The sequence below is a fragment of the Haliotis cracherodii genome, unplaced genomic scaffold (genome assembly GCF_022045235.1).
Source record: "Haliotis cracherodii isolate W230 unplaced genomic scaffold, xgHalCrac1.p SCAF_6, whole genome shotgun sequence".
Lineage (NCBI taxonomy): Eukaryota > Metazoa > Mollusca > Gastropoda > Lepetellida > Haliotidae > Haliotis > Haliotis cracherodii.
This window is the reverse complement of record NW_027266319.1, coordinates 69852217-69980538: the sequence shown is the minus strand read 5'-3', so window position 1 is coordinate 69980538 and position 128322 is coordinate 69852217. Positions and strand designations below refer to the sequence as shown.

At 42.0% G+C, this 128322-nt stretch overlaps 3 protein-coding genes across 3 annotated transcripts; all 3 read right to left on the bottom strand.

Moving 5' to 3' along the window:
* Nucleotides 1-5409: 5409 nt before the first annotated feature.
* On the bottom strand, nt 5410-23416 carry LOC139446654 (uncharacterized). The gene is made up of 5 exons (XM_071227928.1): nt 23338-23416; nt 17988-20032; nt 13557-13707; nt 12535-12673; nt 5410-7262 (listed from the first exon to the last, which is right to left on the bottom strand). The coding sequence occupies exons 2-5, from the start codon at nt 20024-20026 to the stop codon at nt 5410-5412; spliced, it is 4182 nt and encodes a 1393-aa protein (XP_071084029.1). The 5' UTR covers nt 20027-20032; nt 23338-23416.
* Nucleotides 23417-43551: 20135 nt separating this feature from the next.
* LOC139445609 (uncharacterized) lies at nt 43552-62304 on the bottom strand. The gene is made up of 6 exons (XM_071226771.1): nt 61984-62304; nt 58011-59424; nt 57519-57669; nt 53835-53973; nt 49004-49329; nt 43552-46848 (listed from the first exon to the last, which is right to left on the bottom strand). Exons 2-6 carry the CDS (start codon nt 59411-59413, stop codon nt 46531-46533), a joined length of 2337 nt encoding a protein of 778 aa, XP_071082872.1. The 5' UTR covers nt 59414-59424; nt 61984-62304; the 3' UTR covers nt 43552-46530.
* A 1204-nt stretch (nt 62305-63508) lies between these two features.
* LOC139446653 (uncharacterized) lies at nt 63509-81561 on the bottom strand. The gene is made up of 2 exons (XM_071227927.1): nt 81394-81561; nt 63509-63964 (listed from the first exon to the last, which is right to left on the bottom strand). Exons 1-2 carry the CDS (start codon nt 81559-81561, stop codon nt 63509-63511), a joined length of 624 nt encoding a protein of 207 aa, XP_071084028.1.
* Between the last annotated feature and the right edge of the window lie 46761 nt (nt 81562-128322).

The window sequence follows — 128322 nt, the reverse complement described above, 5'->3', positions numbered from 1 at the left end:
AGCTGATATTCAATCCTTTGTTATGGAGTCCCCCAGGGTTCTGTATTTGGACCTCTGTTGTTGTGATTTATATTTCTCAGTTAGGCAAAGTTACAGACACTTTTGACACTAGTCGTCATGGTTATGCTGATGATTAAATTCATTTTCAAGGAAACAGTAAATGTAATATGCTTGTTTAATTATAGATTCTTGTAATTGTATATTACTAATTAAACCTTTTTATATTATGTTTTAGGGAATTATCATCCATATACATATTGTGACGGGATCTCCATCTCCCCGATCTGAACAGACGGAATAAATCCAATGAACCCCCAACAAGTATTCGTCGTTATTCCATAGACGTGATACGGCTGTAACAATGGTAATTTGATTTTTTGATCTCAACATGTCTCAGTTGTCATCTGAAGAACTTGATTCCTTCCTTGAAAGTTCCAAGAAGTTAGGTGTGATACTGAACTGAAGATGAACCCAGGGAACGGGTAACCGGTATGGTTGCCGTTCAGGGAGCTACTGCAAGCCCTTCTGCCTCCCATACTACTCCACCCACCCAGATTGTAACAGGTTCACTCAGTGTTAAACAGCCACCTCGGGTGTCTCTACAGTCTTGGATATGAAGTCCGGATATCATCAGATTGAGGTTGATGAAGAGCACAAGGGAAGAACAGCATTAACAGTCGGCCCACTGGGATTTTATGAATACAATCCGCTACCCTTTGGACTAGTTACCAGCTGCAGTTGGAGCACTTGCTAGGAGAACTGCATTTGGAGATCTGCATGTTTTATCCCTATGACCTGATTGTATTTTCTGGTTCCTTTGAAGAACATCTTTTACGTCTGGAGAAGATATTTCAGCGTCTGAGGGAGAGTGGACTGAAATTAGCTGCCAAACAGTGTGACTTCTTTCAGGAGCAAGTCAAGTTTGTTGGTCGCATTGTCTCTGCTGACGGGTTCCAAACAGACCCTGCCGAGATTGAGAAGATTGTTAACTGGCCCACTCCTATGAACTCTGAAGAAGTCCGCCAATTCCTCGGATTTGCTCCATATCCCCGATCTGAATAGAGGGAAAAAATCCCCCAACAAGTATTCGTCTTCATTCCATAGACATTATACCGCTGCTAGATGAGGTTTAACGTCGCGTTGCACTTGTATAGCCAAGTGCATGCTCTTGTGTGCGTGTGTGAATGTGGCTGCTTGTGCAGTTTTACATGAATTCCCCACTCAGACACAACATACAGACTCCAAGCCGACCAGCCCTTGTTTCAGCCCCTTAATGTCAAGCGCAAGCAAGGGCAACAAGTACCATATGTTTACATCTTTTGGTATGATGCTGCCAGGGGTTCGAACCCCCGACCTTCCACTCTCAGTGCAGGCGCTCTACCACTAGACCACTGAGGCTGTCGATACACATTTGAGCGGAACAGACTTGGCATTTCCATCTTATCTCAGCCATCTATTAGACAATCCAGAATGTTCTTTTGTTCAGTTTTCAAATTTTGAATCAAGAAATTGTCAAAATATTTGGCAATGGAATGGAAGTCGCCAATTTGTAAGTAGCGCTGAATAATGAATAATGGAGAAAGCGCTTTCTGACTGGCTAATGTCAACATCTTTCCAGTCATTTCTTTCGTTTGGCAAAGTTTGCGAAAGGTCGTTGAGACGTGACCGACAATTTGATGTACTCAGATGTGTATTTTAGCGGTAGCGAGAGCTAAGGTCTGATTTTGACGACACAGATTTCATCCCGCCTACTATAAAACTTAGGCAATAACTCCATCTCCTTAAATCGATCTCTGTATACTTAATCATGTTTAAATGGCTTCCTCATCATGTGTCCTCTGTCCGCTCTGAAACCACTCATGTTGATCTTTTTTTATATAAGTAAATTGTTGCTACTGGCAATCCTTCATTAAATGTTAACACATACATATCAATGGAATCTTAGAAGGGACATTGTCGCCCTTACAAAAACATGCAAAAAGTGTCAAAATGAACAAAAGCGTGACAATGCTACAAACAGCCAAAATGTCGCATTGTCGCTACTCGTGAAAATGTCCTTTCCATCTGTCACTCGATGAGAGAAACGTCATATTTCACCTGACACATGAAGTGTCCAGCTGACATTGATGAGGTAAAGGGTAGCTGACAGGTTTCCCACAATTACAATGAATGTGACACTCACATATTTATATTCATGTTTATTCAGGAGAAAATACAAATGAAGCAATTGCATGGAAGCCTCAAATTACTGAAAGACAATTGGATTAAATGTTGTATGTAAAATTATCAAAATAAAACAAAACATATATCAGCAGCTTTGAGGAAGTCCCAGTTAAGTAATGGACCATACTACATGTGATAGTAACACGCCTTGAATGATACGGAATGGTGAATTAGAGTTCATGCCATGGAGAAGAGTACACATATGTCATCTTAAACAAACCCACTAAACATACTCAAAGGAACCAATCTCTTTGCAGTCAAATCAAGATGGACCTCAAATAAAAGATCGCAATAGTTGGGCCTAACCTTAACCCTAACCCTAACCCCAACCGTAGACCTGCTCTGTGGCTCAAATAAAGCTGATGCAACATTTGAAGTCTTTCACTCAAAGGCAACATCAGCATGTAGCCACAATGAAGATCTCAACGACATCAGCATGTCTGTCTGTTTTTTGTTTAACGCTGCATACAGCAATATTCCAGCTATATGACGGCGGTCTGTAAATAATCGAGTCGAGACAATCAAGTGATTGACATCATGCCTATCGATCCACGCAAAATCAATGACGTGCATCAACCAAGTCAGCTAGCCTGACCACCCGATCCCTCAGTCGCCTCTAACGACAAGCATAGTCGCCTATTACGGCAAGCATGGGTTGCTGAAGACCTACTCTACCCCGGATCAGCATGTAGCCACGAGGAAGATCTCAACGGCAACATCAGCACATAGCCATGATGAAGATTTCAATGGCAACATCACCATGTAGCCATGATGAAGATCTAAATGGGGATATCAGCGTGTAGCCATGATGAAGATCTCAATGCGGACATTAGCATGTAGCCATCATGAAGATCTCAATGGCAACATCAGTATGTAGCCATCATGAAGATCTAAATGGGGATATCAGCGTGTAGCCATGCTCTCGGTGCTGAATGTAAGCCCCGTCTGAGATCCATGCTCTCAGTGCTGAATGTAACTCCTTTAAGCTCGCAGTGCTGAAGCAGGATAATGTTCACTTGGGCATTTCATTAACATTGGAACCCTGAGAAAAGGTAATTGCTTGTTGGCTTAACAGTACAGTAAAGTTAAGATGTAATGTGAACTGTAAGAATATATATAAGTGTTTCAGTCAATGTGTAAAATGACTGGGTAATGAAATAGAGCATAAAAATGTTTGGAACTTCATTACATAATATATGGAAAAATAATAGTAAAATGACTTTGGCATTTTGTATTTTACACACTGACTGTAACATCTGTACACACAGGCAAAGTAATTCTACTTGACTAGATAGTAATATGTATATAACATGAAGATGTGATATATAACATAAGGATGTGATATATAACATGAAGATGTGATATATAGTATAGAGATGTGATATATAACACATAGATGTGATATATAACATAAAGATTGGATATATAAGATATAGTTGTGATATAGAACATAAAGGTCTTTGAATGAAATCCAATGTAGCACAAGGGTGAAGCAGATGTTTTTCTTTAACATGACTTTATTACAAACATTCCCTAGCTTATGAAGATGTGTCAACGGTCTGGACCCCCAAACACTACATGAGACATGCCTGTATGTCCATATCTTCCCAGACATCCTCCATCTTCACAATCTTGCATAGTATATTCCACTGCCACACATCCATTGTTTGTATACATAACAAATAAGTATGTATCATGTAGACAAAATAATCAGACATATTATTGTTGCGTGATGCCAAAAGATTCCATGTATAAGTAGCAGACCAGGGGGTGGGAACCACTGTCAACATCATGAAGTCAACAAGTAATATTTACAGGAAAATACATATACAAAACTACAGCTGATATGAGCGGAAGACAAGTCAATCATCAACTGGCACAAGGAGACCACTCTGTCACCAGTGTGTCCAGATTGTGTCACTGAGCAGGCTGGTGTTTAGGAATATTCTACCCCAGGCCTCCCCATGCATTGTAGGCAGGTTCACACTTGAGCCGTAACAGACAAGATTTAACAATAACTTTTCCCATGCAATAAAATACAAATAGTGCCACAGCACTGTTGCTCACCTGGATATGAACAGCTGAAAATGGCCATAATAAAGACGAGGCAGCCATATTGAAAATCAGATTTGAACCTCTTCAAACTCAAATTAAAATGTCGCCATTGGTGGAAACAAACACGTGAAGTTTCAGCATCATTGGTTCTGTAGATTGAGAGAGGATTATGTTTACAGTGCAAGGAAATGCACTTTGAGAGAATTTAAGAACATAGTCAAAGTGCAAAGTCAAAGTTCATAATATCGCAAAAATGGAACAAACATATTGAACTCAACTACCAACTACAAATTGTCCAAATTTCATTACATTTGGAACACAAATTGCGGATTAGCAGCCACAAGACGTTTCAACTTTCAGTGTGGTGGAAGTGCAAAGATCAAATCAAGATCATTAATATAAATGTCGCCAAAAAGAAACAAATCTGTTGAACCAAAGTATTAACTACACATGTCCCAAATTTCATTTCACTTTGAACAAAACAGACAGAGAAGTGTCCAGAAATAGTTTTTCAATAATGCTGCCATAAAGAAAATAGAAGTCAAAACTCTGGAACAATTGGGGTGTCATCATGGGTGGGAACAAGAATAAGAAATTTGAGCTTCATTTGTCCAGACGTTTCTGAGGAAAAGCAGAAGAGGTTAGAAGACGGATGACAGACAAACAGGCCATGACATACTGATTTGACTTTCAGTCAGATGAGCTAAAAATAAACACAACCATTTCAATTGAGCATTTATGTCAAGTTAACCAGTAAGTAAAAAATCACAAACACTTGTAAAAGAACATAATAGTTTTCAATGAATTATTCATCTGCAAAATGTTTAGGTCTCTGCAAACCTTTTAAAAAATAAAACATGTAAAGAGATTTGTTCTGTGAGAAACACCTTCCCCACTGATCATATCAACAGATATCAACAGCAGGAATAACTATAGCAGGGTGACCCTTCATTGAATGAGAAGAATTGTCTTCTTTCCTTGAAATAAAATGTTTCAATTAGTTGACTCAAGAACAGGTGTATATGTAAATCCAGAAGACTTTGATATTTTTCTCAATGGTCCCCAGCATTTGACCAGAATGTGAAAACTGAAAAAATATATTTGTTTTGTCAACTGTGAAACATGGTCAGCTCAACCTCCACATCCCCCTCCACATCCCCCACCACAACCTCCTCCCCCACCATCACCCCCACCATCGCCCCCACCATCTCCACTGCCACCTCCCCCATCAGCAAACCCGCCTCCCCCACCTCCATCATCTCCGAAGAATCCCCCACCCAGGTCTCCACTGAAACCTCCTCCACCACCACCACTGAACCCCCCTTCCCCACCCCCGCTGAATGCACCTCCATCTCCCCCTCCATCTCCCACTCCACCACCATTCCAACCTCCTCCACAACCTCCACACCCTCCGCCATCAGCATCTCCGGTAGCTCCACCATCCCCCCCACCAAGGGTCCAATCATCACACCCTGGATCATCATACACACCCATAGAGAAGTAGTCGTCTGCACCTCCAAAAGTTCCCCCATCCCCAAATCCATCATCTCCCACCCCACCGAAGTCATAATCCTCCTGTGCGTCTGAATATCCCAGACCTAGCATCTCTGTCTCATCATCATGTGCTGTGAATCCCTCTGTATCTGTAATCCCAAATCCCTGCACGTCTCCTGCATCATCGTCCAAGATGCCCAAAGCATAAGGATCATCTGTGCCGCCAAAGTCACCCCCATCATCTAGATGTCCAACATCATCATTACTTCCACAAAGACCAAAATCTCCAAATCCTTGCTCATTTTCACCAAAGTTTTCATCATTTTCTCCACCAAATGTTTCATTTTCTAACTCAGCATAACCAAAGTCGTCATTCTGATCATTGTCAAGATCTTCATATCCTCCTAGACCTTGATCATCAATGGCATCATCCTGGTCATCCCCAAGATCCTGGTCATCCCCAAGATCCTGGTCTTGAGCAGCAAGCAGTCCTGTCTCAGAGTTAGCATCATCATCAAACCCATTATCAACCTCTCCTAGCCTGCTGTCATCATCAAGCTGATCACTGTCATCATTCAAGCCATTGCCTTCACCATTGAGGGCTTCATCACCTTCTTCATCATCTTCTTCATCATCTTCCTCATTGTCATCAAGTATCCCCTCAAGCTCCTCAGGTGCATCCTCAGGACACTCATTACCCTCCAAAGTACCACTGTCAAACTCAGCAATGTCTTCAATTTCAGGATCCTCCTCATTTTCTCTTTCATCTGTGAGATGGTTATCATCAGTATTATCATCCTTTTCTTCCTCATTGTCTTCTTCACTCTTTTCACTCTCAGCATCAGATTCAGAACTGCTGGGCTCCTTGACTGGCTCCTCTGGAGCCTCATGGTCTTCATGCCTGTCCTCAACATCCCCATTACCCATATCCCCACCCCACACAGCTGCAGCAAGCTCCTCCCGAGCTCCCTCCTCTACCTGGACTGTCCCGCCCCACATGCTCTCCCCATAATGCTCCTCCATGGGCTTTCCCTCCCCTGACGTCCACCCCTTCACACTCTCCGGATCTCTCTGACGGGACCGGATGAAGAAATTGCATGGAGTGGCAGCAAGGAAGCCACAAGCAAGCACCAAGGCTAGATTCTCTGATGGGATGGACCTGATGGCTTTAGTTCCTCTCTTGTCATCTGTGTCCAGCGTGTGTCCCGGTTCCCAACCCCGGGGGCGGGGCTGACACAGAACATGGAGCAGAGACACACTGAAGGAGAGGGCAAGGTTCTCTACAATGTTGTCATCATCTGCAGTAATCTCGATCATCCCTCGGTCAAGTTCAACACGAGAAGATTCAATGGTGAATTTGAAAGATGATGATTCAAATGCTTTTTCCAGGGAGACGTGTTGCCACTTGCGGGTGGCCATCTTGAAGAAGCTGATGTCGAGGTACCCAGGGCTGCCAGGAATCCCACGCTTGCCTTTCCGGGTGCTTGTGGCTGCAAAACATAGCATCATTATTCATCACTGAATGTAATTTTTTGCTTGGACATGAACTATTGTGATGGTCTCAAGCCATTTGTCAGATACCTTAAAAACGTAATTGTCACCTTTGAGTTGTCCCACATTCCAGTGCTTGTTACCCAGTTGGTAAATGAGTTCCAATCATACCCCATTTGTCAGACACCTTAACCCCATTTGTCAGACACCTTAACCCCATTTGTCAGACACCTTAACCCCATTTGTCAGACACCTTAACCCCATTTGTCAGACACCTAAACCCCATTTGTCAGACACCTAAACCCCATTTGTCAGACACCTTAACCCCATTTGTCAGACACCTTAACCCCATTTGTCAGACACCTTAACCCCATTTGTCAGACACCTACAGATATATGTGACAAATACAGATATATGTGACAACATATGCACAATTTAGTGAAAACATGTTAGCTGTGAAAACTCTATTTTCTTGTAAGAAGCTGTGAGAACTTACAAATAGAAGTTTTCACAATCAAATGGTTCATTAGTTAAATCTATTCCGGGTGCTTGTGGCTGCAAAACATATCATAATTTTTCCTCTCTGAATGTAATTTTTGGCTTGGTCATGAACTCTTGTAATGGTATCAAGCCAATTGTCAGATGGTTCATTAGTTCAGTCTAAATGGGTAAAAATATAACAGTATATAATCCTATTGAATTTGGACAGATCAATTTCATTTCAGATCAAACTTCAAACATCCTTATACATTTGATTTCAATTATACAGGGATATATATATCTACCACAACAGGTAAATCTCACATGTTTTGACAAGCCATCTCGTCTCCACTGTCTGACAACTTGGGTATCTGACAACTTGGGTACCTGACAACTGGGGTATCTGACATACAGGGGTATCTGACATACAGGGGTATGTGACATACAGGGGTATCTGACAACTTGGGTATCTGACAACTTGGGTACCTGACAACTGGGGTATCTGACAACTGGGGTAACTGACAACTGGGGTATGTGACATACAGGGGTATGTGACATACAGGGGTACCTGACAACTGGGGTATCTGACATACAGGGGTATGTGACATACAGGGGTATGTGACATACAGGGGTATCTGACATACAGGGGTATCTGACAACTGGGGTAACTGACAACTGGGGTATCTGACATACAGGGGTATCTGACATACAGGGGTATCTGACATACAGGGGTATGTGACATACAGGGGTATGTGACATACAGGGGTATCTGACATACAGGGGTATCTGACAACTGGGGTAACTGACAACTGGGGTATCTGACAACTGGGGTATCTGACAACTGGGGTATGTGACATACAGGGGTATCTGACATACAGGGGTATCTGACATACAGGGGTATCTGACATACAGGGGTATCTGACATACAGGGGTATCTGACATACAGGGGTATCTGACATACAGGGGTATCTGACATACAGGGGTATCTGACAACTGGGGTATCTGACAACTGGGGTATCTGACAACTGGGGTATCTGACATACTGGGGTATCTGACATACTGGGGTATCCGACAACAGGGGTATCTGACATACAGGGGTATCTGACATACAGGGGTATCTGACATACTGGGGTATGTGACAACTGGGGTATGTGACATACAGGGGTATCTGACAACTGGGGTATCTGACAACTGGGGTATCTGACATACAGGGGTATCTGACATACTGGGGTATCTGACATACAGGGGTATCTGACAACTGGGGTAACTGACAACTGGGGTATCTGACAACTGGGGTATCTGACATACTGGGGTATCTGACATACAGGGGTATCTGACATACTGGGGTATCTGACATACTGGGGTATCTGACAACTGGGGTATCTGACATACAGGGGTATCTGACATACTGGGTATGACTGTTGTAATCACATATCATCATTATTCCTCATGAATTCAATTCGTTCTGAAATAAATGCAAACAGCCCTTACTTTGAACAATAATAAAAGCGACAAAACCATTACGATATTCATAAAAAAATCTCCAATGACTTGATTTTACAATTCCGACTGTATAATGACCATTTGTTTATGAATCACCATCAAATAGTGATAATACCAGGTGTTCGCGAAAAAAGTGAGCACATCCTGCTCCACTAGTGCAACCCATCACAAACACATGCAAAGGCAAGTCAATTGTTCACCTGAAAAAACATATGATACAACTGTTTGAATTGTTTGATAGGCATTACTGAGAAGTTGAAAGATGACAAAGTAGATACAAGTTATGGATACGTTGTCTTTATTTCCTGTACATACGGTACAAGTAAACAACATTGTTGTCACTAATGTCTGTAATCAGCTGAAACAAAGACACAACTTATCTGTTCAAATTTCCCGTTTGTCCAGTACCCAGTCCGTAACAATTCAACTATGAGAAGAATCTTATATGAGAGTTTGATATAAAAAATACATTTTGTTGACGTGAATGCACACTCTTGACCCGTGGTTTAACTTAACCACACCGAGGTGGTACAGTTGTAGGACAGAGTATGTTGTTTCTATGGTTATCGTTGTCACATAAACATGCCTAAAGGACACATGCATGTTTCTTGCTATGATTCTTCAAGACTTGCTAGATATGTATGTCAGTATGCACCACTGTTGAAAGAATCATCACCAATTATCTCCCTATTGTTTATCCTCAAAATGTCAATAGTGATTTTTTATTTACAAATATAAATGCAAACATGAATTTCAATCTAGGGAATTCCCTGTATAATCGATGACGTCCTTGGGCAATACAAAGCTTATTTTACCTCCGTCACAAAAGAGCTCACTGTCATAGCAAAGACTTGTGACATAAGTAAGGTAACATTGCGATAGGTTTAAGACAGCCTCAAGATTAACGCTTATGGTAGTCGTAATTTTTGTCATAAGTCTCTGAGAATTGTCTCAGCTAAATACACCTTCATGAACAGGCTGCCTGTTATATTCAATAAACTACCTGCATTGATCAGCATTATGCATTCACGAGCTGCATGTTGGACACAGTCATTCATGAGCTGCATGTTGGACACAGACATTCACGAGCTGCATGTTGGATACAGTCAATCACGAGCTGCATGTTGGATACAGTCATTCATGAGCTGCATGTTGGACACAGACATTCACGAGCTGCATGTTGGACACAGACATTCACGAGCTGCATGTTGGACACAGACATTCATGAGCTGCATGTTGGACACAGTCATTCACGAGCTGCATGTTGGACACAGTCAATCACGAGCTGCATGTTGGAGACAGTCATTCACGAGCTGCATGTTGGAGACAGTCAATCACGAGCTGCATGTTGGACACAGTCATTAACCACATTCTCTCGTGTGTTCGTTCTCTGTTTCTTCATGTGGGGAGCCACAACACAGACAATTGTCTTGACTATCGTTCTCTATGTTGACCTTTTCCTCCACTGCAAGTAATCTAGTCCTGATGGTGTCCCCAGAATCTTGTAGTTTGTCAATTGAGTCCTGATATATGTTAACTGTTTCCTCCATCTCTTCAGCATCTGCCATGACAAAGTCCATGCTTTCTTTTATGGCTCCAATATCAGTTTTCTGGTCATTTTGCAGCGAGAGAAAAGCATTATGTAGCATGTTCAGAGTTACCTCCCTTCCCTGTTACTGCTGCCTCCATCGTCTCTTCCAAAAGCTCTACTGATGTAAAACTATCTTCCAGATCAGTAATAGATATCGGCGATCTGTCTCCTGTCCCAACAGATGTTTGAGAACTAGAAGGCTTTGGGGTTGGGGGGGGGGGGGGGGGGGGGGTTTGACTGTTTGGTAGTTGCACTTTTTGTTTTTTTCACAGGCCAAATGTTGCTGTTAGGCCTGGTTTTATAGAAAGCCAGCAAACTTTTTTCAGCACTGGTGCCTTGAAGTCACGTGCCATGGCTTGTTTGTTTATGAATGTCTGAATGGCGACTGAAACCGCTGCTAACGTGTTCCCTTCGAGATGGAAATCGACAGCATTCCGCCCGGATACAAGATCTGGTCACAGTTGGGAGTGCAACTAGTGTCCCATCTTCCTGGGGCAAGGGAGATAACTGACTATAAAAGTCCAGTTTACACCCTTGCTTGACCAAAGCACCACCAGCGGCTATTATGAGTCATGTCCCTTCTATGTCCTTCCTACTGACCAATCAGATTCCATCACTTGCATTTGTTTCAAACAAAATGGCAGCGCCCAGTCAAGATGATCTGATCGATAATCAAGATCTATATTGTAATAACGGGTCTCACAAACAAAAGTGCATCTAGTCACTTGAGCACCTTGATTGAAAACATGAATAGAAATGATGTAGAAATCTGTGTTGTTTATGAACTAGAAGTCTACTTCGTTATGCGATTTGATTGGACTATGCATAGACTTGTTCGTCCAGCCAAAATGTAACTCAATGTCGTCGATTGGTTGAAATGTCTGTATGTGTCTAGCTACACTGTAGCTGGGTGTGATACAAGTGTCTGTGTCTGTGTATATCTTGTATGTCTTGTTACAGTGTATATATCTGGATGTGATACAAGTTTCTGTGTCTGTGTATATCTCGTGTGTCTTGTTACAGTGTATATATCTGGATGTGATACAAGTGTCTGTGTATATCTCGTGTGTCTTGTTACAGTGTATATATCTGGATGTGATACAAGTGTCTGTGTCTGTGTATATCACATGTGTCTTGTTACAGTGTATATATCTGGATGTGATACAAGTGTCTGTGTCTAAGTATACCACATGTGTCTTGTTACAGTGTATATATCTGGGTATGACACAAGCATTCATGAAAAGGCTACACTACTGGCAGCATATGTTCTACACTACTGGCAGCATATATTCTACACTACTGGCAGCATATGTTCTACACTACTGGCAGCATATGTTCTACACTACTGGCAGCATATATTCTACACTACTGGCAGCATATGTTCTACACTACTGGCAGCATATGTTCTACACTACTGGCAGCATATGTTCTACACTACTGGCAGCATATGTTCTACACTACTGGCAGCATATGTTCTACACTACTGGCAGTATATGTTCTACACTACTGGCAGTATATGTTCTACACAACTGGCAGCATATGTTCTACACTACTGAACGCCAAATCTTACCAGCACACATTTTTGAGAACCTTTAAATTCACACTTTAAACCTGACCATTAGGATCCACAACGAAAACAAAAGCAGCATCAATCGACATCCAAGAGTCAATATTTGTTTCTCTGATTTACAACTGACCTTTGACCCCTGGTATTCCTCTACGAACACCAAGCCATTGTCCACGGACAACACCCCAGTCACCATTGTGAGTCTTGATGAGGACTGCTCTCTCACCCTTGCGGGGGTCAAGAGTCACACACCTGGAAGTGTTCGACACCTGCAAATCAAGATTTGAACATTATGTCTTGATGTCTTACCTTTCAGCAGACTCGCTTATACATGTCATGGTGTAGTCATGTATGATACGTTACACAAGAAAGTCAAAATCTGTTTGTTCCTTTGGTGGAAACTGAACATATATCAAACACAGTTGAAACAACACTGGTAGTGTCCAGAACACATTACTTCTTCAGGTCTGGAGGAAGTCAGAAAACCTGACTAAATTAGATGCCTTCTTGTGTCCTTAAATCACCTGACTAAATTAGTTGCCTACTTGTGTTCTTAGAACACCTGACTAAATTAGTTGCCTACTAGTGTCCTTAGAACACCTGACTAAATTAGTTGCCTACTTGTGTTCTTAGAACACCTGACTAAATTAGTTGCCTACTAGTGTCCTTAGAACACCTGACTAAATTAGTTGCCTACTTGTGTCCTTAAATCACCTGACTAAACTAGTTGCCTACTTGTGTCCTTAGAACACCTTACTAAATTAGTTGCCTACTTGTGTTCTTAGAACATCTGACTAAATTAGTTGCCTACTTGTGTTCTTAGAACACCTGACTAAATTAGTTGCCTACTTGTGTCCTTAGAACACCTGACTAAACTAGTTGCCTACTTGTGTCCTTAGATCACCTGACTAAATTAGTTGCCTACTTGTGTTCAAGAACACCTGACTAAATTAGTTGCCTACTTGTGTTCTTAGATCACCTGACTAAATTAGTTGCCTACTTGTGTCCTTAGAACACCTGACTAAATTAGTTGCCTACTTGTGTTCTTAGAACACCTGACTAAATTAGTTGCCTACCTGTGTCCTTCGAACACCTGACTAAATTATTTGCCTACTTGTGTCCTAAGATCATCTGACTAATCTAGTTGCCTACTTGTTCCGGTCTGGGAATCTGGTCCGGCCCCACGAGGTGAGCCACAGCAGCCATCTTGTCATGGTAGAAGATCTGAACAGCAGACATGAGCAATGGGAGACTGTGCACGATGCGACACGTGAACTCAACCTTCTTCATGTGGTTGCGTAATCTGAAACAGTAGGGAAAACTGACCATTCTGACCTTGCTTCATACCTGGAGTTACAGGGAGAGTCAGACGAATGGTAGGGTTTTACATAGGCAGATAGGTACGTAGGTAGGAAGTTGGTGGGTGGGGAGTTGGTGGGTGGGAAGTTGGTGGGTGGGGATGGGGTGCGGAGTGGGGGGTGGCTTGCACATAGGCAGATAGGTACGTAGGTAGGCAGCTAGGTAGGTAGATAGATAGATCTTTTTTATTTCCTCCATTTCACGAAGAGTACAAGGTATACAGTGAAAGGACAACATCTATAGTATAAATGTGCACACTGACATACATATATATATTACATATATGTCAGAAGTAGTTCATATACATATGTATCGTATTGATTATTTGTGTTATTAGATGGACAATTAGCATGTGTTATTTACAAATGTACATTTGTTTACAATACATACATTGTTTATTATAAGCAGCTTCGGATGACTTCATCCCACTTTTTTACTGCACCACCAATATTTATCATGCTCTCTGCCCATACATTGTAGTCTAATTCTACTTCAAGTTGTTCAGGTGTGTAGGCAGCTAGGTAGGTAGATATATAGGCAGGTAGATGTATAGGCAGGTAGATGTGTAGGCAGCTAGGTAGGTAGATACATAGGTAGGTAGATATATAAGCAGGTAGATGTATAGGCAGCTAGGTAGGTAGATATATAGGTAGGTAGATATATAAGCAGGTAGATGTATAGGCTGCTAGGTAGGTAGATATATAGGTAGGTTGGTTGGTTTGTTGTTAACGCCACACTCAGCAATATTCCAGCTATATGACGGCGGTCTGTAAATAATCGAGTCTGGACCAGACAATCCAGTGATTAATATCATGAGCATCGATCCACGCAATTGGCATCGATGACATGCATCAACCAAGTAAGCGAGTCTGACCACCCGATCCGGTTAGTCGCCTTTTACAACAAGCATAGTTGCCTTTTACGGCAAGCATGGGTTGCTGAAGACCTATTCTACCCCGGAATCTTCATGGGTCTATAGGTAGGTAGATATATAGGTAGGTAGATGTATAGGCAGGCAGATGTACAGGCAACTAGTTAGGTAGATATATAGGTAGGTAGATGTATAGGTAGGTAGATATATAGGTAGGTAGATGTATAGGTAGGTAGATATATAGGTAGGTAGATGTATAGGTAGGTAGATATATAGGTAGGTAGATGTATAGGTAGGTAGATGTATAGGTAGGTAGATGTATAGGTAGGTAGATATATAGGTAGGTAGATATATAGGTAGGTAGATGTATAGGTAGGTAGATGTATAGGTAGGTAGATGTATATGTAGGTAGATGTATAGGTAGGTAGATATATAGGTTGGTAGATATATTGGCAGGTATGTAGGTAGATACTGTAATTCTTGAAATTAATGCGAGCATGAATTAAATGCGAAAAATGCACGTGGTCTTTGCTTGCATTATTAAAAACGAGGTCTCCATAGTTGCATAAAACGATGGGAGAAGTGTGTAACTCTTGGTGGTTCCTATGTGGAGAAAGACTAATACCCATGCCAAGTTTCATTCCACTAGGTCCATTGGAAGTGGGTCAGGGGAAATCTTTAATGAACACCCCTCGTAGATATAGAGGAAGCTAGGTCAGTAGATATTAAGGAAGGTAGATATAGAGGCAGCCAGGTACATTGATATAGGCAGGTATGTAGATGAGGTGAAATGTTGAGTGCATGCATGTGTGTTTGTGTGGCTGCTTGCACTAGTCTGGACTAATGCCAATTTGAAAGTGCTAGTGCACTGAGACACCCTTCCAAAGTTCAACATGATAACTCCGCTCAGACAAAGAAGACTGACCCCGAGTCGACCAGTCCTTGTTTTAGACCCTTACTGTCGAGTAGAATGTTCTTTCATTTGGGTTTTGAGGGGCCTTGATGTTTCACCATTGTGAGCTGGTCCACAATTACAGGGAAAGTGGGACATGGCACCTGATGGTCCTTGCTGTTAGCTGGCTGGTGGTTTCCTTTTGCTTAAATGGTGTTACTTCTCAGGCTGATCAGTTGGGGAGGCTGATGAGTAGGGGAGGCTGATCAGTAGGGGAGGCTGATTAGTAGGGGAGGCTGATGAGTAGGGGAAGCTGATCAGTAGGGGAAGCTGATCAGTAGTGGAGGCAGATCAGTAGGAGAGGCCGATCAATAGAGGACGCTGATCAGTAGGGGAGGCTGACGCTGATCAGCAGAGGAGGCTGATCAGTAGAGGAGGCTGGTCAGTAGGCGAGGCTGATCAGTAGGGGAGGCTGATCAGTAAGGGAGGCTGATCAGTAGGGGAGGCTGATCAGTAGGGGAGGCTGATCAGTAAGGGAGGCTGATCAGTAGGAGAGGCTGATCAGTAGGGGAGGCTGATCAGTAGGGGAGGCCGATCAGTAGGGGAGGCTGATCAGTAGGGGAGGCTGATCAGCAGGGGAGGCTGATCAGTAAGGGAGGCTGATCAGTAGGGGAGGCTGATCAGTAGGGGAGGCTGATCAGTAAGGGTGCAGGTTGTTGACGGGGAGATTTCTGGGTTTTGTTGATGATGCTCTGTATCAAACATCAAGGTCCCTCCAAACCCAGACTAAAGAACACCAAAGCTCAGTCTCCAGAGTTGATCTATGTCTGCTGTATCACTGACATCCCCCGCCACAGCATCGAGTAGGACAAAATCCAAGCCCTCACAACAAACCTCAAAGCCTTCAAAATCAGAAAACTCCAAAAAGCCATCAACATAAAAAGACTCTAACCATCAATCAACCGTGATCCATTCTATTACATACCCACTGCTTACCATCAACTCATCAAAGATCCCAATCAGTCATAATCCTTTTGTTTATACAACTGGCATCACCTGTTAAGATGTTTACCTCATATCCCCCCTTGTGTGCACCACTCCATTGTAATGATATCCCAATGTACTCAACTGTATAAACATTGCCCTCTACGTGTATATATACTTTTAACATCACTTGCTTGATAACGGTGTTAGAACCTACTCTGAAACGCCGTTCCTTACTGTAATAAAGAAGTTGTTCATCCATATATCTTGTCCTTACTTAGAACTCGAACTTCTAAATGCCTCTCAAAAAAGTTGTAACATGCTCACTGAGACAGGTCAATTTATAAATGGTTGTATCATGCCTATTGGAGGAGGTCTATAAATGTTTGTATCATGCCTATTGGAGGCGGTCTATAAATGTTTGTATCATGCCTATTGGAGGAGGTCTATACATGCTTGTATCATGCCTATTGGAGGAGGTCTATAAATGCTTGTATCATGCCTATTGAAGGAAGTCTATAAATGCTTGTATCATGCCTATTGGAGGAGGTCTATAAATGCTTGTATCATGCCTATTGGAGGAGGTCTATAAATGTTTGTATCATGCCTACTGAAGGAGGCCTATAAATGCTTGTATCATGCCTTTTGGAGGAGGTCTATAAATGTTTGTATCATGCCTATTGGAGGAGGTCTATAAATGTTTGTATCATGCCTATTGAAGGAGGTCTATAAATGCTTGTATCATGCCTATTGAAGGAGGTCTATAAATGCTTGTATCATGCCTATTGGAGGAGGTCTATAAATGCTTGTATCATGCCTATTGAAGGAGGTCTATAAATGCTTGTATAATGTCTATTGAAGGAGGTCTATAAATGCTTGTATCATACCTATTGGAGAAGGTCTATAAATGCTCCGATGCCTATTGGAGAAGGTCTATAAATGCTCCTATGCCTATTGGAGAAGGTCTATGAATGCTCCGATGCCTATTGGAGGAGGTCTATAAATGCTCCTATGCTTATTTGGGGAGGTCTATGCTCCTATTCCTTTTGAAGGAGGTCTAGAAATGTTTGTATCATGCTTATAGAAGGAGGTCTAAAAAAGTTTGTATCATGTTTATAGAAGGAGGTCTATAAATGCTCCTATGCCTATTGGAGGTCTATAAATGCTTCTATGCCTATTGGAGGAGGTCTATAAATGCTCCTATGTCTATTGGATGAGGTCTATAAATGCTCCTATTCCTAGTGGAGGAGGTCTATAAATGCTCCTATGTCTATTGGATGAGGTCTATAAATGCTCCTATGCCTAGTGGAGGAGGTCTATAAATGCTCCTATGTCTATTGGATGAGGTCTATAAATGCTCCTATGCCTAGTGGAGGAGGTCTATAAATGCTCCTATGCCTATTTCAGGAGGTTTCTGATGGTGTTGGAGAGGCTTAATAACTAAAGAACACATGTCAAAAAAGATGATAATACTTACTTGTGAGATGCCACAGAACAGGTATTTGGTACTCCTCTTGGTAACCGAGACAACGGTATTGGTCCCCAAATTTGTTGCACGTTCTCTGGCATGATACAGGTCTCATACTGCCCAACGTCCAATTTGAACACGGACACTCCCCGCGTCGGTGTCGGGATACTCAAACTACACTGGGCTGTTGCTTCGCTTCCAATGTTGATCTTCAGATCTGTCGTAAGACCCTTTGAATCTAGATCCTGAACCACTTTCTTCAGATCAAACCAACCCCTCCCAAGGTCCTTCTTCCCACTGAAGCAGAATGCCCCTTCCTTCTGACACAGATCTGCACAGATTTTATGATTAAATTTTGTGTCAAAAGAAAAATTCTTCATCACCTTGTATCCTCTTTCGAACTTCGTCCTAAAACCACGCAGAACAGTTATAGTGTCCTCAACACTTAGACCGAAGCCAAAATTTTGATAACCTGTTCGATACCAAAGATGAAGTTTTAGTTTTTTCCCGTCTGACATGTAACCATCCATGGCAACCTTCTCCAAGAGAATGTCAGTCTTCTTTGTAGCAATCATGTTGACATCATCCTTAGATAGACTGTGCAGTTTCTTGTGAGGTGGTTCTCCACGGAACATGGCTCCGGTTAAGGCAAAGTTCTGGTGGAAAATTCTTTTCCAAATCACTCTTGTCCGAGCATCACATTTGTTAAGTTTTGATCCTGGGCTCCTGTCATTCACAGAGTCGTCATGGTCAAAGATTTGACCAATCAGATTGAGCGTATCTCTGGCATAGATAACTGGATGAAGTTGATGTGTGTGCCATATCAGGTCCATGTCGTAGCAGGGGACCAGGAACATTCTCGCGTGATGTTTTTTCGCATACAGAAACTGCTTGTATCTCGTCACACAGCTCTTGAGGAACTTCTCATCCTGGTAGTGAGGCAGGGACACCTGATAATAAAACACTGTCTGTCGGAGGGCAGCTGCAGCAATGTCGTATGTAAACTGGGACTTAAAATGTGGCTCAACATTAACATGGTCTGCTCGACAAACATGAAAAGGGATGTGTGGGTATTCATCCTCCCACACAGTCTGGGCCAGGTCCACAGCATCTTCTCGGTCACTCCGGGACAACAGATGATGGTCAATAACCATCCCGACTGCTTGGAGACAGTCCAGCTTATACTTCAATGGGCAGAGTAAGTGACAGTGCCACACCCACTCAATGTCTATAGGTGCAGAGAGAATTTTGTCTGAATGCTTGGCACACAAAGGCAGCCAATACTTCTCATATCTTTGAATTGCATAATCTAAAACAGGACCTGATTGATTAAGATCTGTTTTCTTTGCAACAGCATTGAGAAAGTCAATTTGATACTTTGCAGCCATGAGTAAATTAAGAGCAGGATCCAGTGTCACACTGTTGGCAGTAAAGTCAGGGATTGGAGCTGGGGAAGATGACCCGGAGCGGACGGGGGCCGTGGCATTAGCAAAGGCTGACCCAGGTGGAAGGAGGTGGACGTTGGATGACGGCACAGTTTTGTGGGTTGGGGACGGTGGAAGCACATGTCCTTGCTGTGGGGGCACCTGTCCCTGGGATGGGGACACTGCCTCTGAAGGTGGGTGAGGGTAGTTTGACACAGGTGGTGGACTGGTGGTTGGCACGTGGGGCTGGACGGGGGCAGGAATACACTCTGGGTAGAGACCAGGTCCATGCCTCATTGGAAGGGGGGTTGCACTTTGCTGGAGGGGTTCTTGTGATTCCAGAACTGTCAGATCCGGTGCTGAGGCATGAACGAAGGCTGACTCAAGCCCTGGAGGAGAGGGGGACTCCCCTGGGTAGGGGGGCAACACATCTTCCAGTCTGGGGGCTGAGGCATTCAGGTATGCAGAGGATGATGTCATGGATAGGGCAGACGAAGAGCCTGCCCATGGCACAGAACTGGACAGAGGAGGACCAGAGCTTGACAGAGGAGGACCAGAGCTTGACAGAGGAGGACCAGAGCTTGACAGAGATGGCTCACGTGTGGAAGGAGGCTTCTCTGTCATCTTGTTCTGAAATGACAAAAGATCATCTTCAACATCCACCATATTAAACATGTAAAATACCTTTGGCCTCAGTGTAGTTAGTTCTGCTGATTTGAATGTGAGTGAATACGGCTTAAGGCTGTTTTAAGCAATATTCCAACAATATCACAATAGGGAACCCAAGTGATTTACAACATTTGAAAATATTGTATTAATTTCCCAATAGCAAATCCGTATGAATGTGTCATATTACCTCATAAATTATATATCTGAGTGATTTACAAATGACAATCAGTCTTTTGAAATCTTGTGCATATTAAACATTCAAAACTCAGAATGTATCAATATATGTTATTGCCAATTTTCTAATACTCTAGATGGATAAAATGACAATGTGCGTATTGCATCCCCTAGATAATTGCATGATACATTTCTTTCAAAGAGTGATACAAATAACTGGAGTTGACAGCACTGAAAGTACGATCAGTTGGCTGCAATCTTCTTCTCGATGCTCCGTAGTGCTGACAGCTGACGCTCAGCGTGGAGGAGGGCAGGCCCCTCTCGACCCCGTGACCTGGAAGTGGTGGACCCTGAACACATCTCCAGCCCATGGACTGCAGTCGACACATTTCTCACACATGATGTGCCTTTAGTCCTTGTCTGTTTGTTTTGTGGATGAGGGTGTGCAAAACATGTCATTCTCCATAACAGACATATTATGTAAAGGGATAAAAAGGTCTGAATCTTCTGATGTTGTGAAACCTTACATTCAAGACCACCTAGTTCGCTGCTTATGCTGACTCATCGAGACACATTTCTCTGACGTGATTCCAGTCACGTACACAGACACATTGTGTCGATGTGATGCTAGACTCAAACCCTCTCACTCAGGAAATACAAGAATTCACACGCTATTTCATAAAATCAGTATGACACATATGCTCGTATGATAATCTCTAAATATACTCACATTGTCATATGTCCTTGGACACTTGTCACTACATATCCTTGACATTCATTGCTTGTCATTATGCCATTGATGGACATTGCTTGTCTCTATACGTATTGATGGACATTGCTTGTCACTATGTCCTTGATGGACATTACTTGTCATTATACGTCCTTGATGGACATTGCTTGTCATTATATGTCCTTGACAGACATTGCTTGTCACTCAGTCCCTGATGGACATTGCTTGTCACTACGTCCTTGATGGACATTGCTTGTCACTCAGTCCCTGATGGACATTGCTTGTCACTACGTCCTTGATGGACATTGCTTGTCACTCAGTCCTTGATGGACATTGCTTGTCACTACATCCTTGATGGACATTGCTTGTCACTACATCCTTGATGGACATTACTTGTCACTAAGTCATTGATGGACACTGCTTGTCCCTATATGTCCTTGATGGACATTGCTTGTCACTATATGTCCTTCATGGGCATTGTTTGTCACTATGTCCTTGATGAGCATTGTTTGTCACTATGTCCTTGACGAGCATTGTTTGTCACTATGTCCTTGACGAGCATTGTTTGTCACTATGTCCTTGACGGGCATTGTTTGTCACTATGTCCTTGACGGGCATTTTTGTCACTATGTCCTTGACGGGCATTGTTTGTCACTATGTCCTTGACGAGCATTGTTTGTCACTATGTCCTGGCTGGACATTGTCACTATGTCCTTGACGAGCATTGTTTGTCACTATGTCCTTGACGGGCATTGTTTGTCACTATGTCCTTGACGGGCATTTTTGTCACTATGTCCTTGACGGGCATTGTTTGTCACTATGTCCTTGACGAGCATTGTTTGTCACTATGTCCTTGACGGGCATTGTTTGTCACTATGTGCTTGACGGGCATTGTTTGTCACTATGTCCTAGACGGGCATTGTTTGTCACTATGTCCTGGCTGGACATTGTCACTATGTCCTTGATGAGCATTGTTTGTCACTATGTCCTTGATGGGCATTGTTTGTCACTATGTCCTTGATGGGCATTGTTTGTCACTATGTCCTTGCTGGACATTGTAACTATGTCCTTGACGGGCATTGTTTGTCACTATGTCCTTGCTGGACATTGTCACTACGTCCTTGATGGGCATTGTTTGTCACTATGTCCTTGCTAGACATTGTCACTACGTCCTTGACGGGCAGTGTCACTACTTCCTTGATGGACATTGCTTGTCACTATGTCCTTGCTGTACATTGTCACTACGTCCTTGATGGGCATTGTTTGTCACTATGTCCTTGCTAGACATTGTCACTACGTCCTTGACGGGCAGTGTCACTACTTCCTTGATGGACATTGCTTGTCACTATGTCCTTGCTGTACATTGTCACTACGTCCTTGATGGGCATTGTTTGTCACTATAAGTCCTTGATGGACACTGCTTATCACTACGTCCTTGATGGATATTGCTTGTCACTACGTCCTTGATGGATATTGCTTGTCACTACGTCCTTGATGGATATTGCTTGTCACTACGTCCTTGATGGACATTACTTGTCACTCAGTCCTTGATGGACACTGCTTGTCACTCAGTCCTTGATGGACATTGCTTGTCACTCAGTCCTTGATAGGCATTGCTTGTTGCTATATCCTTGATGGACATTGCTTGTCACTATGTCCTTGTTGGACACTGCTTGTCGCGCTGAACACTTATCAAGCATTGATGAAAATAAGTAAACATAGCTATCAACTCATTAACCCAAACCTAGTTTCAACCGTTCTGTCCAGAGTGACAAGGAGAAGTCCCTCACATTGGTCACAATGCTTACAAAAATTTACAATAGAAAATATAAATACAAAGTGTTTCCATCCTTTAAAAGCTGAACTAGCATGCAATAGCTGCACCAGCTGCACAATAACCATTGTAGGCAGTCTAAATAAAACCATTGCATCACATGAACTGTACATGTTAAAAACAAACGAATTATTTTTAATCTTAACACGTCTGTGAAAGCTATTCAACTCTATTTCCAACAAGGAAAGTCAGACTGCCTCAAGGGGCTATCACCTTTCTGCTTACAATAGGTGAACATTCCTAGAATGTTTTTCTCTTAATAATCAGCTCGTCTATTTAATAACAGCAACATCTGTTACCGCCATAAATTAGCTTCAACAACGATGAAACTGGATCTACGGCCGCGGCCGCGTAGGTCTGCCGCTAAACAAATTAGTAGTACCAGCTAGTGTACAGATCTAGAACACCGTTTACACTGACATATTCCACAAAGACTGCTATAGTCACTGCAGCTAAATATAGCACTCATTAGCGGTACACACCGAACCTGTTACCGCTTCACTGAGTGGATTGTCATTCAAACAATACCTGACACACAGACTTCACAGGGCAAAGCCGTCATTAAAACTTCTGCTGTGATAAAAACACAAACTTGTGACAAGCGTCCGTGCTGAAAGACACGTTCTCATTTCGAGCGAGACATGGCCGAACGTTTGTCACCACCAGCATCTAGTCAACCTGAAGCCAGTTTTACCTACCTTCTCTGCATGCCACCGAGTATCCGGAACAGCGACGGGGCAAGTGGATGCCTAGCGAACCCCGCCGATCTTGAACTTGACCCGGCGGTGACACACCATCACTGTGCCCGGCTTTGTTTATTTGTCGAAAGGCAGCGAGGTCACGCCCATGTGGTACGCAATACCAAAGGGAGGTCACTCTGATGTCGTTGGTCGCACACTGCTGTGACATAACAACCCTCGTGGGACATACTTCGTTAAATGATCCAAATATTGATCTGAGCGTTTATCTATGCTAATGTCAGCGACGTTGTGGGATTTTGTGCAACCTGCAAGTGATGAAATTAACTGTCAATTTGAGCAAGACCAGATTTATGGGACTGTGTCAAACCACAATGGATATATTATCAGTACACTCGTGACCTAGTGTATATGAGAGAGAGAGAGAGAGGGACAGACAGAGACAGAGACAGACAGACAGACAGACAGACAGACAGAGAGAGAGAGAGAGAGAGAGAGAGAGAGAGAGAGAGAGAGAGAGAGATGTTTGTTACAGTGTCACATGTTACATATATACGCTTCATACGAAAAGACGTACACAAACAATAAAATATAACATCCGACCAGGTATGGTCAACGAGACACTAAATGTATAATCATATGTATAACGTTATGATCAGGCTCAGATAAATTTCGACACATACCTACACGTACAATGTAAGTTTGGAAAATCGTTGAACACACATACGCACAGACACACACACACAGACACACACACAGACACATGCAGACACACGTAAACAGTTAAAACAAAAAGGGCAAGTTCTATCCAGGAGGAGTACAGGGGGATGACTGCACCTTATATTATCAATGTTAATGGGGAGGCTACCACTACGTAAAAATACCAAATATTTTCTAGTGTTTCTATGGATAAAATTTGATAAGGCCAGGCAGATTCATGTATATATCTGTTTGGAGAACCTTTGGAATGTCAGGTATGAATGCACTCGCGATGACATCTAATTGAATTGTTTTGTGTTTTATCCCGGTTAAGAGTATTAAAACATCTTTAGATATGCAAATGCCCTTCCTCTGTGCGGTCCTTGTAGATCTACATATTGTCTTCACAATCATCCACCCCGTGTCAAGATGGCGGGGGACAGGTCAATAGGGGCGAAACAACAATGGCCACCAGACTAACAAGTCAAAGGGCGACACGAACATTTTTATAAGCATGAATAGTATTAGTTTCTATTTGTTTGCACCTTTTATTTATTAATACAAAGGTTTTCCACTAAACATTAAACAACAGTAAAATCTAGCTGTTGATGTCTTTACTAAGATTTTGTTATATATAATTATAGGAATACTTCGGATACTTCAATACAGTCGTCTAAAGCGCCGTGATTCGCTGTGCAGAGTTGCGTCCCTTGGGCACGCCAGCAACCTATGGTTGTGGGTTCGAATCCCGGTTCGCCCCGATTATGATTCTAGACTTGTCAGCACCATACCCGTGCTCGTGGGTTTCTCCGAAGTGGTAAACGTCTGAGACCTGCATCACTTCGGGTTTTCCTCCCACATTAAGCTGACACGTCGTGATATAACTGGAATACTGTTAAAAGCGGCGTCAAATCCAACTCACTCACTCCCAATACTGTGCTGACTGACAATTGACCAATAGTGAAACCTGTGCGTATGTTGTCCTTACTAAGATTTTGTAATAAACACTTCGATATTGTGTTGACTTAATTTGACCAATAGTGAAACCTGTGCGTATGTTGTCTTTACTAAGATTTTGTAATAAACACTTCGATATTGTGTTGACTTAATTTGACCAATAGTGAAACCTGTGCGTATGTTGTCTTTACTAAGATTTTGTAATAAACAATTCGATATTTTGTTGACTTAATTTGACCAATAGTGAAACCTGTGCGTATGTTGTCTTTACTAAGATTTTGTAATAAACACTTCGATATTGTGTTGACTTTATTTGACCAATAGTGAAACCTGTGCGTATGTTTCGTCGATGCTGTATGCTTGTATACAAGTCACAATGGCAACTAAACTGAAATCGGAGAACTGAGTGAGTGAGGTTTTACGCCGCTTTTAGCATATTCATGCAATTTCACGGGCGAGTGAGTATGGTTTTACACTGCTTTTAGCAATATTCCAGCAATATCACGAGCGAGTGAGTATAGTTTTACGCCCTTTTTAGCAATATTCCAGCAATATCACGAGCGAGTGAGTATGATTTTACGCCGCTTTTAGCAATATTCCAGCCATATCACGAGCGAGTGATATGGTTTTACGCCGCTTTTAGCAATATTCCAGCAATATCACGAGCGAGTGAGTATGGTTTTACGCCACTTTCAGCAATCTTCTAGCAATATCACGAACGAGTGAGTATGGTTTTACGCCGCTTTTAGCAATATTCCAGCATTATCACGAGCGAGTGAGTATGGTTTTACGCCGCTTTTAGCAATATTCCAGCAATATCTCGAACGAGTGAGTATGGTTTTACGCAGCTTTTAGCAATATTCCAGCAATATCACGAGCGAGTGAGTATGGTTTTACGCCGCTTTTAGCAATATTCCAGCAATATCACGAGCGAGTGAGTATGGTTTTACGCCTCTTTTAGCAATATTCCAGCATTATCACGAGCGAGTGAGTATGGTTTTACGCCGCTTTTAGCAATATTCCAGCCATATCACGAGCGAGTGAGTATGGTTTTACGCTGCTTTTAGCAATATTCCAGCCATATCACGAGCGAGTGAGTATGGTTTTATGCCGCTTTTAGCAATATTCGAGCAATATCACGAGCGGGTGAGTATGGTTTTACGCCGCTTTCAGCAATATTCGAGCAATATCACGAGCGGGTGAGTATGGTTTTACGCTGCTTTCAGCAATCTTCTAGCAATATCCCGAACGAGTGAGTATGGTTTTACGCCGCTTTTAGCAATATTCCAGCATTATCACGAGCGAGTGAGTATGGTTTTACGCCGCTTTTAGCAATATTCCAGCATTATCACGAGCGAGTGAGTATGGATTTACGCCGCTTTTAGCAATATTCCAGCCATATCACGAGCGAGTGAGTATGGTTTTATGCCGCTTTTAGCAATATTCCAGCAATATCACGAGCGAGTGAGTATGGTTTTACGCCGCTTTTAGCAATATTCCAGCATTATCACGAGCGAGTGAGTATGGTTTTACGCCGCTTTTAGCAATATTCCAGCAATATCACGAGCGAGTGAGTATGGTTTTACGCCGCTTTTAGCAATATTCCAGCATTATCACGAGCGAGTGAGTATGGTTTTACGCCGCTTTTAGCAATATTCCAGCAATATCACGAGCGAGTGAGTATGGTTTTACGCCGCTTTTAGCAATATTCCAGCATTATCACGAGCGAGTGAGTATGGTTTAACGCCGCTTTTAGCAATATTCCAGCAATATCTCGAACGAGTGAGTATGGTTTTACGCAGCTTTTAGCAATATTCCAGCAATATCACGAGCGAGTGAGTATGGTTTTACACCCCTTTTAGCAATATTCCAGCAATATCACGAGCGAGTGAGTATGGTTTTACGCAGCTTTTAGCAATATTCCAGCAATATCACGAGCGAATGAATATGGTTTTACGCCGCTTTTAGCAATATTCCAGCAATATCACGAGTGAGTGAGTATGGTTTTACGCCGCTTTTAGCAATATTCCAGCAATATCACGAGCGAGTGAGTATGGTTTTACGCCGCTTTTAGCAATATTCCAGCAATATCACGAGCGAGTGAGTATGGTTTTACGCCGCTTTTAGCAATATTCCAGCAATAGCCAGCGAGTGCGAGTGCTACCAATGATATCCACGCGATATGGCGACAAAGTGATCACACGACACGACAGTGAGATATGATGACACGATATAGCGGTATTGGGAGACAGCCAAAAACGAAATGGCGATAACACGCAACGACATTACGATATCGTAACGCGATAGGGTGAAATAGCGATATCGCGATAATCCTCAGTCGTTATTTGTGAAATTAAGGAAATCGGGTTCGTAGATTCATACCGAACATCTCAGTGAGATAAGCCCACAGACTGAACTAGCAAGCACGAATACACGCTGTATCTAACTGTAGCTCAGTTGTTCAAATTCCAGGACAAATCCTTCCATCCTAGACGTGTTTATATCATTCATTGGTAAGACGACTGATCCAATGAACTACAGTCAACTATGGTTATAACGAACACGCTTATAATGAACTGACGGATATAACGAACCTACTTTTTGGTCCCGACTACTTGCTGTAGTCATGCTGTATATGTACTTTTAACGAACTACTGTTATAACGAACTAAAATTAGTACAGTAAACTACGGTTATAACGAACACGCTTATAACGAACTAACGGATATAACGAACTAACTTTTTAGTCCCGACTATATGCTGTAGTTATGCTGTATATATGCTTATAACGAATAACGGTTATAACGAACTAAAATTAGTAGTCCCTTTGAGTTCGTTATAACCGTAGTTTACTGTAGTCCCTTTGAGTTCGTTATAACCGTAGTTTAGAAACGTGGACTTATCACCGAATCCTACAGATTGGGTTAATAGAACGAGCAGTCATGTGCTTGAAACGTTTCATATTCGTGATGTGAAATCGTACGTTAGTTAACAACAGTTTGGTTAAATTGTAAAGTGTCAAATCCAGCTGGTGAAAAACCACATGTATTGCACACCCAGACGCTTGATGAGCGATGACATAATGCAATAGTGACACAGGACAACCGTGGTCACGTGTCCAGTATGACGACACTACACAGACAATGACAATGTCAGAATCATGGGAACTCTGTAGGCCGTAGGATTGCATCAGCATAATTTTGAGCTGTCACGGTTCCTGCCTCTAGGCTTGTTCTACCAGTCTGGGAGAGTACCGCCCACATCATTACGCTGCCGCCGTAATCTCCATGGACACTCCGTTCAGTTCAGTGCAGCACAGATCTCTGTACTCAACGCTGTACTCATACTGTAAACATGGACAAATTTGAAGTTTTTAAACACGTTGGTAACTTATCAATGAAAGGAACAAGCATTATGAAGGAAAATCTGAAGTAGTTTCATTTTATAAGTACGTAGGTGCGTATTTCACATGAAGATAAGCTTGGTGAATTAATACACGTGAAATTGCATTGCAAGTCCAAACAAATATAGTAGGCATATTAAAAAATCTTACAGTTTTTGACAATATTACATTTCGTGTTCACCAATAAATATTTGATACAAAAAAAATCTACGATTCTATTGTATTTGGATGTTATATGCATATAATAGTTTTGGGTCGTAAACGCTATCAGACAACACGCAAGGGAACATGATGAGCATGGAATGGTTCCCATGTATCTCCATAGTTATTTAAAGGTTTGGAAAATCTTGGTCAAGTTACTTAATGCGATACTCTAGTAGAACTTATCATATGATGCTTCTCTAGATGTTATAACCTCATGCTTCTCTACGACAGCCATGTGAACATTAGTTATGCATCAATAGTTGAAAACGTAATAAACGACATCTTCCCGAGGCAAGGGAGTTAACTGACTGTAAAAGACCAGTTTCCAAGTGAATGCTGATGTGGTTATTACTGGTTACAGCAACGTGTAGACATGCCACAGAACTTAAACAGTTCTTTGACACAGACCTTAAAAGATATGTGCTTCCACAAATGGCATGTTCCCTTTTCCAGTTCTCGTAAATCTAAATTCTACACTATATTTTAAACAGCTATAGAAGTAGAACCTGATCTTTTAAATGTAAAGTTACGAAAATTAATAGTAAGTCTATTTATATAGCACAAAATCCACATCACAGTGACATGCTCAATGCACAAAGTCAGCATATGTACATATACACAGCAGAGAGGGGGCAGTCAGATAGTAAACATGTACACATGTATGTGTAGCCTTCAAACAGGTATGTTTTGAGTCCCGACTTAAACACCGTGACACTAGGTGCACTATTGAAGCTGAAGGGAAGGGAGTTCCATAGAGAGGCACCAGCATAAGAGAGGGATCGAGCACCGAAGGACTTAAGTCTGTATTTTGGTACAGACAGAAGTTGGTCATTTGATCGGAGATTTGTGGTAGATTTGTATTTGAGAAACATTTCTCAAGCAGTCGGTTCAGCTGATTCCCTGATATCGGTTCAGCTGATTCCCTGATATCGGTTCAGCTGATTCCCTGATATTCCCCAAAGTAGGCTATTGCAAAAGTCAAAGCGAGACAGGGTGAGTGATCTTTGTCAGGGTGGCTGTAGCATGAGTAGTGAGAAGAGGACGGATTGATTCAATATTTCTCAAATGATAATGACAGGTCTTACAGAGAAACTTTACGTGTGTTTCTATAGTTAGGGAGGAGTTCTAAGTTAAGAATAACCCGTCCTGACTTCGCTGTAGGTAACAAAATGTATGTAAGATACGACACGGAAATGGTGTGCTGTATTACCCGTGACGGGGCCTCCTCACACCAGCGTGACTCACACACCGGAACAACGACATTGTACACGAGAACAACACCATGTTAGAAAGACAGGATGACAGATACAACTAGGTTAAGCAGCACATATACAAGAGGGGAACGTATTAAACACTGATGATGTATAACAGAAACCACTTTCCTCAACGATTATTTACAAAGGAAATGCATACAGGAATAAAAGACAACTTAGATCTTTTGGATTTATAATTGTTACAAGTATACGACGCTCGGATGGTAAAACCGTATAACAATTCTAACATTCTACCAGCGAAGCTAGAGACTGGGTAAGTATTTGTCTCCCAAGTTAATGATTTTCCTGAGTTTGGTTGTGTTCTGTGCTGACAGGAGTCACTGAATACAGGACATCAAAACGGACTTAATGCAACGTGTATATCACACCGACATAACACAATAGAGAACATTTAAAGTTTTCAGTTTTCTTAAATAGTGATTGGCACTTATTGTAAACAGCGTCCGCATTTCGTTTTAGATGATAGACCCAAGATGTTTGTAATCTCTTACAATCTCCACCGTATCTCCGTTAGTAGTCACTGGTGTATGTTCGAGGGATGTCCTCCTTCGTCTATTACATGGTGACCTAGGTCTGTCACGTGATGTACCATGCTGCGGCAACAATCACTTACTTCTTTGTGCACATTGTGTGCTTACCTGTTCGCGAACACCTGGTGTCATCACTGATCTCCATTCCTTTCATATCATTCTCGAGATAATCGAGCGTGGTTATTCTGTGGCGTTGTATATATATATATATGTGGTATGGACACCAAAGACTTGAGATTGTACAGCTGGACATAACTGGAATACCTTGACTACAGCCGACCTCATGTCTCCGGCTTTGTTACAGAACGTATTAATCCTTATTGTAAACATTATTTTATGAAGGGTAGCAGGATAACCCTAAATGTAAACATGTTTACACAAAGGGTTGCCGATAACCCCTTAGTGTAATTTGTTGTGACAGATAATATTATTTTTACGTTTAGGGTTATCCCCATGAAATAATACCTCTCGACAGTGATGGAACTTCCCAGGTTAATGGCGCGTTACATTGACTGGATGCAGATGACTAATCAGTGTTCGGCCCCCTCTCTACAACGACCACCTGGTTGCTGTTTGCAGGTTTCATATAAGGAGTTATGACTCCTGATCCTTTTAACCGATTTCTATCAAAGTTTTTGTGGTATAAAGATGGATGTTACGATACTCTACGAGGTAACCTCACTTCTGTTACTATCTTAATAACGGACAACGACGGGACGGAGGCCTCTGATTGGTTGAAATGTAGATTTTGTCCAATTTCGATCAATATGTATGTGTGTTATGGAACCCCGATCGCAGTGCCATAGGTTCTTTGAACCTTAGTTACCATGGCAACGGAACGGAGGCCTCTGAATGGTTTAATTGAGATATTTCCTTCAAAGTTGATTACATTTATTTCTATATGTCGGGGGTGGTTACAAGATTACATTTGAGCGCGTAATGCACCAACTACAATGAACACTTATTTCGTATTGGCTTTCGGAGAGAAATCTGATTTATAACGGATTTTGTTTCTATTATTATTTTATTCTAAACCTACGCTTTCATTCGTCAAGATTTATAGTGTCTTAGCTTATCATCTAAAACAAACCGACGTCAGTTTGTAACGCCATCTTTGTGTAGTAGTTGTCACATACATACTATTTGAATAAATCCAAAATCTTATATTCTGGGAAGATTGTAATTAAACGTATTAGAATACCATCAGGTAATGGGGTGATAACCAACACAACAGACTGTATGCTTATCATACACCGTGTTGCGGTCAGTTGTAAATTGTTCATGAGCAGCCATGTTTGTAAATATGAACCTTCCATTGTTAATACTCCTCAGCTGGAACTACTTTTCATATAGCTTTATCTGTTTTATGATTCAGTTGGTGGGAATGAATACATAACTGTTAAGGACATATTCCTCTCACATCACAACGGGCGACACAGGGTCACATGTTCAGTTTGTATTCACATAGAGCGTCATTCGTCACCACTCGCCCCTTTCCGTAACCTGCATTCGGCTTGTCCCGGAATAACACGAGTTGGTCACGAATAATGGAGCGTACAACTGAGTCCTCGGCCCGACATGATAGATCACCACTACTAGGCTCTCCGCATCCAAATACGTTTTGCTATATATTCATTTATAACGGCTTTGTAAGATAACATGGACTATCATTCCTTTAATTCAAACTATCTTTAGAAATTAAAATCAATGCTAATGTGCTTATGAAATAGAATTGACTAATGGGACATGTGACGTTTAAGGGACTCTAGATCTGATCTCTGACAACTCTCCGGGATGGGATGTTGACTTTGTTATTTTTTTTCCCCCGTGGATACCGGATGATATTCCAGAAATCTCGACTGCTAAGCGATGTATGCTGCGCCAACCGTAAGCGCATTTGTCACTTTTATTGGTACAATGGCGTATCGTCACATTGCCAAATTGAAACATAGTTTGAAATATCGTCTTGGAATAGAAATGTAGGCATCTTTGGGTCTCGCATCGGTAATGATTACAAAGGTTTGATACGTCACTTACTTTTGGAATTCAGCGGTTTTCATTTCCACTGCTTGACTTGTGACACAAACTGACGATTTCACCCGAGCATTGCCTATCATACTGTGTGTATATGTTACAGTCAAAGTGTAGTGAGTGAGTGAGTGGGTATGGTTTTACTCCGCTTTTAGCACTATTCCACTGATATCACGGCGGGGAACACCAGAAATGGGCTTCACACATTGTACCCATGTCGGGAATCGAACCCGGGTCTTCGGCGTGACGAGCCAACGCTTTAACCACAAGGCTACCCGACCGCCCCAGTGTAAAACGACTGAAATTTTCACTTTAACGCCTAAATATTTTAGGTATTTTACAAATTGACTGGAAACTCTATGTCATTATGATAATAATCCAAACATTTTTATTTTTTATTTGACTAAAAGTGATAAGAAATAAAGAAAACGATTTGAATGTAAATTTCTGAATTTTGGGTTTCTAATCCGAGCATAATTAGTCTATTGTGATGTTTGTAAGCCCTTTTGAACTTCTGAATAATTTTTATTCAATCTGTTAGAAAAATGGAAATATTTCTCGGTCAATTTGTAAAATGACTGAAATTTTTAGACGTTTCATAAATTGCCAACGTGAATCACAATTTACAGGTGTACTGTACCATATACACGCCTACTGACGAAAAGACTTGTGAAAACAACCACCAGGTGTTGTCTTTCTCACATCCAAGAATTTCCCATCGACAACGTAAAGGAACAAGAATGATTCTGTTCAATGCTACAGCAAATGAATGAAAAAATGAAAAACAAAATGCAAATATACCTTGTGCGAGGAACGTATCCGCCAATATCCCCGTCAGTATGCACCTTTACGTCTGTCTACCTGCCACTTCAGGCTGTAGATGCAACCAGTTGCACCGATTGTGGCACCCAAGTAGCGTTGAGTTACTAAGTTTTAATCAGTTGACATTAGTGGACCTTTTTTCCGAGGAAAGGGCAAACACACAGGAATTACATCCAGGCATCCCGGATTCTCCCATCCCTCTTCCCGGTTATCATCTGCCGTTTCGGCTTCACCGCACTACCAGAGGTGCTGCGTCGCAATGTAGGTCAGGAATAATGTGTACGTTAAACGCATGGACTAATTGACTATTTTCGACTGGAGGCTATATGGACCAAGGTCATATCCAAAACACGTAGCGTATTAATATGATTACTTTGTAAAGCAAGTGATGCTGGGAACACATTGACACAGTGATAGGTACTGCCATAGGCCTAGCTTTCATACAGTTATAACAGGAGATATTAACACCGATTTTCGTAGAGTAAATAAAAAATATGAATACGAATATTCATAATAGTAAGCTATTTGATCTGACCTTTTTATCACGTTATGGTATCGTAACGACCTCCGGTTGGCTTAACAATGTTTGTAATGACCATTGTCCAGTGTACGTAGGAATTAACATACCTAACCCTAAATGTTTTGCATTTAGAAGACATATATTTAAAAACTCATTGATGTTGATGGGCGATCAGCAGATCTCAAATGTAATGACTGGAGCAAGTTAATCATTAGTTGCGCAGTTGATGCAGTTAAAGAATGCTCGTCGATACTTGGTACAAGCTACGACGCTTATGTCCCCAATCACATTATTGCCGTGAGAAGTCAGGAAAATCCGTGAGTGAACAATGAGAACAACAGCAAACATCAAATTGCAAAGAAGACAAACTATTTCTTGGTCTGGAATCGTGTGTCTTAGACAATTACGAAATCAAGTTGTCACCTCTCTTAGAATTGCAAACCAAAACTACTGCAAAAATATAGATGGTTCTAAAACTTGGTGGAGTTTGTCAAAGCACTTTGAAAACAATAATCCAAATACTATCTTTCCAGCTATTATATTTAAAGATGCGGCTATTTCTCTGAACAATCGACAGTCGAATTCCCGCCATAAACATTGCCAGCTGTAAGTACCGATTGCTCTAATACGTTGGACCATATTCAGAGGAAACTTTTCAGTTGATACCACCAAGTCATCTGGACCTGACCGCATCAATAACAAACTTATCAACGATTCTGAAAAAAAGTATGTCCCTCCTATTATCTTAACATGACACTTTATATTCTGGGGGCCTCGGATAGCCTAGTGGTTAAAGCTCGTCACGCCGTAAACCCGGGTTCTATTCCCCACGTGTGTGAAGCCCATTTCTGGTGTTCCCCGCCGTGATATTGCTGGAATATTGCTAAAAGGGGCGTAAATCCATACTCACTCACTCCATATTCTGCCTTTCTATCGTAACGGAAAGGAGCAATAGGTATCACCAGTCCTCCAAAACACGAAATGTAAAGGAAAGCAAAAACTACAGACCCATCGCACTGGACATCGGGAAGAGTAAAGGACAGTGTTTTGTGACATTAGCAAAGCCTTTGATGAAGGTTGACACAAAAGATTATTTAAAAATTATCTTCATGTGGAATTCGATGAAAATGGTAAAAGTGCTTTGAAAGTTATCTTTCAAACAGAATCCGAAAATGTGTTTTTAAACGGTAAAAATGTCAGCTAAATTCTACCATTGAAGGTATTCCACATGGGTCTGTCCTAGGACCGTGATTAGTTTGGATTTGTTTCTACAAATGACCTGGTTGACAATTAAGACACTCGACAGTAACACACGGCTCTTTCCAGACAATACGTCACTGTATATAATGGTGGATGATCCTAATAGCAGCAAGTACTTTCAACGCTGACCAAGAAAGGATCTCCGTATGGGCGCATAAATGGCATGTAACGTTTAATCCAGACAAATCTGATTTTAAAATGAAAGGTTCTCACATGAGAGAGGCTGATCACGACAACACTTAGTTCTACGGCTGCTGGTTCAAGATGGCTGCTGGTTCAAGATGGCTGCTGGTTCAATCATGTAGATAGTGGCTGCTGGTTCAAGATGGCTGCCGGTTCAAGATGGCTGCTGGTTCAATCATGTAGATAGTGGCTGCTGGTTCAAGATGGCTGCTGGTTCAATCATGTAGATAGTGTTGTACATGGAGTAAGTCATATGATTAGCTGCTTGAGAACTTTCAAATACTGCCTGTCCCAAACAAACGTTAGAGAATATATATTTATCATTTATTTCACCATTACTCGCTTATTGTGACGAGGTATGGGATTACTGTACTCAAGAACAAGCAGGAGTATGGGAAAGGTTAGATTTAGACGCAGCGGGAACACTAATTGTATACTCGTGGTACCAGTCACCAGTCTCTATACTCTGAAACTAAACATGCACACATATCCAACGGCAGCACAAACCATCAGTCAGAGATTAAAGCTATTTCATCACATCTGCCTTCTATGAGTGAGTGAGTGAGTGAGTGAGTGAGTATGGTTTTACTCCGCTTTTAGCAATATTCCAGCAATATCACGGCGGAGGACACCAGAAATGGGCCTCACACATTGTACCCATGTCGAGAATCGAACCCGGGTCTTCGGCGTGACAAACGAACGCTTTAACCACTAGGCTACCCGACCGCCCCCCGCCTTCTATGAACTCATTATAAGCGTTAATCACCCCACCTATGTATACCTCAACCAGGTGAACTGGCTTCCGGTCTTATTGGCTTCGTCATCACGTGACCTCTGTCCATCATGATGTTACATTAATATCTTTCTGTTGTCATTATTTAACCTACTCATGTTAATCTCTCTCATGTAAGTCATCCCAGTTGAATTTGATTCCAATAAGAACACCCATACAGTTACTAATGGTTTGCCGTCTGGGTCTGTTGCTGATCCTAAATGCTAATTCTCTTCTCTATGCACAGGATATTGAAAACAGGTTTCACAGTATCATCAATGAGTCCTGTAACCGAACTGACACCGTCTGGGAGCTACTCTGCTGATGTTTCTATAAGTAACATTGGGCCTTTGTCCCAGAGGAATTCTTGGTCACTCTTGTTCATAAGTAACTCATCCCTACCTACAAAAGGAAGCCAGCCAAAGGACTCTAATGAGTGTGATACTCCACAAACAACAAACGCTGACATGATCACTGAAGCTACTGGTCTCAGGCAAATATTGCCACAGAACTCATTTCATGGTATTGTTGAAACGGACAAAAGTAAAGAGTTTCTCTGTCAGTGGTATCGCACCAAACGTCAAAGATTCTATGATCAGAGACTCAGGAACGTGGTGTGAGGTCTTCAATAAGTAAGTTATTCTTCAATTACAGGAAGGATAAAAACCTACAAGTGTGAATATTGTGGCAGAAAGTGGTTAAGAGGTTATGCAAGATCAATCTTGGCCGAAGTTTATATACTGTCGTTCCCGGTTGAGTTCCTTGAAGAGATTCGACCAGCAAACTGTAAATATAAACCATGGCGAATACAACACTGAATGTTCTTACATCGATTTGTATAGGTATTGTGACTGGTGTGTCCTATCCGATATCTGTGTTAAGTGAACACAATATTGATATGTGTGGCTTATGTGAGCGTTGGAACTTGATAAGGATCTGGACTTCCTGGGTTCCGTCGACACAACATATTTTGCGTATGGTATTTGTGACGATGACCTCAAGATACCATGTAGGAAAGTGGTCGATGGCGGCGTTGCCATACTTTGGCAACGAAGATTGGATAACTTTGTTTACATTATTAACGTCATAGACGATACACTATTCGGACTTGAATGTTGTCACAGATTATGTTGATAAACTGCATACTATTTACGATGAGCATAGTATAGGCGGGTCCGTAGTTAACATGAGAGACTGTTGAGCAAATTGTGTTAAGAAAGCAGCGATCGCTTCCTGTTGTGTTTCCTTACAAAGAACAGTCAACAGGATATCACTCTTTCACAGATATGCAAAACAGCATCCAATTTCTGTTTTCTGCGACGGAACCCACACTTCTCTCATTGATCACGTCATTATATCACGGGACAAACCGGATCTAATTTTATCCTGCAACATGTAGATGACGACGCCCTCAATGTAAGCAACCACAGACCAATTTACAGATTAGCATTCACACAGCCTGTGGTGCACCGGTATCTGCATGTGTGTATTTATGTGCGACTTGTAATTGCATTATGATATCAGTATCTGCATGTGTGTATTTATGTGCGACTTGTTACTTGCATTATGATATCAGTATCTGCATGTGTGTATTTATGTGCGACTTGTTACTTGCATTATGATATCAGTATCTACATGTGTGTATTTATGTGCGACTTGTTACTTGCATTATGATATCAGTATCTACATGTGCGTATTTATGTGCGACTTGTGACTTGCATTATGATATCAGTATCTACATGTGTGTATTTATGTGCGACTTGTTACTTGCATTATGATATCAGTATCTACATGTGTGTATTTATGTGCGACTTGTGACTTGCATTATGATATCAGTATCTACATGTGTGTATTTATGTGCGACTTGTAATTGCATTATGATATCAGTATCTGCACCACTTGTCTACTTTGCATACATGTACAGTCTACTTTTATCAATTGTTAAATGTCTTTGTAGGTATAGGTGTCTGTTCACCACGTTTCCCTTTAGGGAAGAGAGTTTTTAATCATACGTAAATACCAAACGTGAGATCAGTCAAACCTGGTTCGATAATTATCATACACTAAATATCATAAACTAAATAAATTCAATATCTACACACACATTAAACTACAATCATTACACAGTTATCTTGGTTTGAGCGTCATGCTATGGATCAATGTCGCGTGTATGGAGGGTGTGGTACAGAAGTCCGACTTGTAGCGTGACAAACTCCCGCTTCAACTACCTCCCTGCACTCTCACAAAGGCATTTCCTGGTATCGGTCTTTTATATCAAAAGAGGGTGGTCGGGTATCCTAATGCTAAAAGTGTTCGTTCGTCATCCCGAAGACTCGGGTTCGATTCCCGACAGGGGTACAATGCGTGAAGCCCATTTCTGGTGTCCCCCGCCGTCAGAATGCTGGAATAGTGTTAAAAGCGGCGTAAAACCATACTCACTCACTTAATATCAAAAGAAAGGCACAACCATTATCTATCTGATTCTTGCACACAGCCTGATAGACGATCTGTGCAATATGGCATGTGGTATGAGTGACACAGCACAGAACTGTGTAAGATGTAACCTGCCAACATCGATATCAATGTCTCAAACCACACACAGTTAATACAACTTGTAAACAACAACAGTTCATACAACTTGTAAACAACAACAGTTCATACAACTTGTATACAACAAAAGTTCATACAACTTGTAAACAATAACAGTTCATACAACTTGTATACAACAACAGTTCATACAACTTGTATATAACAACAGATCATACAACTTGTATACAACAACAGTTCATACAACTTGCAAACAACAACAGTTCATACAACTTGTATACAACAAAAGTTCATACAACTTGTAAACAACAACAGTTCATACAACTTGTATACAACAAAAGTTCATACAACTTGTAAACAATAACAGTTCATACAACTTGTATACAACAACAGTTCATACAACTTGTATATAACAACAGATCATACAACTTGTATACAACAACAGTTCATACAACTTGTAAACAACAACAGTTCATACAACTTGTATACAACAAAAGTTCATACAACTTGTATACAACAACAGTTCATACAACTTGTATGCAACAACAGTTCATACGACTTGTATACAACAACAGTTCATACAACTTGTAAACAACAACAGTTCATACAACTTGTATACAACAACAGTTCATACAACTTGTATTCAACAACAGTTCATACAACTTGTATACAACAACAGTTCATACAACTTGTAAACAACAACAGTTCATACAACTTGTATACAACAAAAGTTCATACAACTTGTATACAACAACAGTTCATACAACTTGTATGCAACAACAGTTCATACAACTTGTAAACAACAACAGTTCATACAACTTGTAAACAACAACAGTTCATACAACTTGTATACAACAACAGTTCATACAACTTGTATACAACAACAGTTCATACGACTTGTATACAACAACAGTTCATACAACTTGTAAACAACAACAGTTCATACAACTTGTATACAACAACAGTTCATACAACTTGTATACAACAACAGTTCATACAACTTGTACACAACAACAGTTCATACAACTTGTATACAACAACAGTTCATACAACTTGTACACAACAACAGTTCATACAACTTGTATACAACAACAGTTCATACAACTTGTACACAACAACAGTTCATACAACTTGTATACAACAACAGTTCATACGACTTGCAGAGACAATCACACACCACGCACAGACAATCACACACACACTCACACACCACGCACAGACAATCACAGACACACTCACACACCACGCACAGATTATCACACACCACGCACAGACAATCATACACCACGCACAGACAATCACATACCACACACAGACAATCACACACCACGCACAGACAATCACACACCACACACAGACAGTTACACAACCACTTAAACACTACACACAGACAATCACACACCACACACAGACAATCACACACCACACACAGACAATCACACACCACACACAGACAATCACACACCATTCACAGACAATCTCATTCACACTTGCACACCACGCACAGACAATCACACACCACGCACAGACAATCACACGCCACGCACAGACAATCACACACCAAGCACAGACAATTACACAACGACTCAACACCACACACAGACAATCACACACCACGCACAGACAATTACAAACCACTCAAACACCACACACAGAGAATCACACACCACACACAGACAATCACATACACACTCGCACACCACACACAGACAATCACACACCACACACAGACAATCACACACCACACACATACAATCACATACACACTCGCACACCACGCACAGACAATCACACACCACACACAGACAATCACACTCCACACACAGACAATCACATACACACTCGCACACCACGCACAGACTATCACACACCACGCACAGACAATCACACACCACGCACAGACAATCACATACGCACTCACACACCACGCACAGGCAATCACAGACAATCACACGCACCCATGGGCAGACACAACAAATGAAGATATGCTGAGGCCAGCCCGGGGTTACAGCACATATGCTTGGAGATAAGGTCGTATCGGAAGTACCGAGAATCTCTTAAAATAGACGTAATCCCCTGATGATCTCAGCATGCATGTGGAACTGCGCACAGTTCGGCCAATATTAATGTATGCGCCTGGACTTTTTAAAGAGTCTTTGTTTCCCCCTCTGCCTTGATTTGTCTGCATCGTGATAACTGCCCAGGGTCTGCTCTGTCCGCAGCTACCATACTGTGAGGGGTTTCTGGTCATGCAGTATATGTCAAAAACGATAGTTACGAATCGCCGAACAGTTGGATTTCAAATGGCTTTAAAGTAATAATTTTGGTGGTTTTTATTTATTTTAGTGATACTGTTGAATGTACATTTCCGAAAAGATTACCATTTATCTAAGGGGGTCACGTGGCCAGCCCCTAATTCATTAAGGTTGGAAATCAGGTATGAATCCGGTTTCGACGTGCTGAGAATATCGCTTTATCGCCATATCGTTATATCGTTATATCGAGATATCGCCGTTTCGAAAGAGGATATCGCTATATTCTCGTATCTTCTTGTCGTGCCGTGTTGTCGCAATGTCGTGTCATGCTATCGCCATGTCCTTTCGTGCTATCGCCATGTCGTGTCATGTTATCGCAATGTCGAATGGTGCTATCGCCATATCGTTGAGCTTTATGGCCATTTCGTTTTTGGCTGTATCGTAATATCGCTATATAGCGTCACGCAATCGTTTTGTAACAATATCGCTTGGATATCTCAGGGTGATATGTCAATGGAACTAATCAGCCACCATAGCAAGTTCTGTGTTTTGTGGGAACCCAAGTGTTGTGCTCCGTATTTCTATTTGTGGTTGGTTCATATTTATGTATCTCGTAGATATGTCTGTGTATTTAGTTTTATGAATTTGATGCCTTAAGATAATGGATTGATTGTTATATATACATATACATATACGCATACATTCGTTAAATAATGAAGGTATATTTGAACTATAAATCAACGCCTAAATATCATCTAATCAGATGTGTGAAAACAATAAGGCCGCATAAAAAGCAGTAAGTCAATGAAATTAAGAACATGTAAAATAACCTTTGTATACGGATCCGTTCAGTCATAATCCACATAACTGCCCTCAGCAATAGTCCAGCTATATGACGGCGGTCTGTAAATAATCGAGTCTGGATCAGACGATCCAGTGATTGACATCATGAGCATCGATCCACGCAATTGGGACACAGCGAGCTTGACCACCCGATCCCGTTGGTTGCCTCTTACCACAAACTTGGTCGCCTTTTTCGGCAAGCATGCCTTGATGAAGACCTATTCTAAATCGGATATTCACGGGTTTCAGGGGGAAGTCCTTAGAACAGCTGACTTCATTAGTTGCCAAGATCTCTAGACCCCAACAGTATTAATAGTATTTGGATACTATGTGATATGTTTGTTTTAGTTCAATTATTAGATATTTTCATGGCATTTTTATGCATTTTTGAAGAGCTAGAACCGACTGGTGCGTGAGCATTGCACATTGAATAAGGATACACTTGTCAGCTGACATCCCAGTAGCTTGCTCTTAGTATTCCTCCCCCAATACGTCAATAATGTCAGGGAGGGGTAGTGACGGGGGGCTGGGGTGAAGATTGAGCGTTAGAGGCCTGAAGATTGAGGTTGTTCACTGTTTGGACTCAGGAAGTAAATTCTTGGAAACCAGCGCGACATTTCTTGGCAATCGAATATGCCATCAACCATTGTAGGGTGGGCATGTTGTAGAAATTTGAAGAAAAAAAATGCTGAACGAATTTATTTCTCCAACAAACTTTATTTACTAACATTATACTATTTATTTTACATGTGGAAGTCTTATTAGTTATTCAGCAAATACCCCCAGTAAATAACAAAAATTCAAAAATAAATGAATTTCCAACCCGAACTGGTATGTGGCAGAACTTGACCTACATCAGGTTTACTCACTACTGTCAATGGCTGCAAATGCCTCTGACAGGTTACGCAAGCAAGATCTCAACCCCCGATATATGATGTGGTTTAACATGACCCTGTATATGTACTGGGGATATGCCGGCTGGAACAACATTACCCTGTAGATATACTGGGGATAAGCCTGCTGGTACAACATTACCCTGTAGATGTACTGGGGATAAGCCTTCTGGTACAACATTACCCTGTAGATGTACGGGGGATATACTTGCTGGTACAAAATTACCCTGTAGATGTACTGGGAATATGCCTGCTGGTTCAACATTACCCTGTAGATGTACTGGGGATAAGCCTGCTGGTACAACATTACCCTGTAGATGTACTGGGGATAAGCCTGCTGGAACAACATGACCCTGTAGATGTACTGGGGATAGGCCTGCTGGACCAACATGACCCTGTAGATGTACTGGGGATAAGCCTGCTGGAACAACATTACCCTGTAGATGTACTGGGGATAAGCCTGCTGGAACAACATTACCCTGTAGATGTACTGGGGATAAGCCTGCTGGTACAACATGACCCTGTAGATGTACTGGGGATAGGCCTGCTGGAACAACATGACCCTGTAGATGTACTGGGGATAAGCCTGCTGGACCAACATTACCCTGTAGATGTACTGGGGATAAGCCTGCTGGAACAACATGACCCTGTAGATGTACTGGGGATAGGCCTGCTGGAACAACATGACCCTGTAGATGTACTGGGGATAAGCCTGCTGGTACAACATGACCCTGTAGATGTACTGGGGATAAGCCTGCTGGAACAACATGACCCTGTAGATGTACTGGGGATAGGCCTGCTGGAACAACATTACCCTGTAGGTGTACTGGGGATAGGCCTGCTGGAACAACATTACCCTGTAGGTGTACTGGGGATAGGCCTGCTGGAACAACATGACCCTGTAGATGTACTGGGGATAGGCCTGCTGGAACAACATGACCCTGTAGATGTACTGGGGATAGGCCTGCTGGTACAACATGACCCTGTAGATGTACTGGTGATAAGCCTGCTGGAACAACGGGACGGCCAATATCGCTGCATGGAGGGTGACTGAACTGTTGTTTATAGACTGCAGACCAATCGGCATTTTAACACAAAGGGATTTTACTACAAAATACATGTTCAAACCTCTTAGTTTCTCACGGTACAAAAACATCCCCTGTCTCGTGGATCTGACAGTGTCGGCCCTGACAGTGGTTCGTGTATGTTTTGCTTAATTGTGCTTGTTTTGGTGTGACGCGCATCAAGTTTAAAAAGCTGTTGTGATCAAGGCTTTTTCTGTGACTTCAGTGATGTCGGAACATTTGTGAGTTTGTGTGGCCTTTCGAAGAGAGGAGTGTTTTCGATGGTGGTTCAAATCCCCTACTAACAAATCCTAATGTTACTGGTTGACGGAGATGACAGTACTGGTAAATATTTATCACAAACATGTTTGTAAACATGTTGTCATAAAGAAACACTGTGTGTTTCAATGACTACATTATTCTAAAAGTTTCGTTAAACGTATATTATCATTTGTATGAAAAAGATAAACGTTCGTGAAGTCTTGTAATCTCATCGAAGCAATGAGAGTTACGACCCAGAACGTCAAAATCGCCGAAAACATCCCATATCAAACGTACCGTATTTCCTCTATTAGACGTTCGGCAGTCTATTAATTTCGTGAGAGCCGTTGACCCGGAGTGTATTAGAGACCTGGCCTGTATTGGAGACCCAACATCTAATAGAGGAATAATATACGTATACAGTTCTTGTGGGAGATTGGCGGCTCTCGATTAATGGATCGATATGTAGGATATTGATGTATTCATACACGCTTTTTTTTGTGTGAAAACAACTCAAAATGCTTAAAAGAAGCTTCTGTTGCAAAAATGAAACCTCTTTTTAACCAATCAGAATCACGCATTCGTCAAATTCTTGGTAGAAGTTTTGGATTTCAACCCTATAATCTTGCCATGCGACGTTTGGGTACAGATGGTGGTCCCTTTATCATAGTATCACCTTCATCGATATTACAGCTGTAAAAATGCGTTTTGAAGACACTATAGAATACACAGTAAGTGACATCAATAAGTACAGTACTATTAAGAAATAAATGTCATGACGATACATCTCTCAATATACATGTCTATAAATTTGAAAAAGAAAGAATTATTATTCAAAATATACCAGTAAAACCAATCTGAAAAAAATATTTGTACAAAGACTGGGGTTTGTCGTGCATTTGTTTGTTTCTCTCCCATGTAGCACACAGTTACATAGTTTGTATCTCCTCCATGTAACACATGGTTACATAGTTGTATCTCCTCCATGTAACACATGGTTACATAGTTGTATATCCTCCATGTTACACACAGTTACATAGATTGTATCTCCTCCATGTAACACACGGTTACATAGTTTGTATCTCCTCCATGTAACACATGGTTACATAGTTTGTATCTCCTCCATGTAACACACAGTTACTTAGTTTGTATCTCCACCATGTAACACACAGTTACATAGTTGTATCTCCTCCATGTATCACACGGTTACATAGTTTGTATCTCCTCCATGTAACACACAGTTACATAGTTGTATCTCCTCCATGTAACACACGATTACATAGTTTGTATCTCCTCTATGTAACACATGGTTACATAGTTGTATCTCCTCCATGTATCACGTGGTTACATAGTTGTATCTCCTCCATGTAACACACAGTTACATAGTTGTGTCTCCTCTATGTAACACATGGTTACTTAGTTTGTATCTCCCCCATGTAACACACAGTTAAATAGTTGTATCTCCTCCATGTAACACACGGTTACATAGTTTGTATCTCCTCTATGTAACATATGGTTACATAGTTGTATCTCCTTCATGTAACACATGGTTACATAGTTGTATCTCCTCCATGTAACACACGGTTACATAGTTTGTATCTCCTCCATGTAACACATGGTTACATAGTTGTATCTCCTTCATGTAACACATGGTTACATAGTTTGTATCTCCTTCATGTAACACACGGTTACATAGTTTGTATCTCCTCTATGTAACACATGGTTACATAGTTGTATCTCCTTCATGTAACACATGGTTACACAGTTGTATCTCCTCCATGTAACACACGGTTACATAGTTTGCATCTCCTTCATGTAACACATGGTTACATAGTTGTATCTCCTCCAGGTAACACACGGTTACATAGTTTGTATCTCCTCCATGAAACACATGGTTACATAGTTTGTATCTCCTCCATGTAACACGAGGTTACATAGTTTGTATCTCCTCAATCTAACACACAGTTACATAATTTGTATCTCCTCCATGTAACACCTGGTAACATAGTTTAAATCTCCTCCATGTTACACATGATTACATAGTTGGTATGTCCTCCTTACAACACACAGTTACATAGTATACATAGCATATATAGCTTCATTATTACAATAAATGGGATGATAACGCCGTTATCAAGAACGTGATGTAGAGAAATTTGAAGTAACAAGGTTATATGCATGTGGGTTATTGCAGTTTATACAAAGTTGAAAGATGACAGATTGATGTGTCTACACGGCTAAATAGTTTGTATCTCCTTCTCAAACAACACAGTTAGATATATCGTAAACTATAAATCGAATAGTTGAAGGTCATATAATTCTACAATCAACATGTATATATATATATATTTATGTCCTTTTAAACGCGATACATGTACGCAAACATGAACAGCTTGTCAACTCCCTCAAATCGTGTACGCGATGACAATGAAACTATTGTCTGTGTCGCCAATACAATCCCAAACACTAGAAACCTTCTTTTCCCAGAAACCCCCAAGATCCAAAATTACCCGCCACACCCACCACAACCACCGCACCCACCACACCCACCGCACCCACCACAACCACCACAACCCCCACAACCTCCACAACCTCCAGCATCACCGCCATCACCGCCACACATACCAGCCCCCACGTCTCCGCCATCAGTTGCATCCGGCATCCCCCCCATATCGCCCATATCATCTCCCCCTGTGTACCCCATGCATCCGCCACACCCGCTGCAAACCGTGGGACCGTACTGCTGTCGGATGTAGAAGTTGGAGGGTGTTTCCTCGAGGTATCCTGTGGCCATGACTATTGGGAAGTCCTCAGAAGGTACATACTGAAATGCAAGGTGTAGATGAACTATAGGAAAGTCCTCAGACGGTACATACTGAAATGCAAGGTATAGATGGACTGTAGGAAAGTCCTCAGAAGGTACATACTGAAATGCAAGGTGTAGATGAACCATAGAAAAGTCCTCAGAATGTACATACTGAAATGTAATATGTACCAGTATATGCACTTTTGAAACATCTTAAGAAGAATTATACCGAAATGCAGCATAGTCTTAAGTCGGAATATACTGAAATGCAAGATGAAGATGAATTATTGCAAAGTCTTCAGAAGAATTGTACTGAAATGCAATATGTAAATGAATTAATGCATAGGTTGCTATGCATAACTCAATTTATGGATAGCAACTTCTTTAATTACCGTAAAGGCGAAACGTTGCCTTTACATAAATTAAAGAAGTTGTTATACACAAATTATGTTTACTTTGAAATAATGCATAGTCTTCAGACGGAATAGACTGAAATGCAAGATGTAGGTGACGTATTAGAAAGTGTTCCAGAGCAACATATTACAAAGCAAAACGTAGATAATTACAACTGAACTAGCATAGAATAACGCCCAGATGATGTGCTACATGCAGCATGTACAGTTAGACAAAGTAGTATTGAATAATATGAAGATTAGTGATGTTTTTAATATATTTGTCATTTGTTATTGACAAATTACACATCGGGCAGATCTGAGAATGGAAAAAAAGTAGGTTGATCATTGGCATGATCTTCCCATAACCTCACGAAGTTCACTATGAATATTCTATTTATTCATTATCATTCCTTGTAATTATGCCTTTGAATATCCGCAACCACACACTTCTTCCCTGGTACATCCGCGTTTAGTGGTATGCCTATTGAATTACCCTTACTGACTTACTTCCCCTGGTACAGGTGGTTGACTGGCTTCCTGTCCATCTAAACGAGTCGATAGATTGGACCCTGTAGGCTGCGATTGGACGACACATAGCATAGTATTTGCTGGTCCTCAGTATCGAATGTAACCCAAATAGGGGATGACTTGAAGATGGGTTGTGAAGTAAGATCACTCCATCAAAATCAAATGTGAGCAGGTATATGTTTATCGCGCAAAACAAACATTTGAGGTGTAGACATGTATCATGATTATTTACGTAACTATTTTAGGACGCCACACATTTGCATACACATCCTGATAATGAACATGTTTGTACCACATTTTGGCCACCACCTGTTGACCAAAAGCAGTAAGCTTGCTGCGCCAACCAACAGTGGAACCAGTGAAGTACTGGTGGTAGATACGTGATACGAATACTGGCTTACTTCCCCTGGTACTTCTGTGTTTAGTGGTACGCCCACTGGCTTACCCATACTGGCTTACACCCCCTGGTACTTCTGTGTTTAGCGGTACGCTCACTGGCTTACTCTTACTAACTTACTTCCCCTGGTACTTCTGTGTTTAGCGGTACGCTCACTGGCTTACCTATACTGGCTTACTGCCCCTGGTACTTTTGTGTTTAGTGGTACGCCCACTTGCTTACCCATACTGGCTTACTTTCCCTGCTACTTCTGCGTTTAGCGGTACGCCCACTGACTTACCCATACTGGCTTACTTCCCCTGTAACTTCTGTATTTAGTGGTACGCTCACTGACTTACCCATACTGGCTTACTTCCCCTGTAACTTCTATATTTAGCGGTACGCTCACTGACTTACCCATACTGGCTTACTTCCCCTGTAACTTCTATATTTAGCGGTACGCTCACTGACTTACCCATACTGGCTTACTTCCCCTGTAACTTCTATATTTAGCGGTACGCTCACTGACTTACCCATACTGACTTACACCCCCTGGTACTTTTGTGTTTAGTGGTACGCCCACTGACTTACTCATACTGGCTTACTGCCCCTGCTACTTCTGTGTTTAGTGGTACGCCCACTGACTTACCCATACTGGGTTACTGCCCCTGGTACTTCTGTGTTTAGTGGTACGCCCACTGGCTTACATCGATTGACTTACTTTCCCTGGTACTTTCTGTTTTGAATATATTTGTCATTGACACTGACTTACGTCCCCTGGTACTTCTGTATTTAGCGGTACGCCCACTGACTTACCCATACTGTCTGACTTCCCCTGGTACTTCTGTGTTTAGTGGTACGCCACTTGACTTACCCCGACTGATTTATCTCCCCTGGCACTGGTTGGTTTAGTGGTACGCCCAGTCTTCCAGTTTGCCGGCCGTGGCTGACACAGAACGTGCAGCAAGGACACACTGAATGCCAGAGCAAGGTTCTCAGCTATTTTCTTGGTGCTGGGGTCCACTAACACGGTGCCACGGGTTTGGTCCACGCTGATGTCGCTCAGTTTAAACTTGTAAATACCGCCGTGGTAGCTGAGGGTCTGTCTGAAGCATGTTGATTCTTTGAGAGAAAACATCTTCACTGCAAGTGTTCCTGGGGAGCCCTTCACACCAGGTACTGCTTTCCTGGAAGATGTGCCTGAAGAGGAATGTGTAGATTGTAGGGAGACACACTAAGCACAGTCCATCCATGTACAACACTGTCAATACGTTTATCTTTTGTGCTACTCTACCCCTGTATTTAATATAAGCAAAACGTTCTCTAATTTCATCAATATGTTCTGAAGATCTGAAACGGTGACAGGAAGCACGTGCATGTAAGCAAGCTTTCTAGTGTATATACATCTTTACAAGTAAATGCACGATGATTTGATATCATTACACAACCAAAATAACTGAGGAAAATTTTGTATAATTCTTGGACCTCTTTTGTGAAGGCAAATGCCAACTGTAAACAGAGAACCCCACAGAGGCGCTGACAAACAACCCTGAACACCACGCGAGATCCCAAGATGGTCGCCTGAACCCAGCGCAAGTCTTGGAAACACAGATCTAGTTTCCTTGATTTAATATGTCTCTTATCCATGAGCACTGTTTGAGGAACTGTCAGGTCTGATAACTACCAAGTTGGCTAAAGTTCTAATGCTACCATAGCTTCAGAATATGTTGCGACAATATTTGATGCTTGTTGCCAACGAAATAGCCAGTTACATTGTGAAGGACATTGTCCCACTACTACGACAGGAGATACTCAGGATGTGGCAGCAGCTGATCAAGTGAACTGATAACCAGTAACAATACAGCATCGACATTCAGCCGTGAGGCTCGTGGTGAAGATGTCGAAGATGGACATTTTGAAAGAAGTCCACCCCAACATCAGCATCAGTGATATCGACACATGTTATCGGGTGGGAAAGAAGATTTCGGGGAACAAAATCAAGGAGAATTTTGTTGCTTACTGGGACACAAAGAACGTCTTGAGAAATGACACTGAAACATAAGAAACAATCTGTCTTTCTCAACGAGGACCTGCTAGTATAGGTCCGTAAGATGGGACCCGTGAAGATCCGGGGTGGAATCGGTCTTCAGGAACCCAAGCTTGCCGAAATAGGTGACTATGCTTGTCGTACGAGGCGACCGCCGTCATATAGCTGGAATATTGCTGAGTGCGGAGTTAAACAACAAACAAACAAACAAACAAACAAACAAACAAACAAACAACAAACTTAAGATGGCTCGTGACTTGATATCAAAAGGGAAGACCCATGCTGCATGGCCACATGATGGCAGGATTCACACCAATGAACAGCCAGGGGGAGCAGTTCATTTCATTGGGTAAATATTTATCTGAAGCAAATGCAGCTGATAGTAAATAAAGGTGACAAAACCCTTTCCATAATCACAAGAAAGGTCCAGTTTACGATTTCAATTACATCATAAGCATGAGTTTATGTTCGCGAAAGGGTTAGCGTATCCTGCACCCGTCACAAAAGCATGCAAAGGCAATGCAAGTTCATTGCGCCAAAATGGAATGTCTGATTCGTAATCTACTTTGTATCATATTTAAAGTTAAATGCCCTGTAACATACAGGTGCTGAGCATGTACTAGTCCAGTCAGCAGTGAATCCAAGTTACAGTTACAGATTATGTACAGTTACACTGATAAACTAATGTCCAAGAGAATGCATACCAAGAGTTTGCAAGAAAAACAAAAGCATTTAGAAATTCAATATGTATATACTTCATTAGAGTTCGGGTATAATATTTATATGTAAAACTGTTCAAGTTATCAAACGACTGTAACACAAAGACACATAGTGACATCGTCACAATATCACAGTCACAACACTTGTTCAACATGACTTTAAAATCTCTGAAAGGCTTCAAAACCCACTTAAAACCGAGTATGTCCACCTTGTGCAGACATGCACGCCTGAAAACGACGACGCACCAATGACGTAAACAAACGGATGACATTGGGGGTATTCCGCTGCCATTCGGAGACATTGTTCGAGTTCTTGATGGTTGACTGGTGTCACTGGTAGTCTTCTGATATATCAGTCAAGGTGATCTCGTGAATGTTCGACGGGGTTCACATCAGGAGAACATGCAGGCCAGGGTAAAACCTGAATGTTATTGCTGTTGAAATATTCTATGGGAGTCTTGCTGTATGCGGTCTGTTGCAGAATGAATGGTTGCACAACAGGTCTCAAAACTTCCTCCCGGTATTTCTGAGAATTCAGGTTTCCTGCATACGGACCTAATCTGCTGTGCTATGTGGGCTATTTTCCACTAAAAGTTCATAAAATGACCTTAACCTTTGTTATTCATCATCCAAATAGTGTATTGCCATCACGTTGCAAACGGGGAGGGTATTATAGCCAAGTAGGTGAAGTGCTGTTGTCATGTGTATATCTTGAGTGAAGCCCCATGGATTGGGACCACAAAGTTAGTGTTTTCGATGACATAATACGTTGCTCAAAATATCAATCACTGGGTTGTCCTGTTCCAGATTTGAGTATTTACACGACGCTGTCATATTGTTGGATTATTGCTGAGTGTGACAGTAAACAACAATTAAAAGTTTCCTACCGAGTAAGTTTGAATGAGTAAGTGAGTTGGATTTAATGCCATTTTGAACAGTCTTCCAGCTTATTGTGGGAGGAAAGCCACGAACATTGGTATGATGCTGACAAACCTAGAAACATAATTGGGGCAAACAGGGACTCTAACCCCCAAAGAAAGGTTTCTTGCACGCAAAGAGAAGCAACTTACAGTGCCTTAGACCATAGATATATGATGACGATAATATTGTTACCTCTACAGACGCTGTTGATGCATATGATAAAAAGGTGTTTATGTAATTGTATCGTATGATCATGCAGATGTTACCATCGAGAATGCTCTTTATGCCAAGAATTTTAAAGAGCGACATGCGAATCTTGCTCAAAGTTGTTTGATCAAGGTTACATTAAAGGCCACAGCAAAGCCTTCTTAACGTTTTATGGTAGACTTATAGAATGATGTCTCTGTGTATTCCAAATTTTGACTTGTACCATGTGTCCCCGTCTGTTTTTTCAAGTGAATAGTTGACTTGCCATTGCATGTGTGTGTGTGTGATGGGTTCCACCGGTGGGGCAGGATACGCCTTTTTATTCACAAACACAACCTCATGATATGGTCGGAATCATCCAGTCGACTCTGCTTTTTGCACAGATTTTTTGTGATTATGGAAACTGTTTTGTAGCGTTAATTTATTGCTAGAAGAAAGAATATGTGATTTTGTTACTTGAATTTGATGATCAAGTGTGAATTTATAAATAACATCAAACCAGATCACAGATGTACACGGCATACGACCAGGACCAATGCTTCTGGTGTTAACCTTATTGATATGTGTTAACACATAAACCTAATTATATTCAATGTTCCGTCAAGAAAAGTTTAAGTTGTAGAATATGGTATTACCATCGACTTCTCCGAGAGCCAGATATCCAAATTACCTCAAACAGTAATCCTCCCATAGTTGGCAGTAACAAACCCAAGTGGTATGACACCCAACAGACACAAGGACAATGTCAGGGAGTTGCCTGGGCGAGCACATATGGCCCGGAAAGTCGGATTAAAGCTGGTGTGTTTAAGTGAGTGAGCGAGTTGGGTTTAACGCCGCTTTTAACAGTATTACAGTTATATCGCGGCGTGTCAGCTTAATGTGGAAGGAAAGTCCGAAGTGATGCAGGGCTCAGACCCCAAAAGAAACCCCACGAGCACGGGTATGGTGAAAACAAACCTAGAAACATAATCGGGGCGAATCGGGATTCGAACGCACAATCATAGGTTTCTGGCGCGTCCGAAGGGACGCAACTCTAATTGCGTCGCCTTAGACGAGTGGGCCACCCATGCCCCCTGGTGTGTTTAAAGATATCAACTGTGACATAGGACACGTGCTATTTGACGATACTTGCTTTGCATTTTGAGTAAGGGAAAATACAAAAATGTATTATCATAAAAATTAATGCAACAAGCCTGTGTTTAATAAAGAATGTATACTTAGTAGTAATTGTGCATAAGATGTTTTTATAGACGAATCAGTGGCCAAAACGATGTGTGATGCAATTCACTATTTTGACGTGTACCATATGTTCCCGTGTCTGATCAGGTGAATGCTTCACTTGCCTTTGCATGTGTTTGTAACGGGTGCTACCGGCGGGGCAAGATACGCTCACCTTTCACGGGATATCACCATTAGTATAGTCTTTCATAGATCGTTATTCAAAAACACATGCTTATGATGCAGTCGGAATGGTCTAACGAACTTTAACGTAATTTGTCATTAATGACGAATGATTCGTTTTGGCGGGAGAAAATACTATCACTTGGAAATAATTGTTTTAAACACAGGTGCGTGCTCATTCCATGCCATATTTCATGTGTGACGATACACAAATGTTTACAACCGTCACACTCACTTCACAGCTAGGATTGTCAAGGAATGTGTAAAAATAAACATAAACAGAAGGACAAAAGAAATTATATAGATAAACACATGCTTATGATGTAGTCGGTATGTCGGAAACTTATTGACGTAAGACGTGCTCCTCTTTACCTCAACACAAGCCTGGGCATCTGGAAGTACACACTCACCAGGTATCCCGGCCTGCCCCTTCTTTTGTCCCGTCCATTTCCCCGTCACTATAGCCCAGTCTCCTCCGTGGTTCTTGATCAGGACAGCCCTTTCTCCATCTTTGGCGTTCAGGCACACACACTTCTCACTCTTCCCGACCTTCATAACCACAACATAGGCATGTCAATGAAATACTCACAGAGTTCCTCCACTGTACTCTCCAGTCGATAATCAGGGAATGTTCGTTAGATTACAGACAGATGTACTCTCCAGTCGATGATCAGCGAATGTTCGTTAGATTACAGGCAGATGTACAAGCACTCCAGGGTTAGGATAGGGAAATCATCAAACGAAGTTCTGTTACTCGGCAGTAAATTACGAATTAATGACGTTTTCTTCCTCAGCAGTACACTAAGAATGAATGATGATCAGTTTTGGAGCAGTACATTACATATTGATGACGTCCTGCTTCTGACCACTACATTACGGTTTAATGGAGTTAAGTTCACATGTAAGAGGTCTTCATACAGCAGTAAGGAGCTGTGTTGTTTGTTGTCTTGCACATTCCCAAGATATGTTCTTGGAATCATGAAAAGACAGGGGACCAAGATATATAAATACTAATACCAAGTATTAGAACACAGATAGGTATTGACGACAAACATCCTATGCAAGAACGTTTATGTCTGTAAAACCTAACACCAAAAACACATCCTGTTGTTTGCACGTGCCTCACGCAGTACCGCGTCACGCGTGAGTCGGGTGTGCCTCCTGATTTGTATCCTTGAAACCTAACATGTCGACGACTGTCCCCGTTCAGGGCTTGCCAGGCCAGCGACAATTGTATTGGATTGATTGATCCGAAACCAGCCCTGCGAAATGGAGCTCAAACGGCGGCTCAAATTGCTGCAAGCTGTCATCCGGCTGCTGGAGTACACGCAGCTCATCCCCATGCTCGATGGCCACGTGTTGTGCCACTCATTACAAATCGTCATATTGCCAACAGTGAGTGAGTTGGTTTTAAAGCCGCTTTTAACGGTATTCCAGTTATATCGCGGCGTGTCAGCTTAATGTGAGAGGGAAGCCCGAAGTGATGCAGGTCTCAGACGTTTACCACTTCGGTGAAACCCATGAGCACGGGTATCGTGCTGACAAACCTAGAAACACAATCGGGGCGAACCGGGATTCGAACCAACAATCATAGGACGCATCTCTGCACAGCGAATCGCGGCGCCTTAGACGGCTGGCCCACCCGTGCCCCCCATTGCCAACATACGTCACAACCTAACACTAGGATAAATATGACCAGCGATTATTTCAGATGAGTCCCGATTGATCGGAGTGGTCGCGTCAGGCGGCGTCGACATAAACGTCATAATGACATTTGGCGGTGGATTGGTTATGGTGTGGGGTGGCATCACTACGACTGAGCGATCCATATCCACACTCCATATTGTGCAAGGATGGGTAACTGGACATTACTCTCGGGGCGACATACTGACAACCTTTGTTGTCTTTTTTGTAGGGCATCTGGGTCAACATTCTGTGTTGACGGTGCCCGAAACGTCAAAGCTCACCCCCACCAGCACAGCCTCCATAGAATGCCATGGCCAGCAATGAACCCAGACCTCTCAGCCATTGAACACGTCCGGGACTATATGGGGATACGTGTACGTCAACATATTAGACCGTCGACAACGTTGGCTGAACATGGCCAGGCGCTGCAAGAGGAGTATAGGAGACTCCCTCACATCGCTACCAGTAGGCCTATACGCAATATGCCTTGTCGAGTGAATGGATGTTTGATCAATCGTGGCGGTATTGCACTACTAATCCAAAATCGTCCACCTATCATCCTTCAAGATCTTTGGTGGTGATAACATCTACGACTTTTAAGTAGATATTTCCGACTATCCACTACTCTTTTTTAAGAGTGTATATATTTTATCAATCTGATTAAAATTCGATCTTTGGTTCCGAAAGCTCGGGTACCTTTCGTGAAGATCTTAGGAAGATGAATAGGATGTCGGATCGAGGGTTCCCGGTACGAGTGAGCGAAACATTCAGAAAAACAGTTTTGATTTCTGAATCGTACAATGGACTCCCTTCTTAGCAGCAATGTCACGTGATAATGGACATGGTTCTGTCGTATGTACTGAGCTACAGGTCTAAGGTAGAGCTCAACACGTTTCAACATCATTCTGTACTGCTTGTATGTACAGAGCTACAGGTCTAAGGTAAAGCTCAACACGTTTCAACATCATTCTGTACTGTTTGTATGTACAGAGCTACAGGTCTAAGGTAAAGTTCAACACGTTTCAACATCATTCTGTACTGTTTGTATGTACAGAGCTACAGGTCTAAGGTAAAGCACAACACGTTTCAACATCATTCTGTACTGCCTACTACTGAAATGGCTTCCAATCTAGACCAATGTAACTTTCACCGATTACCAAACTCACACACCAACTTATCCGATTGTTTATCTTTGATTTGCGAATTTGATATCCGACTACACTGCAGTGAGACCAGTGTGAATCAAGGATCTCCCAAGAGCTTATAGCGGACTATATCTGAATGTATCTGTAACGTTATTGTGAATCTGTCTGTAACGTTATTGTGAATGTATTAGTAACGTTATTGTGAATCTGGCTGTAACGTTATTGTGAATGTATTAGTAACGTTATTGTGAATGTATTAGTAACGTTATTGTGAATCTGTCTGTAACGTTATTGTGAATGTGTTAGTAACGTTATTGTGAATGTATTAGTAACGTTATTGTGAATGTATTAGTAACGTTATTGTGAATGTATTAGTAACGTTATTGTGAATGTATTAGTAACGTTATTGTGTATGTATTAGTAACGTTATTGGGAATCTGTCTGTAACGTTATTGTGAATGTATTAGTAACGTTATTGTGAATGTATTAGTAACGTTATTGTGAATGTATTAGTACCGTTATTGTGAATCTGTCTGTAACGTTATTGTGAATGTGTTAGTAACATTATTGTGAATGTATTAGTAACGTTATTGTGAATGTATTAGTAACGTTATTGTGAATGTATTAGTAACGTTATTGTGAATGTATTAGTAACGTTATTGGGAATCTGTCTGTAACGTTATTGTGAATGTATTAGTAACGTTATTGTGAATGTATAAGTAACGTTATTGTGAATGTATTAGTAACGTTATTGTGAATGTATTAGTAACGTTACTGGGAATGTATTAGTAACGTTATTGTGAATGTATTAGTAACGTTATTGTGAATGTATTAGTAACGTTATTGTGAATGTATCTGTAACGTTCTTGTGAATGTATCTGTAACGTTATTGTGAATGTATTAGTAACGTTATTGTGAATGTATTAGTAACGTTATTGTGAATGTATTAGTAACGTTATTGTGAATGTATTACTAACGTTATTGTGAATCTGTCTGTAACGTTATTGTGTATAGTTGTTGTATAGTTATGTACACACATGTATGCTTATTTGCGAGGATATTAATACATACTGTTATCATGTACACTCAATTTTTTTTTTCAGCATTTAGCCTTACACTTCATAAACTTCTCGGATGTCTCAAAAGTAAATAGCGCAATAATTGTATAACTATCACCGAGTTCTGTCTTCCATCCAATGGAAATAACCGTGAATCATTTATGCAATTAACCACCAAGGAAAAGCACTTTCAACACTGTCGTACCTGTGACGGGAAGGGGAGTTGGTCGGAGGCAATCAGGTGAGCTACAGCAGCCATCTTGTCCTTGTAGAATATCTGTATGGCAGACATGAGGTATTGCACGCAGTGGATCACCCGAACTGTGAACACATCTTCGTTGAAGTGATTCCTTATTCTGGAACAGGATATGCACAGCTCGTACAGGACTGATATCCTAGTTACATATTAATTGCCCAAAGCTTCGACATGCATGGAGATTATTACTCGTATCACCTGCCTATAGTGGTAAACGTAAAATAAAATACTTCTCGCTTATTCGGGTCGACTTCAGAACTACCTGAATGTATCAGTTTGGTGCACGGGTTATTCGTAAGTTGATCAATGTTATGTGTTATGTTATCGATGCTTCATGTGAATCTTCACAACAGTTCTGTTTTTTAGCAGATAGATGAAGAAATTTCTTTATCTTTCCAAGTCACAGTCGGTAATGAAACTAAATACATTGAAAATACTCACAAGTGGGTTCCTACTCGGACGTTATTGGATCCTGTCGGCTTCTTGGACAATGGTATTGGTCCCCACATTTGTTCAATGTTCTCAGGCATTGTCCTCAAACAGAATGGACCACGCTTGATGAAGAACATGCCCTTTCCTGGTACAGAAGGTGTGAAGGTCATATCCAGCGAAACTTTACAATCAGGGTGAGAGGCCGAAATAATGTCCAGAGTTTCAGTGAAGACCTTCTCTTCTGTGCCCAGGTGCTCTACAATTGAAACGGTGTCTTGGGAAGCCTCTCCTATCTTCTTCGTCATGCTGCAACAGAGGATTGTCGGCTTGGCGTACTTGACAATGAATATCAATTGTTTGTGGCATATTGTGTTGAAGACTACCTTAGTGTCACCATCCTTGTTCCATTCTCTGTCTTGGCCTTCAAATGACAAGAATGGCAAACCTTTTTCAGCATAAGGCGCAGTGTATGCAGACAATTGTATCTTGCCGTCAAAGTTGGGAACATTCACTGCTACCTTTCCCACTCTGATCACTGCTACCTTTGTACACACACCAAACATCTCCAAGTCAGTCATAGCGTACAGTTTACCTGTTGGGGGTTCCCCTCGATACATGGAACCAAAGTTGGAGAAACTTTCCCCAAAAGTGTTCTTCCATTGCGTTCTGGTGAATTGATCAGCCTTGTTCAGTCGCGAGCCTTCGTGTCGTTCATTGACGGAGTCATTGTGGTTGTACAGCTGACCAAGGAGGCGTTCTGTGTCGGCCTTGTACACCGACGGGCGAAGCTGATGGCTGTGCCACATGATGTCAATGTCGTAACAGGGGACCAGGAAATTGTCAGGATGCTGCTTCTTCAGGAACAAAAACTTCAAATAACGTCGCAATGAATGTTGCAGGTACTTGCGATCTTTGAAATGGGGAAGTGAGACTTGATAGTAGAAGGACTTCTGTCGAGATGCTGCAGCTGCAATATCATATGACAGCGCGGATTTAAAGGTAAAGTCCTGGGCCATGAGGTCAGGTCTCAGAGACACTTGGAACGGTTCCCTGCCATGTTTAACCTCCCACATGTGTTTGACTTCTATAGGTGATTTCTTCGCATTCCCTAGGGTGTGGTCAGGAACATGGCGAAAGAGGTTCAGGCAATCTTCTTGATATGCAACTGGAGCCAACATGTGGCAGTGCCACGCCCACCCAATATCCAGGGGTGGGGTGAGGATGGTATCCCGGTGTTCACAGACGAGTGGAAGCCAGAATTTCTCATATCTGAAGATAGCTCTCTGGAGCACTGGGCCTTCATACAGACAGGGATGCTTGTCAACCTCAGCCAAAAATTCCAACTGTTCTAATGAAGCAGCTACCAGATCCAGTTTTAACTGTATCTCTTCTGAGACCCTGCTGTCCATCATGTTGAAATGCCCTGAACAAAAACACACACATTGCAAATTACTTACACCCGATAAACAACAGGCCATGGTAGGATGTCTGAACTAAAGTAGCATTCTTTTGACATTCCTCTGTTATTTTATATAACATTATGAGTATCTCTGTAAATTCGACACCTTGTGGTGTCCATAAATGATGCCGTTATTTTCAAAACAGATGATTTGATTTGCCATACTCTTCATGGTTACTTTTCCCAATATCCTATTTCTGTTCTGAGTGGGTAAATTGTGTAACCTTTCTGATTGTAATTCATTCTCTTCGGATGTTGCTCAGGCAACGAAATGTCTGCTTGGCCCCGACATGTCTGTTTGGCCCTGACCTGTCTGTTTGGCCCTGACATGTCTGCCTGGCCCTGACATGTCTGCCAGGCCTCGACATGTCTGCTTGGCCCCGACCTGTCTGCCTGACCCTGACATGTCTGCCTGACCCTGACATGTCTGCCTGGCCCTGACCTGTCTGCCTGACCCTGACAAGTCTGCTTGGCCCTGACCTGTCTGCCTGGCCCTGACATGTCTGCCTGGCCCTGACATGTCTGTTTGGCTCTGACATGTCTGTCTGGCTCTGACATGTCTGTCTGGCCCTGACATCTGCCTGGCCCTGACATGTCTGCCTGGCCCTGACGTGTCTGCCTGGCCCTGACATGTCTGCCTGGCCCTGACATGTCTGTTTGGCCCTGACATGTCTGCCTGGCCCTGACCTGTCTGCCTGGCCCTGACATGTCTGTCTGGCCCTGACATGTCTGCCTGGCCCTGACATGTCTGTTTGGCCCTGACATGTCTGCCTGGCCCTGACATGTCTGTCTGGCCCTGACATGTCTGCCTGGCCCTGACATGTCTGTTTGGCCCTGACATGTCTGCCTGACCCTGACATGACTGTTTGGCCCTGACATGTCTGCCTGGCCTTGACATGTCTGCTTGGCCCTGACATGTCTGCCTTGCCTCCCACATGTCTGTTTGGCCCTGACATGTCTGCCTGGCCCTGACATGTCTGTTTGGCCCTGACATGTCTGCCTGACCCTGACATGACTGTTTGGCCCTGACATGTCTGCCTGGCCTTGACATGTCTGCTTGGCCCTGACATGTCTGCCTTGCCTCCCACATGTCTGTTTGGCCCTGACATGTCTGCCTGGCCCTGACATGTCTGTTTGGCCCTGACTTGTCTGTTTGGCCCTGTCTTGTCTGTTTGGCCCCGGCATGTCTGCCTGGCTCTGACTCCAAACACTAGATGTAATCATAAGAACTAATTATTCTTAATTCTACTACTGTAGACAAGGCCTACTACTCGAGACAAGCCCTACTACTCGAGACAAGCCTCCTACAGTAGACAAGGTCCACTACGGTAGACAAGGTCTACTGCTGTAGACAAGGCCTACTACTCTAGACAGGACCTACCACTCTAATCAAGGCCTACTACTGTAGACAAGGTCTACTATTGTAGATAAGGCCTACTACTCTAGACAAGGCCTACTACCGTAGACAAGGCCTACTACCGTAGACAAGGTCTACTACTCGGGACAAGGCCTACTACTCGAGACAAGGCCTACTACCGTACACAAGGCCTACTACTCGGGATAGGCCTAATACTGTAGACAAGGCCTACTACTTTAGACAAGTCCTACTACTCGAGACAAATTTTTCCAACACAACACAAGAGAGAGGTATGTTCTCCATAAGGGGTGATTGTTGGTACGAGGGCGGATTCTTGTAATGACCACAGGCTCGTCTATCTTACTGTTGACGAACACTAACAGATAACCACATAGGATGAGTTTGTTAAATAAAATAAATAACCAACTCGTCTCTCGGAATACTGATCTTATGTCCCTTGTGAGCTTAACGTTTGCGGCTTTGAACAAGTCATTGTTTGTTGACGAAATACATGTACAAGCTAAACCGAATCTTCTACCCATACCGTGTACATGCCCAATCCTTACTGTTTGTGTGCGGCCTTGTCCGCTCGATACAACATCGCCTAGACTAACCTAGTCTATGAAACATTTTATCACACAATGCATTATGATTTCTGGCCTCCAGATCTAAAACATGTCATGATATATATGGAAACGAGGGTTCAGCGCCAGGAGCGTTCTGGCCCCAAAAGGAGCTAGCCGCGCGTTCTGACTGGTTAATGAAAATCCCACTGGAATGACGTCACGCTATGAATATATTGGCATCGGTAGGCGATAGGGCGTGGTGCAATAACGGGGAAACCCAGGGTTTGAATGAAACGGGTCGCATGACATGAGCCGTGTTCTTTAATAAATGGTTCAATCTATAACCTAAACTTCGATTTGATATATGTTGTTTCCCTATGACAAAATCATCAGATATGCCACAACTCCGAACGAGAGATGAAAGACGGTAGGATGTATATCATATCAACCTCGGCATCATCTCACACCCTCCAGTTGTAATGAAACGTTTCAACAGGCTCAATATAACAACACCGAGAAGTAACAGCTGTTGCTGCAAACACGCCGTCGCTACACAACAACGGCAGCCGCCACTACACAACAACGGCAGGCCCGACTCACCTTCTACACGAGCCCGTCTTGCTGAGACTAGGAATTCCTCCTGTCGGCGCAGCGCCTCTCAATCAATACCGCACCCACCGTCGCCATTTTGCTGAACAACATAAACACCAGGAGTGGAGCGAACTGCTGCTGATACAAGTCAAGTTCCGTGTCTGCATCTGCCACTCTCGTGCGAGAAGACGCGGGAATCAGCGGCAGGAGAAGCAGACGACAGTGCCAGTCTCTTCAATAAGAAACGATTATTGTTTTAGTTCGTCGACCCACGCTTGAATCTGGATTGAACTCCGCCTTGGGAAATTTCCATCATGGTAATTAGAGGGGAGTACGATTCCGGGAGAAATCCTGCTTCCCCGTTATGATCCACAGAACGATTGTGACCTAGTTATGTGCGATGCAATCGAACGTGTCTATCGCCTCAAAATGTCCGCCCTGATTTACTGGGTCGGTTGTCTACATCGGACGAATGGTTGTAATGTGACGACATTGCTTCTCACTGATATAACTTGCAGTTTGGCCGTCATGTGTCTATTCTTCACACTGGGTTACTTCACAATCAGCCTGGTTCTTCACGCTGCTTTCTTTCAGGTTTTGAACAGAAATAAATAGGAGCCTACCATCGTCTCAAAATGTCGTGCTATCGTAATGTCGCCCCAGACCTAACGTCGTGTAGGGCCAAAATGTCGTACTGTCGTCCAAATGTCTGGTTGTTGTGCTGTCGTCTATATGTCTTGTCATTGTGCTGTCATCCAAATGTCTTGTCGTTGTGGTGTCATCCAAATGTCTTGTCGTTGTGCTGTCGTCCAAATGTCTTGTCATTGTGCTGTCATCCAAATGTCTTGTCGTTGTGCTGTCATCCAAATGTCTTGTCGTTGTGCTGTCATCCAAATGTCTTGTCGTTGTGTTGTCATCCAAATGTCTTGTCGTTGTGCTGTCGTCCAAATGTCTTGTCGTTGTGCTGTAGTCTAAATGTCTTGTCGTTATGCCGTCGTCCAAATGTCTTGTCATTGTGCTGTCGTCTAAATGTTTTGTGGTTATACTGTCGTCCATATGTCTTGTCGTTGTGCTGTCGTCCAAATATCTTGTCGTTGTGCTGTAGTCTAAATGTTTTGTGGTTGTGCTGTCGTCTAAATGTCTTGTCGTTGTGCTGTCGTCCAAATGTCTTGTCGTTGTGCTGTAGGCTAAATGTTTTGTGGTTGTGCTGTCGTCCAAATGTCTTGTCGTTGTGCTGTCGTCTAAATGTCTTGTCGTTGTGCTGTCGTCTCAATGTCTTATCGTTATGTTGTCGTCTTAATGTCTTGTGGTTGTGCTGTCGTCCAAATGTCTTGTCGTTGTGCTGTAGTCTAAATGTCTTGTCGTTATGCCGTCGTCTCAATGTCTTATCGTTATGTTGTCGTCTTAATGTCTTGTCGTTTTGCTGTCGTCCAAATGTCTTGTCGTTGTGCTGTAGTCTAAATGTCTTGTCGTTATGCCGTCGTCCAAATGTCTTGTCATTGTGCTGTCGTCTAAATGTTTTGTGGTTGTGCTGTCATCCAAATGTCTTGTCGTTGTGCTGTCGTCCAAATGTCTTGTCGTTGTGCTGTAGTCTAAATGTCTTGTCGTTGTGCCGTCGTCCAAATGTCTTGTCATTGTGCTGTCGTCTAAATGTTTTGTGGTTGTACTGTCGTCCAAATGTCTTGTCGTTGTGCTGTAGTCTAAATGTTTTGTGGTTGTGCTGTCGTCTAAATGTCTTTTCTTTGTGCTGTTGTCCAAATGTCTTGTCGTTGTGCTGTAGTCTAAATGTTTTGTGGTTGTGCTGTCGTCTAAATGTCTTGTCGTTGTGCTGTCGTCCAAATGTCTTGTCGTTGTGCTGTAGGCTAAATGTTTTGTGGTTGTGCTGTCGTCCAAATGTCTTGTCGTTGTGCTGTCGTCTAAATGTCTTGTCGTTGTGCTGTCGTCTCAATGTCTTATCGTTATGTTGTCGTCTTAATGTCTTGTGGTTGTGCTGTCAAAATGTCTTGTCGTTGTGCTGTAGGCTAAATGTTTTGTGGTTGTGCTGTCGTCTAAATGTTTTGTCGTTGTGCTGTCGTCTTAATGTCTTGTCGTTGTGATGTCAAAATGTCTTGCCGTTGTGCTGTCGTCCAAATGTCTTGTCCTTGTGTTGTCGTCTTAATGTCTTGTCATTGAGCTGTAGTCTAAATGTTTTGTGGTTGTGCTGTCGTCAAAATGTATTGTAGTTGTGTTGTCGTACAGATGGCTTGTCGTTGTGCTGTCGTCTTAATGTCTTGACATTGTGCTGTAGTCTTAATGTTTTGTGGTTGTGCTGTCGTCTTAATGTCTTGCCGTTGTGCTGTCGTCCAAATGTCTTGTCCTTGTGTTGTCGTCTTTATGTCTTGCCATTGTGTTGTCGTCTTAATGTTTTGTAGTTGTGCTGTCGTCAAGTGGCCATATGTCAAATATTGTCGTCGTGATATATGTTCATATCCTTTAATGTATAAAACCAATATTCCATTTCTAAATTCCCACATCCGCGACCATGTCCCCATTCCATGTCTATGTTCAACAATGTATGTATGCCTAGATTTCCATGCGGAGGAGTAGCATACATGTGGCTTGGAGTTAACACAACTACTTCGAGCAATACTTGTTGCATAAGTAGGTCAGTTATTTCATATTTTCCATCAGTCCGCCCATTAAATAGTATATAACAACGCATTCGTTCTTTTTATATTTCATCATCATGGGCAAGTAATCAAATATAGTACTAGGTTTCGTTACCTAGCCAGTTACATCCTATAAGTATATAATTGTCGTTTTCTATCTATCTATATATCTAGGATAGTGTTATCATTATTACCATTGTTTGTCATTATTCTAAATGAATTAATGTATTTTTGAATGATATGTCTTGACACTTGCTTGAATAAACCCCAAGAAACTTAATGCTGTCTCCCCTCTTGTTTCAAGGTGAGGTGAGGAGAGGTGAAATGGGGTTTAACGTGGCGTCCAAGATTATTGCACTTATATAGCCACGTGCGTGCACGTGTGTGTGTGGCTGCTTGTACTAGTCCGGACTGATGCCGATTCATAGTGCTAGCTCACTGAGATACCATGCTGCAGTTTAACATGAATACCCCACTCAGACACAGTATACTGAATCCGAGCCGACCAGTCCTTGTTTAAGCCCCTTAATGCCGAGCGCCAGACAGGGTAACAACAAGTACCATCTTTTAACGTCTTTACCATGTAGACATCTAACCTAATAGATAAATATGTCATATGTATTTGTTGTTGCCTTTGTGCGTACAGGAATAATTAACCCAAGTGTGATGCTTTCGGAAAAAAACGATGTTTCGAGAATTGAATTAAATTGAATAAAGTCACTAAATAGGGAAGTATGATGCAAAGAGAAGATTTAAGGAATTCTGGTTTTAATTTATTGTTCCTTAACTTTCATTGTTTTCTAAATCATGCATACCAGATGATACTTGCTCCCTTGATATTAGTTGATCCAATCTGTGATCATATATGTGGCCAAAGTGCATTCATCTTCTATTATTTCCACTAAAAATCTGTCATTGATTCAGTTCCATTAAATACGTCTTTAAAATATTCAAACCTTTTATTAATATCTATGTCATTTTTCTTTCCTTTCTTATTTTGTGTTTTTCAGGGCTGCCTGATACTCCATTAAAGATGAAATACTATTTTCTAGACTTTCTTTTTTTTTATTAAGAAATAGTAATTTTGCTTTCTCTGTCTAGAAATATATTTATCTCTGGCTGCAATGAAGCAAGATAGCGACTCTACATCTCTATGTCTCCTGCGGATATTAACAACTCACGTTCCCAGTCAAACGATTCCTGTTTTCTATACCTGGTTTAAATCCCGCTTCCTATTTTCCCCAGCATATTTAAATGCATCCGTTTTTTTTTATGCTTTCATCAATGTTTGAAAAAAAACATCGAAAGCCGTATCAATCATATACGAAAAGGTATCGGATAAAAGATTATTTAGAAAACTTTATTCCATTCTATAATCCCATTTAAATTTAAAATAACTTCGTTTATGATCTTTGTCTGTGGTTGATTTGACTCGTGGCTCGTAAAGATAAGTTGAGTGGGAGATACTGCGACTCATGTCGAGAAATAACATCAAATCTTTTACAATGTTAAAAATATCACTACTTAGTACTTATTACATACTCAATTACATTTGCTCATGTACCGCATCCGTGGTCTGATGGAAGAGCGTTCGCCCAGAGAGTTCGGGTTCGATCCCCGGTCGCGTCATACTAAAAGACGTTAAAAGATATATATTGTTCATCCATAGAACTCGTCTTACTTCAAAAGATATTTAGTTTATACCCTGTCTGGCGCTCGGCATTGAGGGGCTAAAACAAGGACTGGTCGGCTCGGAGTCAGTATACTGTGTCTGAGTGGGTTATTCATGTTGAAAAGCGGCATGATATCTCAATGGGCTAGCACTATAAAATCGGCATCATTTAGCACTAGCACAGACAGCTACACGCCACACGTAGATGCAAGTCGCTATATAAATGCAATAATGTTGGAAGCGACCTTAAACACAATTTCACCTCACCACCTCACCTGAGTAAAATCCCGTTTACCTGAATCTCTGCCACATCGTCCATTCATCATATGAGCATTGTTTGATCAGGACAGGATATTCTTTTGATCGCTGCTGCAAAGCTTGCGTTTAAAAAAGGGCCGAACTATTTGATATTTCATTACACAATCTCAAATGGTCGGTCCACATAGACAAAACTTTCAACTGAACAAAACAGTTTAATAAAAAAAACAATGGCGGCTAGAAATGTGGTAATCCCGGTTGACTCAGTTGACTTATTTGTAATTCTAGAATGCAAATGTTTCAATTTTCATGTTGATGGATTTGGTGCATACGTAAAATCACACCATTACACCGGCATTATGAGTTGACGACAATCTCATTAAAATCAGATCCAAGATCTCGCTACCGCTACTTTGTTTAGCGGTAGCGAGAACTAAGATCTGATTTTAATGATATTGGAGTTGACGACAGTCAGTGGCAGTCACAGTGCGCCAAAACATCAGCTGCCTCGTTCCCCAATACACCCTTAAACTGGTCAACTATCTGCAGGAGGTATGAGTTAATAATACTAGTAGTTCAGTGGTCACTTATCCTCCATTCATTCTGTGTCTTTGGGGTAGGGTGTGTGGCGGGGATATTCTTGTAGTTTCTTCAGAACTTTACCAAAAAAATGTGCTCCCAAAGTTATGTATGAATTCACATTAGAGTATAAAGCCACAGCACATGTAGACGCAGTTTTGCCACAGAAAACATACATTTGTAACTGCTTATTAGATCACACGAAGACGCAACTTTCATTACCAGCTGTGTCGGCTACTGTTTAGCGATGTGAGTGAATGACCCGATTCCCTGTTGTTCTTCTCAGAGAATTGTTCCCAAGACACATAACTCTGGCAATAATGCCATGGTATGATGTCACAGATTTGTTGTTAGGGTTAGGGTTACTACTCAAAGTTTGCAGAGGATCAAGTTTTGATGACATGTCCTTCCGGCAACTCTACAGGAACTCGACAATGCTCTAACTGAAGAGTGGAACATCTTCCCTTGGCAACCAGCCAAACACTGTTTGGGAGCATGAGACGACCGTGCCAGGCTGTGGTCGCATCACGTGGATCTCACACGTCCGAGTTGGTGTTTTGGAAAATGAATTTGTTTTCGTGAATTGTGGACGTTTCAGATTTGGTCAGATACTCTCATGTTGATGGGTGATCTGATAGATTACTGGTCACGTGTTGGCATTGTGTGGCACATGACAACGGTCTTTTGATCATTAAATATGTCTTCAGGTCATATTGTGTTTTGCTATTTCAAACAGATGCCCACAGTATGACCATTTTAAGTGGTGATCCGACTCTTTAGGGTGCTCAAAGTCAGCGATCCTATTGCCTGTGTACACTCAGGAGGCTTCACATAGACTACAGCTGTTCAGGATGAAACAGTTTGAATACAGTGTGTTATGGACATCGCAAATAGCCCTAACTACAAGCAGATGATAGTATGTATGTTGCCTGTGTAATCTACACTCTAGGGGTAGTGACAGTATGTTGCCCGTGTAACCTACACTCTAGGTGTAGTGACAGTATGTTGCCCGTGTAACCTACACTCTAGGGGTAGTGACAGTATGTTGCCTTTGTAACCTACACTCTAGGGGTAGTGACAGTATGTTGCCTGTGTAATCTACACTCTAGGGGTAGTGACAGTATGTTGCCTGTGTAATCTACACTCTAGGGGTAGTGACAGTATGTTGCCTGTGTAATCTACACTCTAGTTGTAGTGACAGTATGTTGCCTGTGTAATCTGCACTCTAGGGGTAGTGACAGTATGTTGCCTGTGTAATCTGCACTCTAGGGGCAGTGACAGTATGTTGCCTGTGTAATCTACACTCTAGGGGTAGTGACAGTATGTTGCCCGTGTAATCTACACTCTAGGGGTAGTGACAGTATGTTGCCCGTGTAATCTACACTCTAGGGGTAGTGACAGTATGTTGCCCGTGTAATCTACACTCTAGGGGCAGTGACAGTATGTTGCCTGTGTAATCTACACTCTAGGGGTAGTGACAGTATGTTGCCTGTGTAATCTACACTCTAGGGGTAGTGACAGTATGTTGCCCGTGTAATCTGCACTCTAGGGGTAGTGACAGTATGTTGCCTGTGTAATCTACACTCTAGTTGTAGTGACAGTATGTTGCCTGTGTAATCTGCACTCTAGTGGTAGTGACAGTATGTTGCCCGTGTAATCTGCACTCTAGGGGTGGTGACAGTATGTTGCCTGTGTAATCTACACTCTAGGGGTAGTGACAGTATGTTGCCTTTGTAACCTACACTCTAGGGGTAGTGACAGTATGTTGCCCGTGTAACCTACACTCTAGGGGTAGTGACAGTATGTTGCCTGTGTAATCTACACTCTAGTTGTAGTGACAGTATGTTGCCTGTGTAATCTATACTCTAGGGGTAGTGACAGTATGTTGCCCGTGTAATCTACACTCTAGGGGTAGTGACAGTATGTTGCCTGTGTAATCTGCACTCTAGTGGTAGTGACAGTATTTTGCCTGTGTAATCTGCACTCTAGGGGTAGCGACAGTATGTTGCCTGTGTAACCTACACTCTAGGGGTAGTGACAGTATGTTGCCTTTGTAACCTACACTCTAGGGGTAGTGACAGTATGTTGCCCGTGTAATCTACACTCTAGGGGTAGTGACAGTATGTTGCCTGTGTAATCTACACTCTAGTTGTAGTGACAGTATGTTGCCTGTGTAATCTATACTCTAGGGGTAGTGACAGTATGTTGCCTGTGTAATCTACACTCTAGTTGTAGTGACAGTATGTTGCCTGTGTAATCTGCACTCTAGTGGTAGTGACAGTATGTTGCCCGTGTAATCTGCACTCTAGTTGTAGTGACAGTATGTTGCCCGTGTAATCTACACTCTAGGGGCAGTGACAGTATGTTGCCCGTGTAACCTACACTCTAGTGGTAGTGACAGTATTTTGCCTGTGTAATCTGCACTCTAGGGGTAGTGACAGTATGTTGCCTGTGTAATCTGCACTCTAGTGGTAGTAACAGTATGTTGCCTGTGTAATCTGCACTCTAGGGGTAGTGACAGTATGTTGCCCGTGTAATCTGCACTCTAGGGGTAGTGACAGTATGTTTCCTGTGTAATCTGCACTCTAGTGGTAGTGACAGTATGTTGCCTGTGTAATCTGCACTCTAGGGGTAGTGACAGTATGTTGCCTGTGTAATCTGCACTCTAGGGGTAATGACAGCAGGGAAAGGAGATTCGCACGTTACAATATTCGCTATTTCATGTATATTTTCAGTTAAGTTACAATGCAAATGATTAAAATGAGACCTAATATAATTTTATACAAATTAGTACATGGAATTCAGCCGGAGTTGGTCACTTAATGAAGAAACATTGAACTTAATAAAGGCAACTTTCAGACGTAAACATACATATTCTCCAGGACGTTTTCTTTCATGTTCACAACCCGAGCAGATGAAACACACTTCATGACGTTCCTTTCACAACCCGACCAGATGACACACACTTCATGACGTTCCTTTCACAACCCGACAAGATGACACACACTGCATGACGTTCCTTTCACAACCCGACCAGATGACACCCACTGCATGACGTTCCTTTCACAACCCGAGCAGATGAAACACAGTTCATGACGTTCCTTTCACAACCCGACCAGATGACACACACTTCATGACGTTCCTTCTACAACCCGACCAGATGACACACACCTCTTGACAATTCCCTCCACAATCCGACCAGCTGACACACTCTTCATGACGTTCCTTCTACAATCCGACCAGTTGACACATGCCTCGTGACGTTTCCTTCACACGACCACCTGACACACATCTCATGACGTTTCCCTCCACAATCCGACCAGCTGACACACTCTTCATGACGTTCCTTCTACAATCCGACCAGTTGACACATGCCTCGTGACGTTTCCTTCACACGACCACCTGACACACATCTCATGACGTTTCCCTCCACAACCCGACCAGCTGACACACTCTTCATGACGTTCCTTCTACAATCCGACCAGCCAACACATACCTCGTGACGTTTCCTTCACACGACCACCTGACACACACCTCATGACGTTTCCCTTCACAACCCGACCAGATGACCCACACCTCATGACGTTTCCCACCACAACCCGACCAGCCCACACACACCTCATGACGTTTCCCAACGTAACACTACCAGCTGACACATACCTCATGACGTTTAATTCACCCGACCAGCTTACACACACCTCATGACGTGTCCCACCATAACCCGACCAGATGACACACACCTCATGACGTTTCCATCCATAACCCGACCAGATGACACACACCTCATGACGTTTCCCACCACAACCCGACCAGATGACACACACCCCATGACGTTTCCTTCCACAACCTAACCAGCCCACACATACCTCGTGACGCTTCCTTCACCCGACCAGCCGACACACCTCATGACCTTTCTTTCCACAACCCGACCAGCCCAAACATACCTCGTGACCTTTCCCTCCTCAACCCGACCAGCTGACACACACCTCATGACGTTTCCTTCCACAACCCGACCAGCCCAAACATACCTCGTGACGTTTCCTTCACCCGACCAGCCGACACACCTCATGACGTTTCTTTCCATAACCCGACCAGCCGACACACACCTCATGACGTTTCCTTCCACAACCCGACCAGCCGACACATACCTCGTGACGTTTCCTTCACAACCCAACTAGCCCACACATACCTTGTGACGTTTCCCTCCACAAGCCGACCAGCTGACACACACCTCATGACGTTTCCTTCCACAACCCGACCAGCCCACACATACCTTGTGACGTTTCCTTCACCCGACCGGCTGACGCTCAACTCATGACGTTTCTTTCCACAACCCGACCAGCCGACACACACCTCATGACGTTTCCCTCCACAACCCGGCCAGCTGACACACACCTCATGACGTTTCCTTCACAGCCCAACTAGCCCCCACACACCTCATGACGTTTCCCTCCACAACCCGATCAGCTAACACACACCTCATGACGTTTCCCTCCACAACCCGACCAGATGACACACATCTCATGACGTTCCTTCACCCGACCAGCTGACACACACCTCATGACATATCCTTCCACAACCCGACCAGCTGACACACACCTCATGACGTTCCTTCACCCGACCCGTTCAGCCCACACACACTTCATGACGTTTCCCTCCTCAACCCGACCAGCTGACACACACCTCGTGACGTTTAATTCACCCGACCAGCCCACACACACCTCATGACGTTTCCTTCAACAACCCGACCAGCCCAAACATACCTCGTGACGTTTTATTCACCCGACCAGCTGACACACACCTCATGGCGTTTAATTCACCCGACCAGCCCACACACACCTCATGACGTTTCCTTCAACAACCCGACCAGCCCAAACAGACCTCGTGACGTTGTATTCACCCGACCAGCTGACACACACTTCATGACGTTTCCCTCCACAACCCGACCAGCCCACACATACCTTGTGACGTTTTCCTTCACCCGACCAGCTGACACTCACCTCATGACGCTTCCTTACAAAACCCGATCAGCTGACTCACACCTCATGACGCTTTCGTCCACAACCCAATCACCTGACACACGTTTCATGACGTTCCTTGCACAACCCGACCAGCTGACACAAATATAATGACGCTTCTATCCACAACCCGATCAGCTGACACACATTTCATGACGCTTTCTTTCACAACCCGATCAGCTGACACACATTTCATGACGCTTTCTTACAAAACCTGATCAGCTGACACACATTTCATGACGCTTTCGTCCACAACCCAATCAGCCGACACACATTTCATGACGCTTTCTTCCACAACTCGATCAGCTGACACACATTTCATGACGCTTTCTTCGATAACCCGATCAGCTGACACACATTTCATTACGCTTTCTTCCACAACCCGATCAGCTGAAACACATTTCATGACGTTTCCATCCACAACCCGACCAGCTGACACGCATTTCATGACCCTTTCTTCCACAACCCAATCAGTTGACACACATTTCATTACGCTTTCTTCCACAACTCGATCAGCTGACACGCATTTCATGACGCTTTTTTCCACAACCCAATCAGTTGACACACATTTCATTACGCTTTCTTCCACAACCCGATCAGCTGACATACATTTCATGACGCTTTCTTCTACAACCCGATCAGCTGACATACACCTCATGACGCTTTCTTCCACAACCCGATCAGCTGAAACACATTTCATGATGCTTTCTTCCACAACCCTAATCAGTTGACACACATTTCATTACGCTTTCTTCCACAACCCGATCAGCTGAAACACATTTCATGACGCTTTCTTCCACAACCCAATCAGCTGACATACATTTCATTACGCTTTCTTCCACAACCCGATCAGCTGACATACACCTCATGACGCTTTCTTCCACAACTCGATCAGCTGACATACATTTCATTACGCTTTCTTCCACAACCCGATCAGCTGACACACATTTCATTACGCTTTCTTCTACAACCCGATCAGCTGACATACACCTCATGACGCTTTCTTCCACAACCCGATCACCTGACACACATTTCATTACGCTTTCTTCCACAACTCGATCAGCTGACATACACCTCATGACGCTTTCTTCCACAACCCCATCAGCTGACACACATTTCATGACCCTTTCTTCCACAACCCGATCAGCTGACACACATTTCATTACGCTTTCTTCCACAACCCGATCAGCTGACATACACCTCATGACGCTTTCTTCCACAACCCGATCAACTGACACACATTTCATGATGCTTTCTTCCACGACCCGATCAGCTGAAACACATTTCATGATGCTTTCTTCCACAACCCGATCAACTGAAACACATTTCATGACGATTTCTTCCACAACCCGATCAGCTGAAACACATTTCATGACGCTTTCTTCGATAACCCGATCAGCTGACACACATTTCATTACGCTTTCTTCCACAACCCGATCAGCTGAAACACATTTCATGACGCTTTCTTCCACAACCCGATCAGCTGACACACATTTCATGACGCTTTCTTCGATAACCCGATCAGCTGACACACATTTCATTACACTTTCTTCCACAACCCGATCAGCTGACATACACCTCATGACGTTCCTTAACCCGATCAGCTGACACACACCTCATGACGTTCCTTCACCCGATCAGCTGACACACACCTCGTGACGTTCCTTAACCAGACCCGCTGATGATAGACAATGGCAGTGGTAGCAAAGGGAGACAACTCCTGCGACTTTAGTTCTGGCCAAAGTCATCAGAGACGCGAACACAATGCTTGAATATTCGTATATGACAGAGGGTGGCACTCAGCAATGCTACAGTTGTGCCACAGAGGGCTTCAGTGAGCTTTGTTGCATATCGAGGTTTTCATTCAACAATATTACAGTTATATCATGAAAGGTTCACTGTCAGCAATATTACAGTTACATCGTGAGGGTTTCATTCAGCAATATTACAGTTACATCATGAAAGGGTCACTGTCAGCAATATTACAGTTACATCATGAAAGGGTCAATGTCAGCAATATCACAGTTACATCGTGAAAGGGTCACTGTCAGCAATATTACAGTTACATCATGAAAGGGTCACTGTCAGCAATATCACAGTTACATCATGAAAGGGTCACTGTCAGCAATATCACAGTTACATCGTGAGGGTTTCATTCAGCAATATCACAGTTACATCGTGAGGGTTTCATTCAGCAATATCACAGTTATATCGTGAGGGTTTCATTCAGCAATATCACAGTTACATCGTGAAAGGGTCACTCTCAGCAATATTACAGTTACATCATGAAAGGGTCAATGTCAGCAGTATTACAGTTACATCGTGAAAGGGTCACTGTCAGCAAGATTACAGTTACATCATGAAAGGGTCACTGTCAGCAATATCACAGTTACATTATGAAAGGGTCACTGTCAGCAATATCCTATATTACCGCATAGCACGGATAACTTCAGCCAGGTATATTAGAATTATTTAACAAAGGGTCACAGTCAGTACAACAATTAGATAACGGAGTCTTACAGTCAGCATTATTGCAGTTAGATCACAATGTGTCGAAATCTGACTGCCTGACTGGTGGACTGACTGATTAACTGATGGACGGACGGACGGACTGACTGGCTAACTGACTGACTGACGGACGGACGGACGGACGGACGGACGGACGGACGGACTGACTGACTGACTGACGGGCGGACGGACGGACGGACGGACGGACGGACGGACGGACGGACGGACTATTTCAAAGCACAAATGTAACCAGAAGGTGTGTCCATGAACCGCGTATATGTAAAACAACCACATCGGAGCGTGGAAAGACATTCGACTGGGAAGAAGTCTCGCGTACCGTCCTCGCCTCTAATCCAGATGTTGGGGAACATCTAAGGCGAGGTAATTAGCTCGTAGTTGTTTAAAGACACTGTAAACACTACCAAACAGATACCTCTAGGATTAGACGTTTAAAACCTTTCAACGTGTGTTCCTAATGATTACGCCGTGTTAAGCAGTATCTCTTTGAACGTACGCGAATTAACACCATACATGCCTGTCAGAGACCAGGTTGTCGCACTCAATGGCAATTGGAATTGCTCGGAAAGATGACAGTGTAAGCGTTGTGCAAACTGTAGGTGTGAACCGTGTGCTGGCCGGCCAGGTCCTGGGGGTGTAGTGCACCGATTACTGAACAGATGGGACTACATGGTCACAACATATAGGCGGTCACCACCAACACGCCCACTCATGTGTCGTAGAGATAACGGCTACACAGGTTTGTCTCATGCAGATCTCATCACTTCTATATGGACTGGGTATCTCGTGGACATCCATCACTTCTATATGGACTGGTAATCTCGTGGACATCCATCACTTCTATATGGACTGGGTATCTCGTGGACATCCATCACTTCTATATGGACTGGTAATCTCGTGGACATCCATCACTTCTATGTGGACTGGGTATCTCGTGGACATCCATCACTTCTATATGGACTGGGTATCTCGTTGACATCCATCACTTCTATATGGACTGGGTATCTCGTGGACATCCATCACTTCTATATGGACTGGGTATCTCGTGGACATCCATCACTTCTATATGGACTGGGTATCTCGTTGACATCCATCACTTCTATATTGACTTGGGCATTCATCATTTCTACACAAATTTGTGTTGGAGACATCCATCACTTGTGTCGTTGATATCCATCACTTCTACATTGACTTGTCTGTAGAGAACGTTCAACGTTTTCAAGTACATATCTCGTGGACATTCATTACTTTCACAGAGATATGTCTCGTAGACGCCCATCACTCCTGAGTAGACATGCCTTGTTGAAAACGCGTGTTGTGCACATAAAATTGTGTACACATACAATTGTGTTTCCGACATCAATCATTCACTAACTTATGCTGTAGACATCCATCATTTCTACATAAACTTGTGTTATAGACAGCCAGCATTTCTACATAAAATTGTGTTTCCGACTTCAATCATTCACTAACTTGTGCTGTAGACATCCATCATTTCTACATAAACTCGTGTTCTAGACGGCCATCATTTCTACAGAAAATTGTGTTGTAGACAGCCTATATTGTTACATAAAATTGTGTTTCCGACATCAATCATTCACAAACTTGTGTTGTAGACAGCCATCATTTCTACATGAACTTGCGTTGTAGATAGCCATCATTTCTACATAGAATAGTGTTGTAGACAGCTAACATTTCCACACAATTTTGTGTTGTAGACAGCCATCATTTCTACACAAACTTGCGTTGTAGACAGCCATCATTTTTACATAAACTTGCGTTGTAGACAGCCATGATTTCCACATAAACTTGTGTTGTAGACAACCATTATTTCCACATAAACTTGTGTTGTAGACAGCCATCAATTTCACAAAAAAACTTGTGTTGTAGACAACCATCATTTCTACATAAACTTGAGTTGTAGACAGCCATCATTTCCACATAAACTTGTGTTGTAGACAGCCAACATTTTCACCTAAACTTGAGTTGAAGACAGCCATCACTTCAACAAGAAGTTGTGTTGTAGACAGCCAACATTTTCACCTAAACTTGAGTTGAAGACAGCCATCATTTCAACAAAAACTTGTGTTGTAGACAACCATCATTTCAACGTAAATTTGTGTTGCAGACAGCCATCAATTCCACATGAACTTGAGTTGTAGACAGCCATCAATTCCACATGAACTTGAGTTGTAGACAACCATCATTTCAAGATAAATTTGTGTTGTAGACAGCCATCATTTCCACATAAACTTGTGTTGTAGACAGCAATCAATTCCACATGAACTTGAGTTGTAGACAGCCATCATTTCCACATGAACCTGAGTTGTAGACAGCCATCATTTCTACACAAACTTGAGTTGTAGACAGCCATCATGTCCACATAAACTTTTGTTGTAGACAGCCATCATGTCCATATAAACTTGTGTTGTAGACAGCCATCATTTCCACATAAACTTGTGTTGTAGACGACCATCATTTCTACATAAACTTGTGTTATAGACGGCCATCATATCTACATAAACTTGCGTTGTAGACAGCCATCATTTCTACATAAACTTGCGTTGTAGACAGACATCATGTCCACATAAACTTGTTTTTTAGACAGCCATCATTTCCACATAAACTTGTGTTGTAGAAGACCATCATTTCTACATAAACTTGTGTTGTAGACAGCCATCATTTCTACATAAACCTGTGTTGTAGACAGCCAACATTTCTACATAAAATTGTGTTTCTGACATCAATCATTCACAATCTTGCGTTGTAGACAGCCATCATTTCTACACAAACTTGTGTTGTAGACAGCCATCACTTCCACATAAACTTGCGTTGTAGAAAACCATCATTTCTACATAAACTTGTGTTGTAGACAGCCAACATCTTGTCATAAAACTGTGTTGTAGACAGCCATCATTTCTACATAAACCTGTGTTTTAGGCAGCCATCATTTCCACATAATCTTGTGTTGTAGACAACCATCATTTCTACATAAACTTGTGTTGTAGACAGCCAACATCTTGTCATAAAACTGTGTTGTAGACAGCCAGCATTTATACATAAATTTGTGTTGCAGACAGCAATCACTTGTGTCGTGGACAGCCGTCACTTCTACAAAGCCATATCTCATGGACATATATTTTTTTTTTACATACATTTGTCTCTTGGACATCCATCACTTCCACACAGATATGTCAACTGGCATAACAATATAACTACCATAACAATATAACTGACACAACCATAAAATTAACGTAACAATTTAACTACCTTGAAAATAAAACTGACATAACAATACAAATACCGTAGCAATACACCTGAAATGACAATACAACTGACATAACAACACAACTGACATAACAATACAACTATTATAACAATACAACTAAAGTAACAACACAACTACCATAAAAATACAACTAAAAAAACATACAACTAATATAACAATACAACTGACATCACAATACAACTAACATAACAACACAGCTAACATAACAATACAACTGACATAACAACACAACTAACATAACAATAAAACTAACATAAAAACACAACTAACATAACAATAAAACTAACATAAAAACACAACTAACATAACAATACAACTAACATAACAATACAACTAACATAACAACACAACTCACATAACAACACAACTAACATAACAACACAACTAACATAACAATAAAACTAACATAAAAACACAACTAACATAACAACACAACTCACATAACAACACAACTAACATAACAACACAACTAACATAACAATACAACTGACATAACAATACAACTAACATAACAATACAACTAACATAACAACACAACTAACATAACAATACAACTAACATAACAACACAACTAACATAACAACACAACTGACATAACAACAGAGCTAACATAACAATACAACTAACATAACAACACAACTAACATTACAACACAACTAACATAACCACACAACTAACAGAACAACACAACTAACATAACAACTCAACTAACATAACAACACAACTAACATAACAATACAACTTACAGAACAACACGACTCACATAACAACGCAACTAACATAACAATACAACTAACATAACAACACAACTAACATAACAATACAACTACCTTAACCATACAACTAACATACAAATACGACTAAGACAACAATGCAACTGACAGAACAATACAACAAACGTCATAACACAACTACTATGACAATATAACTGACATAACAATACAATTCAACTATCATAATAATACAACGAACATAACAATGCAACTGACATAAGTATACAGCTGACATAATAATACAACTAACATAACAATGCAACTCACATAACAATACAACTGGCATAAGTAAAAAACTGACATAACAATACAAGTAACATAACAATACAACTGACATAAGTATACAACTGATGTAACAATACAAGTAACATAACAATACAACTGACATAACAATACAATAAAACTATCATAATAATACAACTAACATAACAATACAACATAGTTTAACAAAACAACTAACATAACAATACATCTGATGTAAGAATACAACTGACATAACAATACAACTTACACAACAACACAACTACACCATCAGTAAGAGTTGATATAGGAAAGTACACCATAAGTAAGAGATGGTATAGGAATGTACACTATCAATAAGAGATGGTATAGGAATGTACACCATAAGTAAGTGATTGTATAGGAATGTACACCATAAGTAAGAGATGTTATAGGAAAGTACACCACCATAAGTAAGAGATGTTATAGGAATGTACAACGTAAGTAAGAGATATTATAGTAAAGTACACCATAAGTAAGAGATGGTATAGGAATGTACACCATAAGTAAGAGATGGTATAGGAAAGTACACCATAAGTAAGAGATGGTATAGGAATGTACACTATAAGTAAGAGATGGTATAGGAAAGTACACCATAAGTAAGAGATGGTATAGGAAAGTACTCCATAAGTAAGAGATGGTATAGGAAAGTACATCAGAAGTAAGATATGGTATAGGAAAGTACACCATAAGTAAGAGATGGTATAGGAATGTACACTATAAGTAAGATATTTTATAGGAAAGTACACCATAAGTAAGAGATGGTATAGGAATGTACACTATAAGTAAGAGATGTTATAGGAAAGTACATCATAAGTAAGATATGGTATAGGAAAGTACTCCATAAGTAAGAGATGTTATGGGAAAGTACACCATAAGTAAGAGATGGTATAGGAAAGTACTCCATAAGTAGGATATGTTATGGGAAAGTACACCATAAGTAAGAGATGGTATAGGAAAGTACTCCATAAGTAAGAGATGTTATGGGAAAGTACATCATAAGTAAGAGATGGTATAGGAATGTACACTATAAGTAAGAGATGATGTAGAAATGTACATCATAAGTAAATATGTATAAATAGATACTCTCCATAGGAGATGATATTGTAAGTAAGAGTGTGGGAATGGAAACCAACTACCTGGATCTGGCATCAGATAAATTAATGTCAGCACACTTTCATTACTTGACATGTTTTGTCCTCAAGGTGAAGGCGTGCACACAGTCCAACAGCAACAGATCCCAGGGTTACTGTTGATCGGATGTAAGACAATTTAAACATGACTGACCCAGCGTAAATGTGTGGGTTAATTCTGATATAGCTCTTCAGGATCACATATTGAAGGAGCTGCAACATGTCATAGATTATACAGACATTGTCACTGCAACAAGGACAACCAAAGGGGTTCAGCTGTCTCGGGCTTTATCGACCGTGTTACAATTTGGCTTTACAAAATCCCTCTGACAAGAAAGACGGACACAATTTACCGTAATTACATCCTACATACATATGCTTTTCTAACTTTCTAAATCTAAACTTCAAAATGATATGAGTTCATTTTTTTGTAATAAACATTCAGAGGTCATCACAGTGCAAAGGGCAATATCAAATTTCTAATTGAATTTTGAAAATATACTTAAAGGTCTCGCCTGTCAACCACATTTCCTTACAAATTACATACATTTTCATCGACGCGCCGCTCGATACCCGCATAGACAATTCACGTCTATACAAATCTATAATAAATTCACTGTGCGATTCAAGCGATCGTTCCTAATGTTCCTACTATTGTTGTAGCGTTTTCATATTCTATTAAATGATTACACATTACTAACGCGTACCTAAAGATTTTGTACAGGTAGGAAGGGTATTCAGACTGCTGGAGACGAGGGCCCTTCTTCTGGGAAATTAGTCATCCAAGCCTTTACTCTGTCCATGTAGATATATAACGTTGTGAAGAAGGCCGGAATGGCTCTGTGGTGGGAACAATGGCCATACATTATTGTCATGCGATAATGTAATCTCGATACAAGGCGAATTCCAAAGTTGAAATATCTTCAGCTAAATTTATGTATATGTTCAAGGCAGTATGATGGAAATAAACATGCTATTAAACGATTAACGGGTTAGCTTTGTTGATCTGCAGACACTGTTGTCATACACTGTAGTCGTATACTGTTGTCATGACAACGGTGTATGGATACAAGGTATGTTCTGTGGGTGTGACATCAGTGTTTATGTTGTTGATACGAGGGATAACTCAACAGTTTTCAGTCCCACACAGAAACACTTTACCTTTAACTTCATCCCCAACACACTGATACACTTTTGCCAACGATGTTGGAGGGAGCTTATTCCAAGCCTTTCTCTTGTCTGACCCCTGAAAGGTTCTCCACAACTGCTATGACGTCATCGTTACAGCTGAAATGGGTTCCGTCGAGAGCTTTCTTCAGGTTTGGGAACAGATGAAAGTGTGACGGAACCAGGTCAGGACAATAAGGAGGGTGCTGAAGGATTCCAATGCTGCACTCGTGGATTGTAGCCATTACAATGACTCACTTTCGTAATGGTGCATTGTCCGGGTGGAAGAGTACACCTTCTCTCCTAGTCCTAAGTTCATCCCCTAATTGCCTCTAACGCACAGCATAATAGGCTCGATTTATTGTCTGGCCTTTTGTAAGATATAGACACCATCGGGATCCCAGAACACGGAGGCCATACCCTTTCAGTTGATGGGACATTATTGACCTTCTTTGGTGGCGTTGTTGTCAAATGTATCTGCTGTTTTGGGTGTTGTTTGAATCCAGTGACATCACAGGCCTCCCAGGACGGGGGTCGTCTTCAAGGCTCCCAGCCACGCTTAGACTCTGCTTCCTAACTCTTTATAGTGAATAGGAAGGGGCATCCTTCCCTAGTGTTGTACGTGTTCTGCATGTAGCGGATCACTGTCGTTCCTCAAGTTTGTCCATTTACCAAATGTCACAGCCCCCTCTTTATTTTACTGACTTTTCACAGCGAAAGAGTTGTTCAATTAACTGAATGTTTTGGGGCGGATATACCTGCATGACATCATGTAATGTTCGCAACAATCAACTAAACAGGACTGTTCCCAGACCTAAGCCGTCAACCCTCTTATGTTGTTTTTTATCACTTTGTTTTCTTTTTGAGGGTACAGGCACACACTATGGGTATTGACACATTTCAAACAGAAAATTTATGGACCATATGCACTCTTCAAAACAAGTCACCCACAAGTAGATTTTTAGTAAATTTATTGTACCTAAAGTCGATATGTTTAATTTAATATCATAGATACAAATATGAAATTTTGGAGCTCGATAGTCATATGTTGTCGTTGTACAAAGGCACTGAAAACTGGCATGTCACATAAGGCCACAAGGTGGCGCTGAACTCGTATCTCGTGTGACCGCCCCTGGCAGCAATCACGGCTCTGCATCTCCTCGGCACTGACTGGATAAGAGTACGAATTCTGTCCTGCGCACTTCTGCGCCTTTCTGCAAGTAACGCGTTGGCCAGTTGTGGAAGTGTCTGCGGCGTTTTCTGACGATGATGTACACGTCGATCGAGTTCATCCAAGAGGTGTTCGATTAGGTTGAGATCTGGAGACCTCGACAGCCAGGGAAAAACGTTGATGTTGACATTATGTGGGTAGTCTTCCGTGACACGAGCTGTGTGCGGTGGAGCGTTGTCCTGTTGAATAAGCTCCCTCTGGCGGCCAATTGGAAGGAGGTGAGGTTGAAGAAATTTGATTCATGTAGCGATTTGCTGTCAAATGTCCCTGAACCACAACCAAGTCAGATCTCGTAATGTAGGATATGGCCCCATACACAATGACCCTACCGCCACCGAATTTGTCGAATTCACGTACACAATGTAGGACAAAACGCTCATTTCGACGACGATAAACATGTTGTCGTCCACCCCGCCGGCGAAGAATAAATCGTGATTCATCGCTAGACCACACTCGTCTCCAGTTTTCCAAATTCCAAGGCTGTAAGGTATGGCACCAACGCAAGCGTCGCCTTCGATGGACATGTTGCATGACAGGAACGATAACTGGTCTTCTGGGTCGCATTCCAGCCTCTCGAAGATAGTTCCTGATCGTCTGCTCCGATATCCTCCTCAAACCAGGGATGCGTCCTGCAGTTTCCTGTGACATTCCGATGACGTAGGTGGAACAGTCGAATGTAGCGATCCTGTGCAGGGGGTGGTAACTTCTGGTTGGCCGGTTCTCGGACGGTCTGCAGTAGAATTGAACTGTGTGTATCGGTCAAAAAGGCGGCAAATGGTGCAGTGGTGGACGTTGAAGTGGCGTGCAACAAAAGACTGCGATTCCCCTCTTTGGATACGTCCTATGGCGATGTTCCGATCGGCAGCGAACTTGAAAAATGTTGACATTTGAATGACAAATTATTGGAATATACTTGCCTTTTTATAGTTGCTACGACGAGGTACGAATGCCATTACTTGCACGTGCATTTTGCTTTACTGTTATCCTCCATGACATTTTTTAACAAGTGTGAAAACAATGCCGTTTACGACATTGCAAATCGACGATGGCTGTGTTTTGACGCACTGTTTGTCGAATATCAGGCCACCAACATTTTCCAATAATATATATCCAATTTATATACCGGATGCTTTGTGTAGTCAGGTTTAATGAAGTACATACTACCTGTGCGTTTCTTTTTGTGAAGAGTGTAATTACGTTACGTTCACATTATTAGTGCTGTATAAACATTGAACATTGGACACATTTTACAAACAAATTATGACATGAGGACCAGAAGGTCATAAACTTTCCATATTTGCATACTGAATAGGCAGTGAACGTGTTGAAATGATAAGAACTTGTTAACATAGTCTCGAGACCATTCAAATGTGGTAAGCGGTTTCTTCGTACATGTGTGATTTAGTTACAATGAAAATCATGTTTAGTACGTTTTTCCTTAAATCCAAATATGACATTTTGCTTATGTATTTTCAATTTTGTGCCAGCACGGTTTTCTATTCATTTCATCAAGCTGTGCCAAACAGTTTTACATGTGTACATTCAAATAACAGGAGGATAATAGATTTAACTTCAACATCACAAATAGTACATAATGGTGATGGTTTTATTTTACTGATGTCTAAATCGTTACACTTGTTGTTTCAGTTTGGCGCTATCGCTATCGCTGGCCCGAAAAGCAATGTAGGTTTTCCATAATCATCATGTCCCTATTAGGTTTCAATGCGAATGTTTTTCTTTAAATGTAGATTATTCCCTAAATTTGAATAAAATATCTTGCATCCTTTATCTTCCCTATATCGTAATTCTAGATTTTGAGGAATAAAGGGCAATTCTACTTGTTTTTCAAAATATATTGATTTGGTATGTGCATACGCTCTTATTGCTGTAGTTATTTTTTTGTTTATACAGATCAGAGAATTCACCATAACTAAAAAAACTACCATCGTTTTTCAGACAACCCTTATTGGCTTATTTTTTTACTGGCTTATTTTCTATTTTGATATCATCATTTGTCAGTATATATTGTGTGCGGATGTCTCTACGTTCTGTTTGTTTATATGACTGTAATTTTGACCACGATTCATTTCATCTTTCCAAAAAGGATTTCTGATCGTATGTAGAACGTTATCTTTCCCGTATTTTGATCCCATCTCTGTTGGGTGAGAGGTGTAATTAGGAATAAATATATCAATTAGATGTTTTAGATTTGTGCTCTTAGTGTAAGTTCTTATCCATGATATTCTTCGTGCTTAAATTGTTTTTAAGATCAGTGGTACTCTAAGCCCACAATCTTTGTATTCTTTCATCATTAGATTTCTTATAATCTTGTCGGATTTACCCTTTCAAATAAATGAGAAACACTTGCGCTGAAGATGAATAATTATATTTGTTTTAGGATTAGAATGTGTTGTAAAAATGGTTTAACGTGGATGAAAACAAACTCTTTAATACTGTTATTCTTCCAAATGGCGTCACGGAAGACATCACGTTACGACGAGACTACATTCGTCATAATTTTATCGATTTTCTTTGGTTTATCTATAAGTTTCTTTCTACCATTTCTGCCTTGTTATGTTGGAACTGAATACCTAGGAGAATAGATGGGCGTGGTGACCAGTCTAGCTTCTGGTATTTACTATGGTGTGTGCTTGAAAACTGTTGTGATATTATTTTAGCTTTTCCTATGTTCATTTTGAGTCCCAAAAAGGATGCAGAAATTTCAAGTATGTTCATAGTCGTTGGGAAAGAAATTTCTGATCTGTTTAATATAATTGTGTGTATCATCTGCAAATTGTGTTAAGAAACATTCAGTGTCAAGCATTTTGATTCGTTTCACTTGTCTATTGTCGCGTAACATGTGGGCAGGAATTTCAGCACACAGAAGAAAAATGTAAGGAGAAAGAGTATCACCTTGTCTTCATCCTCGTGTGATATGGAAGAATTCTGAAGCAAATCCATTTACAAGGACACACGATCATAGAACAGTGTAGGTTTTGTAGGTATGACAGTAGTAAATGTTTTCGAGAAGGAAGAAGTCTATGTATGCCAACAGTGTATGTTTTGCTGGTTTGTCAACAGTGTACGTTTCAAGGTATGACAACAGTGTATGTTTAATTGTGTGACAACAGTGTATTTTTGAAGACGTGACAACAGTGTACTTTTGAAGGTATGACAACAGTGTATGTTTGAAGGTATGACAACAGTGTATGTTTGAAGGTGTGACAACAGTGTACGTTTGAAGGTATGACAACAGTGTATGTTTGAAGCTATGCCAACAGTGTATGTCTGAAGGTATGACAACAGTGTATGTTTGAAGGTGTGACTGTTGTGCATGTTAGGTATGTTTACATTGTAAGTGCGCCAATGCGCACGTGCAGTGACGTCACTTTAGGTGTGACGTCATTATGTTGTTGTAACCTGGGCAGCTGTGTGAGGCAGTGCCAGTTCCACATTAAACAGTGATTGAGCCAACTGCGATTTTGTTATGTACTGAAGATTTGATGTTCCTCCAATGTGCGGGTCGGACAAATAACATAATACATACACAACAGTGGCGACGAGGATAAAACTTTCTATACGTGAATACAGTCAGTGCTTTTCCATAATGGCAGGCGTCATTGGAGATGTTGGACAGTTCGATGAAAGTTTAGAAGATTGGATGTCATATTCTGAAAGAGTGAGTTTATATTTCGATGCTAATGACATTCCAAATGAACGAAGAGTTTCCGGGTTTCTTTCCATGATTGGTGCAAAAACTTACAATGTTCTCAAATCGTTGGTTTCTCCTGATTTGCCTCGTACACGTACTTTGGAACAATTATTCACTGTTTTACGTGATCATTTTATGCCTAGACCAAGTGTTATTGCTGAAAGATACAGATTTCACAAGAGAATGCAGACCGAAAACGAAACTGTTTCACAATATGTTGTTGTTTTGAAAGGACTGGCTAGATTTTGTGACTTCGGCGCTACACTGAATGAACGTTTAAGAGATCAACTAGTTCTTGGACTGAAAAGTGTAAATGTTCAAAGGAAATTGCTTGCAGAATTAGAATTGACACTAGAACGTGCAGTTTCAATTGCAAATTCAATGGAATTAGCTGCGAAAGATTCAGAAGAATTGTGCCGCAACGGATTACCGAAGGAACAATCACAGTCAGAGGTGTTTTCTTTCAACAACAGAAGATCTAATGCAAGGTATGAACGTTATTGCTATAGATGTGGAAAGCCTTCGCATTTAGCTGATACTTGTAATTTCAAAGATACAGTTTGCTCATTCTGTCAAAAGAAAGGCCATATTCAGGAGGTATGCAAAGCGAAGAAATGGAGTCAAAGGTCAGGTCAAAGTTCAACATCTGGGTTTCGTCAAACAGGAAGTGCTAGCTCCAGCAATGTAAACAGAAACGGTAGGCGTCAAACTTTTCGTGTAAATGCTATCAATGAAGAACTTTGTTCAACCCATGAATATGAAGATGACATTCTAGATGATTTAGGTGACTGTCTAAATCATTTGCTCGCTATTCACGGTGCTGCAGATGTCATATGGGTGACAGTGAATGTAAATGGACGTGATCTTAAGATGGAGTTAGATACTGGCTCAAGAAGTTCTATCATTACTGAAGGCGTTTACAGTCAGAACTTTTCAGAATGCAGCTTACAAGAATCGCCAATCCCAATGAAAACATACACAGGTGAGCTTGTCACAAATCTTGGTATCATACATGTTGACGTTCGTGATGGTGAAAGAGTCAACCAGTTACCACTACATGTCGTGCAGGGAAAAGGTCCTCCGTTACTGGGAAGGGCGTGGTTACCATACGTAAATATTGACTGGAAATCATTAGGAAATAATGTCAACACGTGTCACAAAATGTCAAATGAAGATCAACTCAGTGAAATGTTTGTGAAATACTGTGATGTATTTTCTGATGGACTGGGTACAATTAATGGAATCAAAGCCCATTTAGAAGTGAAAGATGGCATGTCTCCTAAATACATGAAAGCTAGGCCTGTTCCTTATGCACTTCATGATAGAGTGAGTGAAGAAATTTCAAGAATGGAGAAAAATGGCGTGATTATCAAAGTAGAACATTCTGAGTGGGCTACACCAATAGTTCCAGTGGTCAAACCTGACAAATCTGTCAGAATTTGTGGCGATTTCAAATCTACTGTAAACCCAGCTTTAAATGTGAACCAGTATCCACAAAACAAGATTGAAGACATGTTCGCTCAACTTGCCGGAGGTCAGAAATTCTCAAAGATTGATCTTGCTCATGCTTATCAACAAATGGAGGTGGATGAAGACTCACAGAAACTACTCACCATCAATACTCCAAAAGGACTCTACAGGTACACAAGACTTGCTTTCGGCATTGCTTCAGCTCCTGCAATTTTTCAAGCTACAATGGACCAAATTCTTCAAGGTTTGCAGAAAGTATTATGTCATCAAGATGATATTCTAGTGACCGGTTCAAATGATGAAGAACACTTACAGAACTTAGATGCAGTTTTGTCAAGATTACAACAATTTGGCTTGAGAGTAAAACAAAGTAAGTGTAAATTCTTTGTAGACTCAGTCAAGTATCTCGGTCATGTTATTGACAAAGAAGGACTTCATACTTCAGAAGATAAGGTGAAAGCTATCATCAGTGCTCCAAGACCTGAAAATGTGACACAACTACGTTCCTTTCTTGGTGGAGTCAACTACTATGGCAGATTCATCCAGAACCTTTCTACAATCGTTCACCCGTTAAACGAACTGTTGCAGAAAGACAAGAAATGGCTATGGTCAATTGAATGTGAGAAATCTTTCAAAATGTCTAAAGCAAAAATTGCAAGTTCCGATGTGTTGTGTCATTATGATCCATTGTTGCCAATAACATTGGCATGTGATGCATCCTCCTATGGCGTGGGTGCTGTGTTGTCTCATGTGATGAGTGATGGTACTGAACGACCGATTGCATTTGCTTCAAGAACACTGAACAAGGCTGAAAAGGGATATTCACAAATTGACAGAGAAGCCCTAGCGATTATATTTGGTGTGAAAAGATTTCATCAGTATGTGTATGGTAGGCATTTCACTCTCGTGACAGATCATCGACCTCTCACTGCCCTGTTTGGTGAGGGACGGTCAGTACCATCATTAGTTGCTGCTCGTCTACAGAGATGGGCATTGATTCTCAGTGCATATGATTACAAAATTCTGTACAAATCTTCCTCTGCCAATGCAAATGCTGATGTGTTGTCTCGTTTACCTCTACCTGATACTACGAAATGTGTGAGTGATGATGTAGAATTGTTCTATGCAAGTCAGTTTGAACATCTGCCTATTACAGCAGGTGATGTGAGAAATGAGACAAGGCGAGATCCTGTACTTTCACAAGTGTACATGGCAGTGATGAATGGTTGGGATAAAGATCACAGTGAGAACAAAATAATGAAACCATTTCACTCAAGAAGATATGAGCTTTCCATTCAATTAGGATGCATTGTATGGGGAATGAGAGTAGTGATTCCTTCTAAACTCAGAAACGGTGTTCTAAATGAGTTACATGGTGGTCATTTTGGAATGGTGAAAATGAAATCAGTTGCTAGAAGTTATGTGTGGTGGCCTGGAGTAGATGCTGATATTGAAAGTACTGCAAGAATGTGTATTACATGCCAGAATGTTCAAAATGATCCAACAAAAGCTCATGTTCATCATTGGTCATGGCCATCAAAACCATGGTGTCGCATTCATTTGGACTTTGCTGGTCCTTTCATGGGTCACATGTACCTGATTGTTGTAGATTCTCATTCCAAATGGTTAGAGGTGATTGTTATGAATTCAACTACTGCTGATGCGACAGTGAAAGTGATGAGAGGTTTGTTCGCGAAATATGGATTACCACTGCAAGTTGTTACAGATAATGGTCCACAATTTGTGTCAAATGAGTTTGAAACATTCTTGAGAAGTAATGGTGTAAAACACATTTTATCTGCTCCATATCATCCTGCTACTAACGGAGTGGCTGAGAGAGCTGTTCAATCCTTCACACAAGCTATGAAATCAACTAGAGGGGATGATGCAACATTACAGAAGAAGATTGATAGGTTTCTGCTAGCCTATCGTTCTAGTCCCCATTGCACAACTCAAGAAACTCCAGCAAAACTTTTTCTTGGAAGAGAACTAAGATGTAGACTTGACTTAATCAAGCCTAATCATGCTGATGTTGTTGCTACAAAACAGTCTTCTTCATTGTGTCAACCTGGCGACACAAGACAGCTAAATGACAATGATAAGGTGTGGGTGCGTGAGTACAACAAAGAAGACAAATGGACGGCTGGCAAGGTGATGACAAAATGTGGTGAAAGACATTATGATGTTGACATTGGCAATAGAACTGTCAAGCGTCATATTGATCAATTGAGGTGTAGAGATGCAACTAGTAACCATGGTAACGAGAACATGATTGTTCAAAGTGACTGTAGTGCAGGGACTGTAGAAAGTATCAGGGTCAACAAAGGCGACCCTATCGTAATACCTAGTGCATCACAGCAATGTGATGAACGCCAGTGTGAAGACAGTGAGGTGACAATTGCAAATGTACCGGCAAAACAAACCGTGAGACGTTCAGAAAGAGTGAGAAAAACCTCCCGATAGACTAACCCTGTGAGAACACAATGTAGAATAAAGTATTCAGCAATGTGTAGCAGATATTATATATATATATATATATGAGTTTATCATTTATGGTTGAAAGTTGTAACATTGTTAAATTATAACTTTAGAAAATAGCTCATAGTACTGTGTTCTGAATATTGTAAATGTATTGGTTAGAGAAGTAGAAAGTAATTTCTTTTAAGGGGGAGAAATGTTGTGCATGTTAGGTATGTTTACATTGTAAGTGCGCCAATGCGCACGTGCAGTGACGTCACTTTAGGTGTGACGTCATTATGTTGTTGTAACCTGGGCAGCTGTGTGAGGCAGTGCCAGTTCCACATTAAACAGTGATTGAGCCAACTGCGATTTTGTTATGTACTGAAGATTTGATGTTCCTCCAATGTGCGGGTCGGACAAATAACATAATACATACACAACAGTGACAATAGTGTCTGTTTCAAAATATGACAACAGTGTATGTTTGAAGGTATGACAACAGTGTACGTTTGAAGGTTTGACAAAGGTGTATGTTTAAAGGTGTGACACCAGTGTATGTTTAAAGATGTGACAACAGTGTACTTTTGAAGGTATGACAACGGTGTATGTTTAAAGGTATGACAACAGTGTATGTTTGAAGGTATGACAACAGTGTACGTTTGAAGGTATGACAACGGTGTATGTTTGAAGGTATGGCAACAGGGCACGTTTCAAGGTATGACAACAGTGTACGTTTGAGGGTATGACAACAGTGTATGTTTGAAGGTCTGGCAACAGTGTACATTTAAAGGTATGACGACAGTGTACGTTTGAAGGTATGCTTACAGTGTATGTTTGAAGGTATGAGAGCAGTGTATGTTTGAAGGTATAGCAACAGGGTACGTTAGAAGGTATGACAAGGGTGTATGTTTGAAGGTATGACAACAGTGTATGTTTGAAGGTATGACAACAGTGTATGTTTGCTGGTATGACAACAGTGTATGTTTGAAGGTATGACAATAGTGTATGTTTGTAGGTATGACAAGAGTGGATGATTGTAGGTATGACAACAGTGTATGTTTGAAGGTAAGACAACAGTGTATGTTTAAAAATATCACAACAGTGTACGTTTGGAGGTATGACAATAGTGTTCTTTTGAAGGTATGACACCAGTGTACGTTTGAAGGTATGACAACAGTGTACTTTTGAAGGTATGAAAAAAATGTACTTTTGAAGGCATGGCAACAGTGTATATTTGAAGGTATGGCACCAGTGTACGTTTGAAGGTATGACAACAGTTTATGTTTGAATATATGACAACAGTGTATTTTTAAAGGTATGACAACAGTGTTTATTTAAAGGTATGACAACAGTGTATATTTAAAGGTATGACAACAGTGTATGTTTGAAAGTATGACAATAATGTATGTTTTAAGGTATGACAACCGTGAATGTGTGGAGGTATGACAATAGTGTATGTTTGAAGGTATGACAACAGTATATGTTTGAAGGCGTGACAACAGTGTATGTTTAAAAATATGACAACAGTGTATGTTTGAAGGTATTGCAATAGTGTACTTTTGAAGGTATGACAACAGTGTAGGTTAGAAGGTATGACAACAGTGTATGTTTGAAGGTATGACAATAGTGTATGTTTGAAGGTATGACACCAGTGTACGTTTGAAGGTATGACAACAGTGTATGTTTAAAGGTATCACAAGAGTGTATGTTTGAAGGTGTGACAACAGTGTGTGTTTAAAGGTAAGACAACAGTGTATGTGTGAAAGTATGACAACGGTGTATGTTTGAAGGTATGACAACAGTGTATATTTGAAGGTACGGCAACAGTGTATGTTTAAAAGTATCACAGCAGTGTATGTTTGAAGGTATGACAACAGTGTATGTTTGAAGGTATGACTATAGTGTATGTTTGAAGGTGTGACAACAGTGTATGTTTGAAGGTATGACAACAGTGTATGTTTGAAGGTATGACAACAGTGTACGTTTGAAGGTATGACAACAGTGTCTGTTTAAAAATATGACAACAGTGTATCTTTGAAAGTATGACAACAGTGTATGTTTGAAGGTAGACAACAGTGTATGTTTGAAGGTATGACAACAGTGTATGTGCTGAGGTATGACAATAGTGTATGTTCTGCTGGTATGAAAACAGTGTATGTTTGAAGGTATGACAACAGTGTATGTTTGAAGGTATGACAACAGTGTATGTTTAAAGGTATCACAACAGTGTATGTTTGAAGGTATCACAACAGTGTATGTTTGAAGGTATGACTATAGTGTATGTTTGAAGGTGTGACAACAGTGTATGTTTGAAGATATGACAACAGTGTATGTTTGAAGGTATGACAACAGTGTACGTTTGAAGGTATGACAACAGTGTATGTTTAAAAATATGAGAACAATGTATATTTGAAAGTATGACAATAGTGTATGTTTGAAAGTATGACAATAGTGTATGTTTGAAGGTATGACAACAGTGTATGTGTGGAGGTATGACAATAGTGTATGTTCTGCTGTATGACAACGGTGTATGTTTGAAGGTATGACAACAGTGTATGTTTGAAGGTATGACAACAGTTTATGTTTGATTGTATGACAACAGTGTATGTTTGAAGGTATGACAACAGTGTATGTTTGAAGGTATGACAACAGTGTATGTTTGACGGTATGACAACAGTGTATGTTTGACGGTATGACAACAGTGTATGTGCTGAGGTATGACAATAGTGTATGTTCTGCTGGTATGAAAACAGTGTATGTTTGAAGGTATGACAACAGTGTATGTTTGAAGGTATGACAACAGTGTATGTTTAAAGGTATCACAACAGTGTATGTTTGAAGGTATCACAACAGTGTATGTTTGAAGGTATGACTATAGTGTATGTTTGAAGGTCTGACAACAGTGTATGTTTGAAGATATGACAACAGTGTATGTTTGAAGGTATGACAACAGTGTACGTTTGAAGGTATGACAACAGTGTATGTTTAAAAATATGAGAACAATGTATATTTGAAAGTATGACAATAGTGTATGTTTGAAAGTATGACAATAGTGTATGTTTGAAGGTATGACAACAGTGTATGTGTGGAGGTATGACAATAGTGTATGTTCTGCTGTATGACAACGGTGTATGTTTGAAGGTATGACAACAGTGTATGTTTGAAGGTATGACAACAGTTTATGTTTGATTGTATGACAACAGTGTATGTTTGAAGGTATGACAACAGTGTATGTTTGAAGGTATGACAACAGTGTATGTTTGACGGTATGACAACAGTGTATGTTTGACGGTATGACAACAGTGTATGTTTGGAGGTATGACAACAGTGTCTGTTTGACGGTATGACAACAGTGTATGTTTGACGGTATGACAACAGTGTATGTTTGACGGTATGACAACAGTGTATGTTTGAAGGTATGACAACAGTCAGACAGACAGACAGATTTATTCAGTAATCAGGCCTTCAGCCCATAATACATGTTGACATAATGTAGATCATACATGCTTATATACTATGGCGTTATGTTAAGACAAATAGTTTTAGAATACGTTAGAACAGTCATGAGTTACGTATATTCATAACTTTAGATAGGAATAGTCCAATGTGTTTTAAAGTTCTTGTGGAGTTTGTTGACAAAAGGTTTAAAAACTGTTGAAATGTGGTAAAGTTGATTTCACTTTCAGGAAAGCATTCTCTTCTTGCAGCTCGGTACCTGTCACAGATTGACAATACATGATATGACCACAGTGTACGTTGTACAGTGTATGTTTCGCAGGTCCGAGGACAGTGAATGCATGAGTATGATCACACTCACCCTGACCCATTAAGACATAGTAAGGATTAGAACGGAGTGTCAGCCAATGAAGATATAAGACGATTTAGATATGAGCGTCAGCCCATTACCTGATGCTAAATGTTAGAACATAGCGTCACTGCATTAACATATGAAATTGATTTGAACATTAACGTATGATACGTTTTAAAGCATAGCGTCAGCCAATTAACGTATTGATGAAGCTCAGAGAATAGCATCATCCCGTTAACCAAGGATAATGGTAAGAACATAACATCAGCCCTTTAACATAAATCAGGATAAGAACATAGCGTCAGGCCGTTAACGTATGTTAAGGATTTGAACAAAGTGTCAGCCCATTACGATATGATGAAACCTTGAGAACAGACTGAGGCATTTAACATACAGAACATGTTGGAACATAGCATCAGTCCATTGAAATATCATGAAGCTAAGAACATAGCATCAGTCCATTGAAATATCATGAAGCTGAGAACATAGTGTCGGTCCATTGAAATGTCATAAAGCTGAAAACATAGCGTTAGTCAATTAACCTATGATCAAAGGTTGAGATCATCTCATTGGCCGTTCACATATGAGAAGGATTAGAACATAACGTCTAGCCGTTCACATATCATAAGAATCAGAACATAACATCTGGCCGTTCACATATGCGAAGGATTAGAACGTAACATCCGGCCGTTCACATATGAGAAGGATTAGAACATAACACCTGGCCGTTCACATATGAGAAGGATTAGAACATAACATCTGGCCGTTCACATATGAGAAGGATTAGAACATAACATCTGGCCGTTCACATATGATAAGGATTAGAACATAGCATCTGGCCGTTCAAATATGATAAGGATTAGAACATAGTATCGTTCCGTTCGCATATGATTCGGATCAGAACATAACACCTGGTCGTTCACATATAATAAGGATCAGACCAGAACATCTGGCTGTTCACATATGATACGGATCGGAACATAACATTTGGCCGTTCACATATGATAAGGATCGGAACATAACACATGGCTGTTCACATATGATGATGATGAGAAAACAACATTTGGCCGTTCACATATGATGATGATTAGAACAGAACATCTGGCCGTTCACATATGATAAGGATCGGAATAACATCTGGCCGTTCACATATGATGATGATGAGAAAACAACATTTGGCCGTTCACATATAATAAGGATCAGACCAGAACATCTGGCCGTAAACATATGATGATGATCAGAACATAGCATCTGGCCGTTCATATATGATGATGACAAGACCAGAACATCTGGCAGTTCACAGGATTAGCACACGGCATCAGGACACCAAAACATAATCAGGAATAGAACATCGCATCAACCATTAGCATGTGATAGAAGTCTTAATGTGTCGTCACCCGATTACTATATGATGTAAGATTGACCATAGCCTGAGCCCACTAGCATATGACGAAGGTTAAAAACACCGTCCGTCCATTAATATGATGGTCGTGAAAACATGCACCTGTTGATGAGGATCTGTCGCCAATACTTGCGGATTCCTCATTGAATTAGTGTATGAAAACGAAATGAATATTCTATAAAATAATGCTCAAATTCAGTCGTTGTGTTTCGTCAGATTCCATTATAAACATCACACTGGCCGAGTCATCAATAGCATAAATGACGCTATAAACACTGCCACCAGGGTTGACGCTGCCAGTATACTATATAACATGACGTCATGAATACTGCCACCATGTTGACGCTGCCAGTATACTATATAACATGACGTCATGAATACTGCCACCATGTTGACGCTGCCAGTATACTATATAACATGACGTTATGAACACTGCCACCATGTTGACACTGCCAGTATACTATATAACATGACGTTATGAACACTGCCACCATGTTGACGCTGCCAGTATACTATATAACATGACGTTGTAAACACTGCCACCACGTTGACGCTGCCAGTATACTATATAACATGACGCTATAAACACTGCCACCATGTTGACGCTGCCGGTATACTATATAACATGACGTTGTAAACACTGCCACCATGTTGACGCTGCCAGTATACTATATAACATGACGCTATCAAAACTGCCACCATGTTGACGCTGCCGGTATACTATATAACATGACACTGTTAACACTGCCACCATGTTGACGCTGCCGGTATACTATATAACATGACACTGTTAACACTGCCACCATGTTGACGCTGCCGGTATACTATATAACATGACAATGTAAACACAGCCACCATGTTGACACTGCCAGTATACTATATAACATGACACTGTAAACACTGCCACCATGTTGACGCTGCCGGTATACTATATAACATGACACTGTAAACACTGCCACCATGTTGACGCTGCCGGTATACTATATAACATGACAATGTAAACACCGCCACCATGTTGACACTGCCAGTATACTATATAACATGACACTGTATACACTGCCACCATGTTGACGCTGCCGGTATACTATATAACATGACACTGTAAACACAGCCACCATGTTGACACTGCCAGTATACTATATAACATGATGCAATGTTAGTACGGGGATGGCGATATTAACACCTTCATCCTGTGAAATCTTTGATAGTTATTTAAAAGTTGATCACTTCCACCTTGTATTGACACACTCGATGATCAACTTTGAAACAGTCACCACTCTAACACGGTAAATAGGTTGATGTCAGACCGCCATCTTGTCATCACAAGAGAAGACTTGTCGGCCAGTGGTTAAATGTGCCCCACCGCCGTGGAATTCCGTGTATAGTCACGCCACCCATACTGCCAATCTGCTAATTAACAAGCCTGTTAGATTATAGGTTTGGTTGACAGGTGCGCGTCACACGCTGCAGTTGATAGACGTCTACCGCATACACAGTTGTCCCACTGCCTTGTAATTTTCTCATGTCAATTTCACATACACGGCGAGGCGTGTTATTTTCTTGTAAATTTCACAAAGGCAGATTGACACACGAACGGTTTGTCGGGAAAATGTCTCCATGTCAATTTAAATATTACGTTTGAGAAAGGACTTGTATTAATAAAATTTGTACTTGAAGATTGGACTTTTAAGTTTCAGCGAACAGTTGTTACGATATATGGATGCTAATCCTGCATGTTCATGTATGGGGATGTTGGGAGGCTAATGTTGCGTGTTCATGTGTGGTGATGTTGGGAGGCTAATGTTGCGTGTTCATGTGTGGTGATGTTGGGAGGCTAATGTTGCGTGTTCATGTATGGGGATGTTGGGAGGCTAATGTTGCGTGTTCATGTGTGGTGATGTCTTAATGCTTACATTGCGTGTTCATTTATGATGATGTTGGGATGCCAATGTTGCGTGTTCATGTGTGGTGATGTTGGGAGGCTAATGTTGCGTGTTCATTTATGGTGATGTTGGGATGCCAATGTTGCGTGTTCATGTATGGGGATGTTGGGAGGCTAATGTTGCGTGTTCATGTGTGGTGATGTCTTAATGCTTACATTGCGTGTTCATTTATGATGATGTTGGGATGCCAATGTTGCGTGTGCATGTGTAGTGATGTTGGGATGCTACCGTTGCGTGTTCATGTATGGTCATATCGGGATACTAATGTTGCGTGTTCATGTATGGTCATATCGGGATACTAATGTTGCGTGTTCATGTATGGTCATATCGGGAGGCTAATGTTGCGTGTTCATGTATGGGGATGTTGGGAGGCTAATGTTGCGTGTTCATGTGTGGTGATGTCTTAATGCTTACATTGCGTGTTCATTTATGATGATGTTGGGATGCCAATGTTGCGTGTTCATGTATGGTCATATCGGGATGCTAATGTTGCGTGTTCATGTATGGTCATATCGGGATGCTACCGTTGCGTGTTCATGTATGGTGATATCGGGATGCTAATGTTTCGTGTTCATGTGTAGTGATGTTGGAATGGTAATGTTGCGTGTTCATCTGTGGTGATGTCGGGATGCTAATGTTGTGTGTTCATGTGTTGTTATATTGCGATGCTTACATTGCCTGTTAGTGTATGGTGTTAGTCATTGACTGTACGGATGTAGGTCATTGACTGTAAGGGTGTACGTAATTGACTGTAAGGGTGTTATTCAATGACTGTAAGCTTGTACGTAATTGACTGTAATGGTGTTAGTCATTGACTGTAAGGGTGTACGTGATTGACTGTAATGATGTTAGTCATTGACTGTAAGGGTGTACGTAATTGACTGTAAGGGTGTAAGTAATTGACTGTAATGATGTTAGTCATTGACTGTAAGGGTGTACGTTATTGACTGTAATGATGTTAGTCATTGACTGTAAGGGTGTACGTAATTGACTGTAAGGGTGTACGTGATTGACTGTAAGGGTGTAAGTCATTGACTGTAAGGGTGTAAGTAATTGACTGTAATGATGTTAGTCATTGACCGTAAGGGTGTAAGTAATTGACTGTAATGATGTTAGTCATTGACTGTAAGGGTGTACGTAATTGACTGTAATGATGTTAGTCATTGACTGTAAGGGTGTACGTGATTGACTGTAAGGGTGTAAGTAATTGACTGTAATGGTGTTAGTCATTGACTTTAAGGGTGTACGTAATTGACTGTAAGGGTGTACGTGATTGACTGTAAGGGTGTAAGTCATTGACTGTAAGGGTGTAAGTCATTGACTGTAAGGTTGTACGTAATTGACTGTAAGAGTGTACGTAATTGACTGTAAGGGTGTAAGTCATTGACTGTAAGGGTGTACGTGATTGACTGTAAGGGTGTTAGACATTCATTGTAAGTGTGTAAGTCATTCACTGTAATTCATTCACTGTAAGGGAGTAAGTAATTGACTGTAAGGGTGTACGTAATTAACTGTAAGGGTGTATGTTATTGACTGTAAGGGTGTAAGTCATTGACTGTAAGGGAGTAAGTCATTGACTCTAAGGGTGTAAGCCATGCACTGTAAGTAAGTACGCCATTCACTGTAAGGGTTTAAGTCATTTACTGTAAGGCTGTAAGTCATTCACTGTAAGAGTGTAAGTCATTCACTTTAAGGCTGTTAGTCATTCACTGTAAGGCTGTAAGTCATGCACTGTAAGTGAGTAAGCCATTCACTGTAAGGGTTTAAGTCCTTTGCTGTAAGGCTGTAAGTCATTCACTGTAAAGGTTTAAGTCATTCATTGTAAGTTTGTAAGTCATTCACTATAAGGGCGTAACTCACTCACTGTAACGGTGTAAGTCATTCACTCTAAGGGCGTAAGTCACTCCCTGTAAGGGTGTAAGTCATTCACTGTAAGGCTGTAAGTCATTCACTTTAAGGCTGTAAGTCATTCACTGTAAGTCATTCACTGTAAGTGAGTAAGCCATTCACTATAAGGGTTCCAGTCATTCACTGTTAGGCTGTAAGTCATTCACTGTAAGTCATTCACTGCAAGTGAGTAAGCTATTCACCATAAGGGTTTAAGTCATTCACTGTAAGGCTTTAAGTCATTCACTGTAAGGACGTAAGTCATGCACTGTAAGTAAGTAAGCCATTCACTGTAAGGGTTTAAGCCATTCACTGTAAGGCTGTAAGTCATTCTCTCTAAGGGTGCAACTCATTCACTGTAAGGGTGTAAGTCATTCACTGTAAGTGTGTACGTTATTCACTGTAAGGGATTAAGTCATGCACTGTAAGGGTGTAAGTCTTTTACTGTAAGGGTGTAAGTTATTCACTGTAAGGCTGTTAGTCATGCACTGTAAGTAAGTACGCCATTCACTGTAAGGGTTTAAGTCATTTACTGTAAGGCTGTAAGTCATTCACTGTAAGGGAGTAAGTTATTCACTGTAAGGTTGTTAGTCATGCACTGTAAGTAAGTACGCCATTCACTTTAAGGCTGTAAGTCATTTACTGTAAGGGAGTAAGTCCTTTACTGTAAGGCCGTAAGTCATTCACTGTAGGGGTGTAAGTCATTCACTGTAAGGCTGTTGGTCATTCACTGTAAGGGTTTAAGTCACTCACTTTTAGGCTGTAAGTTATTCACTGTAAGGCTGTTAGTCATTCACTGTAAGTCATTCACTGTAAGTGAGTAAGCCATTCACTATAAGGGTTTCAGTCATTCACTGTAAGGCTGTAAGTCATGCACTGTAAGTGAGTAAGCCATTCGCTGTAAGGGTTTAAGTCATTCACTGTAAGGCTGTAAGTCATTCACTGTAAGGGTAAGGCCCTTTACTAAACAGGACCTCGGTATCAGCTTTTTTTCCACAACACATAGTGACGATCCTTTGATCCTAACCAACACAATAGCATCCTCTTACGGGGAAATCATAAAAAGAGCTCTTTATGATGAGCAAAATGACACTTCGCGGAGCATTACCGTCACGTACTGTTGCTGATGCCACTACAGGGAAAGTCCTCCCCCACTCCCCCAACACCCCCAACACCATTCCCCCAACCCCCAAACCAACCCTCCTCTTCGCATAGTGGCTAGAAACCACTTAGCAAAGTACAGTGCATTTGACTTTTGAATCATTTTGTTGGGTGGAATTTCTACCAAGGTGTGAACAATCAGGCTTTGTGGATGTCATCATGTCGGAAAGCTGCCACCCCTCGGAAACAGCCGAACGTTGACGGGGCCACAGACAGGTTGAAATTGGAAGGAGTAAAGGTCACCACGGTTGAAGGGATTCACTTTAAATTGTCAGGCTGCATTAGATCATTCCAAATCAGATTTGTGGGGTGGAAAATTAGGGGTGATATATCTCCACAACGGTCTCCCTGCGGCGGGTTTGGCGGGAGAAATGGTGCATAGACATATTACTGTAAGGAATGGGGGGACTGGTGCATAGACATATTACTGTAAGGAATTGGGGGACTGGTTTATGATACGTAGATATTACTGTGAAGGAATTGGGGGACTGGTGTATGACACATATATATTACTGTAAGGAACTGGGGGACTGGTGTATAATACTAAGATATTACTGTACGGAATTGGTCGACGGATGTATAATACATAGATATTACTCTGAAGGAATTTTGGGACTGATGTATTATACATAGATATTGCTGTAAGGAATTGGGGGACTGATGTATAATACATAGCTATTACTGTGAAGGAACTGGGGGACTGGTGTATGGTACGTAGATATTACTGTAAAGGGGGACTAGTTTTTAATACATAGATATTACTGTAAGGAATGAGGGGACTGGTATAAAATACATAGATATTACTGTAAGGAATTGGGGGACCTGTGTATGATACATAGATATTACTGTAAGGAATGGGGGGACTGGTGTATAATACATAGATATTACTGAAAGGAATTGGGGGACTGGTGTATAATACATATATATTACTGTAAGGAATGGGGGTACTGGTGTATAATACATATATATTACTGAAAGGAATGGGGGTACTGGTGTATAATACATATATATTACTCTAAGGAAGTGGGTGACTGGTGTATAATACATAGATATTACTGTAAGGAATTGGGGGACCCGTGTATGATACATACATATTGTTGTAAGGAATGGGGGGACTGGCGTATGATAGGTAGATATTAATGTAAGGAATGGGGGGACTGGTGTATAATACATAGATATTACTGTAAGGAATTGGGGGACCCGTGTATGATACATAGATATTATTGTAAGGAATGGGGGGACTGGCGTATGATAGGTAGATATTAATGTAAGGAATTGGGGGACTCGTGTATAATACATAGATATTACTGTAAGGAATTGGGGGACTGGTGTATAATACATAGATATTACTATAAGGAATGGGGGGACTGGTGTATGATACATAGATATTACTGTAAGGAATTGGGGGACTGGTGTATAATACATAGATATTATTGTAAGGAATGGGGGTAGCTGACTGTAAATGCTGGAGTTAGTTACACAATGTGGACCTTGTTATGAAGGGTGGAACTGACTGTGAATGCTGGAGCTAGTTACACAATGTGGACCTTGGTATGAAGGGTGGAGCTGACTGTGAATGCTGGATTTAGTTACCTAATGTGGACCTTGTTATGAAGGATGTCATGGCTGTGAATGCTGGAGTTAGTTACACAATGTGGACCTTGTTATGAAGGGTGGAACTGACTGTGAATGCTGGAGTTAGTTACACAATGTGGACCTTGGTATGAAGGGTGGAACTGACTGTGAATGCTGGAGTTAGTTACACAATGTGGACCTTGTTGTGAAGGGTGGAACTGACTGTGAATGCTGGAGTTAGTTACACAATGTGGACCTTGGTATGAAGGGTGGAGCTGACTGTGAATGCTGGAGTTAGTTACACAATGTGGACCTTGTTATGAAGGGTCGAGGTAATAATCCAATGCGGTGCTATTAATGGTTGATCTGTTTAGCCAAGCCCCAAGCCAATATCAAGAAAGTTATTTGTCATGTCCCGTTTCAATCCCCATAAACACTTGGCATTTTGACATTTCTGGTGGGGTGTAATTATGCCTATTTAACTGACAACGTGTTTATTTAATCAAACAGTTGTGGAGAGTTATGACCACAATGGCGAATGTACTCCCTCAGTAATTGTAAATTAATGTCATTTTGCCATTGTACAACTCTGCCATGGTTTGGACTTATATGTCTTACCTATTTTAAGGTATAAATTTCTCCCCGTGTTGCAGGGTATTTTAAAGACCGTCAGTTAATGATAAATCTGCTAAACTCTGAACATCCTGATATGATCCATGCTGTTTCTGTATTCTTAAAACATGTCTTTATAATGAGGAATGTGTAACTAGATTAAAAATCTAATCATGCACATCACGTGACAAAAGTTAATATCCAATCTGCATTGTACTATGGGCCTTGATGCCTAAATCATTGAATAAACTGTCTGTAGTTGACTTTTCATTGATACAGAATTTGACGATCAAGTGAAAACAATGATGTTAAATATTTATGTTCAGGTCAGATCGCCGTACACAAAATGTATATAAAATTATATATCTTATTACTCTGTTGGTAAAATATAAAATGTCCAGGTTACCATGTAGATGGCGGTCATCTGGCCGGGAGTAATGCTAGAAGTCCACCATATACAAACCGGCGATCCCACACGCCTGCAGCGCTGAGTCTAGCATATTGAGTGATATTTAATCGAGTGTAACAAGACACATTTCAAAATGGCGTCAGTGTTTGTACAGTGTAGGATAGTTAGCGCTTTGCGATCAGATTTCTGAATTAATTGAATAACATCGCCAGGACAGTTAACAGACGGTTTTTCTTTAAGACATGTGAATGGCTTCATCATTATACACTGATAGCGCGAAAGGTAACCCGGGTTTTACAAATTAGTTGACAGGAGAAAATTGCGGAATAAGGATTCCCAGACAACGGATGAATGGTTTTACTTGTAAATAACCACTGGGACGTTGATTAGTAGGGGGGATTGACACATCACGTTATTTGGTGAAACTGATTACAGAGAGACTGACAGAAGATAGTGTCGATATCATGGCGGCGGTTGATTCCGACGGGCAGACCGCCATCACTTTACTTAACATTACAGTGATATATTGATGTCAATTATGCTAAATCTAAAAAAAGTAAAACGGTAATACATTATCACTTTGTATGACTGACTATGCATCTATTGTCTTCCTGTCGCCTGTCTGTCTGACTGTCTGTCTGACTGTCTGACTGACTGGCTGGCTGGCTGGCTGGCTGTCGATCAGTGTATGATACGTTCTATGTCATTGGGTTTGTACACGACGTCTGCAAACGTCTGCATTTATTGTACAACACGAGGTTACTCCAGAAAGGAACAGGTTCTATCAATCTGTACAATCGCCGTCCCGCTTTTAAAACTGACGTTGTAATATACACCCTTGCATTGATAAGTTATTTCAAGCTATATAGGTGGCACGTTGACATTTACGTTGTCATGTTGTCATTTTGCCACGTTGCCACGTCAAGTTGTCAGATTATCGTATGACCACGTTATCATGATGTCATGACTTAATCTGTTTCCTTGCGTTAAGTTCTGATCACTCTAAATACGTGTCATGTTGTCACGTGTCATGGCGTCATGATGTCCCCTTGTAACGGTGTCATTTTCTCACATTGACATGTCACAGTATCATGTTGTCACGTTGACATGTCACAGTATCATGTTGTCACGTTGACATGTCACAGTATCATGTTGTCACGTTGACATGTCACAGTATCATGTTGTCACGTTGTGACGTTGATGTCATGTCACGTTGACATGTCACAGTATCATTTTCTCACGTTGACATGTCACAGTATCATGTTGTCACGTTGATATTATGTCACGTTGACATGTCACAGTATCATGTCGTCACGTTGTGACGTTGATATTATGTCACGTTGTCATGTCATGTTGTCACGATGTAACGGTGTGATGTAACGTTGGCACTATGTCATTTCGTGTGAAGTCACGTTGATTGCATACTGTAACATACGTATATGTGAGCAAACTCCATGCTTTGGAGAAATCGGAGAGACGTCATCATATACGAACTGTCCGCTATACTATACAATAATCCCTGTCCGCTATGCTATACAATAATCCTTGTTCGCTATACTATACAATAATCCCTGTCCGCTATGCTATACAATAATCCCTGTCCGCTATGCTATACAATAATACCTGTTCACAATGCTATACAATAATCACTGTCCGCTATGGTATACAATAATCACTGACCGCTATGCTATTCAATAATCCCCTGCCCCTGTCCGCTATGCTATACAATAATCTCTAGTCCAACCAGCCTGTCCGCTATGCCAGACAATAATCTCTGTTCCAACTAGCGTGTCCGCTATGCTAGACAATAATCTCTGGTCCACCTAGCGTGTCCGCTATGCTAGAAACACTGTCCAAACTACCATTCCTCTAATGTACACATTGAACCCTTTCCTAACAGCGTTTCGTAATTTTGTTTATCTGAAACGTAAAGTTGATCTTGATATCTACTAAAAGGATGGTCTGTCAATCTAAATAGATCTGCCTCATCTTCAAAAGCAAATGCTGACAAAAATAATAAGAAAAAATAGCTGAAAAGACACATTCATAAAATATGAATGTCAGCAACGACAGAATGAATTATCATCCCGTGAATGTCTCCTAAATTTAAACAATAATACATTTAGTTTTCTTTTCAAACCACCTTTAATACCGCTGCAATGATGCATTAAAATACATGCAAGCCCTGTTCCCGTTGGCTGACAGTGTATCACTTGGAAGCCTCAGGCTCCGGTATGTTTAAGTGGAATACAACAGTGGCACACACACGATCTTACTTCAGTCACAGAATAAACACTCGAGAAATAACCGCACGAAACGCCTGTTAGATTTACCTTTCATGAGTGTCAATAAGGCATAGCAGAGCGAGTGCTATATATTTAGATACACACCTTGTATTTAACACATCAAAGAATCCGGAAGTAGGTGTTTATGAGGGATGGTATTTATTATGTGAGTAACTTCTTAAGCGATTAGGATATCTTTTTATCTTAAAATGTGAGATATTCTAATAAAACACATTTTAATTATGTATGGGTAAAGATTTAAAATGATATATTTCCATGACAATCACACTGATTAACGTTCATTAAACTGAGACCATGTAACAGATGTTAAGTTTGGGATTACACTTTCTTCGTACATATTCTGATTCATTTTTGTTGAGTCTAATCGGGATTCGAATCCATACTGCCAGAGTGAGGCACCTAATCGCCAGCACACAAAGTCAGCGATCTAACCCACTCAGCCACCGAGGCGCTCGCAGCATGGCAGTCCAACAACCATCAGTCTCCATCACGTACTTTGCGTACCCCTCTGACAAGTGTAAATTGGCATGACTTCCATGGCCGAAAGCTATAACTACACAAAGCCCTTTAGTAAGTGGTCAAATGTAACAAGTGTTATATTTAGGATTGCACTCAGAAAAGTACAAATTCTGGTACGTTTTGGGTTGAGTCCCATTCGGGGTTCTCAGAGTGAGGCACCTTATCCCCAGGAAACACAGTCACGATCTGACAGACGGTACAACAAAGTTGTAATAGTCGCTGACGGCCATGCTACAGTTGTAATAGTCGCTAACGGCCATGCTACAGTTGTAATAATGCATTGATAACCCGGACGACTACTGTGCCACAGCTACAACACAGGACGGATACTTGACACAACCACAATGACTTAGTGAAGACTGTCCTATCTCCGTTTACAGTCAACTGGCAGTGCGAGAAACACGAGCGGATGTCAGGGCTCGGGTCCGCTGGAATCTCGGCAGTACCCGTCTCACACAAGTGTCAACAACTCCCCACCGGGTCCATTGTCAACCGACCGAAAACACAACACTAGAAATAGCATCTGGGTAGCCGAGGCTATTGTCATCTAACCGAAAACACAACAACTGATTATAAATAGGTGGAAAAGAAGGGTGCCAAATGGCCAAGTTAAACAAATATCGTGTCAAACATTGGGCGTGAAGACGATAGGGACACTCGTTGTCTTGTGTTCCTGGTTACTCGTGTGCGATAGGGCTTTTTCTTGCCCGGTTTACGCCCGACATAAAGCAAGTTTTCGGTAAAGATTTGGCGAAATTGAGCCAGTCGTGACATTTTAATGGCTACCGGTTGCTGCATCATTTGTAGAATATAAACGACTTCTTTCACAAATTTATTGGGGTATCTCCTTAAACGTGTTTATGGTCTTCCTGCCACCAACATTTTCTCACATTCTCACATTCTCCTCGATCCGGGCGTGTCACTGTACATGAAACCACCCACCGGCCTGCTTCATGGCCCAGTTGGCTCTCTGCCGTGTCCTCTTCCCGTCAAGTGGCCTTTATATAGTCATCGTATACCCGTCTATACAGTCATGTGGGCTCCATATACCCGTCATGTGGGCCTCATATACCCATAATATACCGTCATGTGGGCTTCATATACCCATAATATACCGTCATGTGGACTTCATATACCCACCATGTGGGCTTTACATACCCTCATTATACCCGTCATGTGGGCTTCATATACCCGTAATATACCGTCATGTATGCTTCATATACCCATAATATACCGTCATGTGGACTTGATATACCCATAATATACCGTCATGTGGGCTTCATATACCCATAATATACCGTCATGTGGACTTGATATACCCATAATATACCGTCATGTGGACTTGATATACCCGTAACATGCCGTCATGTGGACTTGATATACCCGTAATATACCGTCATGTGGACTTGATATACCCATAATATACCGTCATGTGGACTTGATATACCCGTAATATACCGTCATGTGGGCTTCATATACCCGTAATATACCGTCATGTGGGATTCATATACCCGTAATAAACCGTCATGTGGGATTCATATACCCGTAATAAACCGTCATGTGGGCTTCATATACCCGTAATAAACCGTCATGTGGGCTTCATATACCCGTAATATGCAGTCATGTGGGCTTCATATACCCGTAATAAACCGTCATGTGGGCTTCATATACCCGTAATAAACCGTCATGTGAGCTTCATATACCCTTAACATGCAGTCATGTGAGCTTCATATACCCGTAATAAACCGTCATGTGAGCTTCATATACCCGTAATAAACCGTCATGTGGGCTTCATATACCCGTATAAACCGTCATGTGGGCTTCATATACCCGTAATATGCAGTAATGTGGGCTTCATATACCCGTAATAAACCGTCATGTGAGCTTCATATACCCGTAACATGCAGTCATGTGAGCTTCATATACCCGTAATAAACCGTCATGTGAGCTTCATATACCCGTAATAAACGGTCATGTGGGCTTCATATACCCGTAATATACCGTCATATGGGCTTCATATACCCGTAATATACCGTCATGTGAGCTTCATATACCCGTAATATACCGTCGTGTGGGCTTCATATACCCGTAATATACCGTCATGTGGGCTTCATATACCCGTAACATGCCGTCATGTGATCTTCATATACCCGTAATAAACCGTCATGTGAGCTTCATATACCCGTAATAAACCGTCATGTGGGCTTAATATACCCGTAATAAACCGTCATGTTGGCTTCATCTACCCGTAATAAACCGCCATCTGGGCTTTTCATGACCTGTGAAACTTCCCCGGTCGCGTCATACCAAAAGACGTTAAAAGATTGTACTTGTTGTACACACACACACACACACACACACACACATACACACACACGCGACGTTAAACCCCCTCTTACCTCACCTCATTCTACATTCCGTCCAAACCCTGTGATGTTCCTGCAGTACTGATGTACATGTATATAAGAGTCTCTGATACTGCTGCTCGAGGAGAATGCATTGTTCTGGCGTCTGTATATAAGAGTTTCTGATACTGCTGCTCGAGGAGAATGCATTGTTCTGGCGTCTGTATATAAGAGTCTCTGATACTGCTGCTCGAGGAGAATGCATTGTTCTGGCGTCTGTATATAAGAGTCTCTGATACTGCTGCTCGAGGAGAATGCATTGTTCTGGCGTCTGTATTTAAGAGTCTCTGATACTGCTGCTCGAGGAGAATGCATTGTTCTGGCGTCTGTATATAAGAGTCTCTGATACTGCTGCTCGAGGAGAATGCATTGTTCTGGCGTCTGTATATAAGAGTCTCTGATACTGCTGCTCGAGGAGAATGCATTGTTCTGGCGTCTGTATATAAGAGTTTCTGATACTGCTGCTCGAGGAGAATGCATTGTTCTGGCGTCTGTATATAAGAGTCTCTGATACTGCTGCTCGAGGAGAATGCATTGTTCTGGCGTCTGTATATAAGAGTCTCTGATACTGCTGCTCGAGGAGAATGCATTGTTCTGGCGTCTGTATATAAGAGTCTCTGATACTGCTGCTCGAGGAGAATGCATTGTTCTGGCGTCTGTTTACAAGTGTATCTCATCCAAGTGCCGCCAGACTCACGGGTCTCCGCTGACAACCCCAGTCGCTGGTCGGAATGAGTGAGTGAGCGAGTGAGTGAGTATGGTTTTACGCCACTTTTAGCAATATTCCAGCAATATCACGTCGGGGGACACCAGAAATCGGCTTCACACATTGTACCCATGTCGGGAATTGAACCTGCGTCTTCGGCATGACGAGCGAACGCTTTAACCACTACGTTACCCGACCGCCCCTTGCTGGTCGGAACTCGCTTAGATAAGAACAGGTGAAGCTGAACATGCTCATAAACATCTGACATATGTTTTCAAACTTTAAAAAGTCAAATAAGTACTATTACATGCTGCATGGTTGATCGGAAATCCCTCAAGGGTTCAGTCAACGATATGGACGGTTAAGGCGCACATCATAAAAATAAGCACCGGTTCATTTATTATGTCAGTAGAAATACACGTCTATTTACATTTCAGGAAATATTTGGCAGACTTGATCTAATCGATTTTGACATATATATTAACCAGAAAATATCGATTACCAACACAGCTTTTGAGTCAAGCGTGACAATTATATTAGTCGACGAGCTCAAGCCTTCACACGAGAAGCAATTACTCTCCTTAACGCGCCAGCCTTATGGATCCACAACGGAAACAACAGTCGTCTTTAGAGTCAATATTTAAAGCAAATAGTTTTGTCCAAAGAGAAAATAAACTAAACCCATAAGCACAAAAGGCAATATGCCTTAGGTGAAATTGATACACGCCCTAATCAATGTTGTGTCTGGCGGAGTTGCGTCGAGGTGTTGTTGGCGGTCATTCGGCGGGTGGAGGGCACTCACTTAGGGGTTTGTCGGACTTCCAGTTAGGGGTTTGTCGGACTGTCAGTAATGGGTGTGTCGAAATCTCAGTAAAGGGTGTGTCGGACTGTCAGTAAGGGTTTAATCGGACTTTCAGTTAGGGGTGCGTCGGACTCTCAGTAAAGGGTGTGTCGTACTTTCAGTAATGGGTGTGTCGGACTGTCAATAATGGGTGTGTCGGACTCTCAGTAATGGGTGTGTCGGACTCTCAGTAATGGGTGTGTCGGACTCTCAGTAAAGGGTGTGTCGGACGGTGAGTAATGGGTTTTGTCGGACTGTCAGTAAAGGGTGTGTCGGACTGTCAGTAATGGGTATGTCGGACTCTCAGTAAGGGGTGTGTCAGACTGTCAGTAATAGGTATGTCGGACTCTCAATAAGGGGTGTGTCGGACTGTCAGTAAGGGTTTAATCGGACTCTCAGTAAGGGGTATGTCGGACTGTCAATAATGGGTGTGTCGGACTGTCAGTAAGGGGTGCGTCGGACTGTCAATAAGGGTTTAATCGGACTTTCAGTTAGGGGTGTGTCGGACTGTCAGTAATGGGTGTGTCGGACTGTCAGTAATGGGTGTGTCGGACTGTCAGTAATGGGTGTGTCGGACTATCAATAAGGGTTTAATCGGACTTTCAGTAAGGGGTGTGTCGGACTTTCAGTAAGGGGTGTGTCGGACTTTCAGTTAGGGGTGGGTCGGACTTTCAGTTAGGGGTGTGTCGGACTTTCAGGTAGGGGTGTGTCGGACTTTCAGGTAGGGGTGTGTCGGACTTTCAGTAAGGGGTGTGTCGGACTTTCAGTTAGGGGTGGGTCGGACTTTCAGTTAGGGGTGTGTCGAACTCTCATTAAGGGGTTGGTCGGACTTTCAGTTAGGGGTGTGTCGGACTTTCAGTTAGGGGTGTGTCGAACTCTCATTAAGGGGTTGGTCGGACTTTCAGTTAGGGGTCGGTCGGACTTTCAGTTAGGGGTGTGTCGAACTCTCAGTAAGGGGTTTGTCGGATTTTCAGTTGGGGTGTGTCGGACTTTCAGTTAGGGGGGTGTCGGACTTTGAGTTAGGGTGCGTCGGAGTCTCTGTAAGGGGTGTGTCGGACTCTCAGTAAAGGGTTTGTCTGACTCTAAGGGCTATGTCAGACTCTTAGTAAGGGGTGTGTCGGACTCTTAGTAAGGGGTGTGTCGGACTCTTAGTAAGGGGTGTGTCGCACTCTTAGTAAGTTTGAGAACATATGTCAGCTGTTTATTAGCATGTACAGCTTCACCTGTTCTTATCTAAGCGAGTTCCGACCAGCAAGGGGCGGTCGGGTAACGTAGTGGTTAAAGCGTTCGCTCGTCACGCCGAAGACGCAGGTCCAATTCCCGACATGGGGACAATGTGTGAAGCCGATTTCTGGTGTCCCCCGACGTGATATTGCTGGAATATTGCTAAAAGTGGCGTAAAACCATACTCACTCACTCACTCACTCTGACCAGCGACTTTCAGGAGACCAGTGAGTCTCGGACATTCTGAGTGTACGTCTTGTCCGAGTCGTACACCCAGAATGTCCGAGACGTGCACCCAGTATGTCCGAGACGTTCACCCAGTATGTCCGAGACGTTCACCCAGTATGTCCGAGACGTTCACCCAGTATGTCCGTGACGTTCACCCAGTATGTCCGAGACGTTCACCCAGTATGTCCGAGACGTTCACCCAGAATGTCCGTGACGTTCACCCAGTATGTCCGAGACGTTCACCCAGTATGTCCGTTACGTTCACCCAGTATGTCCGAGACGTTCACCCAGAATGTCCGTGACGTTCACCCAGTATGTCCGAGACGTTCACCCAATATGTCCGAGACGTTCACCCAGAATGTCCGAGACGTGCACTCAGTATGTCCGAGACGTTCACCCAGTATGTCCGAGACGTTCACCCAGTATGTCCGAGACGTTCACCCAGTATGTCCGAGACGTTCACCCAGTATGTCCGAGACGTTCACCCAGTATGTCCGAGACGTTCACTCAGTATGTCCGTGACGTTCACCCAGTATGTCCGAGACGTGCACTCAGAATGTCCGAGACGTTCACCAAGTATGTCCGAGACGTGCACTCAGAATGTCCGAGACGTTCACCCAGTATTTCCGAGACGTACACCCAGTATGTCCGAGACGTTCACCCAGTATGTCCGAGACGTTCACCAAGTATGTCCGAGACGTTCACCCAGTATGTCCGAGACGTTCACCCAGTATGTCCGAGACGTTCACCAAGTATGTCCGAGACGTGCAATCAGAATGTCCGAGACGTACACCCAGTATGTCCGAGACGTACACTAGAATGTCCGAGACGTTCACCCAGTATGTCCGAGACGTTCACCCAGTATGTCCGAGACGTTCACCAAGTATGTCCGAGACGTGCAATCAGAATGTCCGAGACGTTCACCAAGTATGTCCGAGACGCACACTAGAATGTCCGAGACGTACACTAAGAATGTCCGAGACGTTCACCCAGTATGTCCGAGACGTTCACCCAGTATGTCCGAGACGTGCACTCAGAATGTCCGAGACGTTCACCCAGTATGTCCGTGACGTTCACCCAGTATGTCCGTGACGTTCACCCAGTATGTCCGAGACGTGCACTCAGAATATCCGTGACGTACACCCAGTATGTCCGTGACGTACACTCAGAATGTCCGAGACGTACACCCAGTATGTCCGAGATGTGCACTCAGAATGTCCGAGACGTTAACCCAGTATGTCCGTGACGTACACTAAGAATGTCCGAGACGTACACCCAGTATGTCAGTGACGTACACTAAGAATGTCCGAGACGTTCACCCAGTATGTCCGTGACGTACACTAGAATGTCCGAGACGTTCACCCAGTATGTCCGTGACGTACACTCAGAATGTCCGTGACGTACACTAAGAATGTCAGTGACGTACACTCAGAATGTCCGAGACGTACACTCAGAATGTCCGTGTCATTCACCCAGCGGGATTCAAGAGCATACAGTGCACATGAACATCGGGCATATTTAGAAACGAATTCCGACATGAAATACTAATCCAAATGTTTACCATTGATGAAACAGATTATGGTTTGAGTGTCAAAAATAAGTGACCGACCCTTCTTTACGGAGCTGCCCTTCGGATAATTGGGACTATTCTCCCCGAGGCTATCCATACCAGCAACTCCGCTTCTAGGGTGGGGTCAGAGACTTGCCTTAAAAGGGCCAAACAAAACCCCTTAAGTCTTTGTTCTTCAAGAATGAAATATCTTCCCAAATGCTTGCCCGGTTTACATGCCGATTAACTACCTCTAACAAACGAGCAGTCGGCACTGGGAGAAGCGCTGGTGAGTTCCTCGCAGTCACGCGCTCAGGTTTACCTGCTAATCCAGGGGGATTTAAAGATTTGTTTAAGCGTATCGCAGATTGTTGTGCTTGGGACTCAATAACCGAATACTGCGCCTTTCATGTTGGTTACTGTGGGAGATGACGGAGGTGCAGACAGATGCTCCCCAGCCCTTCTGTCACCGTGTACGCTCGTACCTCAGATGGAAGTTGCTTGGACCACAAATCACCACATTCATAGTGTTAGAGTGTGGGATGTTGTGGACACTATTGTGTAGTGTGCATCATGTTGCGGTGTGTGGAGTGTCGCTTACGTTGCCGTGTGGTGTGTGGAGAGTTGCCTATGTTGTTGTGTGATGTCTGGAGCGTTGCCTACGTTGCTGTGTGATGTCTGGAGCGTTGCCTACGTTGTTTTGTTGTGTGTGGAGTGTTGCCTATGTTGCTGTGTTGTGTGTGGAGTGTTGCCTATGTTGTTGTGTGTGGAGTCTGATCTATGTTGTTTTGTTGTGTGTGGTGTGTTGCCTACGTTGCTGTGTGGTGTGTGGAGAGTTGCCTTCGTTGCTGTGTGGTGTGTGGAGTATTGTCTACATTGCTGTGTGGTGTGTGGAGAGTTGTCTACGTTGCTGTGTGGTGTGTGGAGAGTTGCCTTCGTTGCTGTGTGGTGTGTGGAGTATTGTCTACATTGCTGTGTGGTGTGTGGAGTGTGGCCTACGTTGCTGTGTGGTGTGTGGAGAGTTGCCTATGTTGCTGTGTGGTGTGTGGAGTATTGTCTACATTGCTGTGTGGTGTGTGGAGTGTGGCCTACGTTGCTGTGTGGTGTGTGGAGAGTTGCCTTCGTTGCTGTGTGGTGTGTGGAGTATTGTCTACATTGCTGTGTGGTGTGTGGAGTGTGGCCTACGTTGCTGTGTGGTGTGTGGAGAGTTGCCTTCGTTGCTGTGTGGTGTGTGGAGTATTGTCTACATTGCTGTGTGGTGTGTGGAGTGTGGCCTACGTTGCTGTGTGGTGTGTGGAGAGTTGCCTATGTTGTTGTGTGGTGTGTGGAGTATTGTCTACATTAATGTGTGGTGTGTGGCGTGTTGTCTACGTTGCTGTGTGGTGTGTGGAGAGTTGCCTTCGTTGCTGTGTGGTGTGTGGAGAATTGTGTACATTGCTGTGTGGTGTGTGGAGTGTGGCCTACGTTGCTGTGTGGTGTGTGGAGAGTTGCCTATGTTGTTGTGTGGTGTGTGGAGTGTTGTCTACATTGCTGTGTGGTATGTGGAGTGTTGTCTACGTTGCAGTGTTGTGTGTGGAGTGTTGTCTACGTTGCTGTGTGGTGTGTGGAGAGTTGTCTACGTTGCTGTGTGGTGTGTGGAGAGTTGTCTACGTTGCTGTGGGGTGTGTGGAGTGTTGTCTACGTTGCTGTGTGGTGTGTGGAGTGTGGCCTACGTTGCTGTGTGGTGTGTCGAGTGTTGCCTACGTTGCTGTGTGGTGTGTGGAGTGTGGCCTACGTTGCTGTGTGGTGTGTGGAGTGTGGCCTACGTTGCTGTGTAGAGTGTGGAGTGTTGTCTACATTGCTGTGTGGTGTGTGGAGTGTTGTCTACGTTGCAGTGTTGTGTGTGGAGTGTTGTCTACGTTGCTGTGTGGTGTGTGGAGTGTTGTCTTCGTTGTTGTGTGGTGTGTGGAGTGTTGTCTATGTTGCAGTGTTGTGTGTGGAGTGTTGTCTACGTTGCTGTGTGGTGTGTGGAGAGCTGTCTTCGTTGTTGTGTGGTGTGTGGAGTGTTGTCTATGTTGCTGTGTGGTGTGTGGAGTGTGGCCTACGTTGCTGTGTGGTGTGTGGAGAGTTGCCTATGTTGTTGTGTGGTGTGTGGAGTGTTGTACACACGGATGTGTGGTGTGTGGAGTGTGGCCTACGTTGCTGTGTGGTGTGTGGAGTGTTGTCTACATTGCTGTGTGGTGTGTGGAGAGTTGCCTATGTTGCTGTGTGGTGTGTGGAGTGTTGCCTATGTTGCTGTGTGGTGTGTGGAGAGTTGCCTTTGTTGCTGTGTGGTGTGTGGAGAGTTGTCTACGTTGCTGTGGGGTGTGTGGAGTGTTGTCTATGTTGCTGTGTGGTGTGTGGAGAGTTGTCTACGTTGCTGTGGGGTGTGTGGAGTGTGGTCTACGTTGCCGTGTGGCGTGTGGAGAGTTGCCTACATTGCTGTGTGGTGTTTGGAGTGTTGCCTACGTTGCTGTGTGGTGTGTGGAGTATGGCCTACGTTGCTGTGTGGTGTGTGGAGTGTTGCCTACGTTGCTGTGTGGTGTGTGGAGTGTGGCCTACGTTGCTGTGTGGTGTGTCGAGTGTGGCCTACGTTGCTGTGTGGTGTGTGGAGTGTTGTCTACATTGCTGTGTGGTGTATGGAGTGTTGTCTATGTTGCTGTGTGGTGTGTGGAGTGTGGCCTACGTTGCTGTGTGGTGTGTGGCGTGTTGTCTATGTTGCTGTGTGGTGTGTGGAGTGTGGCCTACGTTGCTGTGTGGTGTGTGGCGTCTTGTCTATGTTGCTTTGTGGTGTGTGGAGAGTTGCCTACGTTGCAGCGTTGTGTGTGGAGAGTTGCCTACGTTGCAGTGTTGTGTGTGGAGAGTTGCCTATGTTGATGTGTGGTGTGTGGAGTGTTGCCTTCGTTGCTGTGTGGTGTGTGGAGTGTTGCCTTCGTTGCTGCCGGGTGTATTTATTGTTACCTATGTTGTTGTGTGGGTGGTGTGTGGAGAGTTGCCTATGTTGATGTGTGGTGTGTGGAGTGTTGCCTAAGTTGCTGTGTAGAGTGTGGAGTGTTGCCTAAGTTGCTGTGTTGTGTATGGAGTGTTGCCTATGTTGCTGTGTTGTGTATGGAGTGTTGCCTATGTTGATGTGTGGTGTGTGGAGTGTTGCCGATGTTGCTGTGTGGTGTGTGGAGTGTTGTCTATGTTGCTGTGTTGTGTGAAATAATAGTCATCGCCACCTTACTCTAGCTACACCACTAGGTACAAAGTACAACGCACCTCACCATTAGTGCAGCTACAACAATAGGTAACGTGTGACCGCCTCAGTGACGGAGTGGTAAATCGTCTATCTTGATAGCGGAAGGTGGGTGGTCCGTCACCATACCAAAAGACGTCAAAACATGGTACTTGTTGTTACCCTGCCTGCTCCGATTCAGTATACTGTATCTGAGGAGGATATTCATGTTAAACTGCGGCATGGTATCTCAGTGGGCTAGCACTATACAATCGGACTAATACAAGCAGCCACACACACACATACGCATGCGCGTTCGTGTATAAGTTCAACCCCATTTCACCTCACCTAGATTACAAGTATCCGCACATTACTGAGGGTCGGGACTAATTCTGAACTAAACAAACAATAGAACCACAAACACTAGCTCTCACCTGTCCCCAGTCATTATAATCTCCACCTGAAGTCATTGTATGTCCACGCTTTTGCTACTGCGAGAGTTTCACCAACCCATTTCCGCATGTTGTGGCCACGCGATCGTGTCGTGGTGTGGACCAACTGGACCAGCTGGGTTGGAACGCGGAAGGCCAAGCCGGCTGTCGGTCACACCCCCTTTCACCTTACACGCGGACATTATCCCTTCGTCTGACTGCACCCTAGTCACGCGTTATGATGTGAGAACATTTGGATATAACGGATGACGCATGTCGCTGTGCCTCCTTCTTCTGCGTCATAGGAGTGAGTGAATGAGTGAGCTTGGTTTTACGCCGCCGCTTTTAGCAACATTCTAGCAATATCAAGGCTGGGGACACTAGAAATGGGCTTCACACATTGTATCCATGCCGGGAATCGAACTGAGGTTTACCACAGTGACCAGTAGTGCTATAAGCACCCGTCAGATGTCGCAGTCAACACTGTTCCAGCTCTAAAACAGTGGACCAGTAGTGCTATAAGCACCCGTCAGATGGCGCAGTCAACACTGATCCAGCGTTACAACAGTGGACCAGTAGTGCTATAAGCACCCGTCAGATGGCGCAGTCAACACTGATCCAGCGTTACAACAGTGGACCAGTAGTGCTATAAGCACCCGTCAGATGGCGCAGTCAACCGGATGTGCCACGCGATACCCAGCAGTAGGAACATCCGGGCAACTGGGACCTAGACTTGGAATCGCCATTGGCCTGTACGATCTGAAGCAGTGGAACAAATACAAAGGAATTACCGCCAATTACAGACTTGAAAGATTAGATAACTGAACAATCCCAGCTGAATGAAACTCCAACGTCATGACGATGTTGATTGGTGCGACCTGATGATCTTATGATCCCACAGTAAAGGTTATCGACAGTTGAGTGTGTGTGTGTGTGTGTGTGTGTGGGGGGGGGGGGGGGGGGGGGGGTGGAGGGTGTAATTCGATCATTAATATGAATGGGAGTTTTGAATGGATGCGAGACGTCCTCCTGCTAATGTAAACAGACAGGGGTTCTCTGAATCCCTCTTTACACGCCACTTCTGTCCAGATCTCCTCTAATTAGATTAATACGGATCCACTGCGGTCTGGCCGTGCGCCGAAACACAGCAGTCCTTGTAGGATAACGATAGGCAATCGCATCGCTCGGAGACGCAGAACGCCGTCCTTGATACGATTACAGTTGTCCGTTCACCGTCATTTTCCAACAAGGATTCACAACATTATCAAAGACTGTGCGGAGATTGTGTGGAAGCATATCAGCGAGTGTTCTCCCTCCGACGCTGTCGTCAGCCATGGCGTGAGTTGTCATTTCGTTCAGGCTTTTAGGTAGTGATGATTGGTTTAGTTTAATCCTATTGTGCTTTATAGTGATTCACAGACAATATCTGCCTTGCGCTTCCGAGCTGTTTGCCTGGTTCACAGACAATATCTGCCTTTCCCTTCCGAACTGTTTGCCTGATATAATTTACTCCACCACATCCTTGTTTTAACAGATTCTCATCTGTGACGCCAGGAGATGAAATCGTCTATGTTTGCGTGGCCGATGGAGCGACGACTTTCCTGCATGGATCCACGAGGTGAACTATCAGCAAAGATTCACAAAGCTGCACCATAGGATTTTATCCAACAAAATAAATTGCCCCTAAAATTCTTGAAAAGAATAATTATGCTTCAGACTGCCGAAAAAAGTAGAAATTGCCTGCCGAAAATATTACATCATTGCAGGGTGGTTCTCTTTAAAATAGTTTCAATGAAGAAATATCTTGTTATGTAGCTGTAGCTGACAAAATCTTACCCAGCCCCAGCCCCGAGAATATCAAACGGTCGGACCCTTCAATTGAGGCGAGTGTGATGAATATGTTGTTACCACAGATGTAATTTGTGGAGAAATCAACAAAACAGTTTAACAGCCTTCTATACAGCAACTGAAATAGAAGGTCAAGGTCGCTGCCCAATCCACAGAGAGAAGTCCGTTACGTCATGGCGCTGTTTTCCGTTCATGTTTTCTACAGCACAACAAGCGACACAATAATATGTTGTTGTTACATTTAAATGTCGTACTAAGAGTTGGCCTTAATGTTTCTGAGAAAACGCTAAGTCAGTAAATCTAAAAATTGAGTAGCTCGTTAGTTTTGCCCTATGAACAAGTATCCAGTCTAGGTACATGTGCGTAGTAGGCTAGACATCTGTGCACGCGCAACAGACAGCGAGTTCCAGTTTGGCTTCTAAGCATTCCATTCAAAGGTCACCGAGTGCATTTGTGAAAACGTCGACACACTGTAATCTGAAGAATAACTGAAACTTGGGAATCTGCTGGGGGAAATGTTTGACGGAGAGATTATCGGATGTTTCAGTGGATACCTACGGCTCGGTTATTCTTGTTTATCCCAGGTGAAAATCACGCTGAAAATGTCAGACAATTGAGAAGGGAGAAATATTTCAACATCCACATCTGATGGGACTATCCCAAATTGTCTGTGTATATATCAGACAGCATAAGAATTACCAAACATAATCCGAGCTAAGGGTTACGTCAAAGTCAAAAGAAGTTTATTGAACAAAAAGCCTCCGGCCAATATACAAGAAAGAGTTACGCATTATGATACAATCATATATGTTACACATTGAGATATACACGTTGTTTGATTAATTCATTTCTTTTGGCTAATGCATGCTTAATGTATAGAGAAAGATTTAATATATTAGATTCGTTTTTTTTGTCGTTGGAATAAAGGCGTTTATCGGTGACATTGCTATTAAATAATCTTTTGTATATTTCTTTCGAAGATCGTTGTAAAATGAACAGACAAACACAACATGAATATCATTTTCGATCTCTAGATTACATGATGGACAAATTCTTTTAAGTTTTTCAGTGGACAGTTGTCTTACTTCACTTACAAATAGGCCGAGTAAACCAAGTCGATATTTCATGAAATATTTTCTTAAGAGTACTGATAAATTTCTTTCTGGATGAAATAAAGTCTTGAATGTTTTGTAGTATTCACAACGTGAAGTATCCTCTAAAGTGGAATGCCATTCTTGGTAGAACATATTTATAGACCGATTTCGAAATTTATTGAGAAACTATTTTACATTTCCATCTGACTGACATAGCCATATAAAACCAAAACCATGCGAAAATAAAAGATTTCTTATATGCGATGTCCAAGTATTCTTTCCCATGTTATGTAAATGTAGAAGCCTTTTATAAGCTATTTTAGGGAGACGTTGTTCATGCAGATGAAGGATTTTAAACCAGTTCTTTAAGCATCTAATCTGAGAGTTAATATATAATGGTCAGTGAGCCATGTTGAAGCTGCCAAGCCGTGTGGAGAAGGGTACAAGACCTGGCACCTGCAACACAGGTCAAGGCTAATCCACAGGTCAAGCAGTGGATCCGGCGAGGGGCAGCCCAGACCTAGCCCAGGTCATCGTCCAAGACATGGGGCGAGGTATAGGAAGTCCGGAAGCTAACAGAGAACATGGTCAACACGTAGAGTGACCATGATGTCCACTGTCACTATGCAACCACCATGGAACGGAACGACCACCTCCAAACAACTACAGTTCACAGTCGCCTGGTTCGTAGCCACACCGGAATCCTATCATTAACTGCTCAGTGGAAGTAGAACGATCGAAGGTTCTGGGTTTGCAGAAGTTCTACACATCGACTCCTAGCTGAAAGCCGGTGTGGAAAATCCAGAATTGACAAGTAAGACTCAAAATCCAACTGCAAGGTGGGCTGAATATAGAAAGTCAACCGTGTTGCTCCTTGTGGCTCTCAAAAACAGTAAACGGGAGAATTTAGAACCGATGTCTACAGGTCGGTGTATCTGGAGAACTGATGTTTGCAGGTCGGTGAATCTGGAGAATAGATGTCTGCAGGTCGGTGTGTCTGGAGAATAGATGTCTGCAGGCCGGTGTGTCTGGAGAACCGATGTTTGCAGGTCGCTGTGTCTGGGGAATAGATATCTGCATGTCGGTGTGTCTGGAGAATAGATGTCTGCATGTCGGTGTGTCTGGAGAATAGATGTCTGCATGTCGGTGTGTCTATAGTCAGAATGTCATCTGTATAGCACGGACCATATTCTCAGTGTACAGTCAGAATGTCATATGTATAATGCGGACCATATTCTCAGTGTACAGTCAGAATGTCATCTGTAGAGGACGGACCATATTCTCAGTGTACAGTCAGTATGTCATCTGTATAGCATGGACCATATTCTCAGTGTACAGTCAGAATGTCATCTGTTTAGCATGGACCATATTCTCAGTGTACAGTCAGAATGTCATCTGTATAGCACGGACCACATTCTCAGTGTACAGCCAGAATGTCATCTGTACAGCATGGACCATATACTCAGTGTACAGTCAGAATGTCCTCCGCGTATCCCTCTTGTTGTACGTACAGCACAGACCACAGCCTCAGCTGGACGCCGCATCCCCGCCGTGTCACTCGGAACAGGCAGAGGTGGCTTCTCTTTTCACTTGCAATGGATACGACGGGTTACCAAGTATAACTACACATGATGTGATCATAAAATAACACATACTTTCAAAACGGTTGCTAAAAATGTAATCGTTTAAGAGAATTTAATTCGTAGTCAGCAGGTGCGCCGGGATTCCTCCTGAAATACAGCTGTCTGCTTGTAATGCATTGCTCGTATTTAATAGCTTCAATGACCTTTTAATCTTTTGTATTATTTGAATGGGCCTATAGCTGCTTATAGCCCGTTTCACATCAAAGTTGATAAGTCATTACATTCTTGTGGTGTTCCTACAACCCGGGTCTTGCTGTAGTAACACGTGAAGTCAAAAGAGCTGCTGGTTCGTCGTGATGTATTTAAATGTACCGACGTAGCTGGAGTATGTCCAATTTCCAGTTTAATAGGTTCATGAGATAAACAAACGGCGCTCCCGTGATGATTCTTTGTCACCAACTGACAGCTGACACGCACATCAATAGAGCAGGCCTTGCTTAGGGATAATACAGCACGTCGGGTATGACTAGGAAACTGGGAATCTCCAGGTATAATCAGGTATGTGGGGTATGCCACCATCTATGTGAATCTCCAGGTATAATCAGGTATGTGGAGTATGGCATCATCTATGGGAATCTCCAGGTATAATCAGGTATATGGGGTATGCCGTCATCTATGTGAATCTCCAGGTATAATCAGGTATATGGGGTATGCCGTCATCTATGTGAATCTCCAGGTATAATCAGGTATGTGGGGTATGCCACCATCTATGTGAATCTCCAGGTATAATCAGGTATATGGGGTGAGCCGTCATCTATGGGAATCTCCAGGTATATTCAGGTATATGGGGTAAGCCGTCATCTATGGAATCTCCAGGTATAATCAGGTATATGGGGTGAGCCGTCATATGTGGGATTCTCCAGGTATATTCAGGTATATGGGGTAAGCCGTCATCTATGGAATCTCCAGGTATAATCAGGTATATGGGGTGAGCCGTCATCTATGGGAATCTCCAGGTATATTCAGGTATATGGGGTAAGCCGTCATCTATGGAATCTCCAGGTATAATCAGGTATATGGGGTGAGCCGTCATCTGTGGGAATCTCCAGGTATAATCATGTATATGGGGTATGTCGTCATATCTGGGAATCTCCAGGTATAATCAGGTATATGGGGTATGCCATCATCTATGGGACTCGTCAGGTATGTTCCAGTATTTCGAGTATACAATTATCAATTGGATTCTCTAGCTGTATTCCAGTATTTGGGGTATACAATAATTTAATGGAATTTCCAGATATATAATGTGTATCACGAGAGAGTGTGTGTGTGTGTGTGTGTGTGTGGGGGGGGGGGGGGGGGGGGATGGTAAATATCCTGTATTAGGAATAAAAATTGTATTTAGCGAGCCTTGGCGAGCGAAAGACATTGTGATTATTCCTGTAATGTTATATAATGTTATTACTAAATATAATGTAATATCATGTTATTACTAAATTCTGTGACCGAACATTGCAAGTCGGTTACGTCAGAAGGTGAGTGATGTGTCAGTCGGACAGGGACAGTAGCCAATATAGTTCCAACTGAAACATGTTTTTTACACACTGGCGTAACGACATATATGCAAAACAACAAATCGTCAACACAAATTGTTTTACTTGCCTTTCGCGGCAAACCATCGGTCTGTCCGATAGAGTAACTGCCCTTTATCAAATCGAAGCTACCCTAAGTCTAGCCAATGAGACGTCACGGCCACAGTCAGACGTCGACAGTCGGTCTATCCTGTCACAATGTAGTCAGATGTACACGCAGCGACAAAATGAAATAAAATAACAATTTGAACATATGTCGGCCGCATTGGTCTACAAGTCGAAACTATGGAAACTGATCCTGCTTGGCTTGTGTCCTCGCTATATTGTTTCGCAATTTTAGCTCCAAAGTTGCTAACACTTTTAAAATGCCTTTGCTACGTTACAGTTAGACATTGTTTTTTAGCTTATTAGAATATTGTTTTGATAATGATATCAGAAATCCCCGTAGTTTCATTCTGACCCGATCGCCGAATGACAAGGGCGACGCCATGTTTGTTTGTAAACACTAAGAGTAGTCCCTACTTGACTATTGATATTTGCATCTCTATCCGCGTAATAGTTTTTATCCGTTGGCTTTATTCTGTCGAGATCACCTGCCCATTATATGATAAAATCAGTATTTCAGGTAAACAATCATCTACGAGGGCCATTCAGTATATAACCAGCCTAAGCTATTTATCAGATCTTAATGGTTGCATGTTTGTCACGTGCTGTGCACCAATGTATGTCACGTGCATAGACAAAGTTTCACCGAGGAAATTGTATTTGAAGTCACACACGTGATGGCAAGGGTAGATTCTGCCAAATTTTCGTCAAAGGTTGAATACAGGTTTGTTATTAGGTACCTCTACTTAAAAGGGAAACCGGGAAAGGAGATACATGATGAATTGTCAGATGTTTATGGTGACAGTGCACCTTCGTATGCACAGGTCAAATTCTGGGTTGCAGAATTTAAGAGGGGTCGGGTGAACCAATGACCAAACCAGTGAAGCTGTGAGACAACTGGTTGTCAAAGACAGGCGAATGAAGGCGTCAGAAATGGCCAAGGCCTTGGACATTTCAGAGGGAAGTGTCCATACCATTTTGCATGATCGTCTGGGTATGAAGAAGCTGTCTGCCCGATGGGTCCCGAAATGTCTGAGTGATGATCAGAAGGCTGAACATGCGTCAATGTGTCAGGCACTTTTGACGCAATGCAGACGGGATGCAGACAACTTTATGGAGAGAATTGTTACTGGTGATGAAACCTGGGTACACCACTATGACCCAGAAACCAAAGAACAGAGTAAGCAGTGGACTGGCTTTGCTTCACCCCGTCCCAAAAAGTTTAAGACTCAACCATCGGCTGGCAAAGTCATGGCAACCATCTTTTGGGATACCAAAGGGGTCTTGCTCCTTGACTACTTGCCTCGTGGCCGGACTGCTATTCATGCAAAACGTCGTGGAAAGATCACAAAAGGTGTGCTGCTCCAACATGATAATGCCAGAGTGCACACCTGTCGACTTGCGGTTGCCGCAGTGAAGAGGAACAGGTTCAAAGTATTGCCTCATCCACCTTACTCACCAGACCTGGCACCAAGCGACTACTTTCTCTTCCCAAACTTGAAGAAAGAACTGCGTGGACGTCATTTCCGGTCCGATGATGAACTCACGACAGCAGTGGAGGGGTGGTTACACGAACAACCCCATGGTTTCTATCACAACGGGCTTTTAGCTCTCACACATCGCTGGACAAAGTGCATAGACCTCAATGGTAATTATTTGGAAAAGAAGAATATCGGTATAATTCAGTATTTAGGAAATATCTACCCTCCTGGTCATTTTCATGCGTTTCTACAAATAACTGTGAATGTCTTCTGTCAAGCAAAAAGCATAGCGTTCGCCTGCAAGTATCTTTATACATTCATTATGCTCTTGTGTTACGTCAGTTGTTGTTGTCTTGCTACTCCGTATACTACAATATTTGTTAATATAACTGTATGTCTATGTTACTCACTTGTATATGGGCCAATAAACATACAATAAACTATTGAATTGAATCGAATGTGAATTTTGTGGTATATTCCAGTATTAGGGGTATATTTTCACCGATGGAAATCTCCAGGTATATCCCAGTATTTTGGGTGTACAATCATATATATATGCATCTATGGGTATCTCCAGGTATATTCCAGTATTAGGGGTGTACAATCATCTGTGGGAATCTCCAGGTATATTCCAGTATTAGGGGTGTACAATCATCTGTGGGAATCTCCAGGTATATTCCAGTATTTGGGGTGTACAATCATCTATGGGAATCTCCAGGTATATTCCAGTATTTGGGGTGTACAATTATCTATGGGAAACTCCAGGTATATTCCAGTATTTGGGGTGTACAATCATCTATGGGAATCTCCACGTATATTCCAGTATTTGGGGTATACAATCATCTATGGGTATCTCCAGGTACATTCCAGTATTTAGGGTTTTCACTCGTCTGTAGGATGTAGTATTTGGGGTATATATTCACCCATGGGAATCTCCATTTATATTCCACTTTTTTGGACATGTTACCATCTGCAGGAATAGACTGGTATATTCCAGTATTTGGAGTATAGCATCATCTATTGGAATCTCTAGGCATATTTCGGTATAACAAATGTTATATTTGGGAAAATTACTTTCTTTGTAAAGATTCTAGTACTTTTGGGGGGTTGGGGTTTCGAACCCACACTGCCAGAGTGAGGCACCTAATCGCCAGCACACAAAGTCAGCCATCTAACCCACTCAACCACCAAGGCTTCCACAAAAATGAAACCCTGTCTAGTCTAGATCACGTACTTTGTGGTACCCTTCTGACAAGTGTAAATTGGCAAGGCTCCCATGGCCGAAAGCTATGAACACACAATGCCACTTTTTTAGTAAAGACTCTAGTAGTTGTGAGGTGCCCCACTCTGGCAATGCGGGTTCGAGTCCCGGGATTACAGACTAACGTTTGTTATATTTGACCACTTTCTAAATGGCATTGTGTCGTCATACGCGGGCTGGCTGAAAAGTTCTAAGCCTAAGTGGGATATTGCAATCGAGATTAAAACAAACTTTTGCCACCAACAAGTACAATCATTTAATGAATCATAGATATAAGAACTGCAACTGTCTTTGTACCAGACCATCTTGTGAACCTAGCCATTGAAATCACCAGAAATGGACAAAACTGGCTATAGGGCAGTCATCAAGTACCTGCAACTGAAAGGGCTAACTCCAACACAGATACATGCTGACATGGTCTCCACTTTAGGGGATGATGCACCCTCCTTTTCTACTGTAAAAAAGTGGGCTGCGGAATTCAAGCGTGGCAGAGAGAGCCTTGACGATGACCCGCGTCCAGGAAGGCCTTCAACAGCAGCCATTCCGGAAAACATTACCCGGGTGCATGACATGGTGATGGCTGATCGACGATTGGCCACTCGACATATTGCCAGTGTTGTGGGCATCTCTCATGAGAGGGTTGAGCACATTATCACCAACGAAGTTTCTGCAAGATGGGTGCCAACGCTCTTGACAGCGGATCAGAAACGTGTCAGATTCCTGACGTCCCGTGACAATTTATGCCGTTTCGAAGCAGATCCCGATGATGTTTTGGCCCGATTTGTAACCATGGATGAGACCTGGATTCATCACTTTCGACCAGAAACCAAACTTCAGTCTAAACAATGGAAGCATCCGGAATCACCAGCCCCCCGAAAATCCAAGTCGGTTCCTTCTGCTGGAAAGGTGATGGCTTCAGTATTTTTGGATTCCAAGGATATTCTGCCGATTGACTATCTTAAAAAAGGCCAGACTATCAATGGAAGATATTATGCTGACCTACTGAGACAGTTGCGTGAAGCTATCAAAGCTAAGCGACGGGGAATGCTCACTTAAGGAGTCCTGTTCCACCAAGACAATGCTCCTGTTCACAAATCAGTGGTTGCCATGTCAGCGATCCATGATTGTGTCTTCGAACTCATTGACCATGCCCTCTTATTCAACCGATTTGGCCCCGTCAGACCACCTGTTTCCCAAAATGAAAAAGGAACTAGCCGGTCGCCATTTTCCTAGTAATGATAACGTCATCTCTGCTGTGAAGGACTTTTTTAGGGTGGCTGAAGAATATTTCTTCTTGACCGGCATCCAGACCTTGCAGCAATCGCTGGCAATAGTGTGTAAACCTGGAAGGGGACTATGTGGAGAAATAAATAACAACCATCGACTTGGTACGGGTCTTTCACAGTTAGGCTTAGAACTTTTCAGCCAACCCTCGTATATTCCGGTATTTGAGGTAAACAATCATCAGTGGGAATCTCCAGGTATATTACAGTATTTAGGGAATACAATCATCAGTAGGAATCTCCAGGTATATTACAGTATTTAGGGAATACAATCATCAGTGGGAATATCCAGGTATATTACAGTATTTAGGGAATACAATCATCAGTGGGAATATCCAGGTATATTACAGTATTTAGGGAATACAATCATCAGTGGGAATATCCAGGTATATTACAGTATTTAGGGAATACAATCATCAGTAGGAATCTCCAGGTATATTACAGTATTTCGGGAATACAATCATCAGTAGGAATCTCTAGGTATATTACAGTATTTAGGGAATACAATCATCAGTAGGAATCTCTAGGTATATTACAGTATTTAGGGAATACAATCATCAGTGGGAATATCCAGGTATATTACAGTATTTAGGGAATACAATCATCAGTGGGAATATCCAGGTATATTACAGTATTTAGGGAATACAATCATCAGTAGGAATCTCTAGGTATATTACAGTATTTAGGGAATACAATCATCAGTGGGAATATCCAGGTATATTACAGTATTTAGGGAATACAATCATCAGTGGGAATATCCAGGTATATTACAGTATTTAGGGAATACAATCATCAGTGGGAATATCCAGGTATATTACAGTATTTAGGGAATACAATCATCAGTGGGAATATCCAGGTATATTACAGTATTTAGGGAATACAATCATCAGTAGGAATCTCCAGGTATATTACAGTATTTAGGGAATACAATCATCAGTGGGAATATCCAGGTATATTACAGTATTTAGGGAATACAATCATCAGTAGGAATCTCTAGGTATATTACAGTATTTAGGGAATACAATCATCAGTGGGAATATCCAGGTATATTACAGTATTTAGGGAATACAATCATCAGTGGGAATATCCAGGTATATTACAGTATTTAGGGAATACAATCATCAGTGGGAATATCCAGGTATATTACAGTATTTAGGGAATACAATCATCAGTAGGAATCTCCAGGTATATTACAGTATTTAGGGAATACAATCATCAGTGGGAATATCCAGGTATATTACAGTATTTAGGGAATACAATCATCAGTAGGAATCTCCAGGTATATTACAGTATTTAGGGAATACAATCATCAGTGGGAATATCCAGGTATTGTCCAGTATTTTGTGTATTCTATTAGTTATGGTGTCTTTAGTTGCCGTATACGGTGTCATATTGGGTTAGCAGGACAATATTGGGCGAGGCGTTGTTTGTCTGTTATCCACGTGTGCTTTGTTTGTTATCCACGTCTGGTATGTCTGTTATTCACGAGGGAAATGTCTGTTATCTACGTGAGGTATGTCTGTTATCGACGTACAGTTTGTCTGTTATCCACGTGTGCTTTGTCTGTTATGCCCCCACGGTTCATCTATTATGCTCGCATGGTTTGTCTATTATCCACGTGGGGTATGTCTATTATCCACGTGGG

Coding starts and splice junctions, on each gene's coding strand:
- LOC139446654 (XM_071227928.1), bottom strand. CDS start 20,026: ATGACAGAGAAGCCTCCTTCCACACGTGAGCCATCTCTGTCAAGCTCT. Junction 12,674..13,556: donor AGATTCCCAGACCGGAACAA/GTAGGCAACTAG, acceptor CTTGATTTGCAG/GTGTCGAACACTTCCAGGTG. Junction 7,263..12,534: donor AGGAATACCAGGGGTCAAAG/GTCAGTTGTAAA, acceptor TATGTTTTGCAG/CCACAAGCACCCGGAAAGGC.
- LOC139445609 (XM_071226771.1), bottom strand. CDS start 59,413: ATGATGGACAGCAGGGTCTCAGAAGAGATACAGTTAAAACTGGATCTG. Junction 57,670..58,010: donor GTCCGAGTAGGAACCCACTT/GTGAGTATTTTC, acceptor ATCCTGTTCCAG/AATAAGGAATCACTTCAACG. Junction 53,974..57,518: donor AACTCCCCTTCCCGTCACAG/GTACGACAGTGT, acceptor GTGGTTATGAAG/GTCGGGAAGAGTGAGAAGTG.
- LOC139446653 (XM_071227927.1), bottom strand. CDS start 81,561: ATGGCTACAATCCACGAGTGCAGCATTGGAATCCTTCAGCACCCTCCT. Junction 63,965..81,393: donor TTGTGGAGAACCTTTCAGGG/GTCAGACAAGAG, acceptor ACATTTTGACAG/CACAACCACAAGACATTAAG.